The following is a 144,179-nucleotide window of genomic DNA, read 5'->3' as shown; positions in this document are numbered from 1 at the left end:
TATCATTAAATGCATGTCTTTCATCTAGCAGTAAGTTAAGTAACACGTAAATAACCTTCAACGCCACATTTAACGGATGTCTCCAAAAAAATAGAGAGAGAACACTTCAACATAATGTGCTTGAAGAGAGGAAGGCAAGCTATTCATTAAGCATATTACAAGGCAAAGAAAATACATTAACGCCTGCATTGAGCTCTTTGAGCATGTAATTCTTCTTTGTTCTGACTTCTTAAGCATGTTATTAAAAGCATGTTAGAGAGGAGCCATTAAGCTCCTTGGCACTGACATGTACGTTATATAAAGGATGAGAGGCCACAGACACATTTGATGGGTCAGGACTGTCCGTGGATCAGTGGGTTTACTAAATCAGGAGTGTAGAACAGGCTACGGATGACCCGCTGTCTGCGATCTCACTGAATCGGAAATATGGAATAGGATTAGAACAATGACCCCGGGCCTGAGGATTCCCGGGAGATGGAGGTGGAGTGGGAGAGATGATGATTGGCCGAGACAATAGAGAGCACCATCAAAGCCCAAAGCACCACACCGTAATGAAAGCACTTCCAGGCAATGTGAACACAGGGAACTGAGCATATAAACACAAACTTATTCACTGCGCCGGAAGATGGATGGTCAGCAAAAGTCGTGTGTGATATGAAAAGAAATGAGAGGAGGAGGAAGAACAGATTCAAGAGGATCGGTGCAAGGAGAAGTAACAGATGGGGTGAAGGAATGGGGTTTGTTAAAGAACAATCACCCCAAGCTCCGACTGGAGAGACTTTCTTTTCCCCAGGTGATTCCTTAAACACAATAACAAGCCTTCTAAAGAGGAAAACACGGCCCACTGTGAGGCGAGACAAAGGTATGAAAAATAGACTTGTCATACTAAAAGTAGCAAAAAAAATTTAATCTCTTTAAAACACTCTGTGTAGTCTGGGGGGTGAATTATTTTACGGTATCAAGGTAAGTCTCCAGGGTAGGGTAATAGCTGTCTCCTGTTTTCTTTTTTTTATTGTCTTTTTTTATTTTTATCTCTGGTATTTTATTTATTTTTAAGCAAATTCTGAGACTGAACTTATAAACTGGACAAATAATTTTCAACAAATATTGAGAAAGTGAAAAGAGAATTATTGTTTATCTTTAAAGTCAACATGAATTTACTACTGATTTTTTTTTTTTTTTTTTTTGAAGTCACATAGTCCTCCATGGTCCTACTATTTTCCCCTCATTGAATATAATTTTTCACTTGGAAATACATCATGATGGAAGTACAATTGTTTGTGAGCCTCATTCACTAATAGTGTCATATAGGCTGCGTTTTTTATTGTAAATAATTAATACTTTTGCAGAATTGCTTAATTATTTAATTACTATATATTCTTAATTTTAACAAAAGTAAACAAATTACATGTTTGTTTTCTTTTAAAGCAAAGAGTTTTTGAAAAATGTGGCAACTGAACAGTGAATTATTGTCAACATGATTGTAATATTTACTTTCAGGAATGTATGGAAATGCCAACGGATTGCTTTTTCCAGCTATTATAGTCCTCCTTGGACTTCTTACCCTACATTTTTTTTTTTTTCATTGAAAATCCTGATTCACTTTGAAATATGTCACATTATGAAAGCAGTTGATTGCGAATATTAACTATTGGAAAGGAGAGAGTGAAATAAGATAGAGAAAGGACCACAAGCTGGGATTCAAACTCGTGTTGCCTAAAGCGCTGCGCACAAGGCTACGGCTTGACACAAATTACTTGTTTCTAAGACCAATGAGAGTATATGATTTTTGAGTATGACTGATTTAAGTTGTTTCTAAACTTTTAAATATAGAATTTAAATATAGACGTAAATACAATGTTAATACAAAGTTCTATCATGAACCTCTAGATGGTGTAGGCTGATGGGTCCTTAACTCAATCTGCTTGCAATCACATCATTCTCTATTGGATTGGGCTCAGCTAACTGGTTCCTGCTGTATCAGTAGCCAATGAACATGCTGCTCAACTTTCAAATATTTGGTCAGCTTTTTTTCAGATATACTCCACTTTCCCAATCTCCACCTGTCCAGATCTGCTAAGGGTAATTCATGCACATTGTTGTACAGCAGCAGCATATCTTACTTGCTCACAGCAGCTTGTCATGTATGTATTGGAAGTGTAGCAAGCTGTACTTGCTTTGCAGCAGAAACAACAGCAGTGTATCAGATCTATTCTGCAAAGACCAAACATATTAACATTAAAATATTGCCATATCCATTACAATGCCAATCACCCCAAGAGTTGTCATGACAGAAATATAATTGTAGTGCAAACTTGAGTCATGATGAAATCAGTGTTTATGTGACAACATTTATTCTCAGATTTTATGCTCAAATATTTGTGTTGCGAAACCCATTTCCTGTCAAGCCTGCATTAAAAGTTATGTAAAGTAATGGCAGCTGTCATCCTCTGTTTCTCTTTGTTTTGCACGCCCACTGTTTTTGTTCTACACAGATGCACAACCTATGCTAATTTTACCAGCAAGTGCCAAAAAGTCTGTCCGTCAATCTGGCAACCTGAAAGACACACTTCATCCTGTTCTGGTGCAGATGACATTCGCCCGAACCCTTTCTGACAGAAGTCATTTATGAAAGTGTGGTCATGCATCAAAAAAGCAGGTTCTCCATCAAGCTGTCGCTGTCTTCATAGAATAACCAAAAGCCGTCTGTCCGACAACTCATTCTATACATCTGGGTGTGTTAGTGTGTAAAAAGTTGTAGTGTTGTTTGTGTTTTTTTTTTTTTTGTCTGAAATGTGTGATTTGTGATGTGTGAAGGGCCTTTTGAAGGAGAGTTGCTCACAAATGAATCATAATGTATGACTTTAAGCTCATTTGGAATATAAGTGCATGATTCACATAACCACTTCTACACTTTTGGTGTATTTTAGTTTTCAGTGATATCAGTGCAATACACATCACAGTCATTCAGTATATTCTTCAATGAACATGAGCAGATGAGAGAGAGAGAGAGAGAGAGAGAGAGAGAGAGAGCTCAAATGTTAAAGGTTAATTACCGTTCATAAAATGGAGAAAGTCTAGCTTTGACCATTTAGAACTTAATTAGGTGGTGTGGCATACTCAATGGTAAGAAAGAGGCAGAGACAGAGTTAACCTGTTTACAGATCCAAATTAAAGCTGACACAACAACAAAGCACCGTGAAAGAGTTAGGCAAATGAAAGAATCTGTTTTTCTGCACAAATAGGCCAATCATTTAGGACACACACTTCCACTTTCTTCCTCAGGGACTGCAGCAGCAAAGGATTTAACTCATCAAAGCATTAGTGTGTGTGCGAGTGTGACAGAGAGGGAGGGATGGAGACTGTGTGTTCACTTGTGCACATCCTTTGCCAGTATATCTGCATGTAATGGAATTGCATGTGTCCTCTGGTGCATGAGATGATTTGTTTTTGAACTTGTGTCCATGTCTATGAATGTGTGCCACCCGGACTGTGAAATGTAGGAATTTACTAATAACGATTTGCGCCCACCGATAGCGCCGTTTATTTGCACTCGCTGTTTGCCGTTTCAGCATCCGAGTCACCAAGGAATTATGCAAATCAGGCAACAGCGAAAAAGTGTGATGCACTATCATTTTGATCTGGAAGCCGTTTTTTTGTGTTATTTGTGATGAAAGATTCAAATGTATTTGTACATTTATTTGTGTAAAATTACAAATTCAAACAATATCGTTTCAGTTCAAATGGCAGCACGCAGCGTGAGCGAATCTCTTCTGCTTTACTACCACTAGCATGATATAAACATGAATCAACATGAAAAGGTATGTTGAAAGATACACTAGCACTCAGCCTATACAATTTCTCATCATCTACTGTAGTCGCCTAGCCAGTGTTTGACCCGCAAAAAGACATCAATAAAACAGCTTGCGAAAGACACGTCCAAATAGTTTGACTAACTAGCAGTTAGCCAATTGAGTAATCAATCTTAATTTTCTGATAAAATTAGATCATTCTTTTAATGTAACTGACATACAAACAGTTATGATCAGTCTTCAAGAAAAAGATGACTAACTTATAAGACTAGTCTAAGCAGTTTATGCAACGTTACTTACGTCATTCAATGTCCATAGTTTGTTCTTTAGAAGAATAACTTTACAGAGGAGCATATCACTAAAATTAAACAGACCTATATTTTAAAAGCATTATATTTTTTGCTTAATTATTGATGTCTACATTATTTAATGTGTGTTTAAATTAATCCAATTCTTTAAAAACAAGTTCTAGTAAACATGAATTATATTATTAAAATGTGAGCCTATAACTTGCATTGAAAGGTTTGTGATTAAAATGCAGGTCATTGAAATGCTGTGTGCTATGGTTGTTCAACTGTTTAGTAAATGCACACTTTTTTGTTGTTGAAGGTGGAAAAACTTCTGTACATTTAAGAAAATGTGTCCATTTTACCTTTGCAAGGGAGTATGGTCACACACAAAGAGTTTCTCATCAGCTCCTGCTGTGCCAGCACAATGGGGCAGGTCTCCAGGACAGAACATCTGGCGCTTGAGAAAGAGACTACAGAAGGTGATGGGCATGGCTCAGGAACAATGGCAACAGTACAGACTCACTACACCGCTGAGAGAGGAGGAGGAGTAAAACTCACAACAGACTCGAGGATCTTAAGGATACTCCGGCTGTGATCTCTGCTGTGTAAAGAGGTAATCAGAGATGTAATGCTGCAATTTTGAAATCACATACACACAAAGGCCTGTATCATGTTCAATTGTAGTCTGCCATTCACTCCACCCTATGAATGTACCTAAATATATGTGTACTTGTGGATATACTTTGGATACACAGTAATTTGCTGTACTTATAGTGCTATACTCATACAAAAACATCTCTGTGTGCATTTGAGGCATGCAGATCAAAAAGCTCTACACCTGCTCTGCCCACCCTAGTTTCATCCCAGAATACAGGTACATGATACCAAAATAAAAGTCATCAAAATAAAATAAAATAAAACCCGCACAGATACTCATCCATAACAAGTCAAGCAAAGTCAGAATTTGTATGGTTCATAATTAAAACCATAATGTCCATAATTCATAATCTCATAAAAGTCCAACAACATTTCTAACTTATACTCATTTTCTTGTTTTATTTATTTACATTTTCCACTTTCTTTAGTGAGTAATGTTGCTGTTTGAGCATTAAATGATATGAAGCACAAAGTCTACTAAAGGGAGTTATTCTCTAAATGAGTAATCACTGTTTCTGAACTCCCTGAAACGCCTCAGTTGTAGTCTTGAGTTTCCAGGAACATATATTCCTCATTTAAATAATTCTGGCCCAAGGCATATGCAAAGAAAAAAAAAAGTGTAAAGGCCTGGTTGAGTTGCGTTAATAATGTGTTAGTACTCGTGGTTATGGTAATGGTCGTGACATTTTCAAAACATGCTTGGAGCAGCTGATCAATCAGAGCACTTTTCGGACTGTTCCAGACTGGAACTAGGGGTGCGTTTCCCAAAAGCATTGTTAGCCAACTATGGTCACAAGTTCCGTCGTTATCAGCATAGTTCAACAAGTCTTCCAACGAACATTTGCAAACAGCTTCGCAAAGTTGTGTGGGACAGCTCTCGACCTGTGGTTAGAAGCAGAGTTTCTTGTTTGTATAACATGTGGACTGAATAAATCCCTATCTTGAGCAAAATAAGCAAGCTGACATTCAGTACAATCTGTATGTTTTATTCCCAATATATACAAATGTAATTTACGTCTTTTAGTTTGTCAATACATTTTTTTCAATAAATAGTTTTTAAAGAGTGCACATGTGCATACGTGCTCTAGTATGTAAGGAGATTGAGTCTGGAAATAAAACAAAATATCTGAGGGAAAAAAAAAGGAGAGAATTAGTCATTAATTTGATCTCAAATGGATTAATTAAAATAAGTTTTTACTCCACCACCTGCATCACATCATTAACAAACGTGGTTTATGTGGTTTACGACTATACGGTTTCGGGAAACAGACGCATTTCTTCAACGATGCATCATGGTAGTTAAGCAGCGAGTTGTTGTATGGGAAAAGCACTCCAGAGTTACTGACAGAATGGGAAGAGATAATAATAATGATAAGAATCTGCAATAATGTAAAATACGTGAAAAATAACATTCAAGCATGAAAACCTATTCTAGTAGACCGAGACCCACAAAAACAAAATCAAGACATTGTAAAGGGGCATAATAGGTCCTCTTTAATATAATTTAATTTGACGGTCGTGTAACTGGTCAGCATTTCTTTTTTTCCCAACCATTTGAATCACTTTTTGTTTAACTAAAGCATAAATATTCCATGTAATCTTTTAATTTAAATTAGATAATTAAAGCTTCATGTATAGTCATCATCAATGATCAATGTGCTGTTTAAAATAGTTTTAGATGGAGTACAGCATGTCACATTCAGGACTTCCCAAAAGTACTTAATGTCAGCTGCTCTTTTATTCTTCCAATGCATAATGGCAACATGGAGACCAAAGCTCCTCAGAAGACCTTAACAGTACATCAGAAAATCTTGTTGTCTTAAACACGATTAGGATACTTTCCTTAGTTTCTTACCTAGACGGCTCATCAAAGAATTGGTGTGTAACTTTGCTCATGTTGACAAAGCTTTTTTCGCAATACAATCCTCTATCCCCTTGCATTTCAATTTCAAGGCTTCCCTTTTATATCAAAAGCTCTGCCGGTCTGTTGGGGTTTGGGGACTTTTCTGTGCCTTTAAACTCTAAAGCGGGTGTTGGTGAGCAGTAATGCGGTATAGTTACTGAGCTTTAGCTCGCGTGTGGTGGGTGTATTATTGAGGGCAGATGGCTTAAACCCACGAGTGTCTGTTGAGATATCACGGTGCTGAAGGGCTATGCCACCAAACCCATTTTGATTAGACTGAGTCTCTGGAGCCAGAACTGCACTGGCAGACTCCGCTTTGCCTCTAGATCATAAAACCCTCAATCACAAAACGAAAGTGCATTCAATTAGTTCGCCAAACCCACATAAATGCACTAGCGTAAGCCTGAGTTTATTTTCCTCTTTTCAGTCCTCTTTGCCTCTATCCTCCCACCTTTGAGTCCTCAAACTCCCTTTCTGCAAAGAGAAAAATAGCATTTCCTCATCAAAGTGTTCAATAAAACCCCCACCCTCCTGCTAAAAAATGGGCATGAAACACAATTATGCAATGCGCCGCAAATGAGCTATGGCCACGTCGACAGAAAACGGCTAATAGTTCATTTCAGTCACTGTCTGCGTGTGAGCGCGTCAAGCTTTTTGCTCCATTACCTCCAAAACAGTATGTAAATTTGCTTTTTTGGAGACAAAATATTTAGCTGTGTTTTGCTCAGAGGAAATGAGTGCTGCGGCTGATGGGAAGAGAGAGAGAAACAGTCGAGATGTTTGTTTGAAGTTTCCTCTGCAATTGGAGGGAAAAACCCCACTGCTAGCATAGCCCGAGCCACGCTTAAAATATAAGCTTTAAAGACATGTAGGTCACAAGAAGATATTTACATAACAAACCGTCTGACGTGATAAAGCAACTCTCATTATTCTGACTGGTTTCTGTACTTTTCTAGTGGCTTGATGCCACTTTTGAAGAACAGTACTAGGTTAACACAACGCATTTTCCATAAACAATGCAATGATTATCTTTCTATATTTAATCTTTATCACAAATATAACATGCAGATTTATGCAAGTTGAGAAAAAAATCTTCGTTAAACGGTTGTTTTGAAAACACTGAGAATAATGAGTACAGAAAGCAGCAAAATATGCTCACAGAAACAGGACAATTTATGTAATGCATGATAGATCACCTTGGAAACCACCCGCAGAGGTGAATAAGTGTACATTGTAGCATAACAAAAGCAGCAATAATTTGACAGAATGAAGATGGAAGACGTTATCTTGCATGTTTGCTGATATCTGCTTCTGTGACTTACAAAAAAAAAGAAAGAAAGCATTTTGGTTGCATACAGTAATGCTGGCACAGGGACTTTGATATGATTATCACGATTTACCATTATAACTTTATTACAAAGTTTGGGGTAAAATACAGTAAAAACAGTAATATTATGAAATATTATTACAATTTAATATAGCTGTTTTCTATTTGAATATAATTTAGAATTCAATTTACTCTTGTGGTGCAAAGTTGAATTTTCAGCATCATTACTCCAGTCTGTCGTATGATCCTTCAGAAAACATTCTAATATGCCGATTTGTTGCTCAATAAATATTTCTTATTATTTAAATATTAAAAACAGTTGTGCTGCTTAATATTTTTGTGGAAATAATGCTATTTATTATTTTATTTTTTTGGTTTGGTCAGGATTCTTTGATGAATAGAAAGTTCAAAAGAACAGCATTTATGTATTTGAAATAGAAACCTTTTGTAACATTATAAATGTTTTACTGTCATTTACTTAATGCATCCTTGCTGAATAAAAGTATCAATTCTGAACACTAGTGTATGAATATGGTAATCATATTAATATGATATTGAATATGATTACCATTTTACCATCAAACCAGGGTAAACCTGGGTAAGTGTATACGATGGTATTTATGGAATTGACCATTAATTGGTAAGACCTTTGACACATACCATTGTTCTGCATGCTTATCATGTTCAAATACACTGCAATGTATTCTGTTTCCATCAGATGGTACCAGGGTACTTTTATATATACTGTGTACTGAACAATCATATACATACATGTACATTTGAATAGACACTGACACACAGTGTCAATGAAAATGCAATAAAATGTAGGCTACATATTTTTTGAACCTAAATAGACATATTGTAAAGTTTTGTACATTATGTTAGATGTTATGTTACAGCCCAAGTCTTGACATGAACTTTGTTGCTCACCAGCCACTGTGGCTAGTGGTTTTTCAAAGTTATTAGCCACTCAACATTTTCACTGGCCACAATTTTGACTTTGAGACCATGGGAAAAAACTGCCATATAGATATGTTTTAATATTATATCATAATTTGGCAGAAGGTAGCCTATATTAGGCTGCTGTCACTTTAAGACCTGACTCAATGGTCCATTATACTGCTACACATGCGTTTTCTTTCTCAACCGTTTAAAGTTCACTCAGGGCTGGACTGGGAAAAAAAATCGACCCTGGCATTTTGGCCCAGACTGGCCCACTATATGATCATAAACACCACCCATCTTTGCACGCCCTTAAATATATGCATACCAACTCCTATTCCTTAAAACCACTAATGCCAGGTAATGAGTGAGTATAGGAATAAGTGCGAGTTAACAGATGAAATGAGTACAAATTTGACATTTATTAATACAGTTGAACTATACTCCACAGTGATGAATCCTAAAACAAGCTATAAGCTGCATTGGCATAGCAATACCAGTGTTTCTTACAGGATTTTTGGTAAAACTGTGGTGGGCAGACCTCTGTCCTTCTAGGGGGGGTTGGAGGCATGCCAAAAATGAAAAATTAAACAAAGAAAAATTGAAACCTCTTTTAGCTACAGTGTCTATTTACATTACACCTACTACATAATAATAGTTATAATATTAATCCTATGACAGTAATAGCCATATTTTGTAAAACAAATGCACTAAAAAATAAAGGAAACTTTCATAATTAGTTTTGTACCAATTTCTATACTTGAAAGAGATAAGCACATGATCTTTTATTTTGACGCAAACTGCATCAAGCTTTTATTTTGGCGGAAAACATGGTTTACAAACGCCTCTCATTAAATTTCTAGTGAATTGCGGTAATCGTCAACTGTGCAGATGTGGAAATAATCTGTAACTGGGTTATGGGTTCCTATACACTCATGACATAGCCTAAGTGTTTTGAAAGTAGTTCTGCTTACCGCAGGCTCTACACTTTCTCATCTCTCTCCTGATCCTCTTCACTATCATCATCTGCCACTGGAGCTGATGAAGGAGCTGATGAAGGTCAGAAAACATATATTTTGACACATAAAGCGTCTGCTTTAAGGGCCTGGTTCTATTTTTCACACTATTTCTCTGCACATTCCTTGCGTTTCTTCTCCATCTCACTGACTATTTTGACAGATACACACTGACACTGCTGCACGCTCGCTCACTCGTTTAAAGTTGTGATTGTGCCAGCCCAGTGTCAATCAAGAAAATAACCAATGGGCCGCTGATCTACGTGTTTCATGGGCTGGTCTGTCAGAAAAAAAAAAAAACTAACGCTGACTTTTTTGGACCAATGCATTACACCGGCACAAACCCAGCGCCGCCAATTAAGCAAAACATAACAAAACGAATGGGCCGCCTATGTACACATTTTATGGGCCGTTAAAAATAAAATAAAAAATAATAATAATAAAAATGATGTATGAGTATGAGATGTATCGGCCCAAAAAGCATGTCGGCCCACCGGGAAAGTGCCTGGTATGCCTGATGGCCAGTCCAGCCCTGAGTTCACTTAAAACATAACTGACTGTGTTTATGTGAAAACTCACCAAGACCGGCATTTTGACATTATTTTGTGTGTATTTGACCGCAATAAGCAGCGAAAAAGAACTCAATATAGGAACTGGGCTCTCAAGTGTCACACATTGAGCATGACAGTCACTCATTTCAGTCTTTCGTCACGCACTCCGGCCACACATTGTATTTCTCACGCGGAAAAACTATTTATAATATATTTAATATGCCGCAGCACCCAACATTTCTCTGGCCGCACCGCTCTCACTATGGAACCGGCAGGATTCAATTCCCCTGGAATTCTTAGTCGAGCCTGCCACTTATCAGCCAATCAAAAAAAAGAAAGGGGCTACACAATAGCCAATCAGAAAATAGCACTATTGTATCTGGGTAAGATTTAAAGCAACAACCAATGAAAAAAAAAAGCATGTCCTGGAATTGTTCACGTGATTCTGCCCGAAAGTTTCGTTCACCCATAGAGGAAATCACTTCGAGCTCTGAGCATCACTTTGAGCACAGAGTAAGTCATGATCTCCTGTTTTAATGTTACAACAAATTCACAACTTGTTTGACACAAATAGTGACAACTTGACTGCTGTTAGAGAATGTTTCCCAGATAATTAGCATCAGATTTTCATGAGTGTCTGTAACTTAGCCAACAGTTTTACAGCCTGTTCACTGACAACACCTGCTCAGAACAAGTATTATATTATCGTTTTATCGTAAGTAATATTTTCGTTATCACACGATGACTGACATTGTCACATTATAAACATCTCTCTCTCCAAATAGGCTTAATAATTTTATTAGCACTAAATAAATTAAAGTGTATTGCATAGTCGATGTTATAGGTCACTTTTAAAATCATGTCTTTTATAATTATATCCTGGCCATGGATGCATTAATCATTGCATCTGTCTTTCTCTTTCAAAGATGTCAGGTAAAAAGCAATTAAGCATCCTCTCATTCGCCCTGAGAGGAGAGTCCCATAAAAAGGCCAGGTTAGAGGATGCTGGCCCAGAGAAGGTGGCGAAAAGGGTAGGCCCATTAGAGGAGGGGACACTCTTGTCTGTCTTCAAAACTTGAGAGCCCTGCAGTAATGAGAGGGGGCTTTATGTGCACGCACTTAGGGTGTAAAATTATGCCCAATACCTGCAATCCCACTAACAACAACAATATTCATCCGGAACAAATAAAATGAGTGAGCGAGGGGAGGCGAGTTTGTGTTTCAACTCACTGTCGGAGAGACGAGAGAGAGCGAGAAAGCTATTTCAAGCTTTTACAAGCCCTGCACAACTATTTATTATGAATACTAATGAGATCATGTTTGACATGTATGTGCTTTCTTAAAGTCGTATGAGAGAGAAAGCAAGGCTCGATAGTGTAAAAAGTTGATTGACGCACACCGGCAAACAGTGTCTTTCAGTTGCAGTAAGTGAACAAATCCCCAGGGCAAATCTAAACACTAGTTCACAAATAATGAGACATGCCTTACAGACAGAGTTTTCTGTGCTCAAGCACTCCTAGACATTTCGGATTTGAGACTGAGCTCTTCACGACATCTTTCCTAAAAGCCGCCTAGTCATGGTGGCCGAGAGCTCTGGCAGGAGATCAATGCGACACTCTGCACCCCTTTCACAGACTTTTGCGGCCCTGTTGACAGAATGAAATGAAAGCGTGGAAGCATTTCAGCACAACTGATTTATTACTTTATGACAAAGGACTGGTCTGAGAGCTGTGGTCACCGGCTCTGATCTGACTGTGTGCTGACCTTAGAACAGAGGTCACAGTGATCCTGAGACATTACTGAAACTGTATGTATACTGGAGCTAAATTGTTAGGAGAGTGTTTTTTCAAACTCACAAATGTATCTGCTACAAGTTAAAGTTGTTTAGAAATGTACAGTTCATCCATAAAAGGTGGAAATAAGTAGAATACAATAAGTTTACTAAATGGGCTGTAAGAGACAGATGTTTTATGCTTTATTTCAACACCGTTGAGCCAAATCCTTATGACCACCTGCCTAATATGGTGTTGGCCCTCCGCACGCTGCCAAAATAGCGCGACCCACCGAGGTATGGACTCAACAAGACCCCTGAAGCAGTGGTGTGTGCCATTCTGAAATGAGGAGGCAAAGTCCTCAAAGGTGGGGGTGGGATCCAAGTTTGAGAACCCCTGAAATAATCTACCCAGACCTCAATATGTGGCCTTGTTAGGAGATGATTTACAATATTCACTTTACCTGTGACTGGCCATAATGTTTTGGCTCATCCGTGCACATTTATTGTGTAAATCAAATTTACTTGGTCAAAAGTATCATTTAACATCAAATTATATACCATTAAAAAATAAAATAAAAAATAAAATCAAGGTAACACTTTACAATAAGGTTCATTAGTTAATATATTAACTAACAATGAACAATACATTTGTTACTGTATTTTTTAATCTTTGTTAACGTTAGTTAAAAAAATACAGCTGTCCATTGTTTGTTCATGTTAGTTCACTGTGCATTAATGTTAACAAGATTTTAATAAAGTATTAGTAAATGTTGAAATTAACAATAACAAAGATTAATAAATGCTGCATAAGTGCAGTTCATTATTAGTTCATGCTAACTAATGGAGTTAACCAAAGTTAACTAATGAACCTTATTGTAAAGTGTTACCTTGATTATTAATAAAATGGTATACATGTTAAATTATACTTTTGACCCAGTAAATTTGATTTACACAATAAATGTGCACGGATGAGGCAAAACATTATGACCAGTCACAGGTAAAGCAAATATAGTTAATCATCTCCTAACAAGGCCTCATATTTGTCACAAACTTGCTGTGGAAGAAAGACGAATGATGCAGGATCCAAATAGCATTAAAGTTTACTGGTGAGTACCACATGCAGTGTGACAACATTCAATAACTGACAAAGGATGAACAGAACGGGGAGTATAAATGCACGGAGTGAGGAGGGAGCTAAACAGGCACAAATGGAGGATGGTAAACTAATCAGGGTGACATCATGGTGACATCACGCCCCCCTCGGGTAGGCACGTCCTCGCGCCATGATGACGACAGAGAAGAGGGTGTGAAGATGAGGCGGAGGCTTAGGTGGAGGGCGTGAAGCTGGTGATAGATGGTGATGACATTGAGGAGTCGGTGGAATGGTGGACCATGGTGCAGCTGAAGGTGGGAGGAGACAGGGTAGAGACCTGAGTGACGGGTTAGGCAGAATCCAGGGTCTGGACAACGGAGGCGGAACCGTGGTGAAGGTAGGAACCGGCGTAGTAGAAAGGCTGACGGACCGGGGTGACTCTGAAACGCTGGAAGCCTGGAGCCCAGCCGCTGACTCACGGGACTGAGGCTAGATCCCCGGTCTATGATCCCCGAACTATGCGGTGAGAAAGGGCGACGGGGAAGCCAGAGGAAGGGAGGAGTCGATGATGACATAGGGGTGCAGGGTGTAGGCCTCGCCCGAAACCCCGGATGTCCATGTCAGCAGTTGGGCGTCGACCGCTGAAGGCCAACCTGGAGTCCCGATGGAACTCAGCGGAGTCTCCGGGATGCCGGGCCGTGCCGGTGGCAAGGGAGTGATGAGGCAAGGTGCAGGTGATGGGTTGACGGGCTGAGGTGGAGGCGTGGGCCTGGAGGCCCGATGCGTAACCGGGGACTCTCCTTTACGCCGCACTGGTGTTGGAGAGGCCCGAGACAAGGCAAGTGAGCCGCACGGAGCTAGCGGCGGTGGCAGAGCCGAGGAGCTTGACACTAGTGGTGCCGACGGACCCAAGGGACTGGCCGAAACCAGCGATGGAGATGGGCTCAGGGTGTTGGAGTAGGATGAGAGCAGAAGAAGGTCTCCGGACAGAACTGGTGAAGAGACTAATGATACGAGAGTGGGGACTTGGGTGGGAATAGGATCCGCAGACCACAGGTCTATTAGGTCTATGTCCGCTCCTGGCTCTGCGATGTACTGATCCACCTGCCCTAGTTTCGGCGCTTCGATCTTCTCCGCGGATGCCTCGGGCTCTCGAGTGGTGAGAGAGAGTTCACCATTCTGGAGCATCATGGCTAGATACCCCAGCCACCGTCGGTTCTCCGGGCGAAGAAGGATGTGCAGTGCAGGTGAGTCCATCTTCTTGTAATTAAATACTCATTTAGGGGGTCAGTTATTCTGTCACAAACTTGCCTTGGAAGGAAGATGCAGGATCGACATAACATCAAAGTTTACTGGACAGTAACACATACAGCATGACCACATTCAATAACTGACAAAGGATGAACAGAACGGGGAGTATAAATACACAGAGTGAGGAGGGACCTAAACAGGCACAAGTGGAGGAAGATAAACTAATCAGGGACTAACGAGAACAGGTGCAGACCATACATGACATCATAGTGACAATAATGAGGTCTGGGTAGATTATTAAAATCAAATTATAAAACAGACATACATTTGCACTTTTATACCTCAAAATTTGTTTTGTCCTGTAAATCTTTTATATTTAATATTTTCCCTTTACTGTCACCTCTTTCTGATGGTGTTACAACACTCCCTGGTCTCTCCAATTCACTAAGATGCGAAAATATTGCTAGTTTAGATATTGATATTTTGTGTAAAATCACCTTTCAAAGTTCTTTTCTATGTGACAATGCAATTATATCAGTGTATAATGCTATATTTTTGTGATATGATGATATATTTATGTGGTAGAATGATTCAGTGCCTCTGTGCATTATGGAAAATATGCTAAAACACACCTTATACATAAGAGAGAGTCCAGCTAGGCATCATGAAACAGAACAGTGACTGGTCTGTTGAGACTTAATTGGCAGGGAGCCGTTTAAAGTGAATCCATCTCATGCAGCACGGCCATAATGAATGTCCACTAAAGAAACGCATGTCCTCTTCTGAATTAGCTGTCTCACACACATCTTTTTATTGAAAGCATGAAGACAACCCAAGAACAAATTACACTTATTCCTAAAGCTAATACGCATATCGACTGCGTAAAAACACACTGGATGTCGATCACATGGCGTCGTGATAAACGATTCTCTTTCCATTTAGAAGACTGAGCTGATTGCCTTGTTTTCAAGTGCCCTCGATAACATAATTCAAAATGACTGAAAACAAACACGCTCACACAAACTCCTACACAAGCGCACAGACATGTCTTAACACTGTCTCCATTTCAGCAAGTCATGCAATTAAATGCATTGAATGAATGAAGCATTTATATAGCGCTTTACTATACTGTACACCCAAAGAGCATTACAGTCATATCATTGGGTTTCTCCTTAACCACCACCAGTGTGCAGCATCCACCTGGATGATGTGACCGCAACCACAGTACAATGGCGCCAGTGCGCTCACCACACACTGGCTATACTGTAGGTGAAGAGGAGACAGAGTGATAGAGCCAATTCAATGGATGGGAATTATTAGGAGGCCATGATTGATAGGGGCCAATGGAGGGAATTTGGCCAGGACACTGGGGTTACACCCCTACTCTTTACGAGAAGTGCCATGGGATTTTTAATGACCACAGAGAGTCAGGACCTCGGTTTAACATCTCATCCGAAGGACGATGCTTTTGCAGTATAGTGTTCCCATCACAATACTGGAGCGTTAGGACCCGCACATGTATTCATGGAGTACCCGGATATCGACTATTTTTATTTCCAAGATGATAGCTGAACAACTTGCGATAGCATTTCCTCCCTTTTTTCCCATATGTCATTTAATCTCATATACTGTATAATCATAGGAACAATTTGCATGTAGAGTTTAGTACAAGCCGTGTGCTTATGATAAGCTCTATGGAGACTTCTCATAACAAGAGAGAGCTAATTATGAGAAGATGAGCAGTTAACCCATGCTGTCGGGGCCCATGCGAAGATGCTAATTGATGCTAAATGTATGCAGCCTTATTGTACAGGATCACTGAAGCGCTAATCAAATACTGATCTACGAGGGCAATATGTAAAATACGGATAATTAATCCTCATTCACGTGGCGTTCCACATTTTACATTACACATTATAGAATCACAGCAGGAAGAACTAAGGTTTATGTAATGTTCATTAAGTAGCCTGACAGTAGCTTAATTTCTAATTTAGCTACTAATTGTTCTAAAGCAACAAAACTCTTTTATATATATATATATATATATATATATATATATATATATATATATATATATATAACGTGGTTGAATGAGGCACTGATTGTCTCTCCCATATGAACTGTTATAAGTTCAATTCATTCATTAAATTAGTTTCATCAAATTAATAAAACAAATATATTCATAATTCAATCTCCTGTGCATTTTTTGGTCTTTTTTAAGGTGAAATATTTAGTACAAATCTTTAAGTGTAAATTAGAGTGTATTGTAGTGTACTTATTTATTTTTAACCGCAATTTTCTGAAGCTTTATTTACAAAAATATTTACCTGCAATCCGGTAGGAGGAGCAACACGACACATGTGTTGTGTTGACTCGAGCGCTGACGTAGTTCCGTGATCGCGCTTTGGATAATATTATTTTGTAAATATAGAGTTAAATTATGTTGTTTTGTTTTTTTCACAAACAAAGCACTTGCATTGCTTCATAAAATTAAGGTTAAACCACTGGAGTCACATGGATTACTTTGATGATGTCTTTCCTGTCGTTCTGGACCTTGAATGTGTAAGCTGCATAGCTCCCAATGGAGGGACATAAATATCTTAATTTGTGTTCCGAAGATGAACAGAGGTCTTACCCTCGTGTCGTTCCACATCCGTGAATAATTAATGACATAATTTATATTTTTGGGTGAACTATTCCTTTAAATAATGACATAGTACAGTACATTCCTAAAAAAAACATGGTATTACCTTGGTACCATGTCAAAAAACAAACAAAAAAAAAACATGGTAATGTTCTGTGTTTGTTGTTTATGCTTGTTTTTCTTATTGAAGTAAAAATGTATTTATATTGCATTTATTTAGCATGGCACAACATATTTGTATAACATCCAGCGCCTTAAACGGTTTCATAGTAGAATATGAAACGTGAAGAAAAAAAAGCAGAAAGCTTATAAAACTTGTGTATTCATCAGTATGAATAAGCAAGGACGGGAGTTACAGGTTAATAAAAAGCAGCATGTAAGAAGTTTCTACTCATGGCCGCTATTAGATATGCAGCACCAATCTCACCAGGAGGAGGAGTGGGTGGAGGAGAGAGAGAGATAGAGAGAGAGAGACAAACAGTGGTCTCCTCCTTTGCCATTTTATAGTCCCTGATGACATTGAACGTTCCTTCTTTACGACATCACCTGGAGAATTAGTAAACATAAACGGCGGACCTGCTCCGCTCATTGACTGAGCCCTGATTTATGGCGCAACCTGCTGCCTTTTTCTATAATCGTCCATCAAAATGGGAAAGATATAAAATCCCAACAACCTGAGAAAAACTTTCTCACTCCGCCAACAATATATCTCACTGACATTACACACTCAACACTTATGAGGAAGAGCTCTGCTATAAATCACAAAGTACAGAATCATAAAAAACGGGCTCAAATAGCATCACTTTTACACCGCCTGCTCTGATCCCGGCTGTCTCTTAGCTTTATATGCAAGCTTCGTTGCTGAAAGCCATGTTTCGTGGCTTCTTGCCTTCAAAAACTTGACATATTAAAGTTTAGCTGATCATTTTTTTAAGAACCTCCAAACTTTAAGAGGAGCTATACTAACTGTTGTAAAACTTGCTTTTATTGGAGGCATTTGTCTTGAGTATATTTAGACAGGCGAGAGATGGCATGAAGTCTTCCAGAGGGAGGCGGAGAATATTAAGGCACATATTTGAGGTGTTTGTCATAGTGAATTTAAAGTGTCACTGTGAGAGAGTAAAACCACTGGAGCTGATTTACAGCCATGCTTTGCCCAGATATACACACAATGCTGTTAGCGTAATAAACTCTTCATCTCTTTGTTCACTTGGCTATTAGATATGGCCCATTAGATTCACCTGAGAAGTCTCACTGTCAAACTATAACACAACGACACAGATGCATTTTCTATAAGTCTAGTCAGGTGTGTCACTGTCGATCGACTCTCAGTTCTCTGGAACTGGCTGAGATGAAAAGAGAAAACTTATAATACTAAGAAACAGGCGGCCATGGAATTTGTTATAATGTCGGAAAAAAGTGCACACAAATGTAATGATAAATACTAAACCTGCAATCATTAAATGTTAAATAACACAAATATACTTTATGTATTTAATCTCACTTTATTAACCAATTTTTTTGCTACTGACCATCAATGATCCAATTCAACCAAATGACTTTAGTTAAATATCACATTTGCGTTTCATGTTTTTGTTCTTATTGTTGAAGTGAGAACTTCTCCTGCATCCTATTCTTCTGCAATCCAGAATGGCCCTCTACTGTACAGGCATGAATTTGCATTTCCTTCAGCCAGAGGCTTATTCATTTCATTTTTTGATGTGAAAGGGTCTTTACATTTGCCAAAAATAGAACTTTTTGTTATTAAAAAACAAGCCCAGCCCAAGTGAGAAAAAGTAAAGCAAATGTAATGTAACCAACCCAATCTCACGGCAATTCGTATGTATTTTACGAGGTGGCTAATTCGTACGAATTCATACGATTTTTGCTAAATCGTGCATATTTTACCGGTTTCCCAATTCGTATGAATTCATACAAATGACCTACTGTACCCCTGACCCCGCCCCTTAAACCTACCCATCACTGGGGTTTAGACAAATCGTACGAATTCATACAAGTAAGGTCGTAAGAATTCATATAAATTAGCCACCTCGTATTCTCACTATGAATTGGTCATGAGATTGTGTTGAATGTAACACATTACTTTCTAAAAAAGTAACTATGCGATTAGTTACCTTTTCAGGGAGTAATGCAATATTGAATAGCTTTGCTTTTAAAAGTAACATTCCACAACACTGATCGTGACTGTGTGCATTTTTGTATATGTACACGTGTTGTACAAAACAATGCCCCATTTACCCTGTACCAAGGTGTCTCTAGCTGTGTGTGTGTCCGTATAAGGGATCGGGTGGCTGCTCGGGTCAATGCATTACAGCTGAACTTATACACATGTAACGACCAGCTGCTCCCGTCAGATCCCCACAGCCCGTTCGTCCTGACGCCCTGCACCTTCAGCCCCCACCCGGCCTCCACTCATCCCCTTCAGTCTCTCCCCCAATCCCCTTCATCGTGTCACATCTGGACAGGAGCCACTGCCACTCCCTGGTCACACACAGATGGCTCAGAGATTGCGCCAGCCGGTGCATTGTGGGTAATCACTTTGACCAGGCTAGAGGGCACTCACAGAGGGTCAGTATATTTCCTCTTCCTGCATCAGGTCTTATCAAGGGCATTACAGGAATTAACCCCAAAAGAGTAAAGGGTAATTACAGTGTGCAGACCTATACTGTAATTACCATTATTGACAAGAAGACTTTTCGTCAGTTGCAGTTTAATCACACATATTCAGATGAAACATTAAACTGACTGCTTTTTTTTTTTTTTTACTTTAAAAATCTTTGCATTAGCATGTTGAGTCATAAGGATGATATTAGAGCAAACAACTTTTGAGCTGAGCAGTTTAATTCACTAGAAATAGATCTTACACAGCCGTCTGCTATGGTGTGATGTGTTTTAATGAATTGATATTCAGAAGCGGCCTCCGTCGACTTTGTGAACCGCGTGTCGAGGACTGGTGGCAGATGCCTGCTGAAGTAGGCGAGATAGCACAGACGCCCGGAATCATTAGAGACGCAGAACTTATACATCATTCCAGAAGGCAAAGAGAGCCAAGTCTTTATTGTTTACGTTTTTAGTGTGTAAGAAAAGAGAAAAAAGCTAAATAAGAATGTTTCATATTTGTTGTGCCATTACAAGAAGACAAACCAGCTTTGACATGGGTCAGAGACGCTTGCGAACTTCACAGCACAGCTTTGCTTTTGTGAAACTCGCTAATATGGCATTGGGGTCATATGGGGCATGCTGGCTGGCGCCAACACCACAAGAATTGAAACAAATAGAATGTTACACACTTGATGAAAGAACGCTTGCCAAAACACAAAACACGTATCTTCATACATCGTATCAAACCTACGCTTGCCCTTTTTCTATCCTGCTAGTGTGATTTTGTGGTGACCTGAGCACAACTTTGAACACTACTGGACTTTAATGTAATGTCTTTGCTTTTCTTTATATATATGTATATATATATATATATATATATATATATATATATATATATATATATTATCCACTATGAGTCATAATTTTTGGCACTGAAACTAAATTTAGTCCATTTTATACACACAAACAAATATTTAAGTCTAAATTTCAGATTTATGTATTTGAATTGTATATACAATTTCTGATTTTAACATAAACAAACCCAGTCATATTTTTTTATTTAAATAACCATATTTTCAAAATGCATTTATTCAAATTGCTTAGAATCAGTATAAATCTATTAATTGTGAAAACAATTACATTTTTGACCAGCTGTGGAACAAGCAGTATTCATTTATTAAAAAAGCTTTATTTAGAAACTAATTATTTATTGATAATATTTATTCATTAATCATTTATTTAGGACTGGCAAATATGACTCACATTAAGTTTATTAGTTTATGTAATCCAAAAGTATGATAAATTTATATGCAATTCAAATACGTAAATCTTAAATTTAGGCTAAATCTGACAAATGGATTCAAATCCTGTTCCTGAACAGAAAACACTGTGGAACATCCCAACATATCAGCTTAAAATATGAATTTAAGAAGAGTTTTACAGACACAAATTAATCTCAGTGCATCTGATTTCCCTCTAGAATTTTTCTGATTATTTTACATGTGCTATGAATGCATAAACTGCTCAATAAATACATTTGTGGACATTTATATGAGTTTAATGTTTTTTATTTAATAATATTACCATAGAGCTTCCACTAAGAAAAAAAAAGTCTCTTAGCCTACGTCATACAAAACAACCTTATAAGACGAACACTGCAACAATATTACAATAATAAAACTAAAGCCCTTGGCTGACCAATCAGAATCAAGTATTCCAGAGAGTATAGCAGCAACTTACATTACGATAACTATACAGGGCCGGTCTCCTTTCGCTCAAGGTCACGGGAACCCAGCATTTGTCCAGATCTTGGATCACTTCTTCTGTGGTTTGAACTCTAAAGCCTCTTGGTTTCCAGCCTGGAATCCACAGTGCTCTAATGTGCTATATTTCGTGGTAAGTGTTTGTCCACCGGGTCTGAATGCGGAGGTCAAGGCTTACAGGTGCGGGCCAGCTGCCATATGCTGCTCAACCAAGGACGAGCCAAAACACTTCTCTCTCAAACACCTCCAGCTGTTCCAGATAACACTGCTGGCACACGCGCACAAACCGTTCATTCTCGCACAGTTCCGCCACACGCAGAGACGCCCTTGGACAGGAAGATGACACACGGGGTCAAAAAGGTGTCAAGAAATTGGTCTGTCATTAACCACGGCCAAACAGAAAGTAATAAAAAAATATGCAGTGTGATATGATGTTGTAAAAAAAAAAAAAAAAAAAAAAGCTTTAAAGTAGATTAGTATTATAATATATATATATATATATTTTAGGGATAGGTGGATCAGTGCAATCTTGGCACACACTGAACACGCATTTTCAGCATTCTGGACATTAAAACAGGTGAGACAATCCCATTATTTCACTGTCATACATTAGAATGGAGAAACCCCAGCAATTCACACAATTACAAATGCACATCGGCAAAGCAAGGTGGCACACCACCTTCGTATCAGCATTTGTCTTTACAGCTAAATTATAGAGTAAAATATTGTAGCATATTGTAGTCTGGCTTTAGGCTTCAGTGCAGAACATTGCAGGGAACGCATGATGTCTGTGGAAAATAAAACTGTTTACCATAACAAATTAGAGTTTCCAAAATGGAATGACACACCACTACCTTTGTTTCAGGACGCTTCCACACAAGTTTTTGGTGCAGACATAATGTCTGTTTGACCTGCAGTAAGGTTCACGTGGATTCCGGTACCATTACGGTAAGTTTTGGTATGAATGCAGTACGTTCAAAAATGCTGAAATTAACTGCTTCTGTTGAAGTATAATTCACATTTTCCCATAGGTGCTTGTAGCCTTTGGAGAGCAGTTTGTATTTGTGGAATTTAAGAAATAACAATAATAATATGAATTATTTATTTATTAATTAAATAACTAAAATATATTTATACACATTTATTAATATTTAGATACAAATATAAATGTAGCATATTAGTTATTATTATACATATTTCTTAAAAAAGCTTATGACACTTGAATTCAGGTTCGGAATATGCAAACAACCAAGTTAGTGTTTGTTATAAAGATATATTTTTGTTCTTTACTATGTCAATGAAAAAAAGAAAGGATATTACTGTTCTTATTCTCGGTTCTATTTATTGAATCTTAATGCAAAATTCTAGTATTAATGTACTGTAAAATTAGTTACCCATCTGTCAGGTCTCAAATATGTACTTGCTTGCTTCTAATGTACACAAATGTAGTACTCAACTATCTACAGTATATAACAGGGAACATTCTCAAAATGGCCAATGTTCTCTCAAAGTTATGAACAAACATTCTTTCAGTAACATTATTAGAATATTCATTCAAAGTTGTAAGGTGTAACTCAAAATATTAGCACAAACGTCATTTATACATTGTTAATAGAAAAAATGTTTCTGAAATGTTGTAGTTGGATGTTCGTGTAACGGATTTTAAATGTAAGTACTTGTTTCAGAACGCTGAGAACATTAAAAAAGCAACATTGCCATAAAAAATTATTTACAATTGAATATTAACATTTGTATAACCAAGAAAAAACATTTTTAAAACATTAAGGAACATTCAGAAATAACATTTTCATAACTTAATGGGAACGCTGTTAGAATATATTTGTGTTAGCTATGTATAACTATCACAACATTTTCATTTTATTTTATTATTTCATTTTATCTAGCATTATGGAAAAACATTATGACATTCGAAGCATCATTTAAGCACATGCAGACATCCAAAGATAACTAAGGTGGTCCTTCAAAATGTGATTGAAATAGAGCGCAGGTACATGTATCTGTGAGTGTTTGCTTAGCAGGAGGCCACAACTTGCTTGAGTGACCATCTGATACAGTGCTGTGGATTTCAGGCCTATAAAACAAGTCATTGCTTGTTAAAGTGTGGGTCATTCTGCCCACAGAATCACAAAGGCCCTGCTCCTGTCATGAGCTGTCCCTCCCCTGTGTTTAGCGGCGAGAGTTCCAGAAATAAAGTAACATAGGCCTTATCCAACAAGTCCGGCTGAAATGAAGTATACTCCTCCAAGCCATATCAAGCTACCCCTGCACAGCGGTCTTATTCATTTGACCTTCATCCATGCTGGAGAAAAGAGGGAAAATGCCAATCAGGTGCAAAAAAAAGGTTTCTTTTTTCCACCCACTATGGGGCAGAGAACTAAAGGGGGAGGTATTTTACTATCTGGTGCAAAGCTTTTTTATTTTTTTACAACACAAAGGACTAAAAGGAGGATTTCTGTATCCATTTGTGCTTTCTATTCAATAAACAGCCTGCTGCAAAAGACAAGCGCTGTCTTTGGAGTCTGTAATAAGGGCATTCTAGATTTGTCTGAACCTGGAACATTAAACACGTTTGTCTTACATCCGTCAATGTCAGAGCAATCATCTGTTCAAACGTCTGCCGTTCTGCAGGACGCCAATGTTGTGTGTTTGTTCATTAATCATTTTAATCAGAACACACACACACACACACACACACACACACACACACACACACACACACACACACACACACACACACACACACACAGACCATGCAACAGACAGAAAAAATATTTAGGGTTTTTGGTTAAAGTTTATTAGTTTATTAGATTAGTAAAGTAGTGTGTGTATATACTCGTGTGTTTACTGTTATATACTGAGTACCTATATATATATATATATATATATATATATATATATATATATATATATATATATATACACGTGTGTTTACTGAGTTACTATACATAAATTCATATATATGTGTGTGTGTTCTGATTAAAATGAACAAATGTGTGTTTGTAGTTAAACAATAGACATGTACTGTAATATTAATATATATATATATTTAAATTAATACTATACTGGAGATGTAAAATAGTCCAGGCCTGGTCCTCTCTCGTCCTTCACTGTCATCGCTCCTCCTTTCATGTGCCCGAATCGCCTCTGTGAGAGTTACGAGACCGGCCTCGAGCCGTTCTCTCACGGCTCTCGTGTTTTGTTAAAAAACAAATGTTTGTTTAAATGTGGTATTTGCTACATTTTATCCAACCCTATCAGACCACAAAACAGTGAATGCGGTCAGTGTTTTAGATTTTTTATTTACTGAGTTAATTTACTCTTTCCCTCCACATAAGTCAAGCTCCATTTAGATTTGTTTTTCTCTTTAGCCACCATTAAGCACCCTCATTTATTAGTTCCTGAAATCTCTCCTAATACTGTTACTCTTGTCATTTAGTTGCTGCGGGCTCAAATGTATTTATTTATTTGTTTTCGGTTTGTTAATTTATTCTTCTATTTATTTGCCCGTGCCCGTCATTTCAAACGCTGTTCGTTCTCTGTCGTTTCTTTCCTTCACACTAAACTCTCTCTTTCCTTCTGCTCAGTGACACAAACACACGTAATTCTTCTTAATGTGACAAATTAACTGCTCTAATCTCCAGCAAGCTCTGCGCTCGCCTCCCGCGTTCATCTGTGCTAAATGAAAGCTTTTATGCAAATGGTATATTTTAGGGGGGTACGAGTTATTTTTCATTCAAATAAGCATGGTGGCTCTTCGTAAGGCGGATTTTGAACTTGTCACGTAAACAAGTGTCATCGAACGCTGAGTCCTGGCACCCGTATCATCGCTTCGAAACTCTCTTAGAGGAGTTATTCAGATTCACACTTTGTGACACGTCGCGGTAAGCTTGTTAGCTTTAGCCCAGGTTCTTTAACTGTGACTCACCTGTTTGTACAGTAAACAGGCGACTTCAAACGGCCACGGAAACTTGGCGCCCAGATAACGTCCATCTCCTGTGAGACGCGCTCGGTTGAAAGCTTACTCTATCAACAGAGCAAAAGGCTAAATTATGCACGGTAATACACAGGGCCCCGCTCACGCACATCAATCACCTGTAAGCGGAATACAATCGATCACATTCACGAAAACGTCACCGCACGCTCACACCAGAACTATTTCCTCCCCATAGCTTGTAAGGAATTACATTACAGCGCAATTCTGCCAGCTTAGACGCGAATGCATTTAAACATTTACAACAATACATCACAATATATGGCGCTGTCACCGCAGAGCCAAGAGGCATATTGCCAAGTCTCAGGCAATGTGACTCCGGCACTCCGGAGTGACAAACCCTCTGTCTGCAGTATTTACAACGGCGCAGTGTTTTGGAGCTCACAGCAGAGTGCTCTTCTTTATACTTGCAAAGGAATAACCAGCCCTACATATGACAAACACCCCTTCTCTTCTCTTCTGTCAGATCTGTGGTGTTCATAATGCATTGGCCGTCCCGGAGCAGAAAGCAGACAGGCTTTCTAATCTAACACGGCATGCTGCAGACGGACAGAGAGAGAAAGAGAGAGAGAGAGAGAGAGAAAGAGAAAGAGAGAGAGAGAGAGAGAGAGAGAGAGAGAGAGAGAGAGAGAGAGAGAGAGAGAGAGAGAGAGAGAGAGAGAGAGAGAGAGAGAGAGAGAGAGAGCTGTCACGGAGACATGCAGCCTCACAGCCGTGGACACATCCATAATGTGGAGCTCAGTGGGCCAAGCACATCCCAGCCTTCCCCTCTTCATCACAAATTCCAACACAAGCCCTTCTGCCACCAGCACACAGAGAGCACCGGGTTCTGCCGAGATCCTGAATTCAATATCAAAACCAGGGTGCAGAAAGGGTCTGGTGCACCTCCTTGCAAGCAAGTTTATATGTATTGAAAAAATTGCTTTATTTCTTTTTTTTTTAAAAGTGAGAGGTTTGCATGCCAGGAATATATTACTAGTTGAACATCAACTTGTTATTAAGGGTGCAAATCCAAGCACATCTAACAACATTTTTGAAAAGAATCTGTTATTCAGGCATCGGCCTACTTTATTAAATATGTATGTGCAAGAGACCATGGACACATCCCAACCTGAATAAATGAATGAATAAATAAATAAATAGGCAATTCGACATTACTGACTGTAATTGTGACTTTATCACAATTGCAACTTCAGATATCACAATATGGCATTTAATCTTTGCAATTGTGCCAATTTTTTTTTTTACTCTGGCTTCCATAGAGACAGGACATCAGCTGAATGAATGAACAGGTAATTTGACATTATTGCTTGTAATTGTGCCTTTATCACTATTACGACTTTATATCTCACAATTCCGACTTCTTATTTTAAAATGTAGCGTACAATTACGCTTTATTTTTACTCTGAGGTGAGACAGGCTTCTATATACAGTAGACAGGAAGTCTATATGAATGAATGAATGAAAAAGGTAATTTGACATTATTTCTAGTAATTATGTTTTTATATCAATTGCAACTGTATATCTCACAATATGACTTTAAATCTAACAATTCTGACTTATTTTAAAATTGATCTCATAATTATAATTTATTTTTTTTACTTTGAGGGAAAAAATATTACCTTTTCATACAGAAAGGACGTTAGCTGAAATGTATATTTTTTTCTGATTAACTGTAATTGTTCAAAATACAGAGAATACATTTTAAAACTGGACAGTTTTTTCCATTGTGTTTTTTGTTTCATTGCAAATTCTTTGTGAAGCTGTTTTAAATAATGAAATCAAGATGGACAGATGGAGTCTTTTATCATCAAATGTTATTTTCTTTATTATTAGGGTCTTTGCCGCTGTTGTTTTTCTTTGAGGAACAGAACAAACCTCCATGGTGCGATGCGGCCTATGAGATAATTTTCTGCTCCAGTATCTCTGCATAGGGCCATCAGGCTCTGACGTGGTCTAGAAATTACACACACACATCGGCATTCCATCTCTTCCCTTTTGACACTCTCTTTGTCTGTTACACATAGGCACTTCCTCTCTTCCTCTCTTCCTCGCTCCACACCAGCTGCAGCCCTCCTACCCATGGCACGACAAAAACCCAGCAAATTGAACGGTTCAAAAGCAGAATGTTCTACCATCTGGGTTGGGAGGTGTTTATATGTTTCGACTCTGAATTAACGACACCCCGGGACTCCAAAATGGATGAAATCATTATCAAAATATCTGATCTTGAAGATCAGACATGGGCCTGCCTCCCGCACCCCAGGGGAGGGCGTTTGATAACCACATGGATGGTAATGAAGAAGAGAGCTCTTTTATGCTATGAGGGTCGAAGTTCTGGAACTAATGAGGGAGTTCCAGATCATACAATTGAAGATCCTCGAAGATCACTCAAGTTAATTTGCTCCCATGAACGCCATTCTTTCGAGAAGATGCATTATACATTTCTCCGTGATGAATGAAAGAGCACTAAAATCGTTCCAGCAGCATGGAGGTGATCGCATGACCGCCGCTCCGAGTTATCAGATGCCTGATGATTGAGTTTCATATCAGATTTATTCGCCAAACAACGGTGCTGTCTGTCTGAGGCGATAGAGCTTGTGGATTAAATGGCTCGAGTTTTTCCGGAGCATCAACAGGAGAGGGGGGAGGGAGGAAGAGAGAAAGATGTACCATGTGTAACCCGATCAGCACTAGCCTCAGAGACACATTGTGTTTTGCTGGCGATCATCGAAGTTCTTCTGTTCAGCTGTCAGTCAAATCCTAAGCAGTGTTGACCACACAACATAGCTTAACACCAACAGGGACATGATCCAGGTTCTCAAACTTCAAAGCCCTTTTTATCTTCTTAAAAACTGTCGGAGCTTGTCTGTTAGCACCAACCTTGGCTCAGTGGATAAACGTGCCCCTACCTAAATTTTTGCAAAACTCTGGAAACGTTTCATATACAAGACATTGTCACTTCATATGTCACTTCTTCTCAGACATATTATGATTACAACCCGATCTCACGGCAATTTGTACGTATTTTACGAGGTGGCTATTTCGTACGAATTCGTACGACCTCACTCGTACGATTTTTTGCTCAATCGTACGTATTTTATGAGTTGCCCAATTCGTATGAATTCATATGAATGACCTACCCCTGACCCCACCCCTAAACCTACCCGTCACTGGGGTTTAGACAAATCATACAAATTCGTACGAGTGAGGTCATACGAATTCGTACAAAATAGCCACCTTGTAAAATACGTATGAATTGGTCATGAGATAGCGTTGTATGATTACAGGAACAGATTATCGTTTAATAAAACCTTATTTTTGCGTGGTTCCTTGCACAAATAATATGTCATGACCTCAAAATATTTTTAGTACATTTATTGTAAATTTATACATTTTTACACTTGCATTACATAACTAGCTCCATATGTACAACTTTTCTGTATAGTAAACTTGTTCGGTGGTAAACTTGTTTGGTACAGTAGCTCACCTGGTACAGCATTGCACTTGCAATGTGAAGCTATTGCCTGGCTTCAGAAGACTTGGAATATAGTGCATGGATTTCTTCAATAGTAATTTTGTTGTGCATTTTGGTGCTTGACAGCTTGTGGTACAGCTATATGGGTTTGGGATGTTATGGGTAAGTAAATGAAATTATGTCATTATTTAAGGGTGAACTGTTCCTTTAATATTTTGGTGTTGGAATGCAAGTAGCTTTCCAGGGCCAATTAGCGTCCTGTTTTTACTCCTGTATTGACTGGAGAGGAAAAATCATCCATGGAGGGATATTAGGAGCTAATGGTTACACTGGCTTACCATGTATTCATTTACACCAGAAACATCCACTCCAAACTGTTGTTTTCACTGGTAGTTCTGCCTGCGTTCCTGGACCATTAGCTTAGCATCACTTTGTCTCTGTGTTTGTCTCCTGCTGATTTGCTTTGATAGTGGGTCCACCGGGGCTCAGGCTGGCCTGTCTCATCAATTCGTTTTGCTTTTCATTGTCATCGCGGGAGCTTTCAAAGAGAGGCGGCCCACCAATCAGACCAGAGACATTGTGCAGAGCTTAATCAGCTTTGTTAGCATTTCTGTGTTTTCACAGGTCACAGGCCTCAGATAGGCTGAAAATGTATTATTAATATGTTATGAGGAGAAAGGGAAAATCACAGATATATCCCATATGCCAGGATGGTGACTCAGACACTTTAATACCACTATGAGTGTTGATTAGTTTTCCATTGCAAGAGTAGCTCTAAAGAATTGTGTCAAACTAATAATTTGCACTTTAGCCAATGCATTAATCAAGGCCAATTAACAGTGCAATTTTCACTTTACCTTTGTTTTATACTTCTGCTGAAAGAGGTACATTTCATAACATCTTGAGCCAAATACTAGGAATGTGCTGGTGTGCAGTGGTGTTTTAAAATCAAAGGCAAAGTCCCCACTTTTTTTTAATTTTTTTTTATATAGGCCTTATATCAAATGTACATTTATTAGGGGTGTAACAATATATCATGTCACAATATATCACAATACAAAATTGCAACATTATGTATCATGGATAGTGACAATATATATTGTGTATAGTTCACCTAAAATAAAAATTACTGTGTGAGAAAAGAATTCTCAAAAGTTTTAGTGTCAGTACTCCATTAAACTACTATATATAATGTTAAATATAAAGTATAATAATGCAATGGGGGAATATTTGTGGGTCCTGATAATGCCAAATGTCTTGTTACCAGTAAAAAGTGGCCTACATTATTTTAAATATATCTAGTCAGTGACAGAGTTCAAGCATATTAGTATAAAATAATTCTGTATTTTCAGCTTCAGAATCATACATATTTTTATTCTGGTGACAGCATTGTCCTGTGCATTGGGTTATCAACACCAAGACAAAGCCTATTCATTTACACCCACAATGTAATAAATTGAGCTTTTTAAATCAACAGTACATTTTTCATATTTCAACCTTTTATCATATGGCTTGAAGTATCACAATAATATTGTATCGTGAGTTCAGTATCGTGATATGTATCGAATTGTGACATGAGGGTATCGTTACACCCCTAAAAAATTCTTAAAACTTTCCTGGTTAAATAAACATTACATAAAAGAGAGAGCAAATACAATTCTATTTGTATTTTTACACTAACAATGCAATATTGTATTTATTAAAACCAAGCATAAATTTCATCAAGTTATTGTTTTTACGCATTTTTACATTCCAAAATAATAAGGCAGTTACAATTTAAACTATATATATATTATTTGTGAACTAATGTTCAGCTTTTCTTTTTAATAGTCATCAAGCTTGTACACACTGGTCACAGACACAAATATGTACCTTTAATTTACCCAAGCTGATTGCTCACTAAAAAATCCCCACAGTTATCATGTTTTCTATTTCAAGTTTGATTTTGATGTGACATAAAGCGGTGATATCTAAGAGGCTGAGTTGTTTACTTACTTTTTAATTAGTCTTCCCATTAAACAGCATCATCTTCATTCAGTCCGGGGGGTTAGGGTTAGCGTTAGGGTTAGGGTTAGGGTTAGGGTTAGGGTTAGGGTTAGGGTTAGGGTTAGGGCATAATGTCCGATTAGAGAGTGCACACGAAAACAAGAGGTGGGATATATCGTACAAACCAATGATAACCGATCATATCCAATCATTGTGCGATGGAGGCATTTCCTCCTCTCACATGACTTTCCCCCACCAATCCCACTGCACGCATTAGGGAGTCAATGGGCTCAGAGGAGGCAAGCCTCCTGCTGTAACCTGAGAGACGTTTACACTTTTTAATGTCTCAATGTGTAATATTTGCGTTGTTTTATTTTTGCAATATATTTAGTCTATTTTTAGCCTTGCCTTCTCTGAGTAAAAAGTTTTTAACATAAAAATAGCATATTATATAAAGCATATGGATGGATGGATGGATGGATGGATGGATGGATGGATGGATGGATGGATGGATGGATGGATGGATGGATGGATGGATGGATGGATGGATGGATGGATGGATGGATGGATGGATGGATGGATGGATGGATGGATGGATGGATGGATGGATGGATGGATGGATGGATGGATGGATAGATAGATAGATAGATAGATAGATAGATAGATAGATAGATAGATAGATAGATAGATAGATAGATAGATAGATAGATAGATAGATAGATAGATTTCAGGCCACACTATTGTCAAACTCATGCTGACACTTGGGAATCTGTTTTCCTCATTTGTGTAATTAGGGACCAATCTCAGAGTTAAAAGTGTCAAAGAAAGTCCTGGCAGAACATACACTGTCTCTGTCAAGTACTTTATCATGAGTGGATCATTTTGGGCATTGTTCATCCCGTGCGTCTGACATGTACTGGGTGCTGCATGCTGATGTGCCCTATCTTCCTAATTACCAGAGACATCCCGCTGTCAGCAGTGTCGTGCCAGGCTAGAATCTCCTCCGAGGGGTGACAGCTACCATGTCAGCCCGTTTGCTGAGACGTGAACGCCGGCGTCCTGAGATAAAGAGAATTAAAATCCCGTCAAGGCCTCATAGCAGGTCACTTGGGCCAAAACAAAAGACTGGTGATGGCGGGCTTTAATTACCTTGTGTTGTTGTTTGCCTTAGCGTTCCATAACAAAGCAAACTTAATTAGATGTCTCAGGATGTGGTCTCCGGGAGAGCAACACAAGTGTCAACACAAAGTTTAAATGGGAAAAAAGGGGGGCAGAATGCAGTAAGTATTAATTTAAATGTGATTATGCATCTTCAATTTGCATTCCAGATATTGGTGCCTGAAGGGAAATTAGAAAGAGTGTATATGACTGTTCAAGGTGTGTGAATTACTGGCAGGTTACCCTACTTGTATCATTGATGGAAAACGACCGTGCTATTGGACCATGTTTTATCAATGATAGCTACAGTAGATTTATAGATTCAACAGTGTAGGCCCAGTGTAGGCCCAGATCTGGCCCACATCTTACATGTGGATTCCACACGGCCCAGATGTAGGCCGGATCTGGGCCGACACTATGTTGCTTTCCTTGTCAAGCTGAGCTTCTTTTAACCTGATAGCTCTGTTTTTAGAATGCCTTGTCATGCAGGAGACACTTCAAAACATGACTGAAATGGTCAAACATGTCGGTCTATCATGTGTTTACATAGAAAAACAATGGAAAAGTAGCGCAGTGGAATGGAAAAACTCACTGTTTATATCCAATAAATCTCTCAAATCTCATTCTCAGGTCTGGTTTGTTTAATATGTTTAATATCGATATTTAAGAACCAATAGCATTTAGCATGCAGTGATATCAAAGCTGACGGAGAATTTTTGAAATATGAACATGGCCATAATACTGTATGTGACCCTGGACCACAAAACCAATCACATGGGTACATTTTTTGAAATTGAGATTTATATATCACCTGAAAGCTGAATAAATAAGATTTCCATTGATGTATGGTTTGTTAGGATAGGACAGTATTTGGTCGAGATGCAACTATTTGAAAATCTGGAATCTGAGGGTGCAAAAAAATCGAAACATTGAGAAAATTGCCTTTAAATTTGTCCATTTATGTTCGCGATTGTGCTTTTATGGTAGGAAATTTACAAAATATCTTTGTGGAATATGATCTTTACTTAATATCCCAATGATTTTTGGCATAAAAGAAAAATCGATAATTTTGACCCATACAGTGTATTGTTGGCTATTATACCCATGCTACTTATGACTGGTTTTGTGATCCAGGGTCACATATATGATCACTAAATAACTTGCATTTTGGTTTGTTCCTCACACAAATATATCGTAACGGCTTCAGAAGACTTCTATGAGGCTTTTATGGTGTTTTTTGGTGAACTCTTCTTTCAAGGTTGTTATCCTCGTTTATCTCAGCACCTTTTTCTTTTTCTTTCATTTTTCCATTCAGTCTTTAGGATCACAGTCTATTAATTCCAGTGAGGAATGTCCTCATATTGGCTGGTGCTCTGAACAAAGCTCTACGACGCAGCATGAAAAATGACACCTCCACCTTTTTTACCTCCACATTCACAACTGTGAATAATGGGTAAGTTTCTGTGCCAATGCATGAGAGTAACGTCACCAAAAACTATGTGTAGTTTTTAATGATATAAGTGTTCCTTAAATGACCACAGATCATCAACCTAGTGTTTTTAAAAATCCATCCTCAGCTGATCTTATGAGTTGCCATTTAATGAGCATATGTTTGCAAATTTTGCCTGGCAACTCATTGCTTGTTATAGTGGCACTCCATGTAAGTATGTAGGGCAAGGTGTAGCTTCCCCTGAGACTTAATAGAGTCCTCATTTATGCTTTATTTCCAACTTTATCTTGGGTGTCTTGGATTTAGAAGAAATAACAATTGTAATAGTATAAAGCTAAAAAAATGAAAGGAATGTTCAAAATGGTTAAAGCTCTTGTATTAATGCTTCTGTGCATTTGTTATTTGAGGAGAACATTTTCTAAATTTTGGGGTTTGTAATTTTTGTGTGTGAAAGAAATTAAACCTTTTCTTCAGTACGTATACATTAAATTAATCAAAACACGGACAAGCAGGTGTGCTTAAAGTCCCCGTGAATCGGAAGTTGCAAACGACTTTTCTCCAGTGTTGTGACGTATTTCCAAGTGAAACGGAATATTGAACAGAGGGCAGGGTTTTACTTTAGCGCTCATCCTCTCCATCTCTCGCTCATAGCAGACTGAGACTGTTTGAGGGGAGTGGTTAAGCGTTTTCAACCCAAGCCGTCAAACTGACGTCATCAGAATAGGAACGCCATTCCAGACCGGAAGTAACTTTTCAGATTTTGATTAAAGATTACCATGGCAAACAATTTTTTTCTGTGTGTTAACTTTACGGTTTAATTGTTCACCACAAGACTAGTAATATGCGCTAACAAAGTAAATCGGGTCAATTTTGATTTCATGTCGACTTTAAATGGTTAGTTCACCCAAAAATAAAAATTCTGTCATCATTTACTCACCCTCATATTTTTCCAAACCTGTAAGACTATTGTTCATCTTCGGAACAAAAATGAAGATATTTTTAATAAAATCTGATCGATTTCTGTTGACAGCTACGTAACTACCACTTTGGTGCTTCAAAAAATTAATAAAGTGAAAATAAAGCTAATCCATATGATGATCACTTTATATGATGAACAGATTGAATTTAGACTAAACCGCTCAATTCATATGGATTAGTTTTACGATCTCTTTATGAACTTTTTGAGGCATCTAAGTGTCAGTTGCGTAGCTGTCTATGGAGGTACAGAAATCCCTCAGATTTTATTACAAATATCTTCATTTGTGTTCCGAAGATGAATGAAAGTCTTATGGGATTGAAACGACATGAGGGTGAGTAAATGATGGCAGAATTTTTGGGTAAACTTACCCTTTAATACAGCACTCAAGACTGCAATAAACTGCTCTTCTGATTCCTAGAATCTCACAGGCTCTCATTTGCTGCCCAAAAAACAATTTTATCAGTGTTCTGTGTTCTAAAAGAGCGGCACTCAAAGGTACAGGTCACATGAAGCAAATCCCTTCTAGCTGAATTAAGGAGAGCGTAATCTCTGCATATATCTATGAATTGATTTGGCGCTGTCGGGCGTTACTGGTCTTTGCTAATGGCAATAATTCTTTGGATAGGATTCATATGTCTACTTCATATTAAGTTTCCTCACTGCTTACTGACCTTTTCATTTTCTCTGGCATACGCGATCCTTCACATCTATGGACTTGTCAGGACTCATTATGTTCTGACTGCTGCTTTGTTACGAGAGAGAGCATCTTTTACCGAGCAGTTGTGTGTGTGTGTGTGTGCTGGCTGTCGTTTATAGTCTGTAAAACAAAGGCATAAAAAATAGAAGCCTGGGGTGGCACGGGAGCACACCCTGTTTGTCACGGATCGCTGCTGTGTGTGTTGAGCGACTGGGTGGAGACGGCAGTCATAATAGCCCTCAGGTTCAGCGGTTTTGCCTTCCCATCAAAGCAAGCGCAGATCATTTAGTTGATAAATAGATTCATACAGTATATGGATGGAAAGATGTCTAAAAGCAACGTTGTGTCTAAATGCACATGCTAAACCATCCTAAATTGTATGTGACTAGAGAATTAGAAGCATAATCATAGCAAATCGTTTTTTGGAAACTTTTTTTTCAATTTGCAAAGAAGCAGCCAATTTGATATTAAGAATTCCCCCTAAAGCATAACATGGAATCTGAGGTGCCAACATTGCTCTATTTGTTTGGGGATTCTGATCAGCTCAAAACAGCAACATAGCTCTACTATGACTACAATAAATATAACAGTATTTATTGCTATTTATACATAGTGTAAATAAATAGCCTCTGCCATTTTTATGTCTGGTTCTCAAACACTTGTGATGGTAAAATTGGGTTCTCAGACTTCTTTTCAGTGCTAGTCTAGTAATTGAGATCCAAAAAAAAAAAAAAAAACTTTCAACCAAAAACATCCCTTTAACAGATTTATTTACTTTGAAACTCTGAATAATGAAACTGTGAATTTCAAGCGTTCAATTTCAATTAAACTTCCAGTCTTAAATTTTACAAGTTTGCATCTATTTTATATTTTAGTGTTTGACAAGCTACAATAAAGGTATACTCTTTGCTGTTTTTCAGTTTTTCAACACTAAAGTGTTGATTTTTGGCATTTGCATGGAAACCATCATTTCATCTTTTCATCTGGTTGAATCGTTCACAGTGAGATTGATAACATGCATTTAGAAAACAGATTTCATGCTGACCTTGAGGTGATTTAGCTACTTACTAATTCTAATATGAAAACAGTGCAAGACAAATGAGTCTGTGGAATCCATACATCATTGTAGTTCTGATGTACACTTTTGTTCTCTATAATTGCCAAGTATATAAAGTATATACTTATACTAGTACATGCTTTTGTTGCACAGCAGAATGAGAGCTCAGAGAAATCAGGCATGTTTTTAATGGAAGACATTTTCTTCCAAGCACAAAAGTGAGACAGGCAGACAGACAAATAATGCACTTTACACTCAGGCTACAATATTTTGGAAGGGTTTGGAGATTAACCTTTTGAATGTAATGTTGGGGATATGACGCCCCTCCTCTACACAGGCAGAGCGCGTTCGACTTCTCTAATTAGCTGCCTGACATTTCACTTAATCCAATAAAAAACAACATGGCCGCTGTGCGATGATCTGATATTGGTAATTGGAACTTTTTTTTTTTTGCTGCTGTTGTCCATCTCTGTTCTGCTGTTGCTTAATTTTGATGCCTGTAGAGATATCATTAAAATGTTTTATTGCAAAACAAGGCACGGCTCTTCTCAAAGGACGCATGTAGGGGGAATTTTCCTCATTTGGTTTAATCAAGGTCTCACCCAATCATGCACAAAAAGGCCATGCATGCAGATTCTCATTCTCTCACATTGAGGCGTATCGTTTTTCCGCTGCTTCTGTTACGGCTGTTTGATGACATGGTAGTTTCAGCACTCAAGCAAGCAAGTGGCTATGATTTCTTCCTGTGTTAGCATCTTTTGTGGTGTGGTTTGTCACCTTGGTGAGCAAAACAAGGTCATTCTAGTTGCCCTTTATGAAGCTGATGACATCATTTCCTGTTAGTGGTCGCGTCGTGATGGCATTTTTGACTGAAATCCTTTTAAACATTGTACATTAATGTATATCAATGTGCAACTGTTGCATGAATTTAGTTTAATGCTCAAACTGATCATAATATTTCTGTCCCAAATGGTGCACTTTCGTGCAAGTCTATATAGTCCATGAGACAATTTCGCCTCTTTTATATGCCCCATTTGCCAAGCCTGCACTGGTGCGCACTTCACAGTGGATTACTAATAAGACTTTATCTTATTCATATAAATTCCCCAAATCTGCTAGGTTGTTAATGACTTGTAAAGTTAAGCAGTTCTTGCACAGTTCAGATAGTGATGCTTGTTAGTTGCCCCAGTGTTTAAGCCTTAGCTAGAGGTCTGTCTAGCTTACGGCGGACAGGCACCCAGAGAAAAAGCTCTGAGCTAAATGAGCTTGGCACAGGAAAGCACTGTGCAAAAGACCAGACTTTATTTCTCCCAGAATCCTCCCTCTCATTAATTAATACCTGCCCCCAAGCTACTGATATATACAAACAAGAAGGAATGCACGAAATGCGCCAGCAAATTGAAGCAAATACAAGATAAGAGATGGAAATGAATTTTCATCCAACATTATTTTGAAAAATAAATATTGTACCACGCATTATGCATTTTCGTGAAATTCTTAATTGGCTTAGAAGTGGGAAAGTGAGTTACTTTTCTGTTTAATTTCTTAGGGCTAATGATAAAGTGTCCAACTGAATTTATTCCAGTGCAAATCTTTTTACCCACGGAAAATATTTCCAATGTGATTATATATATATATATATATATATATATATATATATATATATTATATTACATATATTATATTATAAAATATTTTCCTATTTTTTTTATGTTTTTTAAATGTTACAATTTTTAAATGTTCCTATTTTTTATATATATATAATGCTTTTTTTAAATTAATATAAATAAGTGTAAATTGAACATCAGTGTTATTATATTACCATTTTCTAAAGCAATAGGCTATCAAGAGGTTTTTTTGCTACAGTGATTTTACTAATTACTAATTTGCAATGTATCTAATGTAAACTGTTATTTATTTTTATTCAAAGCATATCATTCTGATTGTGTTTAAAAGTTACACAGATTGACTCTGTGACTTCCTTTGAAACAAACAAGAAAAAAATCTTTAATGGTCAAAAAAAAAGAAAAAAAAGAAGGACCCCGCATTATGCAAAGAAGGATGATGTTTACGTTATAAGCCTTGTCTGTCATTTTAGTAAAGCTGCTCTCGTGTATAAACCTGCCTGTAGGTTCCTCTGGCCGGGCGCCTGAAGCATCCAAACTGTGCAGAAGTGCCATCGCTGTGATTCAGAGCATCCTCACGCTCGACTTATACCACTGCTTGACTCATGCCTGTCGGCTACCTTCGCGCTTTAATCTCTCTGAGTGGTGGGAATGTGAACTAATGAGATAAATTAAGAATCATTAGCCTGGAGCTAAACTTTAAAGATATCATCCATGTTCTGCAAAAAAAACAGATTCCTTCAACCCAAAGCAATGGAGTACAAGAGGCGGGTGGGAATGACATGCGATAACCAATGCTATGGAAATTCACTGCAGATTTGCGATACGTTATATAAATATATTCCCCTCGCCTCAATGTCTGATGATTGTAATAAATATGCCATCTTCGTCAACTCAAAACCTAGACGGGGTAGCTGTTTTTTAATCTTTTAATGTGTACCATGGCAAAACGATGACAAGAAGCACGGAGATGCATCTATTAATAAGATATTTTTTGTTTTTTTAATGTTATAGATCACATAGAATACAGCCGTAGACAATAGCTCTCATCCATATGCTTTGTTGTTTTGTGCGTGTTGCGACTGAGGGGGTATGTATAAAGTCTCATTCAATTATGGATTTACATCTTAGACTTTGATGGCCAAAAATACCCCTGTTCACTAATACTGCAATCAATCTCTCTCCATGCCTACTGAGTATAATTAGACAATAATGAGGAAACTGCTTTATGCTGGATCTCAAACTATGTGTTGACCTCAGCAACTTTAGTCCATTAGACAGCAAATAGCTCACAAGGCTAGCATAATAAACCATGCCTTCCACTTCAGCTGAGGACTGAAGCATTACATGTACAGGCAGTGCCTAGAGACATGCTAGCATTACATGTACAGGCAGTGCCTAGAGACATGCTGCATTGGAGGCCTCATGGAAAATCCTTGGAGACCCCAGGAAATAAACCAATATGACTGTTAAGAATAGAATACTAGCTTACTAATTAACAAATACTGCACAGTTTGTACTTTATACTGTCTGCTATTCAAAACAAGTAGTGAAATATTAACTTTTAACTTTAAATGTTTAAAAAATAGTATGCTACATGATGCATATTGCATGTTTAATTCAGTGAGTGACAGCCAATTATATTGAAAATAAAATGTATTTTTACTAATTAAAATCATTTTGCATTTTAATCCAATTTTGTGTAAACATGTCATAACATTTGGCAGTCCAATTAAACAATGCATCTCAATCTCAGTTGCGTCTGGTTCGTTCCTCATATGGAAATCAACTAACGTGCATTGCATTGTGGGAAACAGTAAAGTGTGCTCTGTTGTACTCAGTTTTTATGTTTAGCATGAGCTGTGTATTTGTGTATATTTTTTCGTTCCAAGTAGCAGAAAAATAGGGGCCGTTTATATGACACCATTTTCAAATAAAAACTTTTATGCGTTTTGGCTGTTAATTTCCACTACAACAGCGTTTTGGGGGCATGACAAATTTTGAAAACGACTTTAAGTTTTTGAAAGCGATACCGTTATTGTCTCCGTGTGAACTACAAAAACATGAATTTGTGAAAACAGTGATGTTCAGTCTATAGGCGCATAGTTTTTCTTTACAAAGTGACATCGCCAACTACTGGCCTGGCACAATACAGCGTTTTAAATCGTCTTCGCGGATCCGTGTGAACGGGGATCGGTATGACAACGTTGTCGTCTGTAAGCGAAAAATGCAAAGAAAAAACGTTTCCCCTTTTATTACATCGTTGTCGTGTAAATGTACCCATAATCACAGATATTTTATTATATGTTATACTGCATTATAGAAGATATTTTTATTGGGATTTTATGAACTGGGAATATTTTTCCCTCTCTGCAGCCTTTAACATCCCTCTAACCTGCTAGTGAAGGTTTGTCTTGACTTTCACATGACATTTGCAGTTCAAGTGATTGGCTCACAACAACCTGGCATAATCTTAATGTTCCTACATTGGTATACATACTACCTTTCTGAATCTTGGAATCTCAGGCTCAAACCTGAGGAAGGCTCTGAAAGGAGGCAGAACAAGGGAGCTTTTGGCTTTTTAGGAGCTGTGGTGCCCGGGGAGTGATTGGGGGTTAGGTGCCTTGATCAAGGGCACCTCAGTCATTGCTGGTATTGAGAATCGAACCCGCAACCCCCCACTATTGCAAACATAAGATTTAACACACAAACTAGCTCTCTCATACACACATATAGACATGGAGGCATCCACCGGCGCTCGACTCACACATTCAAGAGCAATAAAAAATGAACTTTAACTAAAGATATAAAAAGGAAACAAACTGAGCTGAGCGACAAGCAGGGAAGTTATTTCTATCTGTGTGGCTTCAGGTTAAAGCGTTCTTAAGAACCTTGATGTCTTTTGAAGACGTTGTTTGTGTAAATGAAACAGACTGAAGCATGGCAGTGTGCTGATCACGGAGAATCGGCTCAGTCGAAAATAAAAAGTGATTGTGTCACACACCACAGCGAGATCTGAGACGCAACTGCCGTGCTGTGTATTGTTATTTGTTGCGGTTGTGTCAAGTGTGTCGGCATGTCAGACTCATCACTGTGTTTAGAAAAAAAAAAAACCTCATTTAGATATGCTTCTCTTTCACTTTCTCGCAACAAACTGCTTTTTTTTGCTCTCTTTTTCCCGGGTACTGATAAACCCACTGTGTGGAAAATAAAGAATGAAACGAGAAAAAACAACAAAAAAAACAAAAAAAAGGAGAAAGTCTAGGAGAGCCTCCTTTGAAGCAGGAATACATGCACGGATAGAACAATGAATAAATAAATAAAACAACAAATATATAAATAAATAATGGAACAGACACGATTGCGTCTTTATGGAAGATGAGAGAAGTTTTTTCCCCTTCCCTGTGGCAGCTGTGCAGGGCGACCTGTGTTTAACGCACACCGCGGGCAACGCTTTCTGATGACATAAATAGCCGATCATGAAAATGGTTTTCTTCCCCTTGAGTTTTTTTTCTGCTTCTTTTGTGATTGTGGCAGTTCATTTTAGTCACAATGCGGCAAAACTTTGAAAACATAACATATAACTGCAGTTCGTTTAAAAGGTTTTTTCATTTAATTGCTGTGCCTGGGAATAGTTCAAATCCCAAAGTACACTGTGTGGGCAGGGCACCGTTCTAATAACATATAGACATATATGTATATATTCATATATTCATTGTTTATTTTCTCATATTCTATGATATGAGGAGTGCACAAGGTCATTATGAGCATTATAAGCTAAATTGGAATGATAGCTTGAGCTACCAATACTGCTACAACTGAGATCCATTTTATGTGGGAAAGATGAAAACGACAGTTCTGTTCCCAAGAACCTATAGTGAGCAAAGGTTGTTTCAAAAGTTAGGTCTTTTAAGTTCCCTTCGCTTTTGGCCATATTCAAAGGCAGCAAATAAGAAAACTTTGCGGATAAAAGCTCAGTGGATGACCAAGATGGTGGATGATATGATTTAAATGTTGATTCTAACTAAATTGATTCAATATTAAAATGTATGGACGTATGCTTTCAAAATATCATGTTGTTTGTCTGCGTGAAACGGAAGTTGCCAGTCTTTTCTTCCCTATTGTGAGGTATATCCGAGTGAAACGGCTTCTCAAACAAGAAAAAAAACAAAAAACGTTGGGTGGTACTTGATTTTGGCAGGTATTGGTTGGATGGTTGGATCATTGTGGTTTGCTATTGGTTGATCTTATGTGAGTCACAGGTTGTCCCGCCCTCAAGCCAAACAAGTAATTGCAAGAGGAAGGGAAAGTTATTTTGGTTAAAGATTATGAGGGCACATGATGTGCATGGATAAATCATTTATAATAAATACTGTAATAAGAATGGTCAATTTTCATTTCATGGTGACTTTAAAATCAACATAGAATTGAGGCAGTACGCAAAAAAGGCAGCTTACTGGGTTGTGGAACAGCACAAAAGTCACAACAAATGTATTTTTTTTTTCCAAAAGTGGCAGGCTTTATGCGTTGAGAGAAAGATAGATTAATGAATTCTGATTTGTTTCACTGGTTCCTCAGAGGGAACCACTTTTTGGTCCTTATTATTAAACGAACAGCATGTTCTTCTGAATCCTTCCAAACCTCTGCAGTACAAATGACCTTAAAAAGACTAGACAGCATCACTAAACATTCACCAAGGACTTGTTTCTGCTCATCAAATCAAAATAGAGCAAGAAGCTAAACAACACTTGCAAAGAACTTCTGACAATGGACATTTTTGTAAAATTAGCTGCCCATAAAACAGTGCTGGTATTGTAAAAAAACTAGGCAAACTGTAGTTGTGTGTGGCTGTTTTTTAGTTTTGTTTCTTGTAGACAAAAACAAGTTACTCAGCAAGTAGTGAACATGTCATTTAAGCAGTCTTTTCCAACACGTGTTTAAAACAACATAACCTGTCCAAACGCACAGCAGCGAGGCGAAGCAGAAAGCGAGAGCGAAAGAGTGAACCAAGAATGAAACCGAATGGAAATTAAACTCATAGAGTTTGACGACTACTAAGGCATCAGTTGCCAAGTACAATATAAGCCCATGTATATTACAACACAACCATATATTAATTTAATAAAATACACAATATAGCTCTTGTACACGTAACAATTTGGCTCAAATGCACAGAAACTGCAGAAAAATCAATAAAAATATGTCGTTTTGATGTAAACACATTAAATTGGATACATTTTACACATTAAAATGATATTGTGTATAAGTGACAATGTGAAGGGACATTTCCTTTTTTAAAATCTTTTTTGTTGTTGTTGTTAATGTAGTTTTTCTGGAATCGAAAACAGTGTCCTTTGCAGTTTAATAAATATCTTCAACTGCATTTTCATCCTGTGCGCACCCTCATTTTTTTTTTTTCTGAGATTAATGGTTTTTCCATCTTTTTTTTTTTTACAAAATGTATAAATATTTTCAGTGTTATCTGGACACTATACATAAGTTCATATATTTATATATATATTTATCTATATGCATATATAGATATATCTTTTCACAGTTGAGGAAAAATGTCCCTAATATACAAGAGAGTGACTGTTATAACTTAACATCGGACACGTGGAGAGTCACTTTAAAAGTAGTGAAAAGCTGAAGACAGATGATCACAGAGGACCAATAAAGTGAGAGTAACAGGTTCACCGTTCTGGAATGTTCCATATGTACGTATACATGGGAGGAGGACACAGTTTACACGTGACTAGAAATGACAGGTGAAGAATGGTTACATTTCATAATCAACCCCTACCCCCCACCCCCTTAAAGATTTGAGGCCCCACACACAGAGTTTGCTGATATCATTTGCACTTCTTATGCTGATATTACAAAGCCAATAAAAGTTAAAGAGAGAGTCTCTGTCTTGGTGTGGTCCATCTGTTCTGGGGCGTCCGATGCACCCCGAACCCTTTTGATTTGCGATTGTCATAACAAACCACTTTCGTCCACCCGCTTCCCCTCCAAAAGTCCCTGGAGGAGAAGGGTAGGACGCTCCATCTTGCGGGTAAGTGACAGAAAGACGTCACTGTAAGAAAGAGTTTGAAGCTGGTGGGCACTTGAAGAAGAAGAAAAAGCTCACAAGAAGCCAGAAGCAGCAACTTCTGCAACTCCAAAGGAATTCCCTTGCCCCCCAAAACACAACACGGCGTCCAGACGAACAAAAGCGAACAGTTTTTTTTGCTCCTTATGTTTTTTTTGTTTTGTTTTTTTTTCCAAGATCTTCAAGTACGCATATTTTTTGTTCTCAAAAAGCATCCCCATCTGCGCCGCACTCTCTCAGAGAGTGTCTCGACTTATGTAGTCTCCGATGTAGTTTCTTATGCTCGCTCAAAGTCCATTTTTACTTTCTGATGGGGGTCTTTTCGTTTCCCCGACAATCCTGCAGGAGTTTGTCGATGTCTCTGACCACCTGGTCTGCGTCCATGGTGCCACGGCCCATCTCTCCTCCGCCCTGCTCCAAGACGCAGTCCATTTCCACTGCCGTCTCCTGACTGATCCGCGAACGCGCTTCAGCCAGGACTTTGGCCACGGGGTCAGAGGGAGGCAGCGTGGAGTAGCCCTGCTCTTTGTTCTGCTTGTTCGGGGAGATATACTGTCCGTCTGGGGGTCCGTAGTGGCTGGTGCTGGGCTTGGCCTCTGCTCCGTCACCCATGCCTTTGGCCGAAGAGCACGGGGAACCTGTACTACAGCCTTTGGTGGGACTACATGAGGCAGATGGGACTTCCTGCAAGAGAGGGCTGAGGGCACGTTTGGTCTTTAGGTAGGGTTTAACATTCGCCACCAGGATGGTGTGGTCCCGACGCTCCTTTCCAAATGTGCAGAAAGTTTTTTTGCCATTGGGGTTGCAAACTGTCTCGTAAGTCTCGGTTTCCACTGCGACCGCTTCCATGCCGGCAGGGACGAAGAGATTGGTGCGGTAGTCAGAGCCCTCGGCTTGGGGAGTTCCAGCTCCTCCGGCCCCGACGGGAAACTGGGGCATCCAACAACGGTCAGAGTGACCCAGCACTCGACACTCCTCTGTGCAGTTCACACAATCCTCCTCTAAAAAAAAAAAGAGAGAGAGAAAAAGATTGATTTTTCTGGAAAATCAACAACACGTTAAATAACCATGTGGAAATTCCAACCCATCTCACGGCAATCCGTACAAATTTTACAAGGTGGCTAATTCGTACGAATTCATACGACCTCACTCGTACAAATTCATACGATTTTTGCTAAATCTTACATATTTTACGAGTTTCCCAATTCGCATGAATTCATACAAATGACCTAACCCTGACCACGCCCATAAACCTACCCATCACTGGGTTTAGACAAATCGTACGAATTCGTATGAATTAGTCACCTTTTACTCATTCGTACGAATTCTTATGAATTGGTTGTGAGATAGCGTTGGAAATTCAGACTAATTTTGGATAATTAAGTGAAGTAAAAACATCACAAATGAAAGGAATTACAAGTGAGAGATTATTTGTCACAAATGAACAAATCTGTCATCAGTGCAAAAACATCTTGAGATAATGTAACACTTGAGTCAATGTTTCCTGCACCACGTTTCAGCAGAGCTAAATCATCAGAGCCATGTCAAAAGAAATCACATTTTACCTGAGTTGTGAATCTGAGTTTGCAGTCTAAATTGAATTTGGGATAAAAAGACAGTGTACCAGTACCAGCACAATCAACATTCATACAGAAAACTAGTGTAATCTGATTCATGAACAAACGTCTCTTATGAGCTGGTGCTTTTAGTGAATCATTCTAAAAGCCCTTTCTTCTGAATTATTATTAGTAATAATAATAATAATTATTAATATATACACTACATTGGGGTCAGTATAAGTAATTAGTACTTTTATCCAGCAAGGATGCATCAAATTTATCAAAAGTGATGGTAAAGACTTTTACATTGTTACAAAATATTTGTATTTAAAATAAATGCTGTTCTTTTAAAATTTGTATTCATCAAATAATCCTGAAATAAAATGGAATTCCATGGAAGCACCAAATCAGCATATTAGAATGATTTCTGAAGCATCATGTGACACTGAAGACTGAAGTAATGATGCTGAAAATACAGCTTTTCTATCATAGGAATAAACTGCATTTTAAACTATTTAAAAATAGAAGATAGTTATTTAAATTGAAATAATATTTCACAATATCCCTATTTTTACCGTTTTTTTTCTTCTTTTTTTCTTCTTCTTTTTTAAATGCAGCCTCGGTGAGCATGAGAGTCTTCTTTCAAAAATATATATAAAAAAAATTACAGACCCCAAACTTCTGCATAGTATACCAGAAACAAGCTAAACAAAGTCATGAATTATATAAAAGAATGTATTCAGAGGAAGAATGGGAACTATCTGGCTAAATAAGTGAGTTTTCCATAAACGTGATCAAAAAGATGGCAAAGAATCTGCACGTTCCTCACCATCATGCTCATGTTTTCTACAATACACCCTCCCTCTCTCCTCAACCCTCCACTCAGTAGAACAACAACAGCTCAGTTTTGGCAAAAAGTGTGGTGCTGCTATCATAAATTTATGTCACTGGGCTTTGAAGCTATCCCAAGGCAGCCCTGCCATATCACAGAGCCAAGTGTCTAGTGCAGTACTGCGTGTGTATGTGTGTGTGTGCCTGCGCGTCTTCCCCCCTTTCATCTCAGCTCAGAAGAAACCACATTTTGGATTATTGTGGGCTGTTCTGATGGTGTGTCAAATGGGTCCAGGACTGTGAAGAGGATTAAAAAATAATGTATTTTAAAATGGGAAATGAAAGAAAGGGGGAAAAAAATAAGGGAACAAAAGGGAAAACATGAAAAATGAAAGTTAAAAAAAGCGAAAAGGAAAGCACAGCTGTTGCCCTGTGAATATAAATGCTCAAAGAGCTCAGGTAAAGCTGAGACCCGGGTCGTGAACACACGCAGACCTCACAGTTAGGGACCCGTGCCATCGGTTCTATGTGAGTTTGACAAGTCAAGTGCAGTGATTTGAGCAGAACAAACAAAAGTATTCCATTCATATTTAATAGTTTGATGATGTCTGTCTTTTGGGAGACAAAAACATGGAAACACAAACAACCTCATGAATCTATGAGAAGAAATGTTTTCAATAATCTAGCAGTCATCACTCACCCATTTAAGTGTCTTGGAATAACAGATGAGATCGGAAAATGCCTAGTGCAAATGCTGGAGTAATCTTCATTCGAGTTATTGATTTCCCCAAAATATTAATCTCTTCTTCACCTCAAACAGTGCATGATCAGATTAGAAACTTTTTTCTTATGGAAATGCCATATTCATCTCACTTCACTCCTTTGTTTCTTGCTCTGTTTCACGTCGCTTCTGTTTTCTTTTTCATGAAATGAATTATGGGACACAGGAATTCATAAAGCCAGTTAAAGTTTGAGAGCAGTACGATTTGGAAACGGAGCCAGCTAGATTTACTCTTTCTCCGTGAAAAGAAATCACTGTCTCTTCACCTCATTTAGTGAAAGTGCACCAATTGTCACTGCTAAAGTGTTCATAGTTGAATTGATATCTGTGTTTACTTTCACAGAAGTGTAGTCAATTGGTTTTCTTTCTTCAAACGATGAGCAAGGCTCGGCGTGTATAAATGATGACCACTTGACCTTATTATCATCATTAATCATATTTTAAATTGCTCTTTCAGATGTTTCTCTGCTAAAGGCCAAGCCATGTCATGAAAAATGATCCTCTGCAACTCTATTGTTCCAGATTTCACTGTGCGTGTATCTGGCCAACAAAAGCCCATCCCTGGGGTTCCGTTCAGTTTGTTTCTGGTCTGTGGGGTTTCTGCTAACCTTGAAAAAGTTTTCAAACTCCCCAACCCATTCTCAATGGTAACGGTACACTGCACCTGCCTCTCCTGAGGTCAAAATATGTCTTTCCAACACACACACAAACGGACATCTGCGGTGCATCTGTGGCCCGAGCAGAGAGAAAGCCACTCGAGAAAGTTGAGTTCTGTAGCGGGCCAAAGACCGATACTAGGGGGACACCTAGGGTTTTGTGCCATGTATAAAATTTGTTTGTGGATTTGGAGGGTCAGCAGGCTGGTACGTCCTCAGGGACACTTTCTGCAAGAGTGTGAGAGGACGGGGTGAGTACCACATAAGAGGGGAGAAAGAGCTTGACATTTAGAATGTGGTGCTCTTGTGTTGTGCAAGAGGAAGACAAGGGCTTGTCCTGAGTGGCACAAACTAGCATGCATGACAAGGTGAGGAAGAACATGCTGTCCACTTTAAATAATGAGATCTCCCACGTACACGCACACACACAGAGAGAGACTTCAGATCCACATAGGCTTTGAATCTGAGCTGTTTTGCTAGATTTTGCAGCTATTTATCTTCCCTAAACATAAATTAACCTGGGTATGCATGCTAAACAGTGTATGTGCGTGTGCATATCTTTCTGCCCCACACTTTCATAGTACCTTTAGATGCAAGACTACCAAAACAAACATTTACAGTCAGTTTGTTTTTCTTTTATTCAGCTGTGATGCGTTAAATTGATCAGATTTAGACATTTATAATGTTACAAAAGATTATTTCAAATAATCATGTTCTTTTAAATGTTTTATTCATCAGATAATCCTCATACACAAATATTAAACAACAAAAATATCGATGATTTCTGAAGGATCATGTGACACTAAAGGCTGGAGTAGTGGCTGCTGAAAATTCAGCTTTATCACAGGAATATATATCATTTTAAATATTGAAATAACATTTCACAATATTACTCTTTTTACAGATATTTTTTTTTTAATTAAATAGTCTTTGTGAGCAGAAGAGACTATCAAAAAATATTGCCACCAATTTTTTTAATGGTATTTCAAGCGGAAAAGATAACAGCGAAAATACGTTGCTAGTAACCAGCTACGCTAAGAAAGCAAATCAGACTTGCTTTTTCCAGGACCGACTGCTCGTTCAATGAGTGGAGGCACAATAAAGCATAAATAATCCATGCTGACACATCTCCATGCAGCCAGTCAGGAGGAACCAATCCTTCAATAGATTATTCATGCCTGGGCGGAACAAGTGACCTTGAGTCTTGGCAGGGTCGCCATGACTAACAATAAGACATGTGACACCGGCTGAGGCCACTAATTCGTCGCCAGATACAGAGCAGGAGGCATGGTGTGAATTATTGCCACCTCCAATCCCCATCACGTACAGTCAGCACACAAGGTTACAAGCTGTTTTGGGGACACTTCATTATAACTGTATTGTGTGACATGCCTGTGTTTTCTTGACAGTTCACGCTCAGATCTATATATTGAATGGCTCTTCGTGAGCTATGGGCGGCTCATCGGCCACTCTGCAGGAATGTCACATCAACTGCCCAATTATGATCACAAGCAGCGCACGCTCGGCTCTGTGCACCATTTACAGCGAATCACAGACTTCAGTTTCAGAGCATGAAACTTCTGCAAGCACAGCGCTTGTCCCACTCATCAAGCTAATGATGTGTGTATGACAAATCTCATTTTACTTTGCACACAAAGTCCCAAAGGCGAAGCAGCAACTCAAGAAAACAGCATATTTATATGACACTCCTAACAGAAGGTCACATCATAACACATTCACTACTTTCTGGTTTGTTCCCTGCTGCATCTGAGTTGAGTTGTCTTATATTATGAACATAGTCACGTCTAAAAGGGTTGTAGGTAGTGCATGGCTTGCTTAACAATGGCCTTAAGGTCTGACTGTATTCACAATATTAGCACAACCTCTCACATCTTATGTTTTAATTATAATCATAAAAAAAAAGAAAAGAATTGTCTGAAATGAATGTTATGCTATTAGCAACAGTGATTAGAGGTGACTTTGTAAAATAAAATAACATTATATATACAATATATTCCCAAAAATTAAAAACAAATTACACATATGTATGACATCATTTTAACGAAAACACATTACAAACTGAATTATATATTCTATTTTTGACATATTTTTTTTAAATTTTTGTAATATATTGTATGGTGTCATAAGAATTTGCCAGAGGTAGACCTTCCCTCTGTGCCTGGTGGGTGAAAGAAAGAGTAAAAATCTGGGCCACTTAAGAGTTTGAAGCCATTCAACAAACACCTTGCACTCTCAGTGAAGGAGGAAGCTTTCAAATGCCAGCGTTTCTCAGAAGAATTTGGGTGACTAGGTGCTTTATTTTATTCTCCAGCTGGGAAACAGAATGAAGGAGACTAACTCAGCCAAATCTGAGTCTCCAAATCTTTTATTAGCAATTCGTTTTTCAGTCCTGTCGTTCCGTTTCTCTGTGCTCGTTCGCCAGTGACCCCTCCCGATCTCAGCACCGCACTACCAGCTTCCTGCTTTTCTTGGTCCACAGTGTGTCTCGCAGCCAACAGCAATTTCAGCTTCTCCCTCCTTCTCTCTCTCTCTCTCTCTCTCTCTCTCTCTCTCTCTCTCAATCTGCTGTATGCCACCAGTGGGCACAAACAGAGGTTGATAGTCTCAGACAACAGTTATAAATCTGCTCTGATGTCATTATAAGAACCATCATTAGGCCATGAGGTAAAAGGAAACAATCAATTAAAATCATAGGAAATAAAATTAAGAACTACTAATAAATAAGAAGTACTAACTGCAGGCCGAGCTGTTTATGATATTTAACTGGCGATAAAAAGGCGATATTCTGTTGAATGTTACATCAAACATTAAATATGATGTTAGCAGCTAGTTCTGCATGTTAGCATTCACGTGGACCGCCTTACATCTGAAAAGGTGTTACATTGGGAATGAAGTCGAGTGAGGGTACATGAGAGGGCACAGTCGCAGTGGGGTAGAGATCGTGAACACAGGCTTTGTGTAGAAAGTGTGATACGCCCGCTCAGCGTGAGCAGGGTAGCATCAGAGCGCTCGCACCTGTGCCCTGGCAGACTGGGGCGCAGTTGGTAGGGGGATGTATGTGTGTATGTGTGTGTGTGTGTGTGTGTGTGTGTAGCCGGCCTTGTACCTTAAAGGCTCAGCGGACATCTGGAACAGGCCTTAAGGCCTTCATGAGAGGCTGGCGCTGCACCTGTGTGCATGTTTGTGTGTTTGAACATTTCACCGCAGATCTCTCTCTGCCTTTCGGGTCTAAATCGCCGCTAAATATGTAAATATACAGTTAAAAATAAAGGTTCTTTACAGGCATCTATGCCATGTCTATGAAGAACCTTTAACACCCATGGAGCCTTTCAATTCCCCCAAAAACGTCTTTATTGTGAAAAAAAAAAAATTCTTTAGGATTTTAAAATGTTCTTCACACTAAAGGTGTGTTCACACTGGGCAGGTTTGGTTTGATTAAAACGAATGCTAGTGGTGCGGTTCATTTGAATAACTAAACAATTGGACTGCTTCTGCTTTAAAGCGAACTCTGGTGATATGAACACAACACATACCAAATAATTCTAAACGATCCAAAAAACAGGATGTGATGTCACAATATGTGTCACAATAATGTTCAAAGATACCTGAATCTTTTCATCATAGGAGCTGTGTTGCCCATTACAGTTCGGTGGGCACAACATTCCTGTCCAAAAATGTAGTCCTAACTCTATCCCTTCCCCAAAACCTAACCCTACCCATAACTTGTCCCTAAAATCAGAGGAAAATAGTAGGTAAATAACACCAATGTAGAAGCACCTAAGCCTAAACTTGACATAAACTCTAAACTTGTCCCTCAAATCTGATTGTTTGAATGGAATGTTGTTCCAGGATCAGCAAAGATGTTGATCCAGGATCATGTTGTACTTGGTGAAATCACATTCAACACAGTTCGGTACAGGTGTTGAAACCGCCATCTCCTTGCAGCAGATCTTTGTTTGTGTGCGCAACGGAATAATTCCTAGTGCTGTTTTGACTCACACATTTTATAAGCTCTTTGTGAGTTCTCAACTGGTAAAAATACAACCATACACTGCCAGAATTATCCATAATGTGGATTTTAATACCTTAGAGTAGTAATATGCACACTTAAGGTCCTACAATGTACTTTTATGAGTAAATAAGGTACAAAAAGGTCCCTTTAAAGGGTACTACCCCAGTGCCAATCTATTGTACCCGAAAGGGTAGAAGTACAGTGCATTTAGCACACAACATTGTTTTGGATGTTCGGTGAGTTTCGTCACAAAATATACCTCCTATAAAATTTGTACAATCAGGTTGAGACCTTATCCTTATGCCTTTTGGTTTGGTGTTAAAAATGACAGAGTGAACTCTATAAGGGTTAAATGTATCATTTTCTTTTTTGGTCCAGACCAAAAGAACCAAGAGAACAGAAATACAAGTGTGAACACACCCTATGAAAAAAAAGGTTATTTTATGAACTGTTCACTGAAAGGATTTTGGGGAAACAACAGTGGTTCTTCCATGGAACCATTATTTTTTTAAATGTGTACCTATATGCTGTTTTACCAAAGTCCGTTGTTGAGACCACTTTGATCCAGGATAAGTTGACAGGGGTGATAAGGAGGCAAATACTGATGGACTCTTGGGAGGCTCATTGACAAGCCACCCGAAAACAGCAAGGGAACGCATAGATGCTTTAACTAAGCCAAGGACAAATGTCTTTCGATCAAACGCTCCTTTTCATTATGCATTCTCAGCCGAGCAGCAGGCAGCTAATGCCTGGTTAAGTTGCTCTAAGCCGAGGCCTCAGGGTAGCCCGCCTCCGGAGTAGACGGCGAAGGAGAGGACTCCAAACAAACACAGAAAGACGAAATCAATGGCCATTCACACGCAGGACCTCCTTGAAGACGGACGTTGGTGGAACGAGACACTAGTGGAAGGGAGAGAATGGGTGCGGTGTGGAGGAGAGAGGTTAGCGAGAGATGTTTTTCTCTTGGCGCAGCAGGGGCTCAACAGGGGGTTTACGGTCCTTAGCGCTCACCTGCGGGGAAGAGATCTGTTGGCCTTTCAAAGAGAATGTGCTAACCTTCACAACACACACATGAAAGGTACTATGGGGGTGGAGGGGCCAGGGCTACTTTTATGGACCACTGGATGTCGCATTTCAACTAAGCGTACTCATTTGTGCGAGTGTTCCTGTGTGGATTCGAATAGGGCGAAATGAGCTCATTCTGTGCTGTATAGGTTTGTGTGGTTTTGTGCCTCCCCTTGAGTGTGTTTACATGTTTGTCTGGCCAGCTACTAGTTTCTGAAAGCATCATTGGGCACTTCAGCAGTGAAAGAGGACTTAGCATCTCAGCATCTTTGATCTCAGTGATCACACTCACACTCAGATCTGTCCTCTACCCTCTGGATGTGTTTATTCATATACAGGGCTTGACATTAACTTTTTTGCTCAACAGCCACTGTGGCTAGAAGCCACTCAGCATTTTCACTGGCCACAATTTTGACATTGATACCATGGGGAAAAACTCCCATATTTTTAATATAATCTCATAATTTGGCAGCAGGTATATTAGGCTGCTGTCACTTTAAGACCTCACTCACAGATCCATTATACTGTTACACGTGCGTTTTCGTTCTCAACTGTTTACGTTCACTTAAACCATTAAACCATTTTGACTTTATTTTGTGTGCATTTGACTGTTTAAGAGCTTTAAGAAGCGAAAAATAACTAAATTTAGTACTGAGAGGTGGCTTTATGTTTCATATTTCAGATTTGAAATCTCAGGATGAATAGGATGAGATTTCTATTCAATTTTTAAAAGACTGCAATTGTAAAAATTTAAAAATTTCAACACACCAAAGTGGCTTGTAGGAGTGACTGTGTTAGACGCCACTGCTGAAATCCACCCGCATTTGGCGGGTTGGTGGATGTTAATGTCAAGTCCCGTATATACAAATTTTACAATCCACAAAAAACAACAAAACTTTAGCATATCAGTAATGCAACAAAAATCACACCTTTAATTTTTTACTACTGCACAAAGATGCTCAATCATCAAAAAGTACACTGTTCAATGTCCCGTCTTTCTCATTACAGTACTTCAGCTACTCATTAATTGATCACATCATCTCTCTCTTTGTTATCTGATAGAAAGAAAACACATCCTGTCCTTTTAGCTATTTATCTGTATTGTCATCAGGTGAAGCCTGTGCCTAATTTGGCAAGTGCATAAAAATAATGCCTGCCTTTTAAAAAATGCTTTAAAAGTGTTAAAGAGACCTTGTGTATTCAATATTTCTGTATAGGACTGAGGTTCAACGGCTGAAAGGAAACTAGAGAGGAAGAAAGGTGAACACAAAAGAACCATTGCACCACAGAGGTGATACAAGGGCAGAACATGATTTCTAATGATGTGTACCTAAAAAAGACCCCTGGAATAAAAAAAAAGGGAAGCAGGTATAACAGGATGAGATTTCTATTCATTCACACACACACTCTGTTGTATGCCTTTTATGTGTGCTGTAAATATGCAAGAGCCGCTGTGACTGGTGGGACAAACAGGTGCAGATCTTCACCTGTGTGTGCATTCAGAAAAATTCAGCCCATTTCGAGGCCACGGGAAAGATGAGAAAAAGGTGGACAAGTCAAAATGAAGTCCTCTGTGTCGTTTACGCCTTTGTAATTAGGAAAAGAGGAAGTCGCGTTCATGCTGGGTGAAGTTTTTGTAATATCCTTCTAGTGAACGTGCCAGTTCAAATTCAAGCTATCCTTTAGTCTTTGTGCTGTGATCGCCTGCCGCGTCAGCCGAAGTTCATTCTTGGAAAAGCTTGAAAAACCACTGCGGGATTCCACAGGTGGGAAAGAAATGGATAGCAGGTGCACACACACACACACACACACCTACTGTGACTCAAGTCCCACTTGCTTCTATAATAACTACGACTAATTACGCCAACAAACACACAAAACGCCTTTTTCATTAATTGTATTAATCTGTTTTAATTTCCCCAAATGGCATTTGTACAGTTTTGTTTTTTTTCTCTCTCCCCTTCTCTCTTTTTACCTTTGCATTCTATTTTCTACAATAATAAACTGTTAATGTTAAGCCCGGAAAGCAATGACTCATCTAGTATTACAAAAGCAACCCACCAGTTTTTCAGTGACAAAAAAACCCCAGCGGGTGGAAAAAGAGGACTGTTCCTCACTTGACAATAACTAAATCATCTGGAAACATCATATTAGTGTTGACGAAGGATGTCTATAATACCTGAATTTATAATATAAAGGTAGCCATTAGCATAACATAGCTAACCGGGTAATGCTAACCAGGCAAAACAGCCTGTAAACAAGTATTTACATCTCTCAAAAACACCAAAACGTTGCCATACATGGGTCTAAATAAAGGTGATTCGACTGGAATGGTGACTGGCATTAAGCAACTCTCTTTCTAAATCACTTCATGTAATGTAAATGTCACTCTCAGTCTGCGCTCCTTCCTTCTCCTGCTGTTTTCCCACAATTGAATTTAATACTTTTTCTACATGTCATCACTTTGTCACTGCGGCGGTTCCCCGGAGTCCCATGCGGAGGAAGAGGATTATACGTCTGTCAATTATCTCCTTTTCTCCGAGATGCAGGCGGATCGCGAGCTAACTAAACAGGCACACTCGATGATGTCCAGTCACTCATTACTAGACACAGCGGGTGTTATCTGTACTCGTGTGTATACAACTTCACAGTAATGGAGATGGCTTTCACCCCATTAAGTGGCGGAATAGGAGGGAAGGATGCAGAGAGGGGGAAAAAAGAATCAGAAATCAAGGTGTGACCTTTTAATGAAGATGAGTGAACAATAGACAGGAAGATGGAGGGGGAGATAGAGAAAGGGAATAAGTGAAAAGACGAAATACAGACAAAAGGACCAATGGATTGACAGACTGAAAGCATCTTTAATCCATCTCTCTTATGTGAAAGAGAGAAACATTTAATTCTGTGAGGGGATTTGAGTTTCAATCAAGTATTTGATGAACATAATCATTGGGGTAATTGATCCATTGAAGCCGGCCCTCTCAGTGTGAACATTGAGGGTCATGGGGAGAAAGCTGTTGAATCTCATGAGTGGCTTTCAGTGGGACAGGAAGAGAGCGCAGCCAGATCTCTCTCTATTCACACAGCTTGACACACAGCTGTTCCAGTCCTTTAATTTTGCGTTGGCTTCCTTGCATCTCTCCTAATCCCTCTCCATTATGGCAAGCCGTTTTAACTTTTATTCATTTCCAGGATATGAATTCTTGATATCAACAATTCAATTTTCACTAGTTAAAATGATCATTCTTGATATCAGGAATAATGTTTCTACTAGTAACAATGGCAATTTTTGATATCAGGAATTACATTTCAACTAGTAAAAATGTTCATTCTTGATATCAACAATTGAATTTTAACTAGTAAAAAATATAATTCCCAGGATGCCATTCCCAGGATATAAATTGTTAATATCAAGAATTATAGTTTTTACTAGTTGAAATTCAATTGAAATATAAAGAATGTGTATTCAGAATTTTAACTAGTAAGAAATCAGTTTTTGATATTTGTGACTTTGTATTTCTTACTAGTATAAATATAATTTTTGATATCAATAATTATGTGGTTACTAGTAAAAATGTCTATTCTTGATATCAACAATTAAATTGCTACTAGTAAAAATGTTAATTTTTGAAAATCTGAAAATGTATTTCTGATATCAATATAATTTCAGATATCTAAAATGTCTTTCTTACTAGTAACAATCACATTCATGATATCAGAAATTAACATTGTCACTAGTGAAAATGGAATTCTTGATATCAAAAATGAACATTGTTACTATTCAATGGTTGATATCAAGAATAGACATTTCAACTAGTGACAACTGAATTCTTGATATCAAAAATAAAGTTTTTTACTAGTAAGAATTGTATTTCTGATATGTGAAACTGGAATTTTAACTAGTAAGAAATCAATTCTTGATATCAATAATTGATTTTGAATGGCAGCCTATGGTGACATTTCACTAGTGAAAATACAATTACAGATATCAAGAATTATAGTTTTTACTAGTTGAAATTCAATTGTTGATATCAAGAATTATCATTTTAACTAGTGAAAATTTAATTGTGGATATCAAGAATTAGCATTGTTACTAGTGGAAATGTAATTCCTGATATCAAAAATTGCCATTGTTACTAGTAGAAACATTATTCCTGATATCAAGAATGATCATTTTAACTGATTGTTGATATCAAGGATTCATATCCTGGAAATGAATAAAAGTTAAAACGGCTTGCCATACTCCATTGCACCGTCCACTCGTTCCGTCCTCATTCTAATTCACAAATTGCTGAGATGATGCATTTAAACTGCGCCTGTCAATTCAATTTAGTGTGATTAGTAAAATGTTTAAAAATACAATAAAAATGTTATGCTATTAATTATGCCTCCTGACCCTGTAAATGCTGTAATAAGGGATTTCCTACCATTTAAGCAATTTAAGCTTGAAGTGACACTTCATGTTTTTTGCCAGTCCACAGTAAGCGATGAGCTGAAGAGTTGAATTACTTACGGCGTCTTAAAAAGTGAAAGATTAATGAAATGAAGCACATACACTGACTTCTAAAGCCACTATGTGTGATGTCAATTCAATGTTTTTCTAATGCAATGTGGGCTTTTCCCAGGAAATATTAATATGTAAAACAAATTGCTGCTATTTTGATGAATTACTGTTTGTCATATAATTTAATTTAGATAATTGATTTAGCAAATCCATTAACAGCCCTAATTTACACATTACTGAAAAGAATAAATCAATACATTTCATTTTAGAAAGCAGATTTTGTCATAGTATTTGTGATCAAAGCAGTGGACAGTGTTGCAATGCCCACCATCTCTTCAGCAACAGGGCGCCAAACATAAGCAAGCGTTCCATTGACGGAAGTGCCAATCTCTGCAGCTGACACCAGGGGTCCACACACACACACACACATACACGCGCGCACGCGGATACACACACACACACACACACACACACACACACACACACACACACACACACACACACACACACACACACACACACACACACACACACACACGCACGCACACGGATACAAACACACACATGAACACACGAATATGTAGCTTGCGGGGACTCTCCATAGGCGTAAAAAAAACAAAAACAAAACACTGTTTAGAATATTTTTAAGCCAATTGTTTTTTTTACGTTGTAATACCCATGCCATTATTCACATTTGTGTCCCCATAAATACAAGAACACACACATTTCTATTTATTGGGACAGTATATATAGATTTAAAAAATAAATAAATAATATATATATATATATATATATATATATATTAGGGCTGTGAAACGATTAATCGCGATTAATCGCATCCAAAATAAAAGTTTGTGTTCACATAATATATGTGTGTGTACTGTGCATAATTATTTTGTATATATAAATACACACACATGCATGTATATATTTAAGATTTTTTTTTATTTATACATAAAATATTTATATTTATATATAATACAAATTATATATACAGTATATTTAAGCAAATATTTCTTAAATATATACATGCATGTGTGTGTATTTATATATACAAAATAATTATGCACAGTACACACTCATATATTATGTGAATACAAACTTTTATTTTGGATGCGATTAATCACGATTAATCATTTCACAGCCCTAATATATATACACACAAATGTATTGTTTTTAAAAAGTATTCTATGCTCACTGTTTATTTGATCAAAAATACAGTAATTCTGTGAAATATTATTACAACTTTATCTATTTTCATTTATATTACATGCAATTAAAATGTCATTTATTCCTGTGATGCAATGCTGAATTTTCAGCAGCCATTACTTCAGTCTTTGCTTCAGAAATAATTCCAATTTGTTGATTTGGTGGAACATTTCTCATTATTATCAATGTTGAAATCACTGTGCAGCTTAATATATATTTCTTCTGGAAATGTGAAACTTTTTTTTCCAGGATTCTTTGATGAATAGAAAGTTCAAGAGAACAGCATTTATTTGAAATTGAAATCTTATGTAACATAATAAAAGTCCTTACAGTTGTTTTTGATCAATTCAATTTAATGTAGAACTTAGTGCAACTATTTATGCTAGAATGGTTTAAATGGTTTACACACACACACACACGCACACGCACACGCACACACACACACACACACACAGTGAATGACAACAACCATAAAATGGAACAAACAAGAAAAGCGTGACTAAAGTGAGAGTGTTCTCTCGGTTTAAAGTATCATATGTCTGAATCCTGGTCCTAACTTGGTTAAAAAGCAAAGGAACACACTCCGACCACACGTCTGTCCTGCTCTTATCCTGCTTCCATATCCTGCCGCGCTACCAGGCTTAGCATGCTAGCAGATTTCCGTTTCACTTTATTACATTAGCATTGACCTTTCCTTCTCCGACAGGCACAGCATTGCGCCGTCTAGAGCCCCAACGCTTCTGTAACTTTCGTATAAATACATATTTACTCTCTGCTTCATAAATTTGATCAAATTACAAAGAGATGCTTGACTGAAATGCAATAAGAGATGCTTAGCCTTTATGTTGTTAAGGGACACCCATTTGGAGGTCTCACTTCAATATCAGATTTCAGCTGTTTTTAGCTGCTAATTTATTTATTTTTCCACATTTGCAGGTTGGTAATTTATAATGCCGTTTATGAAGAATACAATTTTAAGCATTATAAACTCAAATTACTTTTTATTGACTCCTCTCCAGGAAAATAAAAGGATATCAACGGATGATTTTCCTTTTTCTTTTTCCTCAGTGTTAAAGGGGTGGAAGAGAAAAAAATAATACAAATCTGTGTCATTTTAAGATTAAGGTCAAAGATTAGCGGGTTCACACAGGATAAGAAAAGGATTATATACGCTCAACAATGTTAAAACACAGATCTGAGATTTCATCAAAACACCTGGCTTGTAAACAACCTCATAATACATGTACATCTAACACTGACATCCAAACAACACATTACTGGAGCCACTAATTTTTATCTAAAAACACAGTTGCTGTAGTAACAGGAGAGGAAGTGAAAAGCTCTTGAAAGCACGTTCACAGCTGATGACAGACTGTGGTCATAGTAAAACCGGTTCGCTGGGATTAGATATGCTCCACGGGCTTCTCTGTTCTGAATTACAGATTAGATTTATGAATGTCCTCGTGTTTTCTCTGGAATCAAGAGTATAGCAGAGCTGAGTTTCTTAAAAAACACTTTAAAGAAGAACTACTTTACTCAAAAGAAGAAGCAGAAACAAGTGATAGCATATGTAAGCAGATGCATATGTAAAATAATGCGATCATCAACATTAAACAGCATATAAATCAAAACTGCCTGTTACTGAATGAAACGTCGACCCAGGACGAGCTATAGAACTGTGAAGCTTTGGGGGTGTTTATGGACTCAATCTACTCACAAATGCGATTTTCTCAGCTTTTGCTCAAAATGTTGCTTTTTTAATGACACTTTTTATCATTCAAGTGTTGATAAAAAAGGGCAAATGTGTGAAGCTAGAATAAAACTGTTTTTTTTTTTTTAAGCAGAGGCTCTGTTCTTTCTTTTGATATATTGCACATTCAGATATTTATACAACAAAATATTCTGGGGCCATGAAACTTTTGTGAAAATGATCAAAACCTAAACACAAAAGAAGATTTATTTTGAAGAAAGTTCAAATAGTTTTTGCCCATAAAATGAAAGTCAGTGGGGTCCAGAACAACACCAGAGCCCAATGACTTTCAGTGTATGGACAAAAAAACATAAAAATATCTTTCAGAAAAGAAAATCATTCCAGTTTGGAGCAACATGAGGGTGAGTAAATGATGACAAAAAATGCTAATGTTAGGAATCGAGGAATACTGAGTGTTTTAAGACTGGGCTAGAATACAACCAAACGAAAAACAGTGAGTAATTGGTCTCACTTTCTCCTTTAAGCAATAAAACTAATCTTGGTCACAGTTTGAGAGAGGTCATAAATGTGTTTGCACTTACTGAGCAGAAGCTAATTTAAAAGAATGTGTCCCTCTCCACCACTGGAGTGTGAGGTTTACAGTGAATTCAAATGAACGAGCAAAACGCAACTGATTTGAAGCTGGCCACAAGTTCTTTCAGAGTGACGATGCCTGAGGTGAAATCACAATGAGGCGGTGTGTCTGAGCATGACTATCTCTCTTCTCTCAGTGCAGGCCCAGGTGCTCGCTCTTCAGAGCCCAACAGCAGAAAATATCCCCCGACGGCGGCCATTGCACTTCGATTACTGGTCAGTGAACAATGAAGAATGTTCTAGAAACACTTGTCATGTTGATGTAGCAGCTGCATGCAGACGTGCCTACGAGAGGCGATGGGGTGAGGCCATTGTGAACGGCTGGTGGGAAACCAAAGCTCGGAGGCAAATACTCAGATAGGCAGCTCACGATCTGTGCAAAAACGATTTTCCGAGACAGGGCCGTAATTGGCAGCGGTGATAACGAAGCATGAACTGAATGTTTGTTTCATTCTGCTTTAACTGGTGGAAACCAGGTTACGGAACACGTGATTTCATAAACACAGTTGGTCAATAAAGCGGAACGCCACAAGTGGCCCATGTTACTGGGATTTTACCACGTATTTGGTTACACTTGATTTTGTATTTACCCAGGAAGGTACTGGTAAAACACGGTAACTGGCATCAGCAATATGGTAATAGATGATCAATGTATATATATATTTTTATATAAATAAAACACAAATTTGAAGTAAACACGTCTTATCTACAGTTGTTCTTATCTAATAATGTGTAAGATTTCCACCTTGATTAAGAAGTGTACATCTGAACTTAAAAAAATTGTACGAAAGTGATTTGGTAACACTTTACAATAAGGTTAATTAGTTAACATCAGTTGTTAATTCATTAACTAACATGAATTAACTAACAATGAGCAATACATGTGTTACAGTAATCTTTGTTAAATGTTGAAATTAATATTCACTAACTAATATTAATAAATGCTGAAGAAGGATTGTTCATTCTTAGTTCATGTTAACTAATGAACATTATTGTAAAGTGTTACCAATTATTTTTTGCACTGTTTGAAAAAAAACAACAACAAAACAACAGAAAACATAATGGCTTTCAAATTTGGTTAATCCAATCAGAGTTTAAATTTGGAACTTCCATTTTACAAGTCCAAATATAATATGTGTTGCCTAGCTACAACAGCAGTGTTTTCTCCGTGTCTCGTTCCCTCCCTCTTTAAAAACACCCTCATCTAAAGAAGCATCATCATAATCTCCAGATGAGATTATTGAAGGGGTCTTTTGTGGGATCGGGAAGGGAAGATCAGCGGGCCTGTGATCTCCAGATTTGCACTTTTTAATCAAGGCGGATTTTGAACACCTTCAGCCCAGATGGCCGGACAAATTTGTCACACTAGAGGAACAAGCCTTCATGTGACTGTGGATCTATAGCTCCAAAACAACCGCATTACGAAACACATTCATAAACACAACCCAATATAGCCACAAATATAATGAGCACCAGGGGATGTAAATTTCAGAGATAGAGAATCTCAATAATTGATCCTCCATGCAGGACTCTGATGCTAAATTTCTCTCTCTCTCTCTCTCTCTCTCTCTCTCTCTGATCAGTGTTAATTGCTGATGGTATTTACAGTTTAAGCCCTGGCCAAGGAAGTTCATCACCTAATAGCATTGATCCCCTGAGAACACTCCTCAGATGCAAATAAAAAAGAATAAAAAAGAAAAGCGAGAAGTACATTTTATGAAAAAATTAAAGGTGCTTATTGGTGCAAAATTCACTACCACATGAGCCCATCCCAACATCTATGTAATACTCTGGTGCTGAAATATGATAACTAATGGCCTCTAGGACTCTACATGACTGGGGCGATTCACCATGTGGTTGCTAGGGTGTTCTCAGTGGTTGCTAGGGGTTCAAGGTGGTTTATCATGGATGCTTACTGCTGGAAGTGTACAAGAGTCTCTTTACTGAAATAAAATTGAAACTGGTACGTGATACTAGAAACTGGTAGAAAATTTCAAATAATTACAATGAAACAAGTAACACAATGTAATAAACAAGATTTTAATGTAAAAAGAAAGTTCTTGTAAAACATTTGCAACTTTAATTTGATACCTTTTTCTCCTTTCAAATGTACGACTATGGGATTTTTTCACAATCTTTTTGTTTATCCACTATAAAAAAACACATTTGCACAAATTAAGCTATCATTTTTAGAAGTTAAAAAAACACTTAAAAAAAATGATGTAGGATTTACTTTGAAACAATTTTCACTCAGAAATTCACAAAATGAAGTTTTATGTAACAAAGTTCGGAGGAGCACCTTCTCGCGTTCGGGAGAAAACACTGCTGTTGTAGCTAGGCAACACATATTATATTTGGACTTGTAAAATGGAAAGTTCCAAATTTAAACTCTGATTGGATTAACCAAATTTGAAAGCCATTATGTTTTTTGTTGTTTTTTTGTTGTTGTTTTTATTCAAACAGTTAAAAAAAAAAAAAATTGGTAACACTTTCAGGTAATCAACCAATCAGCACAAAAATACAGCCTTCCCTCACCTCTGTCCCATGACAGTTTCACAGCATCCCTCCACCACCCCATCACCTCACTCTTGGCTGGTTTTCTATCCCAGTCAAAAGCGGGGAGTACTCTGGGTTCGGGCCAAATTCCGTGCTCGCAGCCCTATCCCGGACAGCACGCCAAATACACATAAATTACTACATCGGATTTCATGTACATGTGAACTCGTGAATAATTACAAAGAAATGACAAGTGAATTAAATGTGAATTTTTAAGACTGGTATTTTCTTAGTTTTATTGACAAAAGTACACGACGAGTTTCGTTTAGAAGCAATAATAACAGGAACACTTCGTTTCTAAAAAAGAAGGAGAGAAAGATTGGTGAAAAAAAAAAAAGCACATGTTGACAAGGTAACACAATTGAACACAACATATATCAGGAACAGCATCCCTTCGCTCCTTGACTTCGTGTTGTATTATGTGATACTTCCCCCCTGTCCTCGGTTATGATAGTCACTGGATAAGATGAGTGTCTGTATTGAGACAATAGCTTCCCAATTAAAGCGTCTCTTTCACTGCGATTCCTCAAGGTGCTGCCATGTGACAGTTTAATTAACAAACCGCTCTTATCTTAATTCAGCAGGAGAAAAGAAAAAAACAACAGAAAAAATGCAACAAGCTGAGGTTATCGAGGGAAAACACTCCCAACATTCACACAAATGATCACACACAGATTCAAATACTAGACGCTATACATCTTGTATAATCAGAAAGGCCTGTGCTGCAGCTTGCATGTTTGAGTAACTGTCACTCTCTGCTAAAGACAAAAAATAATGAGAATAATGGAGAAATGTCAGATAGTAATTATGATCATGGGTGAGAAAAGAAGTCAATAATGCTTAATTAAAAAACTGGAAACCCATTTTAAGTCCGTAATGTGACATTTTCAAGTGAAACTGATATTCAGCGGCGAGTAAAATTATTATCTAAAAATTATTTTGAATGATTATACAGTATATTATTATATAAAATAAGCATATTTTTAAATGTATACATTTATTTATTTATTAAATTAATTTTTGTATCAATATACATTTCATAAAAAATATATTACAATATAAATATAACATTTTATAATAAATATATAATTAAATATAAAATGGAACTGTGTAAGTGACCCCATTTTAATGTCTTATGGACTTTAGGTCGTTCACCATGATTTTGCCAAGTAAGACGCGTTCCTGGGTCAAGATATTTTGTTGATCCTGGAACAACATTCCTGTCCAAAAATGTAGTTCTATCCCTATCCCTAACCTATCCATAACTTTACCCTACAATCAGAGGGAATTGATAGGTGAATAACACTGATGTAGAAGCTTCAAACCCTGCTTGTAAGCCAAATCTTCACATACGTAAACTGTAATAAACTGAAATGATCCATCGAATTACCATAAAGCACACAGACTCAGTGACTCAACAGCTTGTCTTTTGATTATTATTTGAACTGTAGGTGGCTTATAGCCCTCAGGAAACAACAGAACTGTACTTAAGCTCACCTCCTGAGGGGAGACAGCACGACTCCCCTTTCTCACTCAGCCTGTTCATCTCTGTCTATCCTCCAGGAAACAGGAAACGATACAGACGGACGGAGTGGGATGGGGATATGACCCTGAGTCAGACTCGAACCCTGGTCGCCCACACATAAAAGTGCATCTATGCAATACAGAGCATGTACACAATTTTTAGTATCATCTGGTCTTTTTATGATTTTTATTTATATACAGTAGGAAATGATGGTGAGAAGTAGGGGAACTGGATCAAGTATTGTAGTATTTATTGTAGTATTGTAGTATTTATTCTTTTAATTTTAGTTCAAACTCACATTAGTGTTATTTTAGTATTGTAGTATTTATTCATTAGCTTCATTTTAATGTTAGTAATTTTGTTATGTGCTTTTGTCATTTTTATTAGGTTTTGATTTTTTATATTTCTAAGTAGCTTTAAATTGTATATTTTTTCAGTTGAAGTAATTTTTGTACTTCAACTTCAAAATATAAACGGAAATAAAATAAGCAACATTTTTACGTTTTTTTAAAACGTACAAAAAAAAACGTAAGTTTTTTCTTGTTTTTTTCACAGACAAGGCTTGAGTCTAATGCATGTTTGAGCTGTTTTAACTGAAAGGAACTTGCACTGACATACTGTATCTTACAATTTGTCAGTGCTATTGTTTTGTCGCACGTTTATAAAAGCTACATGTCTTAATTTAACAAAGACCTAGTCCTGGCTTAGCCTAAGCCATGTCTGTGAAACCAGGCCTATACATATTTATATTGTATTTCAATTAACAGAATTATTTGTAATGGTCTTAGTTTTAGTTGACGATAACAACAGTGACTCACATCACTGTGGAGCATTGTGACAAAATCCTAAGAGCCAGCCATGGCTCTGACCTGCTTTTTATTTTACACTATTTTTGCTTTTTCCTTTTCTTATCTCAACAAACCCATGTTGTTTTCTGAAAGCAGCCGGAGAGCCTCAATATGCACCATCAAAATAAAGTGTTACCAAAATAACTAATAAATGAAAAAGAGCAGGTAAAGGCAGAAAAAAAATGGTTTTGAGCATTTTATACCCACTAAACTGAGACAAAATATTTCCCATTGGGGAAAAAAACCTATACATAAGCCCAACAAGTACAAACTGTTTTCATGAGCATCTCTCTCAAATCCCTAGGCTCGCTTAAACACAGCTTGAAGATGAAGGATAGGAGATGTCACTTAAAGAGCAGAACCTCTAGAATCTTCCAAAGCTGTCAGAACAGGAAGTCATCATTTATAGAACAGAATAGGCAGACAAGAGCAAGAGTGTTGAGCACCGCATTTTATATAACAATAAATATGCAAGATGACTGTGTTTAATTATGCAAATCTACTAGTTTTTGGTCTAGTTCCTTGTAGAATAGTTCACCCAAAAATAAAAATTCTGTCAGCATTTGCTCATCCTCATGTCGTTCCTGTCTTTCTGAACTATTCCATTAATACTAATATGTTGACTAATACAAGGATTTTTTTTTTTTTTCTGGAACACATTATGTTTTCTTTTGCACTTCCTTCTAAAAATGCCACTACTACACGAGCGCACCCGAAACGCTCGCTGAAGACAGAGCACAGATGGGAAGGAGAGGCAGAGAGCCAGAAAGTGCGGATGCATCATCATAATCTCCTCCTGGGGCATCATTGCTATCGCGATGCTGGACAACATGTTTCCCCCACAGAGTTTGAGAGGCGGAAACACGCAAGTTTAAACTAACGCAGAGGTGCAGATTCATTCAAGCATGTACACATAATATACATGCTAAAGTGGAGTAATGTGCCAAAGACGGGTCAGGAGGCCATCTGTAGGCCCGAAGGCTGCCTCGTTCCTCTGCCCTGGCCTGTCTTACCACACAACACACTCCATCGCAGTGCGATTCCTCAAACTAATCACTCACTACATGCCTCCTATATGAGACCAGGGTCACGTTAAACTTCCAGTTATGGCAAAACAATGGCCAACAAAAAGCTTATTGGCAACAGTTTCCCCTTTAATTGGCAGAGAGCAGGAAATCTTAAAGGATTAGTTCACAAAAAAAAAAAAAAAAAAAAAAAAGTAAACCAATGATGTCAGACGATTTTGAAGTTGGAGGAGAAAACGAGATGTTTTTCGCCCTACCCTACCTTTTTGAACTGGAACACGCGCAACCCTTCAACGTGATGCGGGACACATCGCAGAGCTTGTGCAAGATGAGCATTTGTGGTTAAAAAGTATATATATATTTGTATTTGTTTTAGAAAATGACCGATCGTTTCTCTAGATAAGACCATTATTCCTCGGCTGGGATCATGTAGAGCCCTTTGAAAGATGCACTGAAACTGCAGTTTGGACCTTCAAATCGTTGTACCCCATTGAAGTCTGGAGAAAAATCCTGGAATGTTTTCCTCAAAAACCTTCATTTCTTTTCGACTGAAGAAAGAAAGAAATGATCATCTTGGAATGCGTGGGGGTGAGTGAATTATCAGGAAATTAATTCTGAAGTGAACTAATCCTGTCTGATTTTTAAGCACAAACAGTATGTGTAACTAAGCTGTTTTGGGACTCTACTTTGGTAGCCTCACAGTTGAGCCAAACATGAACATTCTGTCACCACTCTGTCATCACTCACCTGTACCATATGTGGATCCAAGAAACTATGCATTTCTTTAACAAAAAAGAAAAAAAGAAAAATCAAGCTTTTAAGCTTCAAAAAGGACACAAAAGCAACATGAGAATATCATAGTCAATGTGATTCCAAGTCATACAGCTCTGAGTAAAAACTGAAGTCATTATTCACTAAAAACCTTGATATGCACCTCTCTCCGAGCGTGTTCATGAGAGTTGCCTGCTTCATGAACAAATTATTCAGTGAATCAGTTTCCAATGAATCAGTTGATCAGATTCACAAAACTTGTCTGTATTATTTGTTCATGAACCAGTGCTCGAGTTCATGAGTAAATCAATGAATCTTTCCTCACACAAAACTATTGAGACTTTAATAATACTTTTATGGTATTCATTTTCTTTAGCTTAAAATCTTCAATTCATTAAAACTGCAAGGAAAAAAGTGGCCAGAAATGTTTCCTCCTATGCTCATAGGAATAACGACAGTCATACAGGTCATGAGAGTGAGTAAATGATATCATTTTCTTTTACAGTTGAACTATTACTAAATATCTGATGTTCAGCTTTACTCCTAACAGACCTTAAAGTGGTTACGATTGCCTTGAGGAAATAGTTAAAATTAGTTCAAAGTCATTAGCATAAATGTTCTACAGTTCTTAATGATTCATAAAACATTCCCTGGTTCGCCGGTAAGACATTGCAATCTGAAATGGAGCCGTGCCTGAGGAAAGTGGACATGACCATGAATTATTTCTAACCTGCTCCCAATCTGACAAAGACATGGAACGGATTATATATATATATATATATATATATATATATGAGTAAGACTGGTTCCAGATGGAGGACGTCGCAGAGAACAAGGTTCTTGCGAATCACTGCGAGCATGCGGTCACATTTGGCACAAGCTGTTTATCGCAGAAGAAGCCAGCGTGGATAAAAGGGAAATAATGGATAATTCATTACAGCAGAGAGACGGATGGAGAGAGAGAGAGAAAGGACAGAAAAATTGAGATTGTGATTTTGATAGACTTGATGAGGAAGGGTGGCTGTATAGATGATTGGACACTTGAACCAAGGTCTCCAAATTTGTGTCTTTGCAAAAGCCCATAAAAACCTCAGGAAACAAACAATAAGGCCCGATTATTTTTTGATAGGTCCAATCAGTTTCTCCTCCTCAAATGGGGAGTTTTCCCAGGCATTGAGAGTACGCTTAAGCTCTGTCTGTGAAAACAGATGGCACAGTCCAAGCTACTAGCTACTAGCGTGTTGCCATTTAATACCATTTAAGAGGCAATTTCAACTTAATCAAGTTGTTTGTACGAACTGCAGTGCAGTTCAATAAGTTTCAACGCAACCTTTATAATCTTCCTTTCAGACAGTTTTTTTCTTAAGCCCATTAGATCCTGTCATATCTCATCACAGGTCTTAATAACTCACTAATTAAGCCAAGCGTAATTATACACCCAACAATGCCTTAAAGTAAAAGGTTAGAACTAAAACGTGAGCCGAATCGCCCAGGGACTAGACTCATTAATTAATCCAACATATGTGTGCTTATCAAAGTTAATAATCAGTTTAAGAAACATTAATGGAAGAGGGATGGAGAAAATGTGAAGAAAATGATCTACAGCTACTCTGAATCCCAAAAATAGATCAGGCTAATAGGCTAAACTGCTTATATATAACATTTACTTCCCTAAAGTGACATTCTTCAGACTGAAATGGATGTTGCACATTGATATTTTTCCCATCGGCAATTGATTGGATTGTGAACAGGAATAATGTGCACTGATAAATTGTGCACTATAACACCATTGAATGTGTATTAAAGAGATCATCCTATAACATATTATTTTTAGGTGACGTAGTTACACGTTAATACATAATAACAGTAAATGATGCATAATTACAAGTAATTAACCCTAAACCAAACCCTAACCCTAACTGTAACTCTATAATAAGTACTTACTTATTTATAATTTACTCACCCTCATGTTGTTCCAAACCTGTATGACACACAAGGAGATATTCTGAAAGTCATCGGGGTTCGAACAACATTGGACCCCCTTGATTTTCATTGTGTGACATTTTATAAAACACATTATTTTGTGTTTCAAAGAAGAAAGAGGTCAAATGACATAATGGGGAACAAATGACAACAGAATCTTTTAAATGTGAACTATCCCTTTAAGAAAGTAAATGGGGAAAATTGAAATTGAAAGTGATGTACTTGACACTTGGCTGGTGACACCATTATAAATCTCACCTATTGTGATGATTATGTCTAATCTCTTAATTCTGTTTGCAACAGGAAATTACATTTGTTTTTGACCTACACACACAAAAGGCCACATGAAAATGCAATAAATGTAAACCAGTCAGTGACCCTGAGCAAATGTTTGATAGAAATTGCAGTGACATAAACAGAAAATGGCAGACACTACATAATGTACAACCTGACTGTTTAGTGAGAAAGACCAAAAAAAAAAAAAAAAAAAATAACACAAAAAAAAACAATGGGGCTTATAACATACATCATCAGACACGGTTTGGGCATTTCCATCTGTCCGTAACTGTGTAAACTACAAAAAATTACCACGGGTCACGTATGACAGAAAACAAAGAGGCTGATGTTTGCATTAATACTGCAGCCTACATCTGGAGCTGTCAGGCTTGTTTTATGAACTCATATGTGAAGATCTCTCAAGCACTGTTAAAGTATATTAATCTACTGCTGATTCTTGGGATATTGGATGTAATGGTTTACAGCCATTGAGCCCAGTTTAAATGCTGTCTGTACTCAAATTTGATTGCTTTCATAAAGCATTTTTCCATAGACAGTAATATAGGATTGTGGTCTAAGAAAATTAAAGAAACAGCATTGTTACCCAGGCTTATACCTTTTATCAATTTTAAAGGCTGCCTATTTTTGCCGAAAAACATTTTTTCCAACCTTTATGTCAAAGCGTTTGAACAAATGATAAGGTCAGATGCAAAAGATCATAAAGGACAAGCGTGCGAGTCGCACTGCGACTAGCCTCCAATTACCACCACTAAAGTTCCTCTTTGAAACGAGCCCTTGTCCACGTCGCTTGCGAGGTATAAATTAGCCTTTTATGGATTAATATCTCCTAATTTCTTCATTGCAGTACGGGCTAGTGGGAGAAACACTCCGTATAGCATTTAGCACACGTCAAATAATGAGTTTTCATTTAAGGGGAGAGGGAGATGATGAGCGAGCGGCCAATGAGAGCAAAGGAAAATGAGTCTACGGCTCCGGCGGGTCCCTTCTTAATCATGATCACCCTGTACCGTGAAGAATAAGCCATTACTTATACAAACAGAGCATAATTAGTCACCACGGCGACAGGGGCGGCGGGCTAATGTCACAGATTTATGGTTTGCTCCCTTAGAAGGCAGAGGACACAGTGTCGTTATGACTCTCAAATATCATAACCGCGATACCCGGGGCTAATGAGGTTCCAGCTTAATTACATGAAACAGAGGTATGTGGGTATATGCACATACAGACACAAGGGCTGGGCATAGAAATAGAAAAAAATAATAATGTAAGAACTATATCTAGTTAAAGTAATCAATGTTTTCTACCAATTAGTTTTCTTTTACTAAATGAACAAGGCAATGTATTAATAGTAATTATTAATAGATTTTTCCCCTTTTTGCATAATGCATAAATAAAGGGTTATTGTTTATCTATCTATCTATCTATCTATCTATCTATCTATCTATCTATCTATCTATCTATCTATCTATCTATCTATCTATCTATCTATCTATCTATCTATCTATCTATCTATCTATTATTATTATTATTATTATTTATTTTTCTTTTTAGTAATAAAACAGTTTATTGATCCTTTAGACAAAACTTAAATCAATAAGTAAAAATCTGGGAAAAAAAAGTTTGCCTGTGTTTTTTTTTTTTTTTTTGAGTAACATACTTGATATATTTTACCGCTCATAAGATATAGTGAGAATAAGGAACTCAGGAGGAAAAAACCCCCCACAAATTTTATTCAGAAGCCCAAACTGAGCAAAAAAATATGCATTCTTTTTCCAATTCAGCGCAATTGCTGATATTTATATGGCCAAAAAGTAAGATGAAATTCTGATTGCTTGTAATTTAAATCAATGAAATATTAATTCAACATACTATTAAACATAATATTTAAATATTTCCAACATACATATGAGTATCTGAATGTAGACAGAAGACATGTAGTAGACATATCAGGTTTTTCAGCAAAGTTTTGTTCATGTTAATAATTTGCTTTACAAATGTGCAAATATCATATTAAACATCGTCGCTGTCAGGCGGAAACCTTGTATGTCCAAAACCACTACTTTTCAGGAAATAAAAAAAAAAATGTATTTCTTTAAAATAATTAAACACTGAACTTCGGACATCCGTGTTTTGTCTGTCATTAGGACGACAGCATCTGAGGCAGTAAGTGCAACGCATTACGTTTTCATCAACTTACAGATTATAAAGTTCCTTGTAGCTATGTGAGCGCTCAGTCATTTGGCTGCAAAATCTAAAAGATGAACTGTGCTATTTAAGACAGCTTGAATACGACTATACGACCTTAATATATATAGCCTTAATAGAGAGTTTCTTGAGTAATAAAAACACTGTACTGATTCAAAGACCAGTTCTTTATTTACCCTTGCATTGCAAACAAGCAGAGACGCTCCAAACTGCATGCGGTACTTCATTCACAAGGAACTATGAGGTTTTGTTGGGTTAAAGGATCTTGATGCTCTCATACTCGTGAGTCATGAGACAAAAGTAGTCATCAGTCAACATAGGATGGTGGACACAAGACATATTTTCTTAACCTCATGTCTGCAATGCTTCTGTTACCACACAAATACACTCACAATGGAACAAAATGAAACTTTGTGTATTAAGAGTGAAAGCTAATCCCTTAAATCTCCTATAATAAAGGAAACAAAATCCTAAGCTCCTGATATTGCCCTTAAAAAAGATTTGCAGCCTTTCCGTAGGATTGCGCTAGCTTAGTGGACTAAATTGCTTTAAGTGTGTGCGTTTGAGCCCGGGGAGTGTGAACGAGTGAGGTGAGGACACAAAGCAACAACAACAACAAGAGTGATACATGAATGATAAGACCCACGCTACTCCAGATTGCTCAGGCTTCTAATTTCCCTCTCCAAATGTTTCTTCTGACATGCACATGCATCAATTGGGTCGTGCTTATTCAGTTAGAGAACAAAGGCTGTTGCAGGAGAGGGACTATTAATGAGGACGAAAAAAAAACACATCGATTTCGGGGTGATGAAATAATTATCTGAAACATCAACAAAAGGCTGCCATCTGACACAAGAGTTTTACACTTCCAGAGTTTACGGAAATTAAGCTCCTTTCACTTCTTTACTCGATTCTATTGACACCACTGAATTGAAACATTCCTGAGACATCATTTTTGATCAATAGAATTGAGATGCAAGCCATTAAACATCAATTAATCACATTTACCAGACAGATGTGATATAGAAATATGAACCAACAATCTCCCATATGGTACCTGTTTAGATCCTATGCGTACAAACACGTTAATTAGAGTTCTCCGCCGAGGCTAGCCGTACCAGCTGTTGTTCTTAACGACAATACAACGTTAATGTGAGTATTTCAAACAAACGAGGACGTCACTTAAGCGCAGGACATTTTGTAATGCAATATAAGAAAAGTCTTTAAAAATAAGGCCTAATATATTCTGAAAAAAAAAAAGAAGAAAACTTAATATTTGTCACGTTTAACCCAGGTCTAAGGTAATCAATAATGATCAGCTGCAATATCCAAGGCAACAGATGACTGACGGGAAAACTAGAACATAGGAAACAGGAAACAGGCGATAAAACTAAAAGTCCATGAAAGTGAAATATATTCAGCAATATTATCGATATTTATATATATTTATATTTACTACTAACACTATCATACGACAACAAAACGTGAACATAACTGAGCTGGATGATAACACTATTGTCTTCTGTAGAGCTGCTTTCTAGCGTAATCAAATTTGTTTCGTAACTGACATATTTTGCAGAACTGAATTGAATCAACTTTGAATAGACTTGTTAGAAGACTTGAAGACTTGTCTTGTTAGAGATTAAGTTAGATTAATGTTTTTTTCTTATATTTGATGAAGTTTGCATCATTGATTCGGTTAATTTTCTGTGTATGAAGCTGCTTTGAAACAATCTGTATTGTATAAACTGCTATAGAAATAAAGGTTACCCACAATGCATTTTGAATTACGCATTGCATTGTTTTGTGTTTTAGAGTTAAAGGAAAATGATTTGTAAACATAACGAAGAACGTCCTGGCATAAAATTACCAATTACCAGATTTTTTTTTTCTTTTTTTCTTTTTCTTTCAGTGTAATGCAGACATATATCTCCATTGGAAAGCATAGCATCCAGTATGCTAAATGTTTGGATAAGTCTCTTAATGGCATGAACATTACTTTGATGGCCCCTGAAAACAGCATTCAGTGGCCCCAGAAGCTCTGTAGAAGTGAATGAATATGGTGTCTTATTGAGAGAGTAACAAATCTCCAGCTTTATTCTGCCATTGAACAATGCTGTCTGAAACCTGCTACAATTGTTTAAGTCGCCAGAGTCATTGCTTAGCCCCTGGTAATTGCATTGCTGGCGATTTGTAATCGTTATGAGGGAAAAGCCGCTGTTCCCCACGGGACCCGGCAGGTCAACTGCTTTCATGCTCACGCAGTCACAGGCCATATATCTGCTATACGGCCGTTCTGGTGCTCGCGTACCTGCGAGACGTATTTTAACCCATATCTCTCGCCCACACGTTTCTGGAAACATGACTCTTGAAAACAGATGATCTGTTTTGATGTATTTTCTGATCAAAATCTCATTTGCACAAAGTTCATTTACAAGTTTTAAAAAATACAGCAAAGAAAGTGATTAACTATTCAGCGATTTTGACTGATGAATCGCCGCACCACTGCTGAGAGGTATCAAAAAAATTACCAAATAAATCAGAAGAGATTTGCTGACCCTTTAATTTGTCTACGTTTTTCTCTCGACTACAAATCAATTACATTATTGCGACACGTCTGTTGTTGTCGGAATTGATTGAGAACAAATTCGAGAGCTTATATGGCTAAATCAGATGTGTTGTGACAGCTCTACCTAAAAAAAAGAAAAAAAGATACGAAACTTGTCAAACATGAAAAATAAACTGACGTCTAAAACTGTAAGATTTATGTGATATTAATGCATATTTGAGTCCCTTTAAAGCGAGACAATGACAGTGATTACTCTTACTGACAGTCGACTCACGAAAGCATTGATGACAGAGCTGAGTCTATTCCTGTGAAACTCAAATATAGCCCTGCTTCCAGAGTTTCTGCAATATAAACTTCAGTCAGATAAATTTTGGAGATTATGGAGTTGTGCAAGAGTGAAATTCATACAGAACTGCTTTACAGAAAGGAAAGGATCCATGAACATTTACAGTGATTTCACAAAGTAGGATGTGGATCAATTTTAAGGTTATAGGGTTGAAGCTTGAGCAACATTATCAACCAAAATATTATCTGATATCAATATATTAGTGATTTTAAGGGCACTTATGGTCAATGTTGTTTTAGCTAACTGAAACTAAAAGTGTTTTGGCTAATTGAAATAAATCTAATATACAGTAGTGGACAAAAATAATGTTTTTTAATGACCCTACAAGATCGATTGTAGCATCAAAATATGAGGAAAATATTTTTTATTTTTAACTCTTTCCATGATCATGATCGCATTATTTCACATATGCATATGATTACACACAAGATCGCTTGTTTCTGCTTCTTCTTCGCATGTGTTTTGATCAGGTGATTCAGTACTCTTTCAGAAGATGTGTCATAGCGCCCCCTACCATATAACAGTGAAAACACGGAATGCCGAAACTTTCCACCAATGGCGTGGAAGCGTTTTCTCACAAATGAAACAAAACATCTGACAAAATTAATACAGTTTTTATTTTACAATGTAAAAATATACATTGAACATTGACTAAAACATAATCAGTTATTAATATGTTGTTGGTTCTCTCTTGTTTTTGCATGTGTTTATATATATATATATTTTTTGTATGACAGCCTTTTTCAATCTGTTTTCTTATTTTATTTTAATTTTAGAATTAAAAGTAGTGAGTGAAGGTTAGCAACTGTAGTATTAATACAACTTTTAAAAGTTGCACATTTTCTCCACAAGCCAATCCTTTCGTGAGTAGACATTTGAATCACCACAAACAGTGTGTGTGTGTGTGTGTGTGTGTGTGTGTACTGCAGCTCTACCGTCTTAAAAAACAGCCTGATGTCTTGTGGCAGTCATTTACACACACCATTCTTTATCTGTATTACACAGACCCGCTTTTCTTGGCAGAAAAGAAAGAATAAAACAGATGTGGAACTTAAGGAAAAGAGGTGAATGAAGAGTCCTGAAAAGAATTGACAAGAAGAAAGCCAAGAGTACTTATGTATTCCATTGAGAGTGTGTATGAATAGCCCTGGAGAAGTGTGGAGCCATTTCAAACACGGCATCATCGTCTAAAAACATCTACATTATATGGGCATAAAAAATGAATGATGGGAAATGACCTTTTTTTGGTGGAAAAAGGAGCAAAAAAACATTCAAATCTGTCAATATGGATTCAAATAATGCCTGAGTGCCAGGATGAGGAGGTTACCTAGGCAACAAGTGGGAAAAGGGCATCTGTAAGAATGTCATTAATTAACTGATTTTGCTCTTTTGAAGTGGATGTGTTTAAGGATCACAAAGAGGGATGTGCACACAAAAATATATCAATCCCTTTAGGTACGTTTTCAGAGTGCTACTCATTTCTTGATTTATTTCCTAACTGAAGAAAATATCATCTCAGCCCCTTTATCGCACACCACACGAACTTGGCGTACCCATTTTTCTGTGCTTTCTGTTGAAGCGTTTGATGCCACGTATAAAACACGTGCGAGAAACTAATGCACTGGTCTTAAAGACAATGTGACATTATATTCGCAATAAACGTCCTTGATCTTAATGTGCACGAATCATCAGTGCATATTCTGTAGGAAAATGTAATAACCTTCTCTGCTTTTGAAAAACTCTTTTCTGCTAATGCATACACAACCTGCGTAGGCAGGGAAAAATAATGTAAATTAATAATATCATAGCTTAATGAGTCTGATTCAACCAGATCCCAATGGATAACATTATGTCCACTGAATTTCTTCACTCATATTAAAACATTAGGCACATCAGGTTTGATGTCAATGCAATTTTCAGTTATTATATATTTTACAATGATTTGATATTTGAGTGAACTATTCCAAGTTACATGCTTTATGAATGCCGATTGACGTTGTCTTTAAACACATGCGTTTTCGAGCACCTGTTTCATTAACGAAGGCCCTGCTGAATGAATAATGTATTGATGAATGAATCTTGTTTCTGGCAGGAAAGTTAAACAAGGCTTGTAGAATCAGGATCTCAATCAATATGTCTGATCAGACCTTTCGCCTGTGTGGTTTTCTGACGCATTTTGGATTCTTGTTGGAGCGTCTGTTGTTTCCCAGAGCTCTGCCTCCACCTGACTATTCAATTCAAAGCACTGCGGTGGCCAGAGAGAATCAATCAGCCGTCACTCTCAGGTAGTCTCAAAACTATAATGTGTGTGTGACCAAGCATCACAGCGCTTTGTTCCAATAGATAAAGTGGGTAAAAGAGATCTTGATTACAATGCCAAAAAAAAAAAAAAAAGAGTGGAAAATGGGTGGCTGGGTTTGTGTCTGGAGAAATCTATCCGTTACCATTCTCATTCATCTTAATGGCAGGTGCTTGGCTTGCTAACGTTTTTATTTTGAACCAATGCCATATGACTAATCACTCTGAAGCCTTACAAAAATAGGTGTGTTTGACTTGAAGCGTCGCTGCGCAGATCGATCGGTGTGTGACATCAAAGTATCACGAGAGCGATTAAAAAGCCGCCTACTCTCTAATCGCTCTCGGGACTCTGATGTTATACACCGATCAATCTGCGCAGCACCGCTTCAGCTCGAACACAACTAGTGATATCACGAAGATGCTGATTGGCCAAAAGAAAACACTTCTAATCCTTCATTATCATGATGATTCTGTGCTGTGACGTCAAATGCAGAAGAAAACAGAAACCCATTTCACGCTTTTAAGAGTACTCTCAAATCGATTAATCGCGATTTATCACATCTGACATGAAAGTTTGTGTTTATATAATATATGTGCGTGTATGAATGAAATACTAGCAGTATGTTCCTTTTGCCACCATAATGGTGTAGTTATAGCAGGGGTTAAATGATTAAAGGATTCACTTCCAAAATTTTTGCTGATAATTTACTCACCCCAATGTTGATGCGCAGCACTTTCTCATTAAACCTTTAGTTTAAATTCCTCCTTTTATATGATTACCTCATTTCCTTTTTCCCCATTTGGCAGCGGATGACATTGATTTAATTTGCTCTTTGTCATTTCAGCTCCGCCACAATATATAAACTAATTTAAAATATTTCTAGAAACTAATACTATGCTAAAATAACCCTAACCCAAGCCAACCAGCTAGCAGACTGGAAGACACTGGTTCAATTATTTAAATAATTTCTTTTTCTATTTCAGTTTCTCCATCCTTCTCTCCCGTTTTGTTCCTTCAGACGAATAATCTGAAGCATTACAGTGGAAAAGAGGTGAGACAATTTGATTATCGCGCTCCAATCAAACACAATTAAGAGAGGTCATCTAGAACACTTACACAGCAATCTAATGGGACCTTTTCACACACGCACACATTATCGCAAGGTACACATCTCGGCACTTGCGTATAATGGTCCGGTGTTCGTTACTCGTATACGTGTGTATCGGACCGTGTGATGGCCGCTGATGAACACATTCCAGGATTAGCCTATGCTGCAGGCAAAACTTTACATCAATTAATCACCAATTAATACGAAAAATACTTTTCTGCTAAATTAATACACAGCTCCCAATTTAGAGAGCCTAATTAATCAATTTCACGACTGCACACGTGCCGGGCGACATAATGGAGGAAGGAAAAGAGGGGAGTGAAAGAAAACATACAGAAACAGAAAGAAAAAGAGTGCATAAAAAAAAAAAAAAAATAATAATTTTATAGCACATCACGCCAATATTGAGTAAAAGAGTTTATAAATCACATAAAAAATTAATTATCATCATGCATTCTGGGATTGCCTTATCTGCAAAGGATACTTAAATTTGGGCCAAAACAACATCTCAAATTGCAACCCATGTTTTTAGAACAGCATTCCCATTGGGAGCATGATGCCTTAAAACACTGTCTATGTACTGTATAGGCAGCTCACTAGGTTTTGGAACAGAGCTTGTGTTTGTTCTAAGAACAACTTGGTTCTGATCCAATTAAGAGCAGAGAGAACGAGAGAGCGAGAGGAACATGGCAGATAAAACTAACTCTTCTCTACAGGGATCAAAACATGACACTAGATCCATGCGGGACTGCAGTTCTATTCACAATGCGTATGTCTTCCCTGTTATGATTTCTATGAATGTGTTTGCGCTAGAGGGTGAACATAATTAGAGTAGATGGCGAAAGAGAGAGAAAGAGCGAGAGAGATAGAGAGAGAGAGGAAAATGAGTATTGTCTTCTACTACCCTCTCTTGTTTGTATCTGTGTGAACAGACTGGGTCTCTCTCTGCTCCACTGAAATATTACCTATGAAAAATCGCAAACACACACGTACATACACACACACACACACTTATACGGGCATTACATTCTCACAACCCTGAAAAGTAGCTAGGGTGCATGTCTGAAAGGAAGTGAAAACACGCATGTGTATGCATGCAATAATAAGAAAGACGTCCAGCGATTAAGATCTTGTTCTGTTTCCTTTTTCATTCGCATCTATATTTAATTTTGCCCTTATGAATACACAATTTGCCATCAGCAATAACAGTTGTTGGTACAGCAGCTAGTTAATATTCCAAGCATGTATGTGTATCTAGAAACGCATCTAGAAATGGAATTCACAACGTACCCGAGGGGGTACTTAAAGTCAACATCAAATAGCATTTTACTTCTGTAATGTGACGTATTTCACATTTAATGAGAAAAAAAAAACATGCAGGATGGGACTTTTTTTAATCAGGAATTGACTGAAAAGTGGGCATTCAATACCATAATTGCACAGAACAAAAAGCAATAATGATTTTGATTAAAGACTATGAAGCCAAATAATGGATGGGTGGATCCTTTTAAAGAAAGGATATATAATAGCCATTAGCTCTTAAAGGGATAGTTCACCCAAAAATGGAAATTCTGTCATCATTTACTCACACACAAGTTGTTCCAAACCTGTATACATTTATTTGTTCTGCTGAACACAAAGGAAGATATTTTGAAGAATGTTTGCAACCAAAAAGTTGTGGGGCACCGCTGACTTTCATAGTATTATTATTATTTTTACATACTATGGAAGTCAATGGTTTGGTTATTCAATGGTTTGTAAACAAACAGTTAAACTGTATGGTTAAAAACATTCTTCAAAATATATTAATTTGTGTTCAGCAGAACAAAAAAATGTGTACAGGTTTGGAACCACTTGAGGGTGAGTAAATGAAAACAAAAAGGCATTGCACAGAGGTTGATTTGAGCAGAAGATAGTTTGCTACTTGTCTCACCCATACTTCTATCTATTCTTCACAACGTCAATTAGAATTGCACAATGAACTGTCAAAACTTGTGAAAGACAAACAAGCTCAAGTGTCTCATTAAAGGAATAGGAAGCTATACTTGGTAAGTCTTTTTCACCCACAGTATTGATTGTTTTTAAGTTTTAAAACAAAGAACTGTAATAATGGACACTTAAATAATTTAATGATAATTATAAATATTATATATAGTGTAATATGAGTCAAAACCAATGATTGAGAGATAAGAGAGGGTGATAAAGTAGGGAAAAGCAGGCAGAAAAAGAGAAGTTCCCATTTCCTAAATAATGCATCAAACCCAAGCGGCTCTTCGTGTGCGCACACACATATTGATATCCACTGACCATAAACTGCTGCCATAAACAGCTATAATACTCCACTGTTAAAGACACCACTATAATACGCTGCATATGCAGTGAGACATAATGTTTACTACACAGCAATGTTGTTATAGCATACAGCAACTGTAAAATATCCATTTCAGAGGCTTTTAACACAGATTTAGAAGCTGGTGGTAGTGGAGACGGTCTAATGTTGGATGTGATAATGCTTACAAGAGGACACAGGGGATCTCTAGGCTAGCCTGGGCTTTCTCTAGACTGTCATGTGTCATTTCTGTGAGAGAGAGAGAGTTTAAAGTGTGCCTGTCTGAGAGAAGATACACCCAGCCCTCTGGACATATCTGGAGATATATTGACAAAACAGACAGCCGTTCCCAATTAACTGTCTTGTAGCTTAATTATTGATTTCAATACTCAATAAAACAGAACAGAGTGAGGAAAGGAAGTAAAGTGAGTTTGGTCATCAAACGTGACCTGTTTGAGAGGATAACTAAATACACTATAAAACTAATCCGAGTAGACAACATATTTAACTTGACGCAAACACAAAGCAGTGAGTAACAGTTTGATTGTGATTTCATACTAATGCTGCTCAGTGTCTATGTTTCATTGTCTATAGCCTACTGTACATCTTTCCACGCAGAAAAAACACCACTTGACACCACTTTTATATAAGAGTTCAATAAACACAATGAAAATATTGAGGAATATGTTTTTCTTTCCAGGTTTTTCTCTGTCTCTGATCAAAGCACTAGTATTTTGTTCCTGAATGAATCATAATTTTTTAATGAATCGATTTGGTTTGAGTAAATGATTCACTAGAAAGTCAGCCGCTTCGTTCCTGAATGAATCAGTGTTTGTGAGCGAAATGATTCGGTTTGAGTAAATGATTCACTAGACAGTCAGTCGTTTAATTCCGGAATGAATCATAGTTTTTAAGCAGATTGTTTTTAGTTGAGTAAACAATTCAGCGATTTACTTATAGAAGATAGTCAGTTGTCTTGTGTCTGAATAAACCAACGTTTTTTAACAAATTGGTTAAGTGAATGATTGACTCACTCAGACTTTCACTTGTCATCAGTTATTGCCGTAACATTGTAACATGCAGAAAGAGTCGACAACAACTACAAATAAGGATAAAACACATGCAGACTGTCACTTTTGACTGTCAGGTTTTCATTGTTCTTGGCTTAGGTAACTATAAAGCTTGTTGGACATGTGACTATTGTGGCTGCGGCTTTTGTCTTTTTGTATGTGTAAGTGAGTCACACTGTTAAACTAGCTAATTTCAGCCATTCTCCAACCCTTTCCCATGCACCATTAAATAACAACATTCTCAAAATATGAAACATATGGGCCTCTTTAATTGGCCAATTTCTCTTGCCAGTGCATTCAGTCTATTCCTGAATCCAAATGAAAACACACATACACACACAAGCCAAATCAAGGCAGACAGGCTTGGCGTACTCGTCCGCTGCCTCGGCTCAGATAGCGGCAGATTCCCCTCTGTTCTATTGATTAATTGTGCCATTATATTTGATGTATTGCTTTCTGTGGCCCATTTATTCTCTTTCTTTCGCTCATGTTTTTTTTTTTTTTCTCCTCAGATTGTCTTTTGTGGAATACGGCCCCAGTGTAATAGTCTTCAACATGGCCCAACAGACCTGGGTATAGATGAATAAAACCATCTTTACATGCTTCTTTCGCAAACGAGTGCAATGGAAAGGGAGTATGGGACTGCTTTCTTATCTGAAGTTATTGTTCTAACATGTCACAAGTAATTTGTCCTACCAAGAGAGAGCCGGAATAATTATTCATATTTAATCAGGTTGAGAATGTGACATGGCCTACTGGATGATAAGTCATTTTCCATGTTCCATTATCAAAATTTTAAGGAAGCGCCTACCAGCGCCTAACCAGCACTCACTAAATGGAATGGCTAGAGTGGTTTGGCTTATAAAATCATAATGGACCTGCCTGCTTTGATAAACTGAGAACGTGGCTGGAATACGAGAGAGAGAGAGAGAGAGAGAGAGAGAGAGAGAGAGAGAGAGAGAGAGAGAGAGAGAGAGAGAGAGAGAGAGAGAGAGAGAGAGAGAAATTGAAAGATGGAGGAAAGAGGACAAGGAAAATAGGGAGTCTATAGGATGGAAGATAGTTTGAAAAGCAAAAGAGAGCGAAAGAGTGGGAGCGAGAGATGACCTGTTACGAAAATGAGAGCGAGACAGCATGAAGATTCAACTGCGGTGAGGTCAGGAAACGAATAACCGTTTGAGACCTCTGACTGAAAGCTTTCATTTCGATTGAGAAAGGGACATGCAGAGGAAAACAGCAAAGAGAAAGATGACACTTTCCACAAATAAGAAAAATGAATGAATGAATGAATGAATTAATCGTTATGGCTGATATCAATTCAACAGATTGTTAAAATTACGATTTACTGTATATGTTATATATGATATTAATTGTTAGAAACAATCAAGAAGGCCTCCAAGGTGGAACGTACAGCATTGTATCTAATAGTTCCTATAAAACCATGGGACAAAAGTGTACTGCATCTGTGGAACGTGCCAGGTGAAGACAACAAACACACAAGGAATATAAGGAACGTCCTAAGGAATTTGAGCGAATTTCAAAAAGAAACACTATAAGAATGAGCACAAGAAGAGAGACAGACTCTAAACAACTCAATCTTTGGTTCTAAATTAAGTTCCTGATGTTGAAGGACTCACCCTGCTCAAGTGGTTGAGGCTTGAGGCCAGTGGCCTTCATCTTGAGCGCTTCCTTAGCAGACATGTCACAGCAGGAGCCTTTATTAGTGTCCTGATCGCTGTCCGCTTGGTCGCTGTCCCCATGCCCGCTGTCTCTGAGACTGGCTCGCTCTGGATCTTTGAACGTGGAGCTGCTACAAGTCGAAAAAACAAGACGGGAATGATCAAACGGGCATGGGTTTTTAGTTCTAAACTAAAGAACATTCATGTGCAGAGGAGTTCAAGACAAATAAAGCTGAGAAAACTGTTAAACAGGCCTTACCTTTGAACAAACTGCTGCCTGTTACCCATGTAATTGGGCTCAGCAGGAAAATTGTCTGTCTGTGAAGGAAAAAGGAAAAGAGTTTACGTCTTGCACGACACTGAAATGTGTCCTGGTGTGCAACTGAATCTCCTGGTGAAAGAGATTGATTAATTATTCATAAAATGGGGTGGGAGAGAAGCAGAAAAAGAGGGGGGCTTTAATCCTTAGATTTGTGCATTTTAATTAGTCAAGGAAACATGCTAATTAAACATCCAAAACACTCAATTGCACATTTGTGAACTTAATGACCTGTTAGATACAAATAAGAGTGGAAGAGCAAGACAGAAAATGGAATGAAGAGGAGGGAGTTTGTTGGGATGAGAAAATGAGAGGATGGGTTGTTAAAGGCTCTGCGCACTCACCCACACATGCATAACCTTCTTTATTCATCTGAGAACTTCCATTCACAACTACTGTTCTTAATAGAAGCTAATTGTATTTACTTTACAGAGTGACTAAGTATAAAATAAAGAAGTAAACAGGATTGCAGTGATGTGATTTGATCTGCCAGCATCTTAATGCTTATTAATGTCTTGCTGAGAGTTTATTTTATTGCATCATGTTTTACTTTTGATCTTCTGTGTATTAATGCTTTGCTAATACTTCATTTACTACTTGTATTTTTTATTTTTTTTTATTTTATTATTTATGTGTGAATGTCAATAAACATGCGTGGGTCATATTTAATCCAAATATCCAAATCCCCAAATATATATAATATATATATAATTTATTATACTTTTTTGTGTACAGCTTTCTGGAGATTCATACTTACTCATGCTTACTCTTACTTCAGATGAGAACATTTTGGATATATATCATCATTATGTGAAAAAGGAGAACGTCCCAAAGTCTACCAATCAGTTCTGCCACACAAAGACAAAGCTGAGTAATAATAAGAAGCGCTTTATTGAGTAAACTTCACCAGTTTGTCATTCTTTACAGAGTTATAAAAAAACAATCCCTCTCTGATCTCTCTTCTATAGGTTTCAATTACTCAACTCAATGTTACATCAATGTTGCCACAACGTGTTTGCACAGTAACTCAGAGTCAATACGGAGTGGAACGGAAGAGAATCTGGACTCAGCTGTGGTCCAGACAATATTGACATGGCTAAACACGAGACTGAGAGAGACTAATGCACTGCCTTATTTCTCCTCTCCCTCCCACCCACCCAATCCCCCCCCCCCCCCCCCCCCCCCCTCCCTCCCTCCCTCTCTCTCTCCCTCTCTCTCTCCCTCTCTCTCTCCCTCTCTCTCTCTCTCTCTCTCTCTCTCTTCACCATCATAAAACCTCTCAGACATCTTGATGGTACAGTAATGCAGTGCTGGAACATTCTTTATTACTAATATACGCTTTTATACCTGACATTACCACATGTACTTGGTGTATAAAACTGTAATCGCACCTGTTGATTTCAAAGACATTTGAAAGATGCGACCAGGAAAAGATCCAAGCAAACAGATCTGTATGTAATCAACAACCTGCTATGTAATCAAAGTGCGATAGCAATGTTTATCTTTTCAATTTTCTTTTTTCGCTTCTGAAACCTTACGCCATAATACAATTTCTATTTGCTGGAGAGAGATATAATATTTTTCTTCAACGCACTGTTGGACTTCAAAAGGAGATATTTGAATGGTACGCAATGTCAGTGACGGCTAAAACGATGAAACGAGACGGTAAAGCCACAGCAGGAGGGGATTATGGGATTGTGTGAAAGGTCACGTAGGCCTCTCTGTACCCTCGTGACCTTTATGGAGCTTTGTTGAGACTCTCTATCGCAGAACGGAGCGCGTCTTTCAACTCCAGCCATAGATAAAAAGCGCAGATGCACAAGCCGAACCAAAGGCTAAATCAGCGATTGGAATGCTTTACAGCTAAAGTTGTAATTGCCTTTTGAAAATTCTAAGCGAACTTTGGTTCATTTCAACTTTTTTAACTTTATTTCCCGAGGAAAAAAAAGCACCTTTTCAGGGGTCAGGGGACAAACCAACCTTTTGCACAGCGTTGATGCATAGCTGTGCTATTTCAAGGTAAAAGAAGAGTGAATTCAGTGCATTCAAATAGCTCTACAGCCATTTTCCCAGAATACATAAATCAGCAATTGCAAAAGATAAGTTAAAAAGGCACTATCTATTAATTAAATATTCGCAGGGGTGCCAAAACGGAGGATGATGGCTCATTTTGATAGCAGCGCCAGTGTGCCCTTGGCAGCGACAGGAATCACAGCAATACGACCTACACACGTCTGCGTTTTAAAAGGTTGATAAGAGCACTTTCAGAGGAAGTGTTTTACAACATCCTGCCTGTGTGCAAACTGCCCCTGGAGAAAATCTCTGAGCGAGAGAACGAAGAGGATAGTGCCGGTCTCAGTCGAGATTCATGAGGCTTTTCCTGAGATTGCGCAAGCTGTGTCCGTTGGCCATGGCAGCTCTGGGTCATGCACGGCTCCATGCGGCCTGCTTATTTAAATTTTCTTCCATTACCATGTGTCTTTCGCAAAAACTTCATCAGAAAATATCCACAATCATGAAAAAAACTAAACACGATCTTGCAGGCTGGCAGCCAACGTCGCCTGTTCGTTCCAACAGTGTTGCTGTGAGCCGCTATAAATAAACGCTTTGTATCAACAACTAAAAGCTAATATAAAGTACATTACAGTAGTACAGATCACACATTCACCTGCCAATTAGCACATAGTGATTTTTACAACTTCAGGTCCTGGCTTTAATGAGACACGGAGGTGTATGGCATCAGGTAACTGCGTTTCTGCTATTTTCATATCCAGTCCAGCTGTTACATGCAACAGGCTAGCAGACAGCTACTGACTAACACTATTTATCACTGTTACTAAACTTGCGCTTGTTTTAATTGAGTGTTTAACTCCCAAATGAGGGCATTGGACCATCATTTGCAGTAATGCAGCAAACAAGTATTAACAACAGGATTAGCTTCCATCTGCATGTTTTTGACTGGAGCCATTAGCAAAATACTCTAGATTTCCATGACTGATTTCTAGATTTTTCTTTGTTTTGTAAGTGATTCAGCAGTTTTCTAACTTCTACCATTCTTTTTTTTTTTTTTATCAGACTTTTCAAAGTTGCCAGATGCTTCTTTATTAATAGAGACAAACGCTAACGGCTAACGGCTAACTCCTGACTTCAAAATACATTTTTCAAAGATAACATCACTGCTTGTACATTAACTGAATATTTATACAAACTATCACCAATATTTGCACATTGGTGCTTGTGTACAGGAAAACCTAATACCTTAGTTATTTAATAAAACAATGATGTTAACACACACACACCTGATCGCTGATCATTCATGGCCTATAGAGGGCACAACAGGATAAGAAATCTTTGAAGTCCATTTTTACGCTCCGTTTCAGTTAAAATGACAAATAAATGCACACTCAGAGAGCGCTCCACAATATGATTACACTATCTGGATGCTCAAAATTGATCGAGTGAATGCACATTTTACACAGCTTATTGTACAGATAAGTTAATCGTTGTTCTAAACTGCTGCTGCATACGCACACACACACATACTCAGACAGCAGCGCGCATTTCACGTGAAGATCGCGCGCACGCAGAATCATTCAGTAGCACAGAAATGTATTGTAAACTCTGCTCTTTGACTTATCAGTAAAATAGCTTAGAAACTGAAAAGTTCTAGCATATATTTCTTAGTAACTAAAACCCACAGCTTCACTATTAGTAGAGAGACGCTGCCACGTGCACTTCACACGCAATCGCTCTCTCACGCATTCATATATATGTAATCTTTACTGTGCTACTTTATCTATATCTGATTCAGAATGAGCAGAAATCTGAGAGAAATATAACTACCCAAAGAAAAAAGAACTGAAAAAAAAAAAAAAATGTTATGTAGAAGCGCTGTCATATGCCATAGCTGTGCACAAGGCAACTCGCGTTCGAGTCTCTGCTCAAGGTTCAGGCTTATTTGTTCATCGATGATGTCATTAGCGACTGGTCGACATCGACTTTCATCACATAAATGTCGACTTTAAAAAAGTCGCTCAACCCCTAGTGTGTGTGTATATATATATATATATATATATATATATATATATATATATATATATATATATATATATATATATATTAAATAATAATTTATAAATACTAATAAAAATGTATATGAATTGAATTGTGTGATCCCCAAATCTCCCCAAAGGAGGTTTTGTAAGACTTTTAAACATAAACTCCCCAAACAACAGGTAAGCAAACTCATGCAAAGCAACAAAACGAGAGGAACTTTGTCTAAGGGAGTGTGTGGGAGAAAAACAGACTCTCTCAAGAGAGAGGCAGAAAATAGCTCATCTATTTCAAGGAATCCTCACTATACTCTCTTGAGTGTTTTCACGGTGACCAGCCAGATGCCTCCTTTCAATAGAGACAAATGAACAAAAGACAGGCAAACCTGTGTGTGTGTGTGTGTGTGTGTGTGTGTGTGCATAAGCGTGTTTACAAGACAAACAGAGAATGAAATATAGAGGCATTGTAAGCGATAGGTATGGAGGTGAGGGGGAAGATGTCATGAGGGAAAGGAAGGGATGCTTATGCAGCATATATGCCCATCTGCCTTTCGAACGTCATTGGAGCTCTCTGGCTTGTGAAATGCATCTGGGTATTTCGCCGTGCCAGATATGTGCCCTCTGCTGTCTGACAATACAAACACAACTCGGAGAAGAGCATGTGTGCATTACATTCAATTCAACCTTGTAAGTCTGCCAAGTGGACAAATATATATATAGTTTACTGACAAACTCGTCACTTTTTGGGATGGTGGCTATATTTATCATACAGACAAACATTCAGTAGTGTACAATTACAATTTAATGCATACGTAAAAGTTTACACTGGACCATAGCAAAGTAAAATGAAGGCTGTTTGCACTTTGTTTAAAACAGACTTTTTAGTTGTTTCTGTTTTTTCTTCATCAATGCCACTGCCACAATAAGGATTAGTGACCAGCATTTACTAGCGTTTTTTTGTGCAATGTTGTAATAATTAATATAGAAAATTATTAAATACAATAAAATGAAATAAAAAAGCTTCATTCTCTCATTATTTTAACTTTATTCTCAAAATAGTATTACTTTTATTTCGTGATGTTATGACTATTCTTATGAGATTATTTTCTAAATATTATGACTTTATTATCAAAATATTAAATGTTTTATTTTAATTTGGCACTAAAATGCTCTCATAGGTATTAAACAGGTGTCAGCGTCACTGATTTATTCATATTTTGTTGCATTGGATTTACCACCAAAAACGTTGTGACAAGCAGCTATGGGAAATGCATTATACTACGGGAAATGTGACCAAAAATGAACATCAAATATATGTATAGCTCACATCCATAATTTAGATTTATTTATATCTCCACATTAACCGTACCCCAGAAGAAAACTTTCACAGCAACTAAACAAACCAAACTCTGACTGCAAACAGACTGGGGTCCAATTGCTCCCTAATTGAGTGTAAAACAGCCATCTGACATGACGGGCTATCGAGAATCAAAGGTTTCAAGGGCAAACAAGCTGTTTTTTGCGTCTGTTTGTTTGGCTGTTTGAACACCAAGCCCCTGGGTGGAATCGCATTTGCGAAATGTACACAATAAAGCTTCATAAACAAAGAGCGATCGATGTTTACAACTACATAACAAACAAGAGCAGGACAAGTTACCCCTGTGCGTGCCGAGCCGACTCAAATGAATAACAGAATAATCGGACTCTCAAGCGATGCATTCATTATAGGGGCAGAGACAAAGAATGGCCTACTCAATGGCACGAGCATTGATTAGGTCATTTCTCTGGTGCATTACCAAGTGATCAAATTCAATTAGCCGGTCATGTTTTCCTGTGGTTACTGAGCCTATCTATCGTCTAGCCTTAACGAACCAAATGCCATTTCCTGCTCCTGGTCTCCCCAGTTAAAAGTTTTGAAAAATTAATTGCTTCCTTTGAAATTAACGCCACATGACTCTAGACGTTTGTGGTCAGAGCTATATTCATCGAGATTAATAACGGGGAACTCAACAGACACCGCAGGCCATCCGTTTTTATCTAAGCTTGGATTTGACAGGAACCTTTTAAATATAATAGCCACGACACTCCGCTTTCTGTTGTTTAAGGATTTAAATCGCCATTAATGCTAAGTCTAATCTGTGTCCCAAATATCCACTTATGAGTGGATATCGTTGTCCTAAAACGGTCCCAGACAGGTGCATAACAACCATTGTGACTATCCACTTTACTTTTAAAAATCTCTAAACTTTTTTTTCTCCTGATTGGTCTGGTCACAATACAAAGACAAAAAATGCAGCCGGACACATAAAACAAAAATCTGTCATCATTTACTCACTCTCGTTTCATTTTTAAACCTGTATGACTTTCATTCTTCTGTGGACCACAAAAGAAGATATTTTGGAGACTGTTTTTATCCACATGATCTTCAAAAAATCCATACAACACTGGTCGAAAACAACACTGGACCCTACTGCCGTTAATTGTATGGATAAAAAATACAAATTCCAAAATATCATCTTTTGGTTTCCACAAAAGAAAGTATGAAAGTTTGAAACAACATAAGGGTGGGTGGGTTGTGTTGGTCAATTGTCATGTGACTTACTTCATATTCATAAGAAAAGCTAATAATTATTATATTATGTCTCCCCTCGCACGATTTTCTGATCCTACAGACTTTTGGAATAAAACCTATTTTAATGCATGAACAAGAACACTGGGCAAATTAGGCTAAAATCTGCATTACATTTTTACATGTCTGCTCTTTTGTGTTTTTAATACATGAAATCCTTTCTGAGAGCAATTACAGCGATTTTCAATTCCAGTGCTCGTCATAACTACAGAACAAGCGATCTGAGCCACAAAAGAAGCCCTTATACATATGTGAGCCAGACAGTGTATCTCAGTGGCAATAACCACATCTAGTCACCATTTCTTTTCACAAATCCCGATTTCAAAAATGAAGAGAGGGAGATTACAGTAATCCGGGTGGGATTATAAATGCTTCAGGGCAGACCTGCTTCTATCTCCCAACCGCCTGTGTCCGGCTGACATGGATGCAGTCAGTGACAACTGTCATATAGACCAGATAAGACCCAATTTTCTCTCGGGAAATGCAGAACATAATCCCATAACTATGTTAACAGAAAAGATGGCAGCTGTCCTTTTCTAGTACGAGTATGAGTACACTAAAAAAAAAAAAAAAAAAAATTCACATTTCAAAACTTTCATTTTGCTTTATTGAAGCCTCTCAGGTTTGTTGAGACATTCAACTCGTCCTTACAGCTCTGGTCGTTGTTCTTAAAAACAAGCGAAGTGGAAAATACATTTCTTAAGCTCATTATGAGATATAAAAAGGCTCTTGCCAGTGTCATTTTTCATGCTCAGACTCTCTAGGAAATTTAGGATACAACGGTGAGACCTGAGGCAGATGTCAAGGATAGAGGGACAGAGTGAGAACGAGAGCTTGAGATAGAGAGAGAGAGAGAGAGAGAGAGAGAGAGAGAGAGAGAGAGAGAGAGAGAGAGAGAGAGAGAGAGAGAGAGAGAGAGAGAGAGAGAGAGAGAGAGAGAGAGAGAGAGAGAGAGAGAGAGAGAGAGAGAGGGGTGTCTTGGCTTTCTAGTTAAGCAAATTAGAGGTGTGATACAAGGGAAAGCCTCTCAGAGTCGAAACGTGGTGGATGGTTTAACCATTCTTAGGCTTTAGGGAGCAAGAGCGTTGGGGGTTATTGTAGGAAACAGGTGGCTTTTCCAATTAATAAAAATATCTATATGAACTATAACATTCCAAAATGTGTTTATAAACGGTTTTGTGCCATCCCATTCTAAACAATATGAAAAAATAATATACAATACACATTTTAAAATAATAAAAAAATGTAAAAATTAACCATATTTTCTTCTTTTTCATATTTATATTTGTACCATAAAATGTGTGTATATATAATATATATAATCCTGCTCAAAACGAATTTTTTACATTTTCTTCTAGTTCATATTCATATTTTTATAATAAGAATGTGCATATATATTGGAGGATTAAGGAAACTGAGGGAAAGAAGGCAATAGATGGAGAATCTAAATCTGATTCATTCTATTCAAAGATATGAAATTGTGTGAGGGAGGGGGGGGGGATCCTGCTCAAAACGAATTTGTTCAAAGATGTGCACCTCTTGTTCCTGTATTATTCCCTTTCAAGTAGCGAGCCCTGCGGTTCGGCCGAAATGTGCCCAGCTTAACAACCTCACTTCCCACGTTGCACTGCATGTATTACTTGTGCAGAAATCTCCCACATAATTTTATTTCATTTGGATGAAGTGTGTGGGACTAATTAGAATTTCAAAAAGGTGTTACAGAAGAGAACCCCGGATGAGACGGTTAACATCAAACAGCGTGACAGTTAATCCTTATTTGAACCCTGTAGTTCAGAAGAAAAGCTGGTTTCTACAAACGCAAACATGATACTTGAGATAATGTAGGTTTATTCGAAACAGAGATGTCCACAAATGGACCGTGCACTAATTAAGAGTGGTTATGGGTTTATGACACCATTTCTTGAACGTGTTTCTTAAGAGGAAGGGTGTTAAAAGTTTCCGCTGGGGGCTTTAAGAGTCGAGGTACTGCTTTGGAAATGTCAAGCACACTTCTGCTTCAGTGAATGTGAAGACAAACAAACATGTGCAATCTACTCTCTCTATTATTGGATAAGGTCACCCGTTGGGTTCACGGCTGGAGCAGTGCCGTCAGGGGTTGGTCAGAGTGCAGGGTGTCTCGAATCGGCACGGCTTCATGCTGAGGTTACAGAGCTATGGCACATGTTCCTCTGTAAAGAAATGCAGCGGCGTGTAATTGATTTGTTAATCGTCCGAGGTCGCTCCTGAAAGCTCAGAGCCTCACACAGCAGATTGTGGATTCCTCCTGATTCTCCACCACTGGTGGTCCAGACCTCCCCAAGGACACCTCGCAGAAGAGCAAAAAGCTTTTAGAGCACTTCAAAAACAAACATTCTCAGACACACGCTAAAGATCTGGTCCACTGCGGCCTCTCACATTCATAAACATAAACACTTCATCGCACAGCCTGTTTTTTTGTTTTTTTTCAGTTATGAGCTGTATGTGAAGACAAATGATCCAACTGAACCTCACAGCTTTTTGTTGCTTTTTGCTATCAGAATAGCATTTTGAATAAATGAGGAGAAGTTACTGCAAGCAATATTTTAAAATGAGGATCAGCAGAATCAGAAGACATCTTGGGGCATGCATCTTAAAATGAATCAAGATAGCAGTCCTTAACATTTCACACACAAAACCCAAAGATAATCATTAACATTTCAAAACAATCATAACAAAACAAGTTTTACATTCATGCGTTCAAATTCAAATCATCCTTAAATGAATACCCTGAATGCAATGTATCACTTCATGCATTTCCAGGGAATCAGACTCATGACTTTGCTAGCACCATGCTCTACTGTTTGAACAACTAGCTTGCTGAGGGAAGAGATGGACTCCATATGACATTTAACTGAAAGGGAACAAAATGCATACAGAGAAGGTACAACATATTAGTGTAGAAGAATTTAAACGATAAAGGTGCAGTAAGCGATATTTTGAAAAAAGTTGTTGAAAAGTGGATCGGACCGAGCACCAAAACACACCTGTAGCCAATCAGCAGTAAGGGGCGTGTCCACTCATGATGGCGGAGGAGAGAGAGCTCAGTGCACAAGACGGACATTAGCAGAACGACTATAGAAAGAGGGAGATGGCAGAGAAAATACAAAAGAGGAAAATGTCAGGGGAATATAACTTTAAAAAGAACGGTTATAATCAGGCAGGAGGTCCCGCCTTAATATCGGAATTAATTAGACATTCAACCTAAATTATCCAACCCGATCTCACTGCAGTTCGTACGTATTTTCCGAGGTGACTAATTCGTACAAACTCCTACGACATCACTCGTACGATTTTTCAGAAAGCGTCATCACCACTAACCCCACCCCTAAACCTACCCATCACTGGGGTCAAGACAAATGCTATGAAAACATACAAGTGAGATCGCCACCTCGTAAAATACGAACGAATTACTGAGAGATTGCGTTGGAATTATCATAGCTTTCACTTATTGATGACATCAAACAGTCGTTGCCTGTGTTACATAGCATGTACTGTACGTGAATGTGGGGGAAGAGGAATCAAGATATGGGTGTGATGCTTTTGGGTATAGGCGTGTTTGTTTTGGTGATTTCAAATATCAACAGTGTTTGCCTGAAATCTCTTACTGCACCTTTAAGGAGCGTAAGATGGAGACAACAGATTTAGAACAGGAAAAATCAATACATTCAAATCTTCCCAAGCTTCTTAGCAGCTAGCTATATCAACCTGCTTCTTCCCAAATATATCTCCTCATTAAAGACAATGAGGCATGACATGAAAACGAGATTGAGAGACAAACTGTAACCTAAGCCCTATAAATGCTCAACTTGTGCATCAAACTTTTAAAGCCCATGTTGGTGAGAAGTGCACGAAGCAATTCTCTGCGTTGCTGGAGCCTCCATTATTAGTTTTTCCATTTTACGTAACGGAGGCCTTTTGAAAACTTCAAGCCAGACCACAAAACACATCCAACTAGACGTCGGCCCTCGATGTCGGCCCTATCTGCTCGCTGTTAAAAGGCTGGAGCTGGGAACTTAAATGGAGCTGTGGTCGGGATTCTCCGGCCTCGACGCAGAAGATCAAATTATCACTGGATAAGTATCTGAGAGGCTGAATGTGGGAGCGTGTTGGAAGTTGGATCCGGAGTTGAACTGAGGTAACAACACTTGGTCGTCTTTCAATCGCAAAACAGATAACGGGCACGCCAAGCTAAACCTATTTAAGCACGATAACCCCTCTGCCAATAGCCTTACAGCTCTCACCAATGGGGTTAACTCTGCTAAAGAAGGTGTTAAAACTAGTGTGCACCAGGTCAAAGACCTCTTAATCTTTCCTTAGAAAAGACATCCACTGAAAAACACCCCATGCTGTTTGCAGACGGTGAGCACAGCCCAGTCTTTGACCACCTGTTAGTGATTTGGGAGCTGAGGCTATCAACAGCTTTGCCTAAGCCACCCCCTGGTGTCATGCTGCGTTTGGCCTTTGCAACGTGGGTGTGTGTGCGTATGGAAGAAACTAGCTAAATTAGCGGTTCTCATCACACATGCGATCTTATTTTTGAAAAACAACGATTCGCCTGTGTCTATTAATCCTTTGACAAAATCACACCGGAACATTTAGATCCGCGTTGGTGCTGACACTGAGCCAGAGAGAGCCTTTGCAATGCATAGGAATGAAACAATTTTACAAACAAGCTTTTCAACCAGACAGTATCATTATTTCTGTCTTAAAATAATTCAAATGATCACACAAGTATCGTGATTCTTACTTTATCCAGAATTGGGCACCTCTAATATATATATATATATAAACTATAAGAAGTGTGTTAAGCATATTTATTTTGCCATCCTAGTAAATATGCATGATTATCTGAACATATCAGAATGTGAAGGACCTGTTTAGAACCACTGACCTTAAAAGTGCTGTGTGTATTAAGAAACCTTATGCACGTATCGGGAAGTCTTATGTGAATGAATGAACGAACCTGATCTCTGCAGGAGAAATGATGGATTATTTATGTGCAACCCTCTCAGAGGTCCGAATGCTGAAAATACTAATGCATCAACGCGGCAGTGATGAGTATATGAGCTGGCCTCTCATCTGTCATATAAGCATGCTTTTATGAGCACAGCTATTGTTAATGGAAGTTTTTTTTTCTTTTTTCTTCTTCAAAGAAGAGGAGAAGTATAAAATGGGATGCTGGCTATGTCACTGGACCGTTTGTGTTGGTATCACCAAACCGCATCAGTGACATGTTCAGCCTTCGGGGAATGAAATATCGCTTTTCTTCTCCTCTTCTCCCTGAAATTCCTAACACAGCAGTTCACACGATCTCTCAAAATAGAGGCTGTTTCACGCCAAACCGCTTCCCGCCGTCACGCAGGAACAATCTCAACAGACCCGTCAGGCCGCTGTGTGAAATCAGTTAAAAAAATTATTAAATAACTAGGTGGCTTGAAAACAAAGTAATGGAGGAGAAAACTCATTTCAGAGTATGTTATGTCCAACACAATTAATCTCTGATTGGCTCTTAAAGGCTCCAGACCTCAACCCTATAATCCAAGTAACAGCAAAAGATTAATTAGTAGCAGTTTAGAAGATAGGAAAAAGAGACTGTGTGTAGCTGTTGACCTCGAAAACATTCATGTTCCCACTTTTTTTTTTACTTACGCTTTGTGATACGCTTACGCTTACGCTCTGCCACAAAGACTATATAGAACCAGATTTTTTCTCACAAATATGAGTGTTGCTTACTCGTGCAAAAGCTGCTGTCATGTTTCAAGTTGGTTGCTTGTGTGCTTTTTGGTGATTGATAGGGCATTCTGTGTGATTGCTAGGAGATTCTGAGGGGGTTGCTAGGGGTTGTAGTGTTTTAGTTGGCTGCTAAGGTGTTCTAGTTGGTTGCTATTGTGTTTTGGGGGGTTGATTGATAGTAGAGCTGCACGATTTTGGATAAATTGAGAATCATATTTTATTAGTTTCAAATAGAGATCACGATTCTCCGACGATTCTCAACAGACAACTAAACAAAATAACATGTAATTTACTAGAGGTCTGACAAAATGTTAATTGCTGCAGTCTATTTAAAATGTTTAATTAATTTGAATGAATTATTGAAAAATATATTTGAGTTTGAGTATGAATGTATGATTCAATGACTCGTTCGTAAAAATTCACTCGTTTCATTACTGGATGAATCAGCGTTTTTGAACGAATCTCTTGAATGAATGATTCAATGACAAATAAATGTTTTAAGTCACTTGTTGCCACCTAGTGGCATAACAATGTAATCGATACTATCATTATTAAAAGCACCAAGTACAAAGGTGAATTGCTCTATTTTGATCGCTTCCATAGTGTTTATATCTGAAATATCAACTTATATTCCAGTACTTCTGTGATAATTTGAATATTTGTAACACAGAAATAGCGATTCTGTGTGGTTGACAAGACCTACTGCTTTCCCAGGTTAATGGCAGCGCATACGCAGATTTGAATATTCCTGTGTGATTTTGTCAAAGGATTAATCAGCCCAGGCTCATTCGAAAACGTACCTATGGCAACATTTTCGCAAAGGGCAAAATACGTTGTGTTGTGCACATTTCGCTGAGTGAAATGTCCAGTGAGTGGAGCTAAAAGCGTGTTTAGTTTTTTTCTGGAACAGATGAACGTTTTATTACGTCTGTGTTTGTAGGTATCACTGCAGTTCTGAATTGAAATGTCCAGTGAGTGGCGCTAAAAGATTAATGCTCAATTACGTTTTAAAATAACGTACACCTACACTATACACTGCCCTAAACCTACCCGATAGTGTTAACAAAAGCAAATGCGTAACGTAACGTAAAAAACATAATCGTAACCATGGCATTTTAGCTTGATTTTGAAATTTGAGCTCTTTTATCGTGACTCGTCTTGCACAGGATTCGTACCCAAGCTCTTCACATCACAAGTACATTTTTGTACCAACTGAGCTAATGAGCAAGCTTAATAAGTCAAACAAATCGTGCACTATGGTAAAAAGTGTTTTAAGGTCAAACATAATTGTACAAGGAGCCGCGTGAAAACAAGTCTTTATTAATCCATAATTTCCCCCTGTAATCATAATTGTGTGTGAAAACGATTAAAAGTGCTTGCTGTTTTACTGCCTCTAGTGTTCATTTATTTTAGAAACTACAGTGATATGTACATTTGCCACAGGAATTTTTTTTCCAATGAGCCTGTGACACAGGCGAATCGTTGTCATTTAGGAATTAAATCGTGTAGGTGTTTGAATCGAGATCACAATTTTTTAATGTGCATCTCTTGATAGGGTGTTCTAGTTTGTTGGTATGGGATTTTGAGATGGTTCGAGGGTGTTCTAGGTGGCTGCTAAGCTGTTTTAGGGGTTCATGTCTATGCCAAGATGTAGTTCTCATGGTCTGTTCACATCCCTAAGCATGAATGATAGCATGAACCTTAGAGCAAGCACCACTAATTACAAAACAACAAACTAGCTACAGCTTTTTGCGATGCATAATGAAAGGAGGGTGGTTAAACATCTCCACTCCCAGAGCTTTCTGGAAGATGAGCTGAGCAAATGAGTTTCAGATCTCTTCCCAAATTCATTTACAGCATATCACTTTTTTTTATTTTTTTACATGATATAATCTATAGCAGACCACATAAAGTGGTTCCCATGAGCCAGACATAGAATACAGAAACTGTGGGACCAGACTCCATTAGACTCCATTCATTAGTGCAGCAGCCTTCCTCTGCAATCCAACATGCTTTGATAAAGATTAAAATGTTGCCAAATGACTCAACAGAGCAACAGAGCCTCCAATTTAGGTCATGGGGAGATGATAAACAATTCATAAGCAAAGAAGAAAATTAAATATATAATATGGTTCAATATAGTAATGAAAGAAAGCATTGTTAAGCCGCTAGACTGCTCTCCAAACAACTCCAGAAAGAGATGCCTCACACAAAAACGCACACTTTCGCACATAAAAGCCTGCACGCATTACTGTTGTGGCAGCGCTCAGAACAATTGTCTTTCACTCCAAGGTGACTCTCTCTCCTTCCATTTCCATTTCTCTCAGGGTCAGCTACGTGCATCTCTCTTTATGTGTGTGTATAAATTGAGAAAAGCATGGTTTGCTTAATGCAATGCTGTCAGAACGTCCCGATGCAGCCCTGTCTGCTGTGCATTAAGAACCTGTCAGCCAGAGTATGGAATTAATCAGCAAACCCCTGAAGAAACAATTGCATAATCTAAAGCTATAAACTCGGCCGACCTTGCCTTCAAACGCGGTTAAATTTCCACCTTCAAACGGGAGATTGAGAGAGCTAAAGGAACTGAGTCAATAGATTTCTCTCTCCTTTCTGCCCTCCAATCTTTTCTTCCTATAAAGAGGAATGATTGACTTCTCCACTCGCCTTCCCAACAGTTCTGAATAAAATTCCATATGAGTTTTTTTCTTTTTCTTTTTGAATGTGACCTCCGCTTTGGCTTTGCTATACCTTTTGTTTGTTGTGAAAACACTGACTCCTTTGTTGGACTCATCATCATGGCGGTTTCTCATCAGAATTCCGGCCTGAACAAATCTTTTTTTCTTCTTCTCAACTTGTCTTTACTGGTTTTCATGTCTGATCATTTTTGTCACTATTAAATCCGTTTAGGGCTGTAATTATGTTCTATAATTAAGACAAGATAGACTTTTGACTATCGGCATAAATTACAATATCATTATTGAAGCTTGTATAAATTATCGTTTAGCGTTATGTTCTACAGTCAACACCAGAGATATTAAACCTGTTCGCTTTTTTACGGTCTAATTTTCTATCTATCCAGACATAAAAATATATAGATGTGCTTGAGGATTTTGATGGCAAACTTCAAGACAAGCCAGGACATTTGCAGTACTTGCAAACCTCTTTTATTGAGCTATGAACTTTACAAACTTAAAATCCAACAATTATAATTATAGTTTACCCTTCCAAATTAACTTTTATCCTTTTATCTTTAAATTATCTCATATACTCGCCCTTGTGTTGTTCCAAAAGAAGATAGTTTGATGAATGTATCAACAGTACCAATACAATGAAAATCAAAGGGGTTGACTTTTATTGTATTGACAAAAACAAACAAATTATCTTCATTTGTGTTCAGTAGAAGAAAGAAATGCGTACAGGTTTGGACTGACATGAGTAAATGAGATAATGTTCATTTTTGGGTGAGCTATCCCTTTAAAAACAACCAGTCAGAAAGGCAGCTCTAAGCCCTGAATATTCACTGACCTTAGATCCGGCTCAGAATGGAGGCAACAGATTTTGAGAGCACCACTTCATTTGTTAACAAAATCAATTGACGAAAAGGTGTGAAGTTTGCTATGGTGACAAGATAATCTAATTGTCCGAAATTTGGATTTAGTTGTCAGCGACATGAGCCATTGCACTTCTGATGTGAAATGACAAAAGCATAGAGAGAGCATGTAAGAGAAAGCGAGGCTGTAATTATCAGCTCAGAGTGTGTTAGTGGTCTCTTAGAAAACAACTCTCTGACTGGATCGGCCCTTTATGAACCTCTCACTCTTTGGATCAATCAATCGTGCAGAGACTGTGGATTGATCTAACTTTAAAAGGGCGCCAATGATGAATCTCTTAAAGACGGACGATGGGGCGGCCTTCAAGACATTAATTTCAATATTTGCTTGTAACTTGAGCATGTTTTGATATACTGTTTTTGTAAATATAAGTGGATGGCTATACGGTAATCTTTGGTCTGGTGTTTAAGTGCTGTGATACAATACAGATACTTGAGTGCGGCATTGATTTACAATCAACTTTCAGAAACTTTGCATTTGTCTACTATACTAAACTGATGAACAGTCATTAAAAGTTCAACATTATCTGCCTGAGTTCTATGTAAAAGTAAATGTTTCATAATATACCAGCATCTTGTACACTGATTCAATTAAAAGATGAATGCAAGAATCTACTGTTAAAAGGATTTTGGTATGAATACAGTTGGGCGTATTCATATTTTTGAAAAAGCAAGCAAAAAGAAATGAAGCAAAGAAAATGCAAGAGAATAGAACTACTTTACCCAAATAGTGCACATTAGTACCTTAAAGGTACATATTGGCATAAATGGTACATTGGAACCTTTTTTAAAAAGAGTACCGTCCCAGTGACAGCTTTTGTACCATTTTGTTCTGAGAGTGTACTTGAATGAGGAAAGACTAGAATCTCCAAAACTGTTTTTCTATTATGTTATATTTTCAATAAGATATTTCGAATTAGCAAATTAAATCTGACAAATCACACTCTGGCTAAAGTAAACTGGTGTTCTACAGCAAATAAAATAAAATAAAATAATGAAAAGGCAGAACTTCCATTCCTGCAGCCTCCAGCATTCATTTTCCTATTAGAATTCTGTCACCTGTCAACTTGTAAATATTTCTTACTGTACGTCTCCGCTTGAAGGCTGCATTATTGAACCCAAGCATACAGGTAAGGACATCACCCTCACAGACCAAAACAACAGACCATAAACAAATAAAAGGTTTTTGTCAGTCAAGCATTTTCACATTGTATTTACTAGGATTAAGAAAAACAAACAGAAATAAGAGCCCCATATAAACCGCCAGCCATTTTCTTTAGATGCTGACAGCCCTCAGCCCATCAGTGCAGAGCTGCAGGTGAAAAGATGTAACTGTAGACAGATAAGACTGTGTACAAAACATGAGTGCTGACAAGCTCACTCATTAAACCTGACCGGGCCACAGATGCAGGGTTTATGTTACCAGCCGGTCCTGTCACATGGCAATCCGATATCTCGAAAGAGAGCCATCATCTCTGTGCCCAACACCTCACTGGAAAGACAGGCCTAGAGCCAGGAGCTATCTTTAGGTATTTCACTAAAGCTAGTGGATAGCATGAGGAATAAGATATGAGAGGAGTACGAAGAACTTGTTCGAACATCACCCTGAGGCGGACGAGAGCTGCGCAAAATTATTGTTTATGCTAACGGGAATTCTTTAATTACCTATTTTCTCTGACAACATTTATGACATGTGCGGGACAAGTGCGTTGGCAACCTGCAACATGTCCGTTGGAAATTTGCAAAGAGTTCCTCAAACTGTAAAATGACATGATGCAAGAAAAAGAAGAAGGATAGGAGGTGGAAAATGGATCTCTCTTTTATTTCCCAGAAAAAAGGGCACAATTCCCACTGTGATAATGTACCTGAGAAAACATCTGTTGAAAGAAAAAAAGATCTGTTGATTGGACAACTGCCAACACTTAATAAAACATGTTCCCCATCGTTTGACTTTGAAACAGGATGCCGTTTTTATCGTTACCTTCTACAACATCTACATGTAAATTCCCAGATGTGTGCTCTGTGAAATATAATGCTAATGTAGGAACTTTTGATAAATAAACCAGGGGAAAAGAAGAAAATGAAAGAAGTAAATAAAAGAGAAGCAAACAAACATCCTTAAGTGGATACTGCCATTTAAACAGTTTAGCAGAAGTAGCCCCGTGGGAAGTATTCCAAGAACCCTTCGGGGTCTAGAGTGGCCCTGCAGGGGAACTGACGCAATCTGCACATAATAAAAGGAGAGATGGTGCTTGAAAGCACAGCTTGTGATTGAACAATGCTCCATGATTTCTGACACACAGAGAAAGGACGCAGAAGAGAGCTGTGAGGACTCGCTTCCCTGTGGCCAAACGCGCTGCAACAGACAGCTGTGTGTGTTTTTGCCGTGAAGACGAAGAGAAAACGATTTGTTTGCATTGACTGAGAATAGAATTTAGAAGCAAGTTGCTGCTGTTTTCTTTGGCTACAAAGTCTGGATTTGACAACCACATTTACTAACAGGTGTGACTCGCGGTTTGCCTGTTCATTCAATTATCTTGCAGTAGTGGTAAGCAGTAAGAAATTAAATTTCTTTTAAAATAAAGGAACAACTGAACTGAAACCAAATGGACGCAATAATCACACATCTTTAGAGAGTGTCATATGTTTGCTGAGAGTGAAGAAACTCTAAAAGATTTTCTATGGGGACGGTTTGGATGTGATTTATGTAAATTACTAACCTTACAGTATATAGTTGCTCATTTCAAATACTCTACATTCATTAACACCAGAACTTAGGGAATTTAGGGAAACAATCATGTGTGTACGCATGTGTTGTGAATTAGTAGGAAATTTGGTAGCACTTTATTTTACAGTCCTTTCCCGCATGTACATACTATGTACTTATTATAGCAATTACAATAACTGGCTTATAGTTAGCCTATAACCCTGAACCTACCCCTATACCTTAACTTAACCCATGTTACATATAGTATATGTAACATATATATATATGAAGAGTTCAGATGCAAAATCCTCTAAATGCCATCTGAAATTTTCTTCTAGAATGATCATTTTTATCAAGCTCGTATATTTAAGTTTAGTAATTTCACTTAAATGACAATTAATAGGTAATTTTCATTGCCAATTTAGTGAAATTTCTGAACTTAAATATACGAGCTTGATAAAAATGATCATTCTAGAAGAAAATTTCAGATGGCATTTAGAGGCTTTTGCATCTAAACTCTTCATATATATATACATTTATATAGTTACATTATATTACCAGTACATTGGGGAAGTACACTGTAAGTAAAATAAATACGGTAAAATAAATTGTAACCAGAATTTTTTCTCAAATGGTTCTGTGCATATAGATACAAATAATCCACGCAAGTATTAGTGAATGAGACCCATTTTCTGTCTATATGTGAACACCTGTAAACACAGCAATTGAAGTAAATATCAAATATGTCAACTTTTAATAATAATAATAATAATATAATAATAAACTTTATTTTATATAGCGCCTTTAAAAGTTGCATCTCAAAGCGCTTTACAAAGACATACAGAAAAGATACATTGAGATAAAAGGAAAAAAAAAAACATACAAAAATAAATAGAATCAGACAATCAAAATCAACTTAAAAGACATTGAAAAAAAAATGTAACACCTGAATCTCTTTTCACAATTACCCACAATTATTTTTTTTTTTTTAAGTTAAATCATCTCTCTACTGCATGTTTATGTAGAAAAAGAAAAAGAGCACAACTCAAAGCAAAAGCACTAAAACAGATCTAATCTATTCTGTTACAATTTGAATGTAGTCTTTCACTATCCACTCGTGTGTAAATCCTATCCATTTAATTCATTACATCCAGCACAAACTTAGGCCATGTGTTCAATTATTTGTTCCCCTGTCAGTGTTGGATTCTTTTATTAAGGACTTGTAATTTGATTTGACTTTGTGTTTAGCCGCCACATTGTTGCATCAACTATTTACAAGTTGCTCCAGCATTCAGAGTGAAGGAACAATGGCAAAGGTCAGCCATTTGACACATGTAACCTAGCAGACTGCTAGCTTAGCATCCGCATCATTTAAACATGCAGATGATGTTTTCGTTTCTAATTAAACAGCACTTGTCTGATTGAGTGTCTCATCTCAAAATCTAAGCGCCACATGGCTAAAAAGGCTAGATGGTGCCAGAAAAAAAGAGAGAGAGAGAGAGAGAGAGAGAGAGAGAGAGAGAGAGAGAGAGAGAGAGAGAGAGAGAGAGAGAGAGTACACACAACCATAAGCCATCTGAAATGTGGGCGTCACTCTGCCCGACATCACTGACACAGTCTAAACCATGTACATCAGGGTTAGATTATCCTACCATCCAAAACAAACAAGCACATAAGCAACCAAACCTTTGACAGCAACTCCAACGCCAATGCCTTGAAGCGTTAGCAAGGCTAGCTTTAGCCATTACTGCTACAAATATTGACAGTGAGTAACTAGGACTTGTTTCCCAAACACCCCATCGTGCAACATCCTTGTGGGCAAGGAAAGAGGAACATGGTGTTTACTGTGAATCAATAGAGAGAAAGAACATTTTAATGCAGGTATAGTTCAAACAAACTCCAAAAAGTACACTGACTGCATAATGCTCTATATATGATTTAAAAACTTGAACATAAAACAGTTTAGGATGTTCCACACCAATACAGTATGTCCTTCAATGAGTTCCTTTCCATTGACCAAGCAAATTAGTTTAAGTGCCTCAATGTTTTCTGCCTCAAGGGTCAAATCTTGTGGTTTTATAACATTTGCTGGATTATTTATCTTTTTCACATTTAACACTTTAGGTTTTGGTGCTTGCTTAAGTAATTAAATAACCTCTGCACTATGGGAGCATTACTTGCAACCCTTTGCAAAAATGACAAAACTAACATCTCAAATACACTACTCTCCTAGATCAACACAGCTCTTGTCCCAGACTCAGACTTTCAATCTTAAACTATGAAAATCCATCATTAAAAAATGAATTATCAAAAGCATAAAATTATCTAAACAAAGTCTGAAATAATCATAAACCACTTCAATATTTATGAGAAAATTATTTATAAATGTTTCAAAAACTGCCCCACACTTGTGGCATCGTTTTGACACCAACAACATGTTCTCAAAAGAAAATTTACTTGTTTAGGAGACAAAAGTGACAAAAAAGTCACTTTCAATCAAGATTCTTTATTTATTTATTTTTCAAATTATGCAAAAAAGTTTGATATCAATTTCATTTTATGTAGGATATATACAATTCTAGCTTTTAAGCATCCTAAAAATAAAGTGTTTAAAGATTTATTTGAATTATAAGATATTTAAGTTTATTTTCTGAATGTTCACAGGGCCTACAGTTTGACAAAATATGAAATATCAGCACACTTGGAACACTGTAAACTATAGCAGTGTCTCTGGCTCCAAATTCACTTAGATAAGATGTATTTGGTCATGAAAAAGAATAGGAAGAAATCCGACAACCTCTCATATCCGTTCATTTCTCAAAACCATATGTATCAGTCATTCATCCATTCATTCATTCATCTGTGCATTTGAAGCCACGTCGTCAATCTAGCCCAACGACTCCGGCACAATGACTTTCTCATGATTAATTCCATCGTTCAAGCGGAACTGTACAAAGGCGGGGTGAAATTACCAATGCGTTTATGAGTTATTAATGGCCTCGGCCCGCTGGTTCCCAAACGGGTCTGGGATTCCAAATCCACGCAGGGTGGACGGAGCTGGGTTATTAAGTATACAACTCAATAAATAATTCAACGGCATTACTTGGATTTCCAGAATTGCCATACATTATACATGCAGTTCAACAAATGTCTCTGCTATTATACACATATCTATACACTTCAGCTTTGCAGTAATTAATCACATAAATGAGTGCCAAAAAACTACAGAGATCTTTTCACCCTCCCTGCTACATTTTTCATGCTGAGGTTTTGACACACTCCAGCGCACCCAAAGAAACTCAGCAACCACGTGAAGGAGGAAGGGAGGGGAGGACAGACGGATGGATTTTTTTGTTGTTTCTGGCTTTGCAGGATTGATTTTCATCTCCCGAAGAACTGGGCTAATCTCAATCCTTCTAATCTGTATCTAAACCACTTGAAACCCAAGGCTTCTTCACAGATGAATACAAAAAAACTTGTCAAATATGGTGTCTACTTGTGCAACATAGATGGTTGTGCATCATTCTATTTCAGAAGAAGGCATTCTTATGAACAACATTTATTCAAAATATGAACACATTCTCTGAAATATGATTTTTAAAAAGTGAGGTTTTGTGGCGACGCTCTCTGCTGTTAACATGAAGTGGTGAGAGAAATTTCAGACGTTTATCGTGGCATTCTGGTCTTGTCTTGTTCTGTTAAATCTGATGATTTATTAATGAGCCGGTAAATATAGCAGAGGATCGGATGAGTACGGAATACACACGCACGCAATAAACAGCCACACAAATCACGAGGTAAAGAAATAAAACCCCTGCAACTCTAGAAGGACTAAAGCTGGAGAAATCAAACAAACAAAGGCAGGATTTACTGTATAGGGTCTCATGTGCACCGTTTAAGCCTAGCAGACAAGTACTGTTTAGATTTCCCTCGTATACTGCAGAACACATCGATCACGCGCGTATATCAAAACCGGCTATCAATAATTCAGTGCAAATACGCCATCTGAAAATATGAACAAGACACCAAGGGCAGAAGAAAGAACAAATTTAATACGCAAGAGCTAAAGAAGGACAAGCTGGGGCAGAAAAACGAAAAAACGAAGAAAAAAAAACACCTCTTAAAACTGTCATGATTATCTTTCCCCTCTCTCCCTCTCTCTCTCTCTCAGTCTTTTGTCTTTAACTCAGAACCATAAACAAATGCTCTATTTCTCAGGCTTAAAGGGGAGAAAATGCATCTTTACAATTACTTTTTTTCTATAGACTCGTTCCACTGAAGTATAGCAGAAATTGCAATTTAATGTTGTCAGTTGAAAATGTCTAAACTACAAGTCCAAACTACAAGTGAGAAGAGAAGAGAAGAGAAGAGAAGAGAAGAGAAGAGAAGAGAAGAGAAGAGAAGAGAAGAGAAGAGAAGAGAAGAGAAGAGAAGAGAAGAGAAGAGAAGAGAAGAGAAGAGAAGAGAACTTGAAGGACAAACAATGGGCTGTTACACTCATCAAGGGGAATTGTTATGACTCAATTTGCCAGCACACACACACACACTAATCCCCCCTCCCACACTGCACACACACACACAATGTATCGTATAATGCAGCATGGAAGGACAGAACCATTAGCATGCATGACTGTGCTCACACTCCTGCTGTCCCACTGCAAAACACACACACAGTGAGAGAGAGAGAGAGAGAGAGAAAGAGAGAGAGAAAGAGGGCACTAAACAGATTGTCAGACATTGACTCTCAGTCTCATGCCTCGCCATTTGACAGTATTTCGCTTCAGTTCCCAAAGCAATACATTTAGAGCTCGTGCAGCAGTCTGATTACCTGACAGCTGCTTTTATCGCACAATTTTGCAAAAACAAGTTGACAGAAACCCAATCTCCATGAAACACTGCGACTTCACTGCACGACACAACAACATTATGCCACAAGCAAAACTACAGCCCTCATATCAAGGCAGTTACTCAACAGCGTGATCTGTTGTCATCTATTTTCCACTCCTCTCTTTCTGCATTAAGTGCATTTAATGGAAAGAAACAACTCAGATGGACAATCCCTGGAGAGGCATCACTATTGTCCAGCTGCAAACTCCCTCCAAACGCTGACCTTTACAACCGGAGTGCGTGCCCTCCCCCAGCGCTACATGAATTGCTACTCCTGCCTTACCGGTTTGACCTTAAGTGACTCATTTGACCTCTCTATTTAGGATAAACAAACAGATGAAAGCATCAAAAGATTTTAAATTTCATGCAATTTTCACTTCATAAGCATCATTACATTGACACGCATAGAGAACAAATACATAAATTTGAAAACGAACACTGCATGTGCATTCAAATCAAGCCTCATTCACTTTGCTATGTGCTCACAGTACTCTGAACTGAAGGCAGACTGTCGCCACCTTGGGGACACTTTTATAGCCTGGATCACCAATACTGATGCTCACAGCAGCCTCTGGCTCATCCTCACACACATTTCCACTCTCTCAAACTAAGGTAAGTAACAGTAAAAACATTATCTTTACCTTAACAGCAAATTAAGCCCAAATAAAGCAAGGGAATTCATTTTCCTGAGTGTGTTTTTAAAAAAAAGAAAGAAAAAGGATTTAACAAAAAGTCTGCAAATAAATCTTAGCTTTTTTTTCTGGCCTCAGATCTGAGGTTAAGTATGTTTAAAACATGAGGACGAATATTAAATGTTCTCTAGGTGAAAAAAAGGGGAAAATCCCCTGATCTCGAGCACTGAAGATTTTCTTAAACCTCTCTTCACCATTAAGTAATAGATTTGGACGCCTGTGGTGCAATTAAACGTTATTACATCCGTTTATCCAGGAAACTTTTCTCGGCCAATCGAATTATACCCCTCATTCTGTTGTGCTTTCTGAGAGCAGACAGCCCTGGCGCTGTAATTGACCCTAAACCTCTTTTCATTTCAGACGTATTACTTCAACGGCCAGCTGTTCGCAACCTCTGGATCAGTTATTATAAAACACCATTACGGAGCCCCGGGTCTTACCCTCTTGTTGTCGCCGGGACTGATGGAAAGCATTTACAATTCCCTTGTGCAGCTGTGTGGCAAGCAGTGGGGAGTGTGTGAGTTTGTATTTATATATCTGTTTATATATCCATTTATTTTCACCTTTCAGTCTATCTCTAGCTCTGATGACAGATGCAGATGACAGCCCCCGGACACATCGATCGACAGGGACTGGAAAGGGAGAGATTTCTAACATCTCTCAACTGGGATTCACATTTCTATGGCTCTCTTTTAATCCCACTCTCTCTCTCTCTCTCTCTGTTCCAGGCCAGAGGAGAGGAGAGCCAGATTGTTTTACGGGCTCAGTAACAGGATAGCAGATCTGCCTCCTGCCACACTTCTGCTGTAAATAATGGAGAGTATATCCTGTACTGTATGGATCTGTGTAAACACAGCATGCACTCTATGTATGTGTTTTGGGACTTGTTTGTTTTCAGTGACAGAGTGATGGTAGTGAGAGAGAAGAGCATGTATCTATGTAGTGTCTGAGTCTGTGATTTGATGAAGCCTCTGCAGTTATTCTGCTTATTAATAAAGGGCCCAGAATAATGGGCCTCACTCTGACCTCTGACCTGCAGCTGGGATGCAATGAATAGCAATGAATAGCAACACACTCACTCACACAATCATGAACAGACACACTCAGAAGCAAACACACAGATCTAGAGAATGTTAATCGCACAAGATACCCATTCAAAACATGCATAATATAATTCAAGATGCTCTATTGCAGGTTTGAGGTTTGTTCAAATCACTAACCTTAAATATGAGCAAAAGCAACATGTGATAATATACACATTCAGCAGAGAGTTAACTACAAAAGACAATCCTAAGTAGAAATACTACAAAGAAATATGTATATAAAATAAAGCAAGAGAGAGAGAGGGCTAAATTAATTTTTTGCCAGCTGTAATCTCAGATGCTGCACACACACGCACACCTGATGTACAGAGTTTAAAGAGGTGACTTTAGCCTCATCTGACACGACAGATTTCAAATGACTTTAAACTGGCTTAGCAGCACAGACACACATAAGTTGTCACTGGCTTAACCAAATCGCTCCACACAAAGACGCATTAGCAAGGAATGAGGAAAATCTGGGAAAGCTCTTTCTTTCTTGTGGTGAAATGCGGTCTGAATGTCTTTAATAGAGAGAGGATTGTCACAACGTTCTTGAGTATGAAGGTGACAAACCTGCTGAATAAGTAAAATGTTAAGGGTGTTAGGTTTAGGCTGAAAATTGAAATGTTTGAGGTCAAGAAAAATTACATTACATTGTATGAAAACACATTTTCATGTATTGGAAAAAAATGAAAACATCAATTCTGTCATTGTAAGAGGCAAAGTGTAGGAACCTTACACTCAAAGCGCCACAGGAAACTACATATTGATTGAAGCTCTATTCATTGGCAATATAGTAGCTGGAAAGATATTCTAGGCAAGAGCAGCAAATCATCACAGTATGGCCGTTATGAAATAACAAACCTTCAGGGCTGAACCTGTCAGTGCATCAAATCTCTACACACCAGAGGTTACATCAAAACAATATCTCCAGAACGAGTTATGTTCCATACTCAATTTCCTCTTAACGCATTACCTGAAACAATATGAGCAAAGCTAGATTTCAAAAAACGATAGCGAGGTGCTCTTCGGCATCTGGCAAGGAGTGGAGAGCGACTCGTGTTTCATATTATCACTGGTTGTGATCCCCTCCCCCCCCACCTTATGATTCTCTCACTGCTTTGTATGCACACACATCTACTCATCCATTCATGTATTGACCTAGTGAGACAGAGCAGGATGAGAGGGGGATGGAGGGTAATAAGGAAGAAGAATATAAGTTGTCCTTCCTACCTGTATTATTGACATCCTGTTCACTGGCGTCTCGGTGGTGTTCGTAACAGGTCCGGTGAAGCTGGTGTGACAGCCAACATGTCCTTGAGGAACGCTGAGGTTGTTGGCAGTGGGTTTGAGGTACATGACCTCTGACCTTGGAGAGCTGAGGGGCAGACGCGTTTGGTAGTCAAAGTACATGGGCGAGGTGGCCAGAGAGGGACTGCTGACAACGTTCATCACGTTCATGGTGTCCCGTTCCTCCACTTCGCTCTGCACCAGCATGATGTCATTCTTGTTGAGCTTCTTCTTCTTGCCTTTGCCGAGTTGTGGGTGAGTGTACTCAGCGATGCGACAGTTGTATGTGCGGATCTCCTTGTTCTCCCGTTTGCACTTGACTGCGATGGTGATCATAGCGGCAAGAAGCATGATCGAGATGATACTCAGGGTTACTATTAGCGGGAGCGACATGTCCCAGTTGTGGTGTTCCGCGTTGATGCGCGGTTCACCCTCCGGTAAGGGCCCTGAGTAGGCTTTGACGATAAGTTTGGCCATGGCGGAAAGTGACGGCTTGCCATGGTCAGTGACCTTAATGATGAGCTCCACAACAGGTGCCACCTCCTCCCAAAGTGGCTGGGCTGTCCGTACCTCGCCTGTCACTGAATCAATCTCGAACAGGTGTTCCTCATTCCCATCCGAGATCTCATAGGTGAGCCGACCGCTCTCACCAAAGTCATTGTCCACCGCTCTCACGGTGGTTATAATGTGTCCGACTCCCACATTCCGAGGTACATGGATCTCAGCAGTGTCATTCTGAAGTAATGGAAGGACAATTACAGGAATGTTATCATTAACATCCAGCACGCTCACACGGACAGTGGTGTTGCTTTCCAGGTGAGGGTTTCCAGAATCCTTCGCCTGGACTTTAAAGTCGAAATACTTGGTTTGCTCATAGTTAAAACTCCTCAGGGCATAAATTGCACCATCAGTCGGTTTGATGTTAACATATGTAGTGATAGATTCCTCGCTTACATTAGAGGGAAGGAGGGAATAGGACACAGTACCGTTTTGGCCTAAATCTGGGTCATGTGCCAGAACAGAACCCAGGTATTCCCCTGGGATGTTGTTTTCCGGCACCTGGAGAAGGTAGACCATTTTTGTGAAGCGGGGTGCATTGTCATTTTCATCTAAAATCTTAACAGTGAAAGACTTTGTTGAGTTCAGGGGAGGGTTGCCATTGTCTTTGGCCACAATAGAAATGTTATACTCATCTTTAACCTCCCGGTCCAGAGGTCTGTCAGTCACTACTGTGTAGAAGTTATCATAGTTCTCCTCCAGCTTGAAGGGAACGTTTCCCAAAATCCTACACTGGAGCTGCCCATTGCGGCCTGAGTCTTTGTCTGTGACTCTGACAAGCGCAATAACTGTCCCTGGAGTTGCTGCTTCACTAACCGCCCCCTGACGCACCGCAACGAAACCTATTGACGGCCAGTTGTCATTCCTGTCAAGCACTTTAACAGTGACTTTACAATGGCCAGGAATTGGGTTGGGGCCTTGATCCTTTGCCTGAACATCAATCTCTATAATGGGGTTCTCCTCAAAGTCGATTTTACCCTGAATCTTTATGACACCCGTTCGGGGGTCTATTGAGAACAACTCTTTGATCCTGTCTGGGACGTAACAGCTAAAAGAATACGTAACCTGCCCATTAATGCCTTCATCGGTATCTGTAGCATTTAAATCTATCAATACTGTGCCTAGGGGTGCATTCTCAGGGATCTCTACTACATATGAGGGCTGATCAAACACAGGGCTGTTGTCATTGGAATCAGTGACTTTAACATTGATTTGCATTGTGCCTGATTTGGGATATTCCCCTCCATCTGTGGCAGTTATAATTAAAGTGTGATGGCTACGTTCCTCTCGATCTAAGGACCTCTGAACGACCAATTCAGGGAATTTAGTTCCGTCCCCTCTGGATTTGACATCCAAAGAGAATATACTGTAATCATCCCGCGTGATCTGATATGTTTTCAGGCCATTTTCCCTAGTGTCAGCGTCGTAGGCAGCAGCCAAGGGGAAACGTGTGCCTGGGGCTGCATTCTCAGATATGTCAATATCGATCTGATCAGAAGGAAAGCTTGGTGCATTGTCATTTATGTCCTGTATCTCAACTTTAATCATGCAGATCTCCTTGTCATTGGCAAACACTTCCATAGAGAGCTGGCACTTGGAGTTTTGTCTGCACAGTGATTCCCTGTCGATCCGCTGTTTAGTGTATAATAGCCCACTTTCGGGATCCACATCAATAAGGTGTGGGGCGGAGTTCTCCAACACCCTGAAGTTGGATTTTTTCCCCTGCTCTCCCAGTTCCAGCTCTGCATCCTTGGCAATGTTTCCAATGACGCCCTGAATTTTCTCCTCAGGTATTGAGTAGTTCAAGTTTTTCAACGTCAGGGCTTGCGCCCATAAAAGTAGGAAAAGGAAAACAGAAAGATGCATCCCTTTCAGTGAGAGTGCCTTAGGTTTGTGATGCGTTTTACGCCTCCGACCTGTTGATCTTCCCAGAAATATCACAATTTATACTTTTAATTATTGAGCACACATGCTGCTGATTCATGATAACAAATGTATAAAGTCATTATGTGGGCTTCTTTTAAAGATTAAATGCTCTTTTCTTAGCAGAGCTCCCTTTATCCTGAGTTTTTACAACAAACGGTGAGGCTGTACAGCTAATTTATATTCTGCTGAACGCCCAGGCGCATTGGAGGCATAATCACAATCCAGTTTCCACAAAGAAATAGCCTTTCCCAGCCTCTTCGCCTGTAATGAAAAAAGAAAAAAGAAAAAACATTTCTATTTCATCTTATTGCATGTAATGTTACACTTAATCATGTAAATCCTGACATAATGATTTAAACAAACACCTCGTGTCTCAACATATGCGCTTTTTTCCTCTGTACTGTGACCGCGTAATTCTAATGCGTAATTCCTCATTCCCTGGCGAACGACGTGGATGGCATGTCAATCTAACCTTGAGATGCGTCGAGCTCTTTAACCACTAAACACAGGTGGATGTTTGTGTTATTCTGCTCTCAACATGTAGGCTAAGCAATGCGTCGAGGATGCGCCATGTGGCACGAAGAGCGTTACGCGCATCAAACGCGCAATTATGGATAAAGGTGGTGAGCAAATAAAAACGGACAAATCTCTTTCAGTGTCCCTGCGTCCTGAAACAGCTGCTTAACTGATGCCATATCTATAGCCTACCTTGCAATCCCTTGAATGCAAAAGCGTTGAAATAAGCCTCTTAACCGGCATAATCCTGCTGTTAAATACAATTCTTACATAGTCGCATAAAGCAGGGAAAATGAAACACAATCCTAGATGGTTATTTATACTGCGCTTATTGAATAAATACGAGTATAAGCTGTTGCATCCTCACTGACACTGTGCGCATCCAGCAGCTCAGGGAGCATATATGACATGTCGTCTCATCTTTTCTTTCTTTTTTTTTTTCTTCCAGGATGACACTTTGAAACAGAATGATGATGAGAAACATCACACAGACTTACCTGTAGCCTGCTATCCAGTCTAAGCACAACCATCACCAAAGACGAGTTACATCCTTAATGCACCTTTCCGATGAGTGGAAAAAACTCCAACTAGACTGTATGGAAAAATAAAGTGCTCCCCAAAAGTGCGCTTGTAATGTCAATGAGGCTGATTAGGATGCAGTGACTCTCCTGCGCTCGTGGACTCAGGCTGTGGACGCTTCAGGACAGATATCTTGTCCCAGGCGTAAAATGTACATCCACAACCGTTGATATCACCAGCGCGAACAGCCTCTTATACTGCAATGATGCGGGGTGAGACATCCCCGTGATGAATGCGTCCTGGCCCCTCGGGAGGCTATCCGTCTAGTCCCCAGTAGAAAATAACCGAAAAGAGTACAAAGTTTAAATGTAGAAATCAACCGAAAGTGTTCAGTCCAATCCGACTGTCACTAAAAACCAGCTGTCAATAACGGTACGGGAATAAATGCACTGTGGCGTACCGGTGTCCCTTCAGCCTCCTCTGTGCGTTTCTCTCTCTGACTGTCTCACTCTGTCTCATAGTGCATTAAACATTGTTACTGATCCGCCGCCAACCAATAGATGAAAGAGGAGGGGGTAACGTAGCCAATCAGATTCTAGGAATTCAAATTATAGGCGGGGCTTTCAAAGAGGTCCTTTATGTGAGTGATGTGGACGCGATTCTGAGCGCAGACGGGAGTTTATAAAAGACTCTTGTACTTTGAGAGCTACAAGCGGGGTTGGAAATTGTTACGTTAAAGAAACTGTGCGACTCTCATGGCAGAATAGGCTATATTCGCAAATTGGTCAGTCTGTTTCCCACCCACAGCATGGGGTGGTTTTTGTTTTGTTTTACTAGAATAATAGTAGTGACTATTACTACTAGTGACTGTTATTAATACTAACAATAGGCTATTAATATCATTTATAACAATACTGAATGATATCCAGTATAATACAAGTTTAAAAGAAACATATTTCTGGTTTGGAGTTGATGAAGAGGTACTAAAAATATTCAAAAAGACACACAGCTAGATGAATGAACAAGCAGAAACGTTACATTTGTTTGCCTGTAGGCTACACAAGATCATAATTTGGTCTTATTCACTGAGCTTTCTCGAACTAACTTGGCAGTTTAATAGCATGCCTGTCTTGTTTCTCCTTTTTCTCAGAATGTTGATGCTCTTTTGACTTTACATTTGACCTTCTGCTCTAAAGAAGGAGAGAAAAACAGCAGAAAAGGGTATTTTTAGAACTGAAAAAAAAAAAAAAAAAAACAGGAGTTCAGAAGAGTCACTATTAAATGAGTTGTCCATTAGCTGAAGTAAATCTCAATATCTGTAATGATTAGATAGGAGAAAAAGTATGGCATGAGAGGTAGCATCTGTGTTTCTATATGTTTATCAATTATGTCCGGTAGAAAGAGAGATTATAAAACAGTTTATAGAATGTCTCTTAAAACAGACATCCACTTTTAAAATTATCTAGATTATTTTACATAGGATTGTATACTACAAAAACATGAAAATATTTAAGGTTTTCAGACTAGTCTACACTCAGGAACACAAAATTTAGCTTTAAAATGCTATATAAATGCTTTATGAGTTGTGCCAAGCAGCTAAAGGATGAAAATGGAATAGAAAAACACAAGATGCTTCCATCAGCTCATTAGGCCCTCTAGTGGACATCTTTGAACCTTCAACTAGAGTTCCCCTCGTTTTTCACTATGTGAAGTTCATGACGGCACATTACGTGCATTGTGTGTGTGTACAAATTTATTGTACATAGCATACTTATAGAATATTTAATGTTGTATATTATATTGTTATTATTGCATATATACTGTATTATATATTATATATTGTATTTTTATTTTTACTGAATATTAAATATTTATTTGTGTACATATTTTATGAAATATCTTTATCAAATATTTATTTGTGTATTTCATATAGATAATGACTTTATCCATATAAGAAACAAATAAATAAATATTTAATATTTATAATATATATATATATATATATAACACATTTCTTAATTTATATAATTATAGTTTAATAGTATTTAATAATAATTATATATTTAATACATTTATAATGTAGTGCAATTCTCTGAAACAAAAATAAAGATATCTAGGTAGCAATCACCCCTATCCACTGATCAAGCGTCAGTCATGTGCTGTAATCCTTTTTGATATGGCACATAACAAAAAACGGTTCTAGATCCGCTGCCTTTGTCTGACGCAAGTTTTCATTTGCTGATCGCATGGGCCTAGCTCATCATCAGCCGACATGGGGATTGGAGCCGCTGTCTGAATTCATTGTGAATACCAGTGCACGGCCCCTTAATATTCTAGAGATGCTTCTCCATTGTCATATCATTACAGGGCTGCCTCTGTAATGCAGGCTGTTTGAAGCCTCTCTGTCTCTAATGCCCTTTGATTATGCGCTGATAGAGCAGCGTTTGATAGTGCTTCAGCTGTAAATCTTCCCGTTCAGGCTCAATGTGGGCTGCTGTATCCTTGACCTTGAGCGTGACCTTTTCTCTTGACTTCGATGATGAGGTTTTTCTGTTCTCTGGGAAGTGGCGCACATATGTCCTACTCATGAGGTGTTATAGGATGGGGGTGTTTATCCATCTTTTTTGCATCTTCCCTCTTATGCCTCTTCTTGACATAGAAGATGCATATGGCGTTACTGGCAAGCTGAAGCTCACATGTGAATTAATTCAGTGGATTTTGAGGGACTTTGTGAGAGAAGCCATACGGCACATGTGTTTGTGTGTGTGCTGAGTCAAATCTCTTGTTGCTTGCAGAAGCCGAAAGCTCCCTTCTGGATTCCAACTGAATCTATTTCAAACTCTAGTGTGTCCTGAGGGTCCAGCCTTGATGGAAAACCACCAATGCCACACAATAGAAGCCCTGTTATTAACAGCTGTCTCTATTAGTCCAATTAAATTGCCTTAAGACACGCGAAAGAAGACACATTTGGACGGATGGAAGCAAATAGCTATATTAAAACACAATTTGGCAGATTAAATTTCAATTTAATGGCACAGTTTTTCTTCAGGTATTAAGACTGTGCTAGGGCCTGGTCTTTTTGGACTGCATGGCTGCCTGAAAAGCAGAGTCTCTGTCTCCTTCTCTCTTCCTTCTATGGAGATGAGGCTTTTATGTGCTACAAAATGAAATTTTTTTTTAATGTCTGCCGAGGACAATTCTCAGAGGAGGCGGTTTGTTCAGTGTAGCTGCCCTTTCCAGTAACATTTTCATCTGCGTTTGCTCTCTTCTCCTCTTGTTCTGTTTTGCAATGGTAAGGGAATGGAGGGGTGTGTTAGATCAGAGCTTTTCTGTCCCTGCACTCGCAAAATGACAGCAGAGAAAATTTCACAGATCTATGGACGGACGGACAGACGGACAGACAGACAGACAGACAGACAGACAGATAGATAGATAGATAGATAGATAGATAGATAGATAGATAGATAGATAGATAGATAGATAGATAGATAGATAGATAGATAGATAGATAGATAGATAGACTGTCTGTCTGTGTATGTCTGTCTGTCTGTCTATCTATCATCTATATGTCTAATTATCAGACCGTCTGTCTGTCCGTCCCTCCATCTGACTGTCTAGATAGATAGATAGATAGATAGATAGATAGATAGATAGATAGATAGATAGATAGATAGATAGATAGATAGATAGATATACTATCTGTCTGTCTGTCTATCTATCTATCATGACTTGTTTCACAGGCCACCCACACACCGAAAGGTCAATAAACTAGTGATATAAGTACACAGCTGGTCTCACCCACCCCTACTGGGCATTCAGTGTTGAGAACAGTTAAGCAGGCTTTCAGATCAGACACCACAACACCTCAAGAAAAAAAGCCCCAGTGTGAGGCTCCATCTCACCGCGAGCCAAGCAATAAATGTCTGGGTCAGACCTGGAGCAGTTTGAGAGAAGAAGGTTTCCACTTTACCCTGCTAGCCACCCTCAATCCGCCTAACAGCAGGAGGGCCTTGGCTGAGCGGAGGAGGAGAGAGCGACAGGTCTGCTGGCTTCATTCGCTCTGTCTGTGTGGAGTCCCTGCCATGCTGCATTCAGAGGACTGGTAATGATGCTGAGGTGATGTCTGTCTGTGAGAACCTTGCCAAGCTGGATTCAGAGACATGACGCTGAGGTGTTTGTGTGCCATTCTGGATTCTAAGTAAAAGTGCAAGAAAGTGGATGTATGTTGTTTTGTAGCAGACCATGAACCTTTGTTACCTGAGTTGCTGGATGTATAGAGAGATCTCACTAATTTACACTGAACAAACAGAATAAACTGAAAACAGATTTGGTTGGACCTATCAGTCAGGCCATGAGTTAGAATATGTTTGTATGTGCACGCTTGTTGTGATGAGGACAGATGTGGGTTAGGGCTCAGAATTGGATATCACATGCCATTATCAACATCTTACATCCTTATATGTTCTTGCTTATGGAACAAAATGGCTAGCGTCCAATTAGACTTTAGAGTTAAGTTTACATTGATTAATTTAGCAGGTGATGTTATACTAAGACACATTATCTGTCTGGGCATTAGTGGTGGGGTTTCTTCAGAGACTCTTTGAGCTAGATGCTGACTCATTCACTCAACCGATTCGTTCAATACACTGATTCATTCATGTATGAAACAAGTGTCCTTATGAATCAGTCACTGAATCATTCACTTAACCCATTCATTTAAAACAGCTGATGTCTGTTTTATGAGTCTCACTCAAGCATTCAGTAAAAATATTGACTTAACAAAACTATCTATCTATCTATCTATCTATCTATCTATCTATCTATCTATCTATCTATCTATCTATCTATCTATCTATCTATCTATCTATCTATGTATCTATCTATCTATCTATCTATCTATCTATCTATCTATCTATCTATCTATCTATGCTTGTAGAAGTAGTTAAGTTTATGGTTGGGTTGAATGCACCTTTGCATTCGACTGCTCTGCTTTTCGCTAGAGTAGACAGACGTGTTTGACTGTTGTGCACACATCTTAAAAACACAGCGCTCAGGTAAAAAGGAGTTCAATTTAAGCGCATCTATAAACCTTGCGATTTTTTCTACGAAAAGGGCACCATATACTCATATACTTGGTAAAATCAAAATCACAATTTACCTTTATTTCTGATTTTGCATGCATTGATTCAATCTTAAACTCGCCCTGCCACTATAGAAATTGGGAGCATTTTGATGAACTTGAGGGTTCTCTCTCTCTTTTCTTCTTCCACGTGCTCCCAGTGGAGCCAAACTTCTCTTTTTTTTCTCTCTTTCACTTCTGTCCTGCAGGTGTGAGATAAGCTGACAAAGGCGAAATTCTAATTAATGTTTCGTCAGTCTGAAACACCCTGAGAACGTGAGATCAGTGGATGACAGTGATTTAAACTGCATGCACATACAAATATACCACTTTAATTGATGTTTAGAAGATTAAATTCAGAAATAAACAGCTGAACGTTTCTTGAGCTAATATTAAAAGCAGCCATTTTGGCCATATAAAAACACATTCAATTCCTTGCTTTCTTCCACATATATAATTGAATCGTTTTTTTCTTGAATTCGTTCCTTATAGACATCACACAGACAAACCATTTAACTGTAATCACCACTGTGTTATGAGACTAACAACTCTCATAATGCAGGAGATGACCGGAAGTTACATATGACATCAATCATTAGTGAAATTATTCCGCTATAACCTTAAACCCAAGATAACCAAATAATAAATACAGCTTGCACAACTTGTTATTTACAGTCAACTGCCAATTTCCAGCATGCGTTTCTAATGAGTATGTATAAATGATACATTTATAGAAAATCTAAGATAAATAAATAAAACAGCACGGCATGCAACATTTGCATAAATCAAGCTTTAACAGTGTGGTAGTATCCATCAAAGATCTACCCATAAACATACCTGAATAAAAAAATGATTAATGGTATATCAACTATCGACAGCATCTGTTGCAGTGATGCACTTACTCTCTTCTTGTATTTATTTTATAAAGCACCTTTAACACAACTCATGGTTGACCTAAAGTGCTGTACAATACACGTAAAGTCAGACAAAATAGAAATACAATACAAACAATACAGTAGACAAGTTATACCTGGTTAAAAGCTATTGAAAATAAATGTTTTTTAAAGCAAGTTCTTAAAACAAGGTAACTGTTCTAACAAAAATTGGTAAGTTATTCCAGAGACTTACACTCTAAACAAAAGCTTGTATTTTTGTTAAAGATTTGGTATACCCAATATGAATTATTTGGTACAAATAAATTATCTGGTGCTGTAAAATTGTCCAATTCATCCCAAATCATGCTCTTAAAAGTGTGTTCAGGTGAAATGCCTTGCCCCATAAACTTTTTATTTCACGTTCATTACTGTACATAATTTTTGCTTGATTTTATGAACTGAGACACAAGTGTTATGCCTCAGTTGCTGGATTTGACCTGGAACATTCCTTTAAAAGCTCTTTTCAGCCTAACTCAAATCACATCCCACACATAGACTTGATTAATGTACATCTACCCATCAGAATATTGTTTTTGCTTCTTTAAACTAAAACCCACTTGAACACAAACACCCACATTTTCCGCTCACTGTAATTGGTGTGTAATGCTGTTGTTCCGCATTCATCATATTGAGTTGCCCATTGTTTTAAGCCTCAACAGGGTTGGTGTATACAGTATATCTAAACAGGACACAGACTTGGCAGGAGAAACTAATGTTCTACATGTGATTATTGATCAGCCCTGAAGCAAAGCCAACTTTGAAGCGTCAACGCTGCAAGCAAGCCACAAGGAGAAACACTCCACTCCATACACGCTTCCTGGTTTTGTTGTGTCTTGCGCTCGAGGTGTTGACGGGCCGTTATGGTACAAACCCATTGAGTGTGCTCATTGTAGATGTGGGATAGTTAACCAGTCTCCACAGCCCAACATCTCAGCACTTTTACATCCCTTTTCACTGTCTTCCTCTCTGTGTTTCTCTCATTTTCCAGCCCTATGGGCATGATCATTGTCTATATGAAAACAGCGCACAATCACTATACTCAAATCTATTTCTGTCCTAGTGGGAATTGCAATAAATTGGTTTGTGTGAGACAATGCTCTTTATAGAAGGCGGGGATGGCCTCCGCGCTCTCATTTGTTCATCTCAGCCGTAAGGACGGAATAGAAACTTGCACTACTTCACACTAAAATGGGTCAGAGGGATTTTTTTTCTTTGTTCTGGGGAGTTGGGTCAGCACATGATTTCAGGCGAGGCACATGAGCCCTAAAGAAATTGTTTTAAATCGTTAAAGTTTTTAATGAAGGCACCCTAATAGTTCACTGGGAAAAGTCTGAGATTGATCGATTTGGATGTAACAAAAAGCCACAATGCCGCCATCCTCGAAAACTATGAATGAAACTACACAACGTAAAAGAAAATACATCGCAGACTGGAGTAAATATAGGTTAGCTTGCCAGGAGGATAATAAACATGATTTGAGAATTTAATCTACTGAGAATATTCAGCAAAATTTAAAAACCTCAAACTGTAAAGATAAAGTAAAACTAGTCAATTTTCCTTTTTAGCTCATGCCACGTTAATATTTTTGCATACCGCAAAATACAACAGACCTATGCAATTCATGGTAATTATTCAATATATTCTAACATTTAAATGTCTGATACCATACTGTATACTGAGCAAGAAAGAGATATCACATCAGTGCTAATAGAAGAGCATGGGAAAAATCAGGACGAAGACATTCAGATCTATTTCACAAACGGGCCGTGTAAAATGTTTGGCGAGCCGATTACTCAAAACAGCTAGTGAAAAATACATGCGACCACATCACAAGTGCAGTGTGAACTGTAATCTATCCTGATGCATCCCTATAGCAATGGACCACCAACTCACCTGTCAATCAAACACTGTGCTAAAACAAGAGCCTTAAATTGCAGGGTGGGACTTGATTTTGTCAATCAGTTGGATTGTTGTGATGTCAAGTGGTCCTGAAACCGTGACAGTAAAAGAGATATTGCTGCAACATGGAGGGAAAGTTATTTGTATTAAAGATTACAAGAGCACGTGAATAAAGAATAATAATAATGTGTACTGTTAAATCATTAATAAATATTATGTTAACATTACATACATATACATTCTATTTTTTTTATGGGATGTGTTTATATCATGGACAACAGCCACAAAATTGTAATACTGCCTTCATAATAAATTACTTGACTAAAATAGCTAGCATTCAGCTGGACACACTGAGCAACAATGGACAAACTTTGTGTCTTATCAACATGCAGATAAATACTGACAGATTAAGTGATGAAAGCAATCATGAGCCATTAAATAAACAGAGGCTTTACCTGCACGTATAGATTTGATCAGTTTGTGTTTTCCCTGCAGGGAATCAAACCGTGTTGCTATTCTACCAGTTGAGCTACAAAAAGAATGCCATGGAGAATGTTTAAAAAAGTCACTTTTATGCTCTTGGTTGCATATTTGTTGGTGAAGCATCCTATTCACAGTAAATAAATCCCCCGCTCTCACATCTACAGTACTGTATGACAAGTGTGTTTGTGTGTGTGTGTCTGCTGAGAGCTCACAGAAGTGTTTTCACATGATTGACAGCCTGACTCATGAATTAATAATGTGAATCAACACGAAATCTTCAATAAATCCATCGTCACTTTAATCAGAAACAAAAAATCTCTCTCAATATCGCTCCCAAAGAACACCATGATTTATCAATGTAACGTTGCAATTATTGGTGTCAAAAATCAGATTAAATGAGGTTAAAATTATTCCGTTCCATATTCCGTCAGGTTACTCTACAGAACCAAACATTCACTCCTTTCTTCATTCCAACCAACAAAGTAATTATAACAAGGTCAAAGACTCTATCAAGGATGAAATTCTTTTCTTAGCTCTTAATTTAGTTTGTCCTTGACTAATTCACACAAGCTAGTTCACTTTTTGTCCTCTCAATTACACTTTATTTGAGTTTTTTTTTCTTGGACTCTTTACAGTATATATATCAAATGAGAGAACCACTTAAGGGTGACAGAGTCATGCATTTACAAAATTGTAATGTAATAATGCACTAAACAATGAAAGGTATTTGTATACATGTTTTAGATGGATATTTGGAGACCGTGTCACAGAGCCAGGATGAGGCTGAATCGTGCCTGAGGAAGCTACTGTCAGGCGACTCTGTTCTCAAGCTGCAATTTAGCCTGCAATTATTGTTATTATTCACCCGAAGAGAGAAACGAGGACAAGGGGTCATTTTGGAGGAAAGAGACCGAGCAGGAAGTGAAGAGGAGAACAATTCATTGGGTTTCTCCACTTATTTATCTTCTGTTACTTTGGAAGATTGGAAATCATATACAGTACATCATCTTTGTTTAAATTGTTTTTTGTTTATAGCCTATTACAGACCTTTTTTCATATAAAAGCTTTTAGGATCAATTTGGGACAATAGTCACAGTTCATCACAGATAAAAAAAAAAAAAAAAAGATGTTTTTTTTTTTTTTTTTTTTTTTTAAAGACAATTAAGTATAATTTTGCCCAAAATTATAATTACTAGACATTTTCTTTTATTACAATTATTCTCAATGGTGACCTCATTAGGTTCTCATTATAATAATACTCATTTTGTTTACTATAGTACATGTTTTTCTTTTTTATTGAAATTCCTTTTTATTTTAACACTACAAATGTATAAATATTTTACAAACAGTGTTGGGGGTAATGCATTACAAGTAGCGCGAGTAATCAGATTACTTTTTTCAAGAAACTAGTAAAGTACCTCATTACTTTTAATTTACAACAAAATAATACAGTTGCTTTTTCATATACTGTAAGTGACCAAATTTACTTTGTTTTCCCATTTATTGACTGACACCTCTCCTGTCCCCATGTTGAGAGAAATCGGGAGTAAATGCAGAGGCGTTGTGTGCGCTGTGTAAACATGATGATTATTGTAGTTCTACACTAAATGTGAGCATGCATTTATTCATCTCACTTGGACAAAAACAGATTCAGTATTCCTCAAAATGAATAAAAACAGTTAATGCAAACTCAGAATATTACGCAAACCTACAGTAAAATAATTAATACTATTTAATATCACTTTATTAACTAATGTCTTTGCTGCTGACCTTCGATGATTTCCAATTCAACCATACCAATAAGCAATTTTTTTGTTTGTATTGCTGAACTAAGAGTGTTGAACTTTCTTCTTATTCTTCTGCAATCCAGAATGGCAGCACAGCTGAAAGGTTTGTTTGAGCTGCGCCCTCTACTGTACAGGTTTAAATTAGCATGTCCTTTGGTCTGAGGCCTATACATTTAAATTTTGGTTTAAAAATACCTTTGCCAAAAATTTAACTTTTTTTGTTATTAAAATACAAACAAACAAGCCCAGCCCTGCACCGGGTGAGAAAAAGCCACCGTCTTTCAGATGAGACATTAAACCAAGGTCCTGGCTCTCTGTGATCATTAAAAATTCCTATATAATTCCTAAAAATTGTATATAAATGTAACAAATTATTATAATTAATATTATTAAAAAAGTAATGCAAAAGTAACAATGCATTACTTTCCATGAAAAGTAACTAAGTAATCCAATTAGTTACTTTTTAGGGAGTAACACAATATTGCAATGCATTACAGTAATATGAATTTGAAGAGAAACATACAAAAAATACTCTTAATTAGTCTTAGTCTTAATTTCCTTTAAGCAAACTAAAATGTATTATTTACATATTTAGATTTTGGGAAGAAACATGACCTTTTTGTCCCTTTTATTTTATTTTATTTTTTAAACATTTTACTTAAAGCCTTTATGTATAGTGCATTATAAAGGTATTCATATACGTTTTAATGCATTATATATATATTTTTAAAATAACTGTAACCAAAGTTAAAATGCAGTATAATATTTGCAGATTCTGAAGTTGGTTGTTTGTAAGGTGTTTTAAAGCACTGTACTTTCTAAAAGTGTAACAATGAATATATAATATAATGTATTACAACTGTTATATTAATACATTAAAATATCATAACTATTATAACATACAATGAATTATAAGGTGCATTTGAAGGCATAATTAACATATTAAAATACTTTTATAATGCATTAAAGACCTTAAGTAAAGTGTTACCTTTTTTTGTGTGAATTTAGAAAAAAAAATCATTTTTGAAAAGCTTGGATTCATATTATGAAGGGACAAATTGAGCATCAGCAAATTGCACACTGCTTTTCTGACTGAAGTAGCAGAAACCCATGAAAACCAGGCCATAATTCCATTGAGGCACTGCTGGATCACGTTACAAACCTGTCCAAAATACTTCTGAGGAAAAAGAGAGCTCTGAGAATAAGACACTCGTCTTGACTCGTATTTTTGCCAGTGCGCTTCCGTTAAGAGCAGCCTCTTATGATCTCACAATGCCTTCTCACACACTTTGATGTGGAAATAAGGGTTGACAGTGTTAGTTAACAGGGTGGGGTTAACCACTCAGCCCAGCGCACTCCATGGCTTTCAGCGGGAAGATACGTCAGGATTCCCTGCAGAAATTTGATAAATAAAACATGCCTCATGTCATTACAAACCTGTATGACTTTCTTTCTTTCTTTTTTTGTGGAACATAATAGAAAATATTTTAAAGAGTCTCATTGTATTTTTGTCCATACAATGAAAGTCAATGGAGTCTAGTGTGGTTTCGACCCCATTGAGTTTCAATATGTATATCAGTGCTACCAACAGATTTTGGAACTGACAGAAGAAGGATCAAAATCAGTCAATCGCTAACTAGAAAACAGATAATTCCGGTTCTAGATGTTGATTGGACAAAATAGTATACCACACATGAAACATTTGGTTGATTCCAGCTGCTCGGAGGATTTCAAAGTCAAATTTGCCTGCGCCCAAACATATTGATCCATCTTTCTTGATGTATTTCCGCCCCCTAAAATAGCACCTATTTAAATAGCTGTCAGATGGATCTATGTCCCACTGATGCACCTGTGAAGAGACAATGATTAGAGATTGATGCTTCTCACCACTGAGATAAAACAAATCACTCTTACTCTCTCTCTGACTTTCTCTGCCTCCTCCTTCCTCTCTCCTCTTCTCATCCTCTCCCTAAATAGCTGTTAAGTGTTTGTTCTTTCTCGCTCTCCTTCTGCCTCTCTCTCTCTCCCTCGTTCTACGCGCCGGCTTGTGTTTCCGCGGTGTATAAATGGAAGCGTGCTTGTGCAGGTATCGAACCAGCAATTCACAGCTGGTTCCTGCTATTATCTTCAGCTACAAAGCCAAGTCAGGCATGTAACCCATTTCAAGTGTCGTGTCCCCTCATGCATGAGCTGTGTTCACTCTTTCTGCCTGCTCACATGTGCTCTCACTCTCCCCCTATCGCTCTGCACTCTTTAATGCCAGGCGGAATCAAGGAGGAGTGAAATAAACAGTGTTCCTTACTTTCTTCCTGACACACCATTCCTCCATACCCACTGTGCTGTCTATAAAGAGCAAAACACTACCATCTCTATTATTTATGACTGTTGAGTGTCAGTTGTGTTATGTGGTTAAGGATGTTTAGCAGTGATTTTATTCTTTCAGGAAATACAGGGACGACCTAATTTTACCCATTACCTCACAGCGTGTTGTATCTCACTACAGTAGCAACATGTCAGATTACTTGGGGTGAGTACATATGTATTTATGAGCGGTATGAACTAGCATAGATTTTAATACAGAGACAATTAGGCACAGGTTTAGTATTAAAGAGGACGCTTTTGTACATTTTCAACTTTCGTTAGTGTGTAATTTTGCTGTTTGTGCAGGAAAAAGGTCTGCAAAGTTACAAAGCACAAAGTCCACTACAAAGGGAGTTCTTTATATTAGTAAGCACTGTTTCTAAACTGAAATGCCTCCATTTTAGTCTTAAGTTTCTTCCGGTAAGGTACAATATTTCTCACTTAAAGTCCCCCTGTAGTCAATAATTGTATACCTTAGATCTCCTCTTTGATCACAAAAATTACATATTTAAAAGTTTTTTTTTCCTTGAAAAAATGTATTTGTGTCTTAAAATAGCTTGAATGTAACTCTACACCCTTACCTCATTTAGTATATGAGGATTTATGAATATGCAAATGAGTCCCGCCTTTACTCACTCACACCAGCTAAGAGATCCACACGTTGACGTGATTGGTTACAAGGTAGTTTGTGACGTCATAAACGTCATAAAGTTTTGAGACTGCTTTTGGTTCAATGCAGTTTTAAGGAGAAAATACTCAGCAATGGTGTTGACTTGTGAATTTGTACATGGTTTGTCCTAAAGCATATTAAAAACACCACATAGGCATATAAACAACATTAAAAGCTTGATTTTCACCACAGGGGGACTTTAAATAATTCCTGCCCAAGGCAAAAGCAAAGAAAAAAAGAGGGGTTGAGAGTTGTGTTAGTAGTGTGTTGAAACTCACAAGCTGTGTCCCAAGTCAGGAGCTGCATCTTTTGAATCTAATGTATCTAATGATAAAAAATTAAAGAAAAAATATGTATAATACAATAAAGGTTCAAATGTTGACTTATATGTGATCAGTCTGTGATTTTACATAGGCTAGTTTATACTATTTAGACTTTATTAAGTACATAAATTGGTGTACATTTTTAGATAGGGTTCAAACCCGTTTTGTTTTAGGCAGTAACTAATATATATATATATATATATGTATATATATATATATATATATATATATATATATATGTATATATATATATATATATATATATATATATATATATATGTATGTATATATATATATATATATATATATGTATATATATATATATATATATATATGTATATATATATATATATATATATGTATATATATATATATATATATATATATATATATGTATATATTAGTTTTATATATAAAGTCCAGTACCAATGTTACTGCCGCTCGTCATAACGGCTGTCACAGTTGCTAGGCGACAAAACGTCCCATTGAACTCCCAAGACACAGCTAGCAACAATTTGTTAATGTGACATTTTGTAAGTTTCATTTTCCAAATAACCAGTGGTGGAATGTAAGGACATAAATTTACTCTGGATTAAAATTAAAAACTCTTTAGATTCAACTCCACTTCATCTCAGAGGCAAATATTGTACTTTTTATGAAAAACTGACTTTTTTACACATGGATATTAGATTTTGATATTACATCTTGTTTAAAAAAATATGAACAGTATATAATAGAAACACTAAAAATATGTCTTATAGATCAGGGATAGGTAGCGTTCGGTCCTGGAGGGCTGCTGTCCTGCAGAGTTTAGCTCATAGAACGGTTTTGCATGTTAAAATATTTTATGGTTTGATTTTTGAGTATGTGAGTTAATTTCTTTTATTCTTCCCTCTTTCTGAGAACATCTCAGTGACATGGCAGCCCACGCTTGAGTCAGCGCTACAAACCTAGACAGTGGAAATATGCACTCATCCCCGATGATGTCCAACCGGCAGAGGTTTTACCAGTGTGTGCAGCACCACCAGGATCTCCTGCTCAGCTCAATAAAAGTCTACAGAAAAATGTTTTCTTCCAATCTGTTTTATATATACTGTTAATTTAAATTTTTATTTTGTAATTTGTATTTCTTATCTTAAAGCTGCAGTCCGTAGCTTTTTTGGGTTAAAAATTATCCAAAATAAATCTTTGAGCAAGTGCATGTCTTTGCGTCATTACGTCACATCTGTACACATAAAGAAGGCGTCTCGGCAAGTAGGCTATGTTGCGTGTGAGGATGTTGGAGGTGGAGATTTATAGCTTTTTCTCACAGCACTTGATATAATTAAACTTATCAATTTGATGGCAGATCTAGAAAGGTTCAAACGACAATCACCCGTGACAACTGGAGATTCACCCGTTGTAAAACGCGAAAGACTTCGGAGAAAAAAAGAGACTGCCCATGTGAAAACAAGGATAAATATTGGGAGGGCATTACATGTAGTCACGCAATGCTGATGTTGTTAACATTAACAATTTGAGAACAAAGTATAATTTGCACGGTTTGACGTGATATGATAAGCGAGCGTTAGATTTAATCAGTGCGATTTACTGCATATTAACTCTAATATTTACTGAATAACTCTAATTGCAGATTTCCAACAGAGATGGCGACAAAGAGGAAAAACTGCGGACTGCAGCTTTAAACGTAACTTATCTTGTAAATAGTTGTAAAATGTACTGTGAGTAATGTACAAATTAATTGACATGACAAAAATAAATTTACTACATTTACTACTTTACATTTAAAAGTTATAACTTGCATTACAAAAATAAACAATGCACAGAAATTATTTCTTGTTTAATTTACAAATTATAACTTACCAAAAAAATGATGTATAAGATTGTTTGATTTACAAGTTTTAATTCACATAACCAAAAGTTTATTTCTCTACCAATCTGTCAAGAAGAGAAAACAATCTGTCCATTCTCTCCCTGCTCTGTCTCTCTGAAACTTCATGTCCTCCCTAAATATATCGATCAGTTTCTAAATATATCGATCAGCCTTGTTTCTCTTGGCTGGTGCTGGTTCCTCGTTCTATCCTTCGTGGCCCGGGGAAAAAATAACGGTAGGGAGGTAAGAACGGAGGGTTGCCAGGTCTGTGCAACAAAAGTAGCCCAAAAAGCCCATCGGCTCTTCTCTATCGGGCGGCCGAATTCTCCACCGGATTGTACGTCTGAGGGATGTTTTGGGGGTGTTGGAGCATCGAAATCGTACTTACGGGGATGGAAATCAACCAGCGTAAAAGATGTTTACCCGCGGCAACAACTTAAAAGTAGCCCAATTCCACGGGGAAAACCTCGGACTTGGCAACACTGATGCTAGGCTGCATTAGAAGGATCCTTCAACTTGGGACAGCCTTCGTCGCGCCGCTGTGACTCAATCGGCCTTCAAATGCGGTCTTCGGAGGATGCAGCCCCTGAATTGGGACACAGCTACAGTTATGGTGAGGGGCGTGGTATTTCTGAAGTACACTTGAACCGGTTGACCAATCACAACACACTGGTCCAGCTGACCAATCAGAGCACATTGTGCTTTCCGGAAGAGGGGCTACATAGAAACAGGAACTAAACAGAGCGTTACTGACAGACTGGGAAGAGAGGTGCTGCAACAATATTACATTTGTGGATTATTTTTTTAATTTTTTTTACATTCAAACATGAAAACGTATTCTCTCTATCTATATTACCATTTCAGTCATATCCAACTCTTGGTCATTCTATGGCCATCTCTCACCAAACGCAAGAGACTGTCCACAAATTTTCTTGGCAATGGGTTTTCCGAGGTAGGTTGCCAGGTCTTTCCCCAACCAGATATAGGGAAAGAATGGAAGGAGTGACCTGACTTGATCATTCATTCCTTCATTCATTCATTCATTCATTCATAAATAAATATATATAGTGGAACAACATTTATCACATTTTGATTAAACATTACATAGCCATACATTTAGACTGATGCACTGATGAATCACAAACTAGGACTTTTCTTTTTCTTTTCTTTTTTTTATATATGTTTAAAGAAATAATAATTTAAAATAAGATTTTGTGTTGAATTTAAATGTCATACAGTACAAGCCCTGATTTCCATATTGGACCCAATATTTGCACTGCATACAAATGAACAGACATCTGGGCAAGCTATTCTTTTGCCCTACATCCTATCCACATTTAGGCTTAATTATTTCTAGTATAGCTCATTTTAAAAATCAATTTCAATGCTAATAGTCCTGGGACAGTGCATTTAATGATTTATGTTCAACATGAATCACTTCTCATGTGCTCTTTTACCCCACCTAGTGGTACCTCCAAAACTGCCTCAGCACAAATTGCAACTTATCTTAAGAGCTTCTGTATTTCAGGTAATCATATGTGTGAACTAATGAAATATTCAAAGCTTGTTCACTCATTTTAAGCAGTCTGAGAGATGGTGGAAAAACAGATCAGTGTTTGAACAGAAGAGTTGTGGGGCAGCGCACTTGTTTTGCATAATTTAACACTTCCATTATTCTGTTCTATTTGAATATCTTATTCACATATATGTTAATATTTTATTTTATCATGTGAGTACTGTTGTTGCTGTCTCTGCGTACTGGAAGCTTCTTCTGCCACCAAACCAAATTCCTTGTGTGTGCAAACATACTTGGCAATAAAGCTCTTTCTGATTCTGATTCATTTTAGATTGACTTTACTGTCTTTGTTTAGGGTCTCAGAGACAGAGATGATTCTGTATAAAAATAAGTAATAACAATAATTTCAAAATCAACATATTATGTTTGCTTTAAAACTTTAAACTTTAACTCTCTGTAGTATCAAAAAGACTTGATCTTTTCAGAGATCTGGCTGTTATCCAATATTGTAAGAAAAACACATTGTAGAAAAATAGAATAGAACAAATCTAGGGAGAAATGCAACAGTTCAATCAGCATGTAAAAAAAAAAAAAAAAAAAAAAAAAAATCATGGCATTTTATCATGTTTATTATCTGTGCTACCAGTGTTCATTACAAACCTGTATGACTTTTTTCTTTTGTGAAACACAAAATAAGTTATTTTGAATGTCAGTGGTGTCTAAACAACACTGGACCCCATTGACTTTCATTGTACGAACTCTTTATATATATATATATATATATATATATATATATATATATATATATATATATATATAGTGTTTTGCGGAAGTAAGACAGTCATAGAGGTTCTGAACGACACACCAAAAATCATCAAGTATCAACTTTAATGCTAAGTATGTTTTTGAGATTTTTTTTTTTTTCTTACTAAGAGACTAAGGACAAAGACCAGGACATTGTGAAAGTGTCTGTGCATGAAGGACAGATTAAATCTCATCAGTAAGCATTAGGCAAATGAAGCCTGTAACACAATATTGTTGTTTATGTAGCATAGCAATGACTTCCTCTTTCATAAACAAGCCAGGTAGAAATTTAAAACGAGATTTTGGCTATGTTGGTGCTTGAGAGCTGTCCTCAAATGACAAGGCCTTCATTTTATTTATCTTCAATGACTGATGATTTATAACCTTTTGTCATTCACTGTCATTTATTTATTTTGCCCTCAACCTTGACACTGTCTTCTGTGCTTTCATATTCTTTTTATTTATAACTTTTAAACCGTGGCCTCTGCTGGTCCCCAACTTTCTGCTTTTTCATATGCACACACAAACACAAACAGAGTGTGTGTGAGTGTGACCCATAAGGAGCAGGTATTAAACACAGTTATTTTGCGTGAATGTGGTTATCGTAATTGCTGTTATTTGCGTTGGCCTCCTGTGGAACGAGGTGTGAATTCATGTGTGAAAAAACAAGCAAAAAAAAAAAAAAAACAGGAATTACATAATACCTTGATTTGTATTCTAAATGTTCATGTACATTGAACGTGTACCAAGAAACCAAGCTGTGATACCAAGAAATGATTATAACTCTCATACCGGTGACATGAAAAATTGAGAATAATAATAATAATAAACTAAACAAAAGGTTCATAGAAGTATGCTAATCACATCTCTAAGGATGTACTGTATACATGGCTGCTCAGCTCACCCCTAACAAAAATGTTCTGGCATCCCTCCACCACGCCTTCTCCATAATTACATCCATAGAACTCACTGGCCTCAAGCCCTTCCATTGCATATAGTTAGTCGAATCTGTTTACATATATTTCTGTCGCTCTCAAAGACCATATAAGCATCCTAACCAGGTGTGATTCTATAGGTTTCCAGCAACAAGTCGTTTGTCTGTGACACCATGCAACACCATGCAATCAAAGCCAATATGGACATATTTTATGTTTTAAAGGGATAGTACACCAAAAAATTAAAACTATGTCATCATTTACTCACCCAGGGGCGATTCTAGGAATTCAATATTAGGGGGGCTCAGCCCCCAATGAGGGTATGATAAAAAAAAAAAATAATAAAAAAAATATATATATATATATTGTTTGCATACTAGGGTAGGCATCAGGCCCGGCGCCACGAGGGGGAAAATTTAAACTGAGGGGGCAGTGTCCCCTTTTGCCCCCTCGTGGCGCCGGGCCTGATGCCTACCCTAGTATGCAAACAATATATATATATATATTTTTTTTTATTTATTATTTTTTTATCATACCCTCATTGGGGGCTGAGCCCCCCTAATATTGAATTCCTAGAATCGCCCCTGGGTGAGTAAATGATGACCCCCCTCCACCCCCGAAACACGATTTTAACCGATTTTAAAACTCTGGGAGACCACAGTACAGTTTACACCGATTTTTAGCATTATAATCCTCCGAATGCACACACTAGAAAATTCGTACGGACCACGAGACAACACACCTGTCGATTGTAGCATTTTCACAGTGCTGAGACAAGATCTCATAGAGACTCACAAGATCAAACGTGACTTGAGAAGAAAAACAAAATGGAGGACGATCGGTTGTCCTGGTGTAAGTTTTGTTTTACGGGAAGAAAGGCAAAGGAGTGGCATACTTTTGTGGCATGTTTGTGGCTGCCAAGTTTCAGCTATAGAAGCACGCAACATCCGGTTGGTGAAGCTTGCTCACTCTCATTGGCTGTCATGCGTCAAAGGCGGCCCGATCAAGAGTCTTAAATGTCAAACATGTTTGATATTTACGATTTGGGATTGTGCGTGCAGCGACGCGATTGGTGGCAGTAAAATAATCGTAATGACACCACACAATTGAGGATTGTTTGGACAAAAAGTTGGTTGCGAGAAGCCTCCAATCAACACGTTCTAAAATAACAGTTGCCTTAGACTCAGAATATAGAATTTTTTAAAGCTTATTTTTCTTTGAAAAAGTTGGATGCCTACAAGTGGCTAATGGGACCTCAAAGGTTTTTGGGGACATTAAACATCAACATGGCAAACCGGTAAACTCAGACTTTTCAACTTGTAGATTCCAACAAAATTTAGATTGCACGGATCATAAACTTTGTTTGGACACAGCTCATTTTCTGCAATATTCTAAAAGCCAATGGAAAAATCCTGTTGGCTTTTTGTCAATGGAATCAGGGTGATGCTAACTGCTGGGATGGCCTGCAAAAATACATCAGGCATGCACTCTCTAGAAACCAAGAAAAAGACTAAATGTCCTGTCGTATCTGGTTAGGGGAAAAAAATTCAGATTTACATGGACTTTATAGCTTTAAACGCTTCTTGCTTATCGGATTAGACTGATTTAGTTCCATTTAAAGCAAGTCAGTTCACTTGGTGGCCATCTTGGTCCCTGGCGGCTATTTCTGTGTTCGATTTTTGAAAAGCACGCAGTCTCTCCTATCTACTTATAGACTGAGATCTCCAGAACTGGTGGCTGAGCTTATGCTCCAATGACATTTTTCAAATCACCAATAACATCTGGGACAAATGTCATCATAATTGTGACTTTAACTAAAAACAAACTAAGTGAAAAATTTTATTTTTCAGGTTGGCCCTGCTAATCTACCAATAAACTGATTGGCTCTTTTAACTGAAAGATGGGACTTTCTTTCCTTATCTTCTATAGTATCAAGTCCTCCTCATACTTTCTCCGTTTATGACTTTTATTCACTTTAAAACACGTGCTTCAGTGCGCTACAGGTGAATAATAAAGCTTGCAGAGGTAGAGACGAGAGGTTAACGGTAAAGTTCACACCGATACAGATGCGAGGTTAACAGCGGTGTGCTAAGGCAGAGATGGGAGGTTAACCATAAAGTTTGATGAGGTAAAGCGGCCCAGCTACAATTTAACCTCTTAAAGAGAGGTCTCGGACCTGATGCGTGTGTTCTGATTGGAGGTTATCTCTCTTTTGAGGAGATGAAAATAAGGCGAGAAAGTGGTTTCATGTTCCTCCTGTTTCCACACCATCACTTTGACACACACCAGAAAGTACAATCTGAGCTCGACCAAGCAGTTCCTTAGCAACCAAACACACTCATCTCTCTGTTTCCCTCTCGCTCTCTCTCATCTCCTTTGCTCTCTCTGTTGTATCTTGGTATTTCCCCAGGTTGAAATTGATAGAATTATCAGTCCTCTTTGATGTGGGGATGTAACAGAGAGTAACAATTTGAAAGAGAGAGAGAGAAAGGAAGGGAGGGAGAGAGGAGGGGAAACAGCACATTGCAGCCTAACCTTTGACCCCCAGTCCATCAGCTAGGCCTGTGGAAGCACTTCATCATCTTTAGGCGTCTCACGGTCTCTCCCTCTCTTTTTGCAGCTAAGGGTCATTTTAGAGGACCCGCGATACGGTGTGATCATGACACTGCTGTTTGGTGGCTGAATGATACCATCCGTCTGCTGAAAGGACAGTCAGATCGACAGTGCTTAAAGATGTAGACCCGAATTTCTGCGGCAACAAACAGTATAACAAAATAATGATAGTTTCATCAGATTTTCACCCCTAAACACTTTCAAATTCTTTCAGACTATTCCAGAAATCAACTTTGCACTGTCTCTGCACTTTAAAGAGAACTTAAAATGGCTTTTAGTCCTTCCTGCAACGGCAAAGTTATGCTCGTACAATTTATATTGTTCCACGCTCAAAAAATAAAGGGTGTAAAAACTATTTTCACTCAGAAATTGCTAGTAACTGTCAAAAATAATTACAAAGAAAGACCAAGTAGCACACTGAATTAAACATGATATTTTGAAGTAGTAAGAAATAATATTTTCTTGTAAAACATTCTTCGAAGAGTAGTATGCTGCATTGTTGTCGCTTGAAGTCTTTAAGCTTGTGAATGGCTTTCAGAATTACTTCTGGGAAATAAAAAACAGAGATATTAACAGAAAGACAGAGTTAAACATAGCAGCTGTAATTAAGTCAGATTCATTCATCACACTAGAAATGGAAGGTCAATGTACACTAACCTACTACTAGATATACTATACTTACATACTAAGAATATTTTGTTAGAATTTCAATTCCAAAATACAGCTATTGGTTGTGAAGGACTACTGTTGAAGGTTACTTTAGTGTGTGTGTGTGAGACAGAGAGAATGTGTGTTGTGTCCTCACCTTCAGAAGAAAAATGACAGAATCCCAACAGAATAAGTGACATTTATAGTAAAAGAGAGCATGGAAAGAGTGAGAGAAGGAAGAAAGTTCACCCTGTTGATCTTCTTTTGTGATAATGGCTTCTAAAAGACCATAAATTGCACTCTATTTGTTTTTCATTTTCTGATCCAGACAGACCCATTCATCCACAAATTTAGGCAGATCGCCAGGACTGAACTGGAAACCGGGAGCACGGGGAAAAATCTCAGTGGCCTAGCGATTTGCCCCTTAGCCTATATTGCGTTACTTTTTGGAAAGTATTATGTTATGTTACTTTTTCGGACCTGGGCTGGGCCTGTTTGTTTGTTTTTTAATAACAAAAAAAGTTCTACTTTTTGCCACTGAAAAGGCCCTTTCACGACAAAAGTGAATAAGCCTCTGGCTGAAGGAAGTGCAAATTCACACCTGTACAGTAGAGGGCGCAGCTCAAACAAGCCTTTCAGCTGTGCTGCCATTCTGGATTGCAGAAGAATAGGGCAGGAGAAGAAAGTTCTCTTAATTCAACAGTAAAAAAAAAAGAGACTAAACTAAAGTCATTTTTTTGCTTACTCCTATGGTTGAACTGGATAATCAAAGACCAGCAGTAAAGACATTGGTTAACAAAGTGAGATTAAATACATAAAGTAGATGACTTCCGGTGGCGCGCGCTGCAAGATGGCTGCACAGCACTAGGCTCCTGACTAAAACCTCCTAATTGACCGTTGTTTTTTCACGCTGAGGAAAATATCACATGTCATCACAGCTGTACAAGTTTTATTTCAAGTATGGCAACTAAGAAATCGAGTTCACCACAGAAATCGGCAGCGGGCTGCAAACGACTCAAAACACTCGAGGACGACGTAGCCTCAATTGTTAACCATGCAATCGAAGCACAACAAGAGGCCATGCGCGAAATGGTTTCCCGCATGTTGACAGAGGCAATACAATCGGCCCTTAAGCCTTTCAAGGACTTCATTGACGAAAACAACGCTGCTCTTCGTTCGATGAAAGAGGAAATGGATTCCTTGAGTAAAAATGTGGCGTCAATCACAACCAAAGTGGATAATCTTCAGGGCAGTTTACGCAGCACTAAAAAGAACGCGAACCTCTGCCTATCTCAGCTTGAACAGATGCAACGAAAATGCAATGACCTCGAAGATCGGTCACGTCGCAACAACGTCCGCCTGGTCAATCTACCAACTGGAATGGAAGGGGACGATCCGGTCGGTTTTCTACAGAAAATGCTACCTAAATGGATCCCCGACCTTTCGGCGCGCTCAAGTCCGATCGAGATTGATAGAGCTCACCGAGTGTATTCGAGTTCCAACTCACCAAAACCACGATCGTTGATATTCCGGCTCCTCCGCTATCCTGACAGGCAAGCCATCCTTCAGGGAGCCCGGAAAGCAAAACCCACTTTGCCCGGAGGAGCGCGCCTGGAATTCTACGCGGACTACAGTCACGAGACAGCTCAAAAGAGGAAAGCTTTTTCGACCGTAAGATTCAAGCTTCATCAGAAAGGCGCAGAAACTTTCCTAATCTACCCAGCATCGCTGAGAGTCTCCCACAAGGGTCAGAAATATTCGTTTGAAACACCGGAGAGTGCTGAAAAATATCTCGAGGGTCTTGATGTCGACGCGTCAGTATCCACTGTTCGTAGATCCTTAAACTTCCCGCTACCGGAGGAAATGGAGGGGTAGACCTGACCATAAGGTGACATCGTTTGAGTTTTTTGCTGAATAACAATACATGGACCAATTCTCTATCAGCTTATTCGGACTTTAGTTCACCAAAGTGAAATGGTAAATTATTTTATTTACAAATATTTGCATTGTGTCAAACTATTTTCAGTTTTCAAAACTCAATTTTCAATTTTCAAATTGTGCTGGTTGTAGACAGTTAATTATGAAGGTCTGGTTCTACTCAGTAAATGCGGACTAAATCACAGTTCTTAGCTTAGTTAAATCTGGTTGCTGTAATTCTAGTTATGAGAATAGTGTATGTTTTACAGTTATTCTGATTTTGGAATATTTGTTCTTTTATTTTAACCTCCCCATCTGTCAAATTCATAGGGGGCTAAGAAGGTTAATAGTGTTCAGACATTGCCTCGCGATCGCCACAGACGTTTGCTAAAAAGGGAAGGGGGGAGAGGGAGGGGACGCTTATGCGCATAAAGCACTCGGGACCTTTTCTGTTTTTGTTTTTACTCATTACGGTTGGAACTTTAATGGTACACTCAATAACTTGCCCTAACCATTACATGCTAATTTGTGAATGTCTGGTTACTACAGACCATGGTTAAAATAAACACGCTATCTTTAAACGTCAGGGGGTTAAACTCTCCTATTAAACGTACACGAGTGTTAGATCTTTTACACAGGAAAAAAGTTGATGTAGCATTTCTTCAGGAAACCCACCTGACTGCCATGGATGCTAAAAGAATGCAAAATAGGTGTTATATCCCCATAGTATCTTCTAGCTGTAAATCTAAGAAGAAGGGAGTGACAATTTTATTTAAACGTAATTCTAACTTTATTATTGAGCACACAGGTTCCGATGAAAATGGTAGAATTGCATATTGCTGTGCGTTAATAGAAGGAAAGAGGTTAGCATTTGTTAATATTTATGCTCCGAACTCTTATGACGCCTCCTTCTTTCCAAATGTTTCCAAAATCATACTATCTCTCCAAGGCTATTCAATTATCATTGGATCTGATATGAATGCCGTGCTCGACACAGTTTTGGATCGTTCCAATCCTTCAGTTTCAGTAGCACAAACTCAGTCTTCTACAGCACTGAGATCGCTCATTAAAGATATAGATGTATGTGATGCTTGGCGTATTCATAATCCAACAGCCAAAGAATACACCTATTTCTCCCCAAGTCATAAATCATTTTCAAGAATTGATTATATTTTACTCTCATCTTCGTTACTTTCAGGGCTTATCAATATTGAATTTTTACCACAAAGCGTTTCCGATCATAATGCTGTACTAGCACACCTTCAGATTAATACATCTTGTAAACCATCCCGATGGAGATTTAATAATTTTTTACTGCAAAATGAAGACTTTCTTTCTCAACTGAGAGCAGAACTGATTGAATTTATCAATATAAACAAGGACTCTGTTGATAATCAGGAAATGCTATGGGCTTCCATCAAAGGGTTTTTAAGGAACAATGCTATCTCCTTTTCGGCTAAGCTTAAAAAAATTCATCTTGAACAAATATCAATGTTAGAGAGAAGATGTGGGGAATTAGAAAAGGAATTAAGCAATCAGTTTTCCAATGATACACAACAAAAATTACATTTAGAGAGGGTCGCACTTAATGATCTTCTGCGAAGAAGAGCAGAGTATTTAATGCACATTACAAAACATAAATATTATATAGATGGAAGCAGACCGAGCAGACTCCTTGCGCTTACTCTTAAAAAACATGAACGACGTTTTAACATCCAAGCTATCCAGAGCTCAAAAAATGTTCTCACCTCACATCCCACCGAGATTAACAAAAAGTTCCTATCATTTTTTGAAAAATTATATTCTTCAGAAACGCAACCCAGTAATGATCAGTTAAAACATTTTTTTGATCAGTTGAACTTAAACATACTTTCAAAGGAGGAAGCTGACAGTCTTGAATCTGAAATCACCATAGAAGAATTACACTGTGCATTATTAAGTTCAAATAAAGGAAAGTCCCCGGGAATCGACGGCTTACCAGTGGATTTATATCTAGCGCTTTGGGATCAACTTGGCCATATCTGGTTAGATACTATAAATGAGTCCATATTCAAAGGTCGTTTTCATAAAGATCTCAATACAGCTCTAATCACGGTTATACCCAAACCTGGCAAAGATCATTCAGATTGTTCTAATTATAGGCCCATCTCCTTGATTAATGATGACGTTAAACTGTATGCTAAAGTTATTGCGAGGCGTCTACAGTCAGTGATTCACAAACTAATTGACTCAGATCAATCAGGATTTATAACAGGTCGTTTGGCTTCCGACAATGTTCGTCGAGTTTTACATATCATTGCTGAATCCGAGAAATTAGAAACACCCAGCGGCCTCCTGTTTATTGACGCTGAAAAAGCCTTTGATCGGCTGGAATGGAGCTATCTATGGTATACATTGAAGAAGTTCAATTTTGGTGACCATTTTATTAGAATGATTCAAACTCTATACGCAAATCCCATGGCCAGGGTTTCTACTGGTGGACTCATTTCAGATTCTTTTACTATATGCCGAGGCACAAGACAGGGGTGTCCGCTTTCTCCTTTTATGTTCAACTTATCGTTAGAACCTTTGGCACAGTATATTAGACAATGTAAACGTATTACCCCAATTCAGTTAGGCTCATCAACCCATTCTATTTCTTTATATGCTGACGATACTCTGCTATTTTTATCTGATCTACAACGCTCACTTCCTAACGCCCTTCAAATTATAGACGAATTTGGTATATTATCGGGGTTTAAAATTAATCATCCTAAAACTATTTTAATGCCTCTCAATTCAGATGGTTTTAATTTTCCTATTCCAGGTAATATTCAGATTTCAACACAAGTCAAATATTTAGGGATTCAGTTGAGACCTACTTTGCCCCTTATTTCCAAAGTTAACTATACGTCAATTTATGGGGGAGTTGAGTCAGATATTCAAAGATGGATGTGTCTGCCTTCATCTCCATCCGCCCGAATGTCAACAATAAAAATGAATATTTTGCCCCGCATCAATTTTATTAGCTCTATGCTTCCTCTCCCCCCACCAGTGAATTATTGGAAAAAGTTGGACTCTTTACTGATAAAATATATATGGAATGGAAAGCGTCCTCGTATTAAGTGGTCTACACTTCAAAAAAGTAAAATAAAAGGTGGAATGGGCTGCCCTAATTTTAAATGGTATCACTGGTCTTTTATTCTGCTCTCAGTTTTGAAATGGTTTGATTCGAGCTCACAGTCTTCATGGAAACAACTAGAAAAAGATCGTATTTCACCAATTCGTTTGCAAGATTTTTTATTTTCAGGCCTTTCGCACAAGAAATGCTCACTGTATTATGGTCCTATAATTTCCTACACTCTTCAAATATTCAAAAAGATTGAAGCCTGTTTTGCATCTAAAACTTTATGGCACACTCATACCCCGATTTGGCACAACCTGAACTTACTGTCTGGCGGTCAACCTTTCGTTCAGCCTTCCTGGTCTACAAAAGGCATTCTAACGTTAAACGACATAAAAGGGGAAGATTCAATTTTGGATTTTCGTGACTTAATAGGAAGATTTAATATCTCGTCTAACACTTTATTTTTATATTTCAAATTACGTGCCGTGCTAAAGACCCATAAGGTACCTTGGGGTACAAATCTTCATACTCACCCAGTGGTGAACTGGATCTCAAACGCTCCAAGCACAGGAATTGTGTCATATTTTTATCTCTGCTTTCAAAATCTTAATACAGATAACTTTTCTAAAGCTAGAGCTTGGATAATAGATCTGAAAGTTTCTAACAGGACAATTGAATGGGATACAGTGTGGGATAATACATTCCATGCATCCACAAACCCAAATCACCAATTCATTCATCTTAAAGTTATTCACAGGGCATATCTAACCACACGCATACGACATGTAATGGGCCTATCACCCCACCCATTTTGTAATTTCTGTGGACCAGGTTGTGTGGACACTTTGGTACATATGCTGTGGGACTGTCCAGATGTGCAAAAATTCTGGGATAGGGTGCTTGATGTTTTGTACAAGGCGTCGGGGATTTGTATCCCCAAAGATCCTGTTATTTTATTGTTGAATGACAATTCTCAATTTCCTCTATGTGAGAAGGTACGGAAATTCTGGTTAGCCGCCATGACCGCCACAAAAAAGTCTCTTGTTCAACGATGGAAACCTCCCCATGACCTTTCTATTAAACATTGGCTTCACTCCTTACTGGAAATACTATACCTGGAGTTGTCATCTGCACGGACCAATCACGCTAATCCTAGGACTGTTTTGATGTGGGAGAACTGGATATCTACAGTCAAGACATTTCTGGCTAATTAATCTGCAGCTACGTATGGGTGTTATCATTAGCATTATTTTATTTGTCTTTCTCTGTATGAATTTTATTTGATCCCTTGTTATTCAGATACTGCTCAATGTCCCGAAGTGCAATGGGGTGGGGTGGGGTGGGATGAGGGCTTTATAAATAAATTAGTAGTCGTATAAGTTTTCTTTACTTTATTGCAAATATTTTGTAAACTTTTTCAAAATAAATAAAAACACTAAATTACAATAAATACATAAAGTATATTTGTGTTGTTTAACATATTTAATTATTGCAGGTTTGCATAATATTCTGAGTTTGCATTTCACTGTTTTTATTTATTTTGAGGAAAACTGAGTCTGTTTTTGTGCAAGTGAGATGAGTAATGCATTCTCACATTTAACTATAGTAACCATCATGTTTACACAGCGCACACAACGCCTCTGCATTTTTTCCTGATTTCTCTCAACATGGGGACAGGAGAGGTGTCAATGAACAAACTTATTTGAAAAAGTCACTCAGATATTTTGTTGTAAATTTAAAGGTAATGCACTACTTTACTAGTTACTTGAAAAAGTAATCTGATTACATAACTTGCATTACTTGTAATGCGTTACCCCCAAACGCTGTCCATAAGTGACCACTAAAGACGGCGCTGATTTGTGAACATCTACAATTTGCACTCTTCTCTCTCCTGCCTTCCCTCAGTTGCAGTCCTTCTAACTTTATCTCTGACTGAGACTCATTTTAACCCCTGTGTCAATCAAGAAGGCAGAGGGCAGCGCAGTTTGCAGAGAAACTCTACACTGGATTGCATTCCAGGCCATAATTAAACTACGAGACACCTCAATCTCACACAAACTCCCCCACAATCTCTCTCCCGTCACACCGCAGAGCCAAAGCTTTTAGCACTGGCTTGTGTCTGGGGCTACAACTCGCAAACAGGTCAGTGAGCACCAGCCAAGATGTGATGTGTGGGTTTCACATGATTTCAGCAAAGCGGGCAACAAACCAAGCGGAGTATTTTCTGCAGTTCCTAATTTAGAACAGAGGTGAGACATGAGGCGTATTAGCATTAGCTGAGACAAATAAGAGCAGAGAATGTTGTGACAAGCAGAAGTGTTTGGAAAGGCTGTGCTTGTTTTGCTAGTCGCACTGATGCTTGATAAGATGTTAACACACTCGGCACACACCCATGGCTCTTCCCAATTTACAGCATTGTTGAAATACATAAATTAACCATTGCAGTCTCACCAGGTTTGTCCATTCATTTCAAACAAAACATTTTTGTTTTGTCGCACATCAGAGCTGAATGTTATAAAGTTAAAGTGTTGCAAAGGTAGTGCAAACATGTCTGACTAGCAAATAACCACACATTACAAACACATTATTCACATATTATTATTATTATTATTATTATTGCCCCCCAAAAAAATCTTTAATTTTGTTTTTCTGTAAAAGTTTATCAAGAAGTTTATTATTTAACATAATAATTTATTTTTTGCATTTATTATTTACAAAATAAATTGTGAGCTTGACAAGTCCAGTAAATGTAAACATAACAGAAATGTTCTTCTGTTAAGCTGAAATACTCCAAAAATTGGAAATGGTGCCAACTAACTGAAATAAAATATGCTTAAGTTGAAGTATGCTACTAAAATTTC

At 37.9% G+C, this 144,179-nt stretch overlaps 1 protein-coding gene across 1 annotated transcript; it reads right to left on the bottom strand.

Annotated features, from left to right (window-relative positions):
• Positions 1–43,178: 43,178 nt before the first annotated feature.
• Positions 43,179–114,831, bottom strand: pcdh17 (protocadherin 17). Its single transcript, XM_084101807.1, has 5 exons — positions 114,308–114,831; positions 110,754–113,555; positions 84,030–84,088; positions 83,729–83,901; positions 43,179–45,179 (listed from the first exon to the last, which is right to left on the bottom strand). Exons 2-5 carry the CDS (start codon positions 113,232–113,234, stop codon positions 44,479–44,481), a joined length of 3,414 nt encoding a protein of 1,137 aa, XP_083957933.1. The 5' UTR covers positions 113,235–113,555; positions 114,308–114,831; the 3' UTR covers positions 43,179–44,478.
• Positions 114,832–144,179: the final 29,348 nt, after the last annotated feature.

The sequence above is a fragment of the Abramis brama genome, assembly GCF_963993115.1.
Source record: "Abramis brama genome assembly, chromosome: 23".
Lineage (NCBI taxonomy): Eukaryota > Metazoa > Chordata > Actinopteri > Cypriniformes > Leuciscidae > Abramis > Abramis brama.
Note: the sequence above shows the minus strand (reverse complement) of the source record. Positions and strands in the feature narration are given on the sequence as shown.

Bases quoted from the DNA above. Each gene is read 5' to 3' on its own strand.
- pcdh17 (XM_084101807.1), bottom strand. From the start codon at position 113,234: ATGCATCTTTCTGTTTTCCTTTTCCTACTTTTATGGGCGCAAGCCCTG. The intron at 84,089-110,753 runs GTAGGAAGGACA...TTTCCTTCACAG, and splicing joins ACAGGATGTCAATAATACAG to ACAGACAATTTTCCTGCTGA. The intron at 45,180-83,728 runs GTGAGTCCTTCA...TTTTTTTTTTAG, and splicing joins GCCTCAACCACTTGAGCAGG to AGGAGGATTGTGTGAACTGC.